General features: G+C 41.6%; 2 protein-coding genes across 2 annotated transcripts in view; both read right to left on the reverse strand.

Moving 5' to 3' along the window:
- PPM1F (protein phosphatase, Mg2+/Mn2+ dependent 1F) overlaps nucleotides 1-12,452 on the reverse strand; it is a 20,243-nt gene extending 7,791 nt beyond the window's left edge. The window contains exons 1-3 of the mRNA XM_075275752.1: nucleotides 12,235-12,452; nucleotides 2,297-2,433; nucleotides 73-272 (exon numbers count right to left, since the gene is read on the reverse strand). Of these exons, the coding sequence (XP_075131853.1) occupies nucleotides 73-272; nucleotides 2,297-2,433; nucleotides 12,235-12,410 (513 nt within the window). The 5' untranslated portion in view covers nucleotides 12,411-12,452. The remainder of the gene's footprint in view (nucleotides 1-72; nucleotides 273-2,296; nucleotides 2,434-12,234) is intronic.
- Nucleotides 12,453-22,437: 9,985 nt separating this feature from the next.
- TOP3B (DNA topoisomerase III beta) lies at nucleotides 22,438-61,953 on the reverse strand. The gene is made up of 18 exons (XM_075275562.1): nucleotides 61,864-61,953; nucleotides 51,359-51,494; nucleotides 49,743-49,874; nucleotides 44,211-44,317; nucleotides 42,182-42,256; nucleotides 41,892-42,088; nucleotides 41,302-41,458; nucleotides 41,060-41,173; nucleotides 38,171-38,261; nucleotides 36,540-36,694; nucleotides 33,817-33,922; nucleotides 32,739-32,885; nucleotides 31,207-31,380; nucleotides 29,969-30,097; nucleotides 28,858-29,007; nucleotides 27,886-27,986; nucleotides 25,071-25,272; nucleotides 22,438-22,907 (listed from the first exon to the last, which is right to left on the reverse strand). Exons 2-18 carry the CDS (start codon nucleotides 51,426-51,428, stop codon nucleotides 22,438-22,440), a joined length of 2,577 nt encoding a protein of 858 aa, XP_075131663.1. The 5' UTR covers nucleotides 51,429-51,494; nucleotides 61,864-61,953.
- Nucleotides 61,954-144,179: the final 82,226 nt, after the last annotated feature.

Raw genomic sequence — 144,179 nt, forward strand, 5'->3', positions numbered from 1 at the left:
GGAAAAGAGGTTATAGTTTCCAGATTTTAACAAAATTCATTACTTCAATGTTGATTTTGATTTTTTTTTTACCGTTAAGCCAAAAAGTTGGTTGAACTCCAAGAGGGACACATGACGATCTTCCATTTTCCTTCGTGTGTTCCGTATTGCATGAATAGAGACCTGCAAATTGCGTTTATTGGTTGGTACTGAAGGTAACTGCATCTGCCACTGACTGCTGATATCTTGAAGACAGTTAAGGCAGCGTTTAAATAAGGCATCAAAGTGGAGAACTACAGGAGAAAAACACAAAAGTAGAATAAGTCAATACTGAGAAGACTGTTCAGGATTACAAAAACCATGGCTGCTTTCTTCTATCGAAAAATAGTGCAATGTCTGTCCAGAGGTTGTGGTGTTTCAACTCACTTAACCCCTTTTGCACATATCCACGTTAATTTAAGTCATTATCCGTGAAGGGGATGTATGGAGAGCTTGGGAGCGGAGCTCTCTCCATACCCAGCAGATCCCGGTTGTATAATACAGCCAGGACCCGCAGCTCTTAACACTTTAGATGCCGCTGTCAAACACAACCGCGGCATCTAAAGTGCGTGGCCGACACGGGCGCTGCTATCTTTGAACGATCGCAGCCCTCCACATCATCATTGGAGGACAGCGATCGGTTGCTATGACAACTGGGAGTCTATTGAAGGCCAGAGGCAGCATGTAATAGTAATAGTATTTTACCATTCACTGCAATATATTAGTATTGCAGTGAATAGTATGAATGATCAGACTCCATGGGGTTCACGGTCCCTAGGGGGTCTGAAAATAATAGTAAAAAAACAAGTTTTTAAGAGTATAAAAAACAAAATGTAAAAGTTCAAATCACCCCCTTTCCCTACATCACATATACACAAAAATTTCTGTTTGGCAAAGTTTTAATTTTTAAAAAAATAAATCAAAACATTACAAATAGTATATAAATTTGGCATCACCGTGATTATACTGACCCACAGAATACAGGAAACATGTCATTTACCACAGTGAATGCCGTAAAAATTAAACCCATAGCGCAACTGCAATTTTCCCCCCATATTCCAACTCATTCAGAATTATTGAATGGTGCCATTACAAAGTACAATTTGCCCTGAAAACAATAAGCCATCATGTGACTATACTGAAAAAGGAAAAAAAATTATGACTCTTGGAATGATGGTGGTGGTGGGGATATGAAAGGGTTAAAGGTAACTGGTGACACGAGAATGCCGTAGTAATCTACAAGCAGTATATACAGCAAGGGGGCTGAGTAGATTTGTAAATATTGCAGGAAAAGATTTATTGCAACTTATATTTTACTTACTGATATCAATGTTCATTCTGGGCTTAAGAGTTGGGAGGGGATGACCCGGGAAAGCCCGACAGTTACTTAGTAGGACAGATTACTTGTCTTCTCAGCATAGATATAAATACATTATACTGAATCTTTTCCCACATTATACATCCTGCCTCTACATATAACTATATATGGTACATACACACACACTGCCTGCAGATGGCACTACATTATTATTATTTTTTTTTACATGCATTAGGTTGCTCTGAAAAACAAAAGTAATAAGTTATATTATTTCCGTTTACCAACATGCTAAAACAAAATAAAAAATATTCATTTCTCTTGATTTTCCTCTAATCTGCATATACCTACTATATTCTCAAAACAGCTGATTTTTATATTGCCCTTTAATATTTTAATATTACTTCCTGTAAAGACAAGCTGGATGAGAAAACAATAAGGCAAATAAAAACAAAAAAAAGGGAAGTTCATTCCCAGGCTGAACACTCATCACCAAGAGGGGGAGCCAATTCACCACTCAATGTAAGATAGCAGGCTGTAATAATGGCTCCGCAGGTTGGCAGATGGAGCTTTTCCTTCTCCACGGTATATGGTTCTACACCAGTTTTATGCAAGTAACTTTGTATGTCAGCATGCTCTAACCATCTGAAATAACTCACTGACAATGAGACACAACTTGAACTATGCAAACAGACTTGTTAAAAGCATTTTACTGTGAAAAAAGAGGGACACATATACCAGAAGTCAAAATCTGCATGATTTTCTGGCTTTGATCTCTGCATATAGATTAGTGTAATCGGAGCACTCGCTGTGAATGTTTTCTTTACTGGAGTGCTTTCCGTCTGCTTTCACAGAACAATTCCATAACCTTAGATTTACATTCAATGGAATTACAATCCAGTTCATCTCTCTCTATATATTTTAAAAGATCTACACAGTTCCAGGTCTGTAAGTCACACTTACGATCTTCAGTCTGTACATCATTTTCTGCTCCTTCCACCACATCCTGTTTTCTCTCGACAAATGAGTCCAAGTCACCTTGCAGGGTCTGCTGAACGGTGGCTCTAACTAAACAGGCAGTCAGCCAAGCTGGTCCGTCCCTGAAAAAAGACACAAAAGTAGTAAGAGGGCAAACGAATAAATAAATAAATAAATAAATATATATATATATATATATATATATATATATATATGAAATGTGAAGATCAGTCCTCTTTCTCATCTTCTAATCTTAAAATACTGTTTGTATGATAATTTTATATAATGGTACTTCTGTTTTCTTACCAGTTTGTAGCTCCTGCCCTGGCTATTTCCTTTGTCACATACTTGTTTTCTCATATTTAGGACTATGTATCAAGCTATTTCACTGGGGTTCTGCTCCTTCTCATCAATATTCCCCCTAGTAGTTTCTGGTGATGTGTTGCGCATAGGTGGCCATGTCCACTGTTGTACTTCTCATGTGCTATACTTTATGCTGTTTGACTTTGAAAGTTGTAGCAATGTAATATTCACTTGTGTTGTAATTCAACAAAAATGCTGTCCTATATACCCCTTTTTAAAACAGATGGAAAAGCCAATGTCATGGAACTGGAGGCACCAAACAGACTGACAACATGAACATCCCTAAACATGTATACTTTACTGCTAGCAAAAAGATATATATTGTTAAAGGTGTCCCTACAACGAGGTGTGTTGAAGAAGAAGGAAGCCTATTATACAATAATCATAGATGGCTACATTTGTATGTGACAAGCTTAAGGTTGAGTTCAGACTTTACACAAATGTATACATTTCATTCTTCCCAAATTCCACATAGTTTTTTTTTTTTTTTTATTCCAATAGACATCATATTCTGCTTTAACAGGCTCACTGCATCTGAGCTTTAAAAAGGCAACAAAACGACCCCACAATAACATTGAAAGATGTTCCAGAGCTCTCTGGCACTCAGCAGTAGCCAACAAAAGCACAGGCCTGTTTAGAGATGCTAAAATGGTGAGCATGTAGTAGTAAACCTCTATTGTCAAATGACAAATGTTAGTTTATTTGTATGCTTTATAATGGTCATCTGTGCTGTACACCGCTGCTCTGTTCATCACTATGGGACTGCCAGACAGAAGCCAAATATAGAGCTGAGCCACCTCTGGCAGTCCCACAGAGATGAATGGACTAGCAGCAGGGAAGAACACCCGCTGACCGCACAGTACCCTGTGGATAGGGATACATTTCATTACTGGTTTAACCCGTTTTAGGCCGGGGCCCCACGGGACGTAAATGCCGCAATTTGCCCGCAACGGAGAAGCTGCGGGAAAAATCGTGGCGTTTTACAGTGCAAACAAAGGGGATGGGATTCATGCGAATCCCATCGCCACTTTGCGGAAGAAATTGCAGCGCGGACACGCTGCGTTCTGCAAAGCCGTTGCGGCTCTGCAAATCGCAGCATGTCAATTACATCTACGGAAACGCCGGTGGCTTTCCCATAGATATAATTGTAACAGAAAGTCCGCAGAGGAAAACTCCACAAACTTTCTGTTGAAGGTGCTGCAGAAAAAACTGCAGTGCGTTCACACTGCAGTCTTTTCCGCAGCGCTTTAGCGCTGCGATTACAGCCCATGGGGCCTTAGCCTTAATGAGGCTCTCAGACACTAGCCTCAGCCTGTGTTTCCAGGTTCAGGTTTTTGATGTCCGCCACTGGAGGACATGGAAACCCTTAGGAAAAGCCATCATGTATTATCGGCGCCTGCCCACTTCCTGGAATTGCACAACTCTTCTGCTATAGATAAATACATACAAATATTACTGTACCAGATACAAGGCACTAGAGCAAGGGGCTATAGTACAAACCAATGTATGTGCAGTAAATAATAATTATAAAAAGATAGTCACTATATATAGTGTGATAAAAGCTTCCTTCTTCTAGGGTTATACAAAAATAAATCACATGTAATAGATGGAATTCAAGAAGGTGAATTGGTAATCCAAGAGATAAAAATTGGGTGGATCTCACCAATTAGATGACCACTGTTTCATGCCTCATGGTGGACTCTGTTATCCACCATTCACTTTTTGGGGACTGCAGCTGTCATGGACCTCAAGATCTGACCCTTTCTTTTACATAGTCCTCAAGTCCCCAAAGAACTCCGGCCCTTACAAGAGCAGTCCCCATCTGCCATTAAAGCTTAATGTTTCTATTCCCTGCTTGCAGAACGTTTCTCTCGGCATTTTTTAAAACAGGATGAGGAAAGGAATCTCCGAGTGGAGATCAAGCGCAGGCGTGAACCTAGCCTTACCCTTCTGTCTGACTATAATGTTAGATATGGTCATGTGAACATAGAATTACATTCACTGAAAAAAATAAAATAAACGCACCCAAATAAAAATGTCAGATTGTTGCAAAACTTAACATGCAGTTAAATCTTAGGTGTGGTCCGACTAAACACCAGAACTACCCACAAGAGGGAGGAAAAATGCTTCCCCCTACTGCCCTATATACAGGCTCTCAACGGCTACTTTTGGGTAGTGTACTTCTTGGTGAGAGATCAATGGCTGCTAGATATATCTCGACAACACTTTCAAAGACACTTTGTCTAGTAGACAGACTTTGAGAGGGGACACATCACCATATTGAGAGAAGCAGGATGCTAGTTTCAATGAACTGTATCCAGATTACAGGTCGATCCAACAGGGTCCTAGAGCCTCCTTGCAAGTGTACAGTTTTCCCCGATAAACATTTTCTTTTGTTCTAATATAATAACCACTTACATGCATCATCATTACATTCACACACAACGTTTCCTTGGATTCCCACAATTCTTGATGCTGTATTTTTTTCTCATTGAGTATATATAGTTTAAAAGGATATAATTTTCTTTTTTGGCTTCTCTATTTTCAGGCAAAATATCAATGTGTGTCTAAGGCTCTTTGCACAAAAACATGGGCCAAGTTAGTGTGCTTTTCCCGAATAGCACACTGAACCATTCTTTACTGCTGGCCCATGCACATGACCGTGTATTACATGGATTAGTATACAGGCTGACAGTCCGGCCCACAAAACACAGGACAGGTCTTATTCCTGTCCAGTTTGCAGCCCCCATTAATTGAATGAATGGGGCTGCAGAAGCACAGCGATGCACGGATGACATCTGTATGTCACCTGTGCCGTTCAATCACAGTCGGCAGCCTGCAAATGGTTGTGTGCAACAGGCCTAAGGCTGAGTTTATGAGACGCCTTTTTGCTGAAGAACTGCATGTTATAAAGCCTGACATGTTATTATGCTTATTGCCTGTATGGTAAGGGCCAGTAAACTGAAAACCTCTGTTTCCTGGTTATAAGCATACAGGTGAAAAGCATAGTAACATGCACTACACATTACTGCAACTAAAAACCACATGAAAAAAGTGCCATGTACATCCAACTTCAAACCTATGGCGATGACGTTCAAGTAGCAAGAAGATCTTTAGCCATTGATGCCATAGGTCTCTGCACTTTGGGTAAGCTTTCTCTAGCAGAAATCACAACTCCTACATATATGGCCACATAAGGAAACCAATGCCTACATATTAGAAACAAATCCTAATAAACTAAAGAATGAAAGCTAATACAATATTAGAGATAACACATTTACAGTACGTATTAAAGGGATTATGGGAAAGTATGCCTTCCTAGCATTCATCCAAGCATCCTTGCTCTTTAATCACATCCCATCAGCTTGGAAGAAAACCCTAGATATCATTTGTGCCTGCCTACCAGAACATTTCCTGTAATGTTCATGAGAGGAAACGCTGCCACAAAAAGGAAGCGCGGCAGGAAATGCTGTCACAGAAGGAAGTCTGCTGAGGTAGTCACAATTGTGATACGAAGGAAGTCTGCCAATAACAACAGTGACACAGATAAGGGACATGACAATATATAGACTAAATGGCCCTTTGTAATGACACCGTGTACAGTATGGCTGAAATATTATGCACTGTATGTTAAATGCACAAATAGCTTTTCAAATAGGTTTTTTTTCTTTTCTTATTTAAGGTTTTGTCCACATTCAGCTTTTGGCAGTGGTCTACAGCTCAATGCATAAGCTTTTTAAACATACATACTTTTCCTCTGTTTCAGTAAAATGCTAGAAATTTCACTTTTATTGTTTATGCAAAAGGGCTAAAAAGGTACACCCGATTTTAATTGTTCTTGCTGCTCTTTCCTAGACAGTCCCCAATCCGCTACATCAGGCCCAGCCACCTTATAGCAAATGACCTAGGTTTTTTTTTTTTTTTTAACAGAGGAGAGGTAAATGTCCTGGCTGGGGTGGGCGTGATATAATGGATGGGAAGGTGCTGGCTAAGGAAGAGTGGTGACAGCAGTTGGGTGCACCTTACGCCTCGCCGTGCCCCTCATGCACCACTGCTGAGAGCTGCGTATGGACAAATCTGGAGGTATACCCCCTTTAACATAAGGTTCCAATAACAATACCCTTAATTGTTTTGCTGTTCACATGGCACATGAAGCTTTTTGCTATAGCTCTTGCGCTATTCAGGATAATAAAAGGGATTGAAATCTTAAAACATGTGATGGGAGGTACACACACAGATATGAACACAGCTTTACCCCCATTTGAACCACCTCCAAATAGACACGTTATACTTGAAATGATTGAAACAGATAATAACACAAGTTAAAACTGTCATACTGTGGTTGTCAGGATGTAGTTGGCAGCAGTCGCCTCTTCAGTGATCTACTTATATAATAAAGCTACCTTAAGTCATCCTTGCGGCACAGCCAGAAAAGTGTTAGAATTTGATCAGATATTACAAGCAGCTACATGACCATGCATCTATATTCCCTACTGGGAACATGATGGTTTGGGTCTAAGTGATAAACAGTAAGGCTGGGTGGGAACTGTGTGACAATACAGAAATTCTGTCCCCCATTCCACTTGAAAAATGTGGAGAGAAAAGTCCTGTAAGCAGACCCCATTATAATCCATTTGTAATTGCTTTGTAAGCAGATTGGGTTTCTGTTTTTTGGGTCCTTAAGTGCAGGTGTGGACCTAGCGTAATTCTATGTTCACGTTTGCAATGGAGTCCCCATCACTGTGTGCGACCAAAATCAGTGGGCAAAAAAGTAAGCCTGCAAGTCTGACTCTTTCGGCTGGCGGGTTCAGTTTTAAAGAACGGACATCCGACAGACCCCATTATAGTTAACGTGGTCCATTGGGCTCTGTATTCGACTGCTGTTGTAACAGTCCGCCCATTTGTTGTTATCCTCCTATGGGCCAGAACAATGAATAGACTAATGTTAGTGTGAACTTAGCATAAGCTTGTAAAGACATGGTCATGGTAATGGAGAAGTTGGCTGCCCTACATAGGACTCAATCTAAATTCACTACTGGTATATCTTTGGAGTGTGGGAGGAAACCATCGCAAACACAGGGGAAAACATACAAACTTCTTGCTGTCTTGGGTCAGACTCTAACCTAAGACTCCAGCTGCAAGGCAACACTGCTAACCACTGAATGCTGCATTATGATCTCCTCCTCTTCCTGGCGCCCTTAGTGGCTGCCTCGATACAGGGCTCCAAGCTTGGAGCAACCTTATCTTTCCTTTCTCACTCTTTTTCTCTGTATCTTCAAAAATCCTGTAACCAAGAATCTAGCACTATGAATTAGCAACTATAAATCGAATGGAAGACCCTGTGGAGTTTTTGTTCCTTTTGTATCTATTGTTAAAGCATGGACAATGACTGAAGACCTGGAGCACATGTGCCTGTTACCATCCCCCCAGGACACCATGCGGCATGGAAGAAAACCTACATGGAAGTGTGGACTTCTTCGTTCAAGGAGATGATTTTTGGCGTCTATTGCTGATGTGTGAAGATGCTACAGCTGACTGGTATTTCTTTCTATTACTGTGGACACGTGGGACTCTGTTACAGCCTTGAAACCTACCATCACCCACCTACCCCAGGAGCTATGGAAGCTTGGCAAGAGAGCAGCACCATGTATACCTGGATGACTTCAGACTTCTTTGGGGAAGTAGAACACAGTGGTAAGGAGGAGGAGGGCTTGTGATGAAGGACATTTGGGGCATTTTTTTTTGTGGTTAATGGACAATAGTGCTGATGCAAGATACCGAACTATCAGCTGTGAGCAGGAGGTCTCACTACCTACCAAAGCAACTGCCACATGTTATCGTGATAGCTGCATATGTCCCCCACCTCTGCAAAAAATGTTTTTTGCCTGTTATATCTACATGCTGTGACCCCTCTCCTCGTGTCCTCCAACCACATTCGGCTGTATTATTATTAACATCACTCCACACAGAGAAGTAAATGATCCTGCTGTGTCTGTGTTTCTTTCGTTTTAGTTGCTATGATTCCTAGGATTTCTCTATCTGCCATGAGCTTGTATGTGTTTCTCTCCTGTTATATACTACTGTACCATCCGTGAAACTGTATCACTGAAATTTCCCCATTGTGGGACTATTAAAGGAATATCTTATCTTATCTTAATATCTTATGAAGGTAGTCTTCCCTGAACTATCATAAACAAAACACAACCTTCTTGAACCCATAAAAAAATGTAAACTTGGAAACATGTCACCAATAATATTTTGTGTGGTTACGTTATTATATAATACTAGCCTTCAATTTATAATATGACTATCCAAATACATAATCAAAATATTGAATTGTATTGGCTGGTGTGGTTACAAAAGGGTTAAACGTAACTAAAGGGGAGGTAGAATTATCACTATATGGATGGTATGTCAGGTATGAGGGCTGGGCCTGCTGAGACATCTCTATACTTACTAAAAGCAGTCATAGGATATTTACCCACTGATCTGAAAAGTTTTTCAATAATTTCCCTTAGTATTTGCCAGGGGCTCCACATAAAGTCTGGCATTCATGGCACATAAAATATGATCATGGGAGGCTGCAGTGTGACATAGGGTGTGACCCGAGGGGAGGGGGAGTTTGCATAAAACTTACATTTGCCTGCTATTTCATGCTCCCATGATTTCACTGTTGGATTTTTTTTCAGGTGCACATAACAGCATGTCTATATGTGATTTCATAGGAGCTGATAGGTTACAAAGTGACATAATGTCTTAAAGGGATTCTACCACTAAAACACTTTTTTTTCTAGTTACCACGTCGGAATAGCCTTTAAAAAGGCTATTCGTCTCTTACCTGTGGAAGTGCTCTCCGCCGCGCCGTTCGTTCAAAATACCGGTTTGTACCGGTATGCTAATTAGTTCTCTCGCAGCGATGGGGGCGTCCCCATCGCAGGAGCAGCGATGGGGGCGTCCCGATTGCAGCTCGAAAACCGACCGCAGCGCCGCCTCTCTGGTCTTCGGTGTCCTCCCCTTGCCTCTTCAGCGTCTGTCGGACGCCTGCGCAGTATGCTCTCTGTTCGGCGAAGCTTGCCGAACGTACTGCGCATGCGCGAAAGTGCGGTGCCCGCACTATGGCTGGGACCGCAATTTCGCGCATGCGCAGTACATTCGGCAATCTTCGCCGAACAGAGCGTACTGCGCAGGCGTCCGACAGTACGCTGAAGAAGCAAGGGGAGGACACCGAAGACCAGAGAGGCGGCGCTGCGGTCGGTTTTCGAGCTGCAATGGGGACGCCCCCATCGCTGCTCCTGCGATGGGGACGCCCCCATCGCTGCTCCTGCGATGGGGACGCCCCCATCGCTGCAAGAGAACTAATTAGCATACCGGTACAAACCGGTATTTTGAACGAACGGCGCGGCGGAGAGCACTTCCACAGGTAAGAGACGAATAGCCTTTTTAAAGGCTATTCCGACGTGGTAACTAGAAAAAAAAGTGTTTTAGTGGTAGAATCCCTTTAAACTGCTGTGCACCCCTGGAAGCTCTTTCTTAAAAAGACACAAACTACAAGGTGCCCATAAAAATGAGGCAGATATTTCAGACTTCTGAAAATACTGTAGATACGCAGCAGCATATGAATAAGGCTTTGTTGCAGAAATGTACTGTATTTGACAAAATCAGTTCCATTCAACTTAATAGGGTTTAAAGAAATCCATGTGCGGAGCAACTAAACGACCCTAATTCAGCAGAATGGAACTGATCTTAAGCCCCCATAGTAAACCACAGCCGAAAACCACTGCAGAAAAAAAAATAAAAAAAATAAAAAAATGTTTTTTTCCCCCGTACTGTCTTTCAAAAAAAGTCCACAAAGGTTTCCTCTGCGGATTTTCTCCTATTACACCTATATATAACACACCAGCATTTCCGTAGGTATAATTGACATGCTGCCATTTTAAAAAATGAAAGCGTCTTTGAAATCGCAGCATTACTGCTGCAAATTTTTCTGCGATGTGTGGATGGGATTAGCCAGAATTCCATCCACTTTGCAGGTACTGATGTTTTCGCAATGTGAGGCCCCGACCTAACTCACATAAGTTTCTTCAACAACATATGTGATTTGTGGGGTCAGCAACTTTTGGCACTCCAGCTGCTGTGAAACTACAACTCCCAACATGTTCCATTGACGTCCATGGGAGCTCCAAGAACAGCAAAGTATGCATGCATGCTGGGAGTTGTAGTTTTACAACAGCTTAAGTGCCAAAGATTGCCTACCCTTAGTGTAGAGGGATAACAGAAGACAAACTTCTAATGAGCAGGATAGCCTTGTAGCAGATCAGCTTTAAGAAAATATATTCAAGCATACTTATTATTTATTAAAGGAGACATGTCAGGAACATTGGTTCAGACTTTTCCCATTAGAAACGAGTCTTGTCTCTCTGTCATCCCTCTATAGCATATAATAGCCAGTAATACTTATCCGCCCCCTCTTCCTCCTGCTTTTACAGTAACTGGCGAGCTGCTGTGTTTGCAGATACATCAATGACTGCTGAGTGGGGCAGGGGAGCACCAGACTAATAACTAGGAGTATGCTGTATTCTGTCTGTCTTGTATTTTTGTGCCACTTTGGATAAAAGGAAAAAGCAAGCTTGTCCTCATACACAGTAGCACAGCCTGATGTCAATTCTGCTTTAATAGACTCTCTGTTACTCTTCCTGAAAATGTATGAATAAATTAACTGGGCTTTTCGATTCCCCTTGTCATCATGGTCTGTCCCTATGCAGCCTGAAGATAAGTCCTATAAATAGGTAAACTGCAATTTCTGCTAACCAGCATCGCTTTACCATCAAAGTTTCTCCAATTTTGAAGCCAGCACCCAACTCTGGTTTGTGACTTCTGATACGTGGGGGGCTGTCGGTTCTGACCAAAGTGTGTCAGATTGGGGGAGGCTACACACCACAAACAAGAGGAGCTAGAACCACACAGTCTCGCTATAGTTATGCATGGTGGACAGGTAGGATACCAGAGAATGGCCACTGAGGAAAGATGCTCCAGAATCATTTCCTGGGGAATGTAAGGATTTGCTAAAACAGACACTTTTGCACTACTCTTACAGTCGAACTATCAGAACAGAGTTCCTACATAAATCAATAAGGATTGGGAAGCCTTGATGCTAGTGTGAACTGAGCCTACATCATGGTGCAATAATAAAGATAGCAATTCCCTAATATATTGTTAATGACTGATCACATAATGACCTGTGAGATCCAGGAGATCACTGGGGTGCAGAGGTAGTAAAGGTTTTACTATTGTGGCTGGTAAGCACCTCCTGACACTGTGCTACATGAAGAGTTATGGTCGTATGGATGTCATCCATTACTTATTGTCTCACTAGAAGAGTGTGAGCTCCCCAATGATAGGGGTCTGATCCCTGCATGGTACAATAGAGCACTAGAGGTCCTCCCATAACCAGCAAGAACACTGCCCGCAGACCCCGGCGCCTGCACAGCGGTCTGTCACACCGATCACCTACCTGACAACGCTCCCTGCTAGCCCTATACAAGAGACAGCTGCGCCCTCACCTGCCCCCCACCAGCCTCAGCACGGCTTCAGACAGCTCCCCTTCCGCCTCGTCACGGCTCACGCTCCGGTTCTGCGGCCTCGGGTGCCCCTCAGGTCCCGCAAGGTCATGCAGTAACACGGCCAGCAGGTTCCGAGCCGCCGTCACCTCCTCCTCCACTCCTGCCGCTGCCGCCATACCGCTGGGTAGCGGCTAGTTCCACTTCACTGCAAGGACCGCCGCCTGACGTCGGGACATCACGTGATCAGTCACGTGCACTGGGCAGACTCTCCCGGCTGCTGCGGAGACAGGTGCTGGAGCTGCCGAACAAATGGTCCTGTGTATTTTGGGACATTCTATTACTCCAGACAGGAGAGGAAACTAAAGGGTTAAGTGTCATTGAAAGATTCATCTTTGCATCCAAAATTTCGTAGGGGCGTGTTCACACAAAGCTTAAACTTTTTATAAATTTAGTTGCGGATTCTGAAATCTGCAAAACTGGGAGAAAAAAAACAAAAGGGAGGAAATTTCCATTCTATGTCCGTTTTCTGGCGCAAAGGGTGAGAATGTGTTGCAAGTGCCCTCTCTTGTGCCAGAGATATGACACCGTCCCTGCGCAATCACCGCATTGTACTGTGTGAACATACCCTTATTTTTCCAGTTCCATTACAATTAAAATATAAAGCAACTTTGTAAAAATTCATAACTTGTAGATCAATTTATGGTCTCCTGCCCAGTCTAAAATTAAAGGGGTTACCCTCAAGATCCGACAACTACATGTAACCGCTTTTTAAGCGGACAGGGTTTCCGTCTTTCTGGTCCCCATGTGGCTGCTGTGTTGCTTCCTCACTCCATTAAAGAAGAGCTTTCATGTCCTTGGAGATGGGCCATATTATATACTGCTAGACACTGCTTTGCGGTATGCACCTGGGTGACAGAGATATTGGTGCCGTTCATTTCGGCACCGATATCCCGCCACTGTCAGAAAGGCGGGCCTTACAGCCTATTGTCATCACTGGGCTGTGAGAAACACCCCCATCAGTACTCTTGGCTATGGAATACTTATAAGTCCAGCAACTCTGAGAGTACAGCAATGTCAGTACAGAAACTAATGGCACTGGGGCACATACCTGCAAAACTGACAGTGTGCTGAATTTTGCACACTTTGATCTTTGCAGTGGTATGTAACACGGGACATCTTAAGAGTTTATTTTATTCAGTTTATTTTTACTGTCCCTGCAATACATATCACTGTGTGCACAACTATGGGAGCAGTCTAGAGCAGTGACTCTAATGGTGCACTACATGTACCCCTAGGAGTATATCCAACTATCCCCCAGGGTACACACCGTGAGAGTCCCCCACCCCTACTGGTAGTTTGTCAGGATTTATCACTCATAAACTACAATTATAAGAATACTCGTGGGTTTCTTCAGACCCCAAAGTATAATAACCAGAGGTTCTGGGGAGGTGATGAAACATACAGTCCTATGAAAAAGTTTGGGCACCCCTATTAATCTTAATCATTTTTAGTTCTAAATATTTTGGTATTTGCAACAGCCATTTCAGTTTGATATATCTAATAACTGATGGACACAGTAATATTTCAGGATTGAAATGAGGTTTATTGTACTAACAGAAAATGTGCAATATGCATTAAACCAAAATTTGACCGGTGCAAAAGTATGGGCACCTCAACAGAAAAGTGACATTAATATTTAGTAGATCCTCCTTTTGCAAAGATAACAGCCTCTAGTCGCTTCCTGTAGCTTTTAATCAGTTCCTGGATCCTGGATAAAGGTATTTTGGACAAACAATTCAAGTTCAGTTAAGTTAGATGGTCGCCGAGCATGGACAGCCCGCTTCAAATCATCCCACAGATGTTCAATGATATTCAGGTCTGGGGACTGGGATGGCCATTCCAGAACATTGTAATTGTTCCTCTGCATGAATGCCTGAGGATTTGGAGCGGTGTTTTGGATCATTGTCTTGCTGAAATATCCATCCCCGGCGTAACTTCAACTTCGTCACTGATTCTTGAACATTATTCTCAAGAATCTTCTGATACTGAGTGGAATCCATGCGACCCTCAACTTTAACAAGATTCCCGATGCCGGCATTGGCCACACAGCCCCAAAGCATGATGGAACCTCCACCAAATTTTACAGTGGGTAGCATGTGTTTTTCTTGGAATGCTATTTCTTTTTGGACGCCATGCATAACGCCTTTTTTTTATAACCAAACAACTCAATTTTTGTTTCCAAAATGAAGCTGCCTTGTCCAAATGTGCTTTTGCATACCTCAGGCAACTCTATTTGTGGCGTACGTGCAGAAACGGCTTCTTTCTCATCACTCTCCCATACAGCTTCTATTTGTGCAAAGTGCGCTGTATAGTTGACCGATGCACAGTGACACCATCTGCAGCAAGATGATGCTGCAGCTCTTTGGAGGTGGTCTGTGGATTGTCCTTGACTGTTCTCACCATTCTTCTTCTCTGCCTTTCTGATATTTTTCTTGGCCTGCCACTTCTGGGCTTAACAAGAACTGTCCCTGTGGTCTTCCATTTCCTTACTATGTTCCTCACAGTGGAAACTGACAGGTTAAATCTCTGAGACAGCTTTTTGTATCCTTCCGCTGAACAACTATGTTGAACAATCTTTGTTTTCAGATCATTTGAGAGTTGTTTTGAGTAGCCCATGATGCCACTCTTCAGAGGAGATTCAAATAGGAGATCAACTTGCAATTGGCCACCTTAAATACCTTTTCTCATGATTGGATACACCTGGCTATGAAGTTCAAAGCTCACTGAGGTTACAAAACCAATTTTGTGCTTCAGTAAGTCAGTAAAAAGTAGTTAGGAGTATTCAAATCAATAAAATGATAAGGGTGCCCATACTTTTGCACCGGTCAAATTTTGGTTTAATGCATATTGCGCATTTTCTGTTAGTACAATAAACCTCATTTCAATCCTGAAATATTACTGTGTCCATCAGTTATTAGATAGATCAAACTGAAATGGCTGTTGCAAACACCAAAATATTTAGAACTAAAAATGATTAAGATTAATAGGGGTGCCCAAACTTTTTCATAGGACTGTAACAATGTTATTCACCAATACTGGGCTCCTCCAGCACCAGAGATGACGCCAGGGACCACTGATTAGACTAGCATCATCTCTAGAGGACAGAAGATCCCAAAACAGCTGTCTAGGTGGGGTCAATCTTCTATTTGGCAGTGTCTGCCCTTTGGATATGGATACGATACACAGTATAGTGTCATTTATTTCAATGTCACTGGCAGGGATGATCCCATCAATTTCTCTCCAGATATTATACAGTTCATCTTTATTAATTTTAAAGACTCTTGCCAAAAGTTGAGTACCTCTAATTTCACAAAAACATCATGGAATTGGTCAGTTTTATGGTAATCAAAGTACTGTCAGCAGCATTAAAATCAATGGGTCTGTACTGCCTGTCAGCAGCATTAACCCCTTAAGGACACAGCCCAAAAGTGCCTTAAGGACTAGGCCTCGTTTTTCAAAACTGAAATTTGTGTCAATTTATATGGCAATAACTTTGAGACGCTTTAACGTACACAAGTGATTTTGAGAACGTTTTCTCGTGACACACTGTACTTCGTGTTAGTGTTAAAATTGAATCAATATTTGTATATTAGAAAGAAAATAGGAAATTTGATGGAAATTTGCAAAAAATCGCGATTTTCAAAATGTGAACTGCTCTGCTTTTCAAACAGATACTTATATCACACAAATACATGACTAAATATTATCTCCCATTTCTCTGCTTTATATTGGCATCATCCTTTGATTGTCTTTTAATTTATTTTGGATGCTACAAGGCTTACAAGTATAACAGCGATTTTCCAGATTTACAAAAAAATTTCCCAAACTAATTTTTTAGGAACCACTTCAGTTCTGAAGGGGATTATAAAGGCCTATATAATAGAAACCCCCAATAAATCACCCCATTTTCAAAACCGCACCCCTCAAATAATTCAAAACAGCATTTGGGAAGTTTGTTAACCCTTTAAGTATTTCACGGAAATTAAAACAATATGGAGGCGAAATTTAGACCTTTCATTCATATAGCCCTAAAATTAACACATTCACAAAGGGTTAAAGTAAAAATTGCATCTCACATTTTGTTATGCAATTTTTCTGGAGCACAGAAAATACCCCACATGTGGGAGTAAACTGATTTTTGGGCACACGGCAGCGCATGGAAGGGAAGGAGCCACACTGGACGTTTGAAAAGCAAATTTTGTTGGAATAATTTTCAGGCACCATATCTCATTTGCAGAACCCCTTGAGTATCAATACAAAGGAAACCCCACAAAAAGGACCCCATTTTGGAAACTATACCCCTCACAGAATTCATCAAGAGGTATAGCGAGCATTTAGACCCCACAGCTTTTTCACAGATTTTATTTGATAGCTTTAAAGGGGCTCTATCAGCAAAATTATGCTGGTAGAGCCCCACATATGCGTGAATAGCCTTTAAAAAGGCCATTCAGGCATTGCTAATGTTATATTAAACTACCCCCCCCCCCCCGTTTTAAAATAATACCCTAAAAAAGAATATGATAATCATACCTTATCGTGCCCGCTGGGCGGGCATGCACGGTCTGACGTCATATTTAGCCACGCCTACATCTTTCTTCTTGCAGCGTTGTCCTCGCGCAGGTGCAGTAGCAGGGGAACAGTAGCAATATGCTCAGCTCCCCTGCTACTGCGCCAGCGTGGGATTACAAGCAATGACGCCGGAAGAAGAAGACGAGGAAGACGGGACCCGAGGTGTAGCAGGCGAACTGTACCAGGGGAACTGTACCAGGGGAACTGAGCATGCTCAGTATTCTCAGTTCCCCTGCTACTGCGCTGGATTACAAGCAATGACGCCGGAAGAAGATGACAAGGAAGACGGGACCCGAGGACATCGCTGCAAGAAGAAAGAAGATGTAGGTGTGGTAAAGATGACGTCGGACCTTGCATGCCTGCCCAGCGTGCACAATAATTTATTATTATCATATTGTTTTTAGGGTATTATTTTAAAATGGGGTGGGGGGTCGGGGTAGTTTAATATAGCAATATATTAGCAATGCCTGAATGGCCTTTTTAAAGGCTATTCACGCATACGTGGGGCTCAATCAGCATAATTTTGCTGATAGAGCCCCTTTAAATTGCTCATTTATATGTATTTTAGCTGCAAAAAAACTGTAAATATGAACAAATCTTGCAAAACTGTGCAGATTTTAGGAATAGCAAATGCTAGTGGTGTTTATAGCTGCTACATGTGCCTTTACTCAGTCTGGAGAAATGTTGATTATATATTCTTTGTGAAGAAATACTCAATTTGAATCCTTAGTGCTTCCCTCTGCTGGACATAATGGAGAATTGCATTGTGCTGATGAATCTGCTAATGAACACAGTTTAGGATTGGGCTACACAGAGACATTGCGCAACACTACCAATTAAACCTAACTATTACATGATGGCTGCAGTCCACAAGATCTCATACAGCTCACTGTATTGCTTTAGACTATAGCTGTGGCTTACCAGTAAATATCAATCAGTCTGAAGACTCATCTTGCTACAACTTATATATTTTGTCCACTTTATGTCAAATCAGAGTTGGCTTACCTTTCAGCATTAGTTTGTGCCAAAATACTGGTGCATACTAGTAATAAAACTGGCAAACTGTCTACTTGACAAAATCATGCCCCCTGTTCTAGACACTGTAGAAATGTGTCTAGCAAGCCTGATCTTTTCTATAAACCAGTAATACACTAGTTGTCCACCAAAAGGAAGGTACGCCCTATTTCAGAATTTTGGTGCACCAATTTGTTAAAGACTTAAACAGGACATTTCACCACCTCCAACAACTTCAGCCATTTACATTATTAGGACGCTACTCTGCTGAGTCTGGAACAATAGACATTTTTTTTAGCCCCCACCATTCCTGAGCAATCAACGCTGTTAGTTTTGGTGCTTGATATGCTATTTAGACTCTGTACTGTCAAAAGAGAGATGTCAGGCAGGAGCAGAGTGATATTCTAAGCTCTGACACTAGCAACCTTCGAATGGAGATGTGAATCACTCTCCCATCTGACCTGACCCCCTTCTAACATTTACAGAGCTTAGATAACACATCAGGCACCGAAACTATCTGCGCTTGTTACTCAGGAACTCAGTGGTAAAGAAAAAATTCCAATTGGGCTGGAATCAGTAGAGCAGCAACTATTACAAGATGCTTAGAACATGAGCTGGTGAAGGTAGTGAAAGGTCCTCTGTAACCCTTTCCTGACATCTGCCATAACGGTACAGTGTATGTTGGGTATTTAAAGGGATTCTACCATTAAAATCATTTTTTTTTTGTCATTCACACATAGGAATAGCGTTAAAGACGACCTTTCATGGGTTTGGGCACAGGCAGTTCTATATACTGCTGGAAAGCCGACAGTGTGCTGAATTCAGCGAACTGTCGGCTTTCCCAATCTGTACCCTGGATAAAGAGCTATCGGTGCCGGTACCGTAGCTCTTTACAGTCAGAAGGGCGTTCCTGACAGTCAGTCAGGAACATCCTTCTCCACAGCAGCGCCTATAGCACGGTACAGTGTGAGCGGGGAAGAACGCCCCCACCCCTCCTGATAGTACTCCTCTATGGACAAGCACTGTGAGCAGAGGGAGGAGGCGTTCCTCCCCGCTCACACTGTACAGCGCGATAGGCGCTGCTGTGGAGAAGGAGGTTCCTGATCGACTGTCAGGAACGCCCTTCTGACTGTAAAGAGCTACGGTACCAATAGCTCTTTACCCGGGGCACATACCTGAATTCAGCGCACTGTCGGCTTTCCAGTAGTAAATAGAACTGCCTGTGCCCCAACTCATGAAAGGTCCTCTGTAAGAAAAGCTATTCTTCTCCTACCTTTAGATGTTTTCTATTCTTCTCCTACCTTTAGATGTCTTCTCCGCGCCGCCATTCGGTAGAAATCCTGGTTTTTGTCGGTATGCAAATTAGTTCTCTCGCAACACTGGGGGTGAGCCCCAGCGCTCAAACAGTAGTGGGGTGTCTCCAATGCTGCGAGAGAAATCTCCAGTGCCGCCTCCATCTTCTTCAGGAACGGCCTCTTCATGCATCTTCTTCCAGGGCTCGGGGGTTAAACTTTTAGGCCTCGGGTAGAGCCAACTGCGCATGCTCACAAGCCACAAGAAAATGGCTGTTTACTTACTGTGTAAGCGGCCATTTTTCTACGTGTCAACGACAAAAAATTTGATTTTAATGGTAGAATCCCTTTAAATATGTATTATACAGCAGAGACAGCTAATGTCTGCGATCTGTGCATTAGCCCCCCTTGCTCCTGATTCAAAGTTGACTGAGGTGTAATTTTCCTGTCAGTGCACTGGGCTGGCGTCCCGTTACTATAACAGCCAGGACCCTTTTGAAGGCTCCCAGGCCTGTATCTCATTATCTTCTACACTGTCTACCAATAAGTATTTAGACACCCATACAAATTAAGATATCTGTGGTCGTGATGTACGTCACACCTTCCGCCGTTAAATAGGAAACAGCATTGGCATTAGTCGCATGCAAGATGCAACAAAGTGCAGAGTTGTCTGATTTTGAGAAAGGGGTAATTGTTGGGTACCACAGAAATGGTCAATCCTTATGGGACATAGAAAGTGAACTGAATTACCCAAAATTGACATTAACCTGTCATTACGAAGTGCTAATCAATAGAAGTATTGTTATTTTGCAATGCATTACAATGCATTAGCATTAAGTACAATAAAAATGTAAAAAAATTTTTTAAAAAAATTCAAATCACCCACCTCCTTTCCCTAGAACACACATAAAAGTATTTTAATACTGTGAAACACATACACATTAGGTATCCCTGTGTCTGAAAATGCCCGGTCTGCAGATCTATAAAATTATTTTTCCCATACGATGAACACCATAGCGGGGGAAAAAAAAAAAAAAAATCAAAAGTGCAGAACTGCTGTTTATTCGCCATTTCGCCTCTGATAAAAATTTGAAAAAAAGTGATCAAAGCAATAGACATTCTCCAAAACAGTATAACTAAAAATTACACCTGGCCCCGCAAGAAAAAATGCCCGATGCATCTCCATACACAGAAATATAAAAAAAGATATGGATGTCAGAATATGGCGACTTTTAGAATTTTTTATTTTTGCAGCGTTTTAGATTTTTGTTAAAAGATTAAAATGTAAATAAAACAATATAAATTTAGTATCCCTAGAATCATACTGAAACATAGTATGCATGTGATATGTCATTTTGGCTGCAGAGTGAACACCGTAAAAACGAAGCCCGCAAGAAAGTTGCACAAATGTACTTTTTCTCCAATTCCCCCCTCCTCATTCAGAATTTTTTTCCCGCTTCCCATTACATTACACAGAGTAATAAATAGTACCATTATGAAGAACATTTTCTCCCACAAACATTAAGCCTTCATATGACTCTGCAGACATAAAAATAAAAAAAAAAAGTTATGGAATTTGGGAGGCGAGGAATCAAAAACGAAAATGGAAAAATATCACCGGCAGTAAGGAGTTAAAAAAAAACAACCTTGTTTTTCTCTGCACGAATTGTCATTGTAGTGGTGAGCTATGTATGTAAGGATGCTGAATATCGCTGGATGGGCCTGTCATTAGTAAATACATGCATTCTCTAGGAAGTAACAACATTGGAGCAATGCACTTTCCCTGTCATTTCTCCTGAATATTTATGAATAAATTGACAACTAGGCGTTACCATTCCTCTTGTCACAGGGATGTGTCCCTACAAAGTTTCATACTGTGTGTTATGATTGGATAGTAATAAATTATGAAGAGAACATGCCCCCAAATGCTAATACCCAGCTGTGTATTTATTCATAAACTTGTAGTACAAACGACCACAAAACACAAAATTATAAAAAAAAAACATGTTACTTCATGGGGAATACAAGTATTTACTAAAATCCATAAGTCAGGAGAGTTGACAGGTCCTTATGCACTACTTCCATTTTCTTACATAGAATTCAAAGATAAGAATGACTTCAGCAGGCAAACTGATGTATTCAAGGGCTAGCAATAGCACTATAGTAATTGGTGGAGCATCTAAGTGTAAGTTCACAAAGAGGGATTTGCAGCGGCTTCTGAGTGTCCTTTCGGATCTTGGCACCGATTCTGTGGCTAATTCTGCCAGAGAACCCATGGCACAAGACACTGCTGATTTGCCCCAGTCATCTGAGGCTAATGTATCTGATGTATCTAAGAAAAATGGACAAACTAATAAGGAGGGCCAGGTCTGTGACTGGGTCCAATTTGGATTGCTGGTATTAAAATGGAAGACATAGGTAACCCATAGCATCCTCTCCACTGCTCAGTGATCTCTCAACAGTAACTTCAGCGAAGGGTTCATCCTACTACGTTTCCTCAGTGAAGTGCTGCCTTAAAGAGGACCTTTCATGGTTTGGGCACAGGCAGTTTTATATACTGCTGGAGAGCTGACAGTGCGTTGAATTCAGCGCACCAGCGGCTTTCCCGATCTGTGCCCCGTGTAAAGCGCTATCTATACCGGTACTGTAGCTCTTTACAGTCAGAAGGGTGTTCCTGACAGTCTGTCAGGAACATCCTTCTGCACCGTAGCACCTATCGCGCTGTACAGTGTGAGCGGGGAGGAGCGTTCTAGCGGTATATAATACTGCCTGTGCCCAAACCCATGAAAGGTCCTCTTTAACTTGTTTCAATGGAACTGTGAATAATAAGGCTGGATCTAGTGAGGTAATCTAGGACTGAATCCCTACTGACCCATTCATTGTGAACAGTATATGTATGTTTATCCTGTGTCTTGTAATGTAATGTCTGGTTGAGCTGTTGGACAATAAATTTCCTGTGTGGATCAATAAAGTATTGTATTGTATTGTATTGTATTCTGAAAGTAAAAGCCGTGGAGGAAAGCAGAAGGGCCAGAAAGTGGAGAGGAATTTGAAGTGGAAGTCTGTCTGAAATTCCTCCTTTCTTTCTGCTGTGTGAACAGCCACTTATTGTATACAGGAAATTGAGAAGCTACGCATTTTACATATCATACATACATATGATATACACCAATGACAGAACTTAGTACCTGACCTTGTAAGGAGCTCTTTTACACATAAGAAAAGTTTTCCAGAACAAGGTTTTATTGAACATGCCAAAAAAAACTTGTTAAACAAAGTATGCTGCCAAGGCAGCCATTTTGTCCTTTGGTTTTTTGGGATTACCTCTTCGACCTCTGCCTCTTCCCCGTCCTTGTTTTCTTCCTTGTCCACCTCTGTGCATTGGATGTCTCATAGTGGCATGTTTCAGCTCCACCAGATCTTGGAAGACACTGTCACAAAACACACAGCCTGTATGCTGAGTCTGGTCTCCAGGAAGGGGACTCTTTGCCTTATTAAAGTCAACAAGCACAAGGGCAGCATCGCACACTTCACAGTTCTCTACAGAGACTCGCACTCTGTGAGCGTTTTCAAAGAAGTGCACAATAACGTTACACTTATTACAGGACATCTTCCATTTAGGACCAGAGGTGGAGTCCAGGACCATCACTCCATTCTCACATTCCACACACTGGGCAATTCCAAGCATGCTCAGTGAATGCTGGCAAGTTGGGTGAGTGCACTCATTGCACCCCATCCCTGTAGAAAGATGGCAAATGAAGATCATTATTAACAGGTACTGTCAGAAACATAACAACAAGGACATATGTAGGCTATATTTATATGACTGTGGATAAAAACTGTTCCTTATTCATAGCTGTTTTACATCTTCGGGGCAGCTGTTTGCATGGATCCATCATAAACTTCTATTCAGGGATCCGTGACAACAGACAAAAATAGCTCATGTCCTATTTTTTGATGTGCGATCAGCCCAATTTAAATGAATTTATTTAGGCTGGTATTTTATACGTCGGTTTTAATTTAATGCTTGTTAGGCTGAAGTTGCACCTGATTTATGGAAAGGCTCTGGATGCCAGAATGGAAATCTACGCCAATCAGGAACTGGCATATTCCTGTATAACGTTGCTAGAAAACTGGTGTGAGTTATAATATGTCAGGCTGAGGTGTCCCCCGGCCCCCCCACATTCACTAATCTGATGTTGAAGTCCTACCCTAAGGAAATAATAGGGCAAGCACTGTGTCACTGTGTCATTCACAGTGTGACATAAAATCCTGTCGGCTTTAACTCCTTTCCGACATCTGCCGTAATACTACGGCGGACACTGGGTGTTTAACTATGGCAGCTGCCATAGCTGCCGGGTGTCTACTGTTTTACACAGTAGACACCCAGCGCTAATGCCTCCGGTCGGTGCCCGGACCAATCGGAGGCATTAACCCCTCCGGCGCCTCAGTCAAAGCTGACCGAGGCGCCATTTTCCCGGCGGTGCATGGGCGCCACCATTTTACCGGTGATCGCCGACACCTGGATCATGCTCTACGGCCAACGTCACATTGCCATGACAGCCGGGAGCCTTGTTCAGCTCCCCGGCCTGTCTTCAGTGATATTCTTTTGCAGGCTGCTCTATGCAGCCTGCAAAAGAAATGACGATTTTTTGCAATGTAAAAATGCATGTATTGCAATGCATTTGCAGACCAGACCCCCTGAGGTTCAAGACCCCTAGGGGGTCTAATAAATGCTAAAAAAATTAAAAAAAAAAAAGGAAAAAAAAAAATATAAAAAAAAATTAAAAAGTATTAAAAATTCAAATCACCTCCCTTTACCTAGAACACATATAAATGTAGTTAAATACTATGAAACACATACATGTTAGGTATCCCCATGTCCAAAAACGCCCGCTCTACAAATCTATAAAAATATTTTTCCTGTACGGTAAACGCTGTAGCAGGAAAAAGAGTCAAAAGTGCCAAACTGCCATTTTTTCACTGTTATGATTCTGATAAAAATTTTAATAAAAAGTGATCAAAGCAATAGCATTTTCCCCAAAATGGAAGAACTGAAAAGTACACCCGAACCCCGCAAAAAAAGACGCCCTATACATCCCCGTACACGGATGTATAAAAAAAGTTATGGGTGTCGGAATATGGTGACTTTAAGAACAAAAAAATTTTAACACAGTTTTGGATTTTTTTTAAGGGGTTAAAATGTAAATAAAACCATATAAATTTGGTATCCCTGGAATCGTACCGAAACATAGAATACAGATGATTGTCATTTTGGCTGCACAGTGAACACCGTAAAACCGAAGCCCGTAAGAAAGTCACGGAAATGCATTTTTTTTTCAAATCAACCCCATTCTAAAAATTTTTCCAGCTTCCCAGTACAATTTGTGCCGCAAAGATTAAGACCTCATATGGCTCTGGGAACGGAGAAATAAAAAAGTTATGGGGTTTAGAAGGAGGAGAGTCAAAAACGAAAATCGAAGTATGCCGTCGGCGGGAAGGGGTTAAATAGCGATACATGGCTAAAAATCATGACAAAATGCAAGTAAGTCCAGCTCAACTCTTTAGGCCGGGTTCATACGGAGTATTCTGGCTCGTCATTTGGTACGTAGATGCCGCGGGAGGATTTGCGGGCCGTATACGCTCCCATTGTTTTCAATGGGAGCCGGTACCGTATACGCGGCGCTATTTTGCAGCCGTGATTTTGCGGCGGCCGCAAAATAGCGCCGCGAGTACGGTCTACGTACCAAATGACAAGCCAGAATACTCCGTGTGAACCCGGCCTTAGACCAAAAAGTTGGATCATAATTTATCAAATTCGGATTTGCAAAAGCCAAACATAGGCTCAGCCTATGCTACATAACAATGAAACAAACGTGATATCCTGATCTTTAAACAAACCTTTTTTCATGTCCCTGAAAGGAGCATGGTTGTAACAATATGGGCACAATGGATAGCTTTTCCCCCTTGACCCTGATGACCACAGCACAAGCTCAAAGTCATCCAGTGGACAGCGCAACTCCTTGTACAACTTGATGGTTCCATTTTGTGGTAAGCTATAGGTCTCATCACAGTGGGAACAATGGAGGCGACTAGGCTTAGCCTGGAACAAACAGATTTGTAAAATGGATAAAAGTAAAATGCTGTAATATCACACTTTATTCAAAATGGTTGCTCTTGTGTTGTATTATGAACTAGTATGCTTCATATAAGCTCATTCACACGGCGCCTCCTGCTCTATAACATGCTGCAGATGCAGATTAGACTGCCATTAATAGGCAGTTCAAGGCAAGTGACATACATTAAAGAGGACCTTTTACCACCTCTACCAACTCCATTTCTTTGCATTCTTCAATAGATGCTACTCCACTGATTCTGGAGCAGTTGGGATTTTTATTCTTCAGCACACGCCATTCTGGAGCAATTGGTGCTGTTAGTATTAGCATAATTATGCTCTCTGCTATCAGGTGGGAGGTGCCAGATTGTAATAAAAAGACAGGAACAGCCAACCTAACTGTAGAGAGCATAATTCTGTTAACAGTAACAGAAACAATTGCTCAGGAATGGTGGTGGCAAGACAAAAAAAATGGATTTTTGTATTCACTATAAAATCCTTTTCTCGTTGCATTCACTGGGCCATGGGTATAGACCTGGCCACTAGGAATAAGAAAAGATATCGGTTCCGTGTCTGGACTCTATCCTCTCCACAGTCACTAGGTTAGCCAGTTTCTAACGCAGCAGTAGAAGAGACACAAATAAACAAGAAAAAAAAAGAGCAAAGAACATGGAACCAACAGCCACCAACATGTCCTGAAGCAGAAGCCCGGGGCAGGAACAACAAGAAAAAAAAGGTGAGATCTGTGTCCCCCAATGAATACACAACAAGAACAGGATTTTCAGAGAGTACAAAAAGCCATTTTTCTTGATTATATCATTGGGGAACACAACACCATGGGATGTCCTAAAGCAGTTCCAGAAGGTGGAAATTACACAGTTATGCGAACAACCTAGCACACAGCTGCTTGCAGAACCTTATGACCCAAGCTGGCATCAACAGAGGTCACAGAATGTATCTGGTAGAATTTGCTAAAGTCACGGACAGAGTACGAGGTGGCAGCTTTGAAGCCTGATGCTGAACAGCTCTCATGGAATGAGCTGCCACAAGGATTCTGTAGGCCTCCCTGATAGCAGACCGAATTCACCTGGAGAAGAAAGCCTTGGAAGCCACCAGGCCCTTACGAGAGCCCTCAAGGAGAACAAACAAGGTGTCAGAACAATGGAAAGGGTCCGTAAGAGCCAAAATAGACCTGGATTGCCCTGCCCACATTCAGGCGGACCAGGCAGAAAAATGGTAAGATGATGTCCTTACTGATGTGGAAAGAACAAAGCAGGAAAGACGGTGGTGAACGAAGGACAACCTTGTCCTTGTGGAGAACAAGAAAAGGATGCTTCCAGGAAAGGAGAGTCAGTTTGGAGACCCTGCAGATGGAAGTAAAGGCCACTAGGAAGGCAACCTTAAAGGACAGAAGGTGAAGAGAGATCTTGTGTAAAGGCTTGAAGGAGGAGCCTGAAGTGCTTCAAGGACTAGATTGATGGTAGGGAAGAACATAGTGTGACACTCCCTGCAGTCAAAGTCTACACATGAGGCCAGAAGGCCAGGGTCTTCTGAAAAAGAATGGAAAGGACAGACACCTTTCCTTTAAGAAAAGAAAGATCAAGTCCCTGATTCAGATTGGATTGGATAACTCCAGGATCCTGGGAAGAAAACAGTAGAGAAGATGGAAGTCATTATTTCTGCACCACCGCACGTAGGCCTTCCACATGCGATGATAGATCTTAGCAGACTGGAGATTTTGGGCCTTGAACATGGTCTGGATAACAGGCTCTGAAAGCCCACGGCGCCTCAGGACCTCGGATTCAACAGCCATGCTGTTAAATGCAGCTGCGGTATGGTGGAGTGGAACAGAAAACCATGGGCCAGGAGGTTGACATACAGAGAAAGAGGCTCAGGGTAGTGATTGGGGTCTGGAGGACATATATTTACCCGATCCGCTGTCTTTGGACTCCTCAGGGTCACTCCTTCAGTGACCTCGCACATGGTAGTATGGTCACCGGCATTCTGGCCATAGATGCAGTGGTGGGGACTGCGTGACCAGTGAAGCTTTCGACATATCGCTGCACCCACATGGGGGTGGGACTATTGTGGCATACATGCTAAAGCCCCTCAAAAGAAAAGAGAAACGATATAAGGCAGAGACCTGCTTGAGGTCATGTTTGTCTTCTATGGACACTATGCTAAAATTGGCTAGCCAAGTGACTGTGTAGAAGGTATAGCCCAGAGGCATATCTGCCATCTTTTGTTATTCCTAGTGTCAGCTAGTGGACAGGACTCTATATCCGTGGTGCTGTGTTCCCCAAAGGTATTGAGCAGCAGCACCTATTAATGGATACAAAAAATTGGAGTTAATATAAGTGGGAAAGGTCCCCTTTAACAAATGGATAGAACAATTCTAAACAAATTCTAAATGTGACACATATACAAAAGTATTACTACTATTAAAATTAGTACTAACCCCCCCACAACTGTACTATTTTTGTCAAGAGTATGATCATGATTTAAACCTTAACTGGCTGTAGTAGACATTTTGTGACAGCCTTGTTGCACATATATGGTGCCATAATTGTAAGCAGTGCTAGTATATAATGACATACATACCTGAATGTACTTCATAAAGCGGTGACATTTCCCACAGCGAGATAGTGGTTTGCCAGTGGCAGCCAGCGGCGAGAAGGACACCTCCATTAACTCATCCATACCTAATAGAAATTCAAGGTTTTCATTACAACAAATACCGATTTAAAAATGCATTCTGACCAAATTGTAATATCATACCATAAATGTCTGGTCACCATCTCTGGGAACCCAATTCTTTAAAACCTAAAATTGCTATTGGTAAATCCATGTTCTCCAAAGAGGTGGAGGTTAAAATGGTGGCACCCTGATGTAAAGGCATTGATATCATATTCCATTTCCAACGCTTTTGGTCAGAATTTTCAATCAAAGTATAAAAAAGGCTTTTACCAAAGTATGGGAATTGTAAATGCTTTACTATCAAATTTTTACAGATGATTTTCAAAAACAAGAAAGGGCCATATTATCTGTTAGGACCATATTTTAAGCATACATTCCAACATATGAAAGGATACAAAGCAGGAAAAATCTGGTGACACACCAAGACATTTTACATTGGAGAAGTTACACTCTGGGCATGATGAGATCATTGTAATGTGTTTGCCTGCACCAAACCGTAGAAAGGCAAGTAGTGGAGCAGGGAGAACAGAGAGTTGAAATCAGGCATTCTGCCAGGGACAGCAGGACAATGGCTGAAATCTAGGACATCCCCACTGAATCCGGGAAGGCTGACAGGAGGATTCCTGCTGCAGTTCACCATTTTTCATATGGTTAAAGTGGCCTGGGCTAATTATAAGAAATAGGGGTCTGATTACAGGGGGCCTCCATTCACTTCTATAGGGCTACTGAGACTGTAAAGTGAAGGGAGTGCTGATCACACAATTGTACTGGTGATTGGGCCCCCACATTCACACACATGATCTGTGGATACGGTATAAATGTCCATAAAGGGACAACCCCCTTAACTTTCACTTTTTTGACACACTGAAATCTCACCTGCAATAGAATCTACAAAATAGTGAAACTTCCTTTTGAAGATATCCAGAGTGTGCTCAAGGACCTGATGGTAGTTTACTTTCCCCTGGGCAATCAGATTAAGTTGTTTTTCCACTGCACTGCGTATTGTGGGCAAAACCAGCTCAGGATCTAGGAGTAAGAAAAAAAGCTGTGAAATTCAGAAGTCAGACTGTTGCATTCATCTTTAGACCAATTTCATTGAAGGGACCTTTTAACCTGAATACGGAGCCCATGGAGGCTCTGGAACACTCCATTATACATAGGAACATAGAAGGGTGACAGTAGTAAAAGACCACTGTCGTGTAAGAGACAAACTATTGGTTGCAAAAAATGTAGGCAATAAAACTTCAACATGTATGCGCATACATTTATCTGCTAGTTTAAGAATTGTAGTTTAAAGGCAGTATACCACCTTCCACAAGCATAATCAACTGTCACCACCATGCTAAAGAGCACATGACAATGTCTATGTAGGTTACTTTGTAGATTTTTAGAAAAACAACTTCAACTCTTATGCAAATGAGGAAGCTGTTGCACTGTGGTGGGTCTTTAACCATGGGAGCACTGTTCTTGCCACTCAGACCCCTACCATCTCCTGCCTTCACCACTCAATGTGCAATGGTAATTGATTCTCCCCATTTCCCATCTTTTTGAGCAGAAAAGGCTGAAGGAAAGGCAAACTGCCTCATTTGAAAAAGAATGTAAAGATGTTTTCTTCCAAATCTACAATAGTTACATACATAAGAAAGGTATGTTGTTTACCACTATAATGGGTTCTGTATTGCAGTGGTAGCAGTTGAATATGCTTAGATTTGAAGTGAATATGCTGAAGCGGCCAAGCATACAGAGCATGCGTGAAATTTCATTCGCGCTGATGGGAAAGGCTGCTGATGAAAGCCATGAAGAGGAAAGAGGTGTTCCAGATTTAGAAAACGTAGAGTATGCCAGATCATCTAAACGTTACATAATATTGGACTGATAATGAAGTAAGAAAGAAAGCAATTCTCTTCAGGAATAATAATCCTCCAGCAATAACCACAATGTATCAATAGCAGTATTGTGGTTGTTGCAGTAATGTTTTTGTACTTACCTATTTTGTAATAGCCATGTACTAAGACAATGCCCAAACTGGTAGGCTTCAATCTGCGGCCACTTTCTACTGTAACATAATTACGCTGACAGATATTATTGATGTGCACAGGGATACTTGCATCCGTACCTAATAAATAAAAACACATTATATGTTTACCTTTATACTTGATACATACAGATAAAGCATCACAGTTTGCTAGAATTTTTGGTTGTACTCTTGAACAGGGGTTTGCCCCGCAGACTCAGTTAACTCCTGAATCTTAGGCCTGGGTCAGATTTGCACTTGGTATTCCATTCGGGGAGTCCGCATAGGAACTCCCCGAACGGAATACTGAACGCAATGACAAGCGGTGAGCTTATGAAAGCACAGTGACCCCATAGACTGTAATGGGATCAGCGTGTTTTCCATGCTGTGTCTGCTCGAGTCATGCGGAGAGAAAAGTACTTCATAAATTACCTTTCGTTCTGCATGTTCCGTGGGGACATAACGCGGAAAACACACGGACCCCTTTACAATCTATGGGGTCCGTGTGCTTTCGTAAGCGAACTGCTTTTCAATGCGTTCAGTATTCTGTTTGGGGGGTTCCCATGCAGACTCCCCAAATGGAATACCAAACACAGATTTGAACCAGGTCTTACCATACCATCGCACGATGTCATGCCTATCTCTGTAGCTGAGAACTCACTATTCCTCCACTGAAGGCACTATAATTATATTGGGGGGGGGGGGGGGGGAGGAAGTTAACGTGTGTCCCAACATGCTTGTCTGATGCTAAGCACTGGAACAGGACCAGTAGAGAATTGGAAAGATGGTTACAAGTCGAGCCCTTTCTAAATTTTCGTATACCGTTGTCAATTGGTTTAGTAAGTTTTATTCGCTAGACTACCATACACACACATCTGTGGAATTGGAAAAAAAAAGTTACTGACTCTGACTCCGATATTAAATTAGTTAAAGTAATATTATACAATTATCAATAATGTATAATTAATTTGATGCATAGTTTGCTGCAAGTTTACTTTTATATGAGGTCAATCACTAGCCATTTATGAAGGAGTCGGAGGATTTTTGGGAAAATTGAAGAGTTGAAGCTTTGTCCGGTCAAATACACAGCCTTGTCTATATATCAATAAAAGATGAATAAAGGCAAGAATTGTGTTTTTGAGGGAAGTGCTGTGTGTCATATTTTTTGTTAATATAAGTTTGCATATATATATATATAAAGAATTACCAACCAATCCCATGCTTTTCCATCAGGGAGATGAGTTCTGCTTCGGTCAGATAATCTGGAGGGCACGTCTGTTTTTCTAGAAGCTTTATCTCATCCACATTAAACTTGTCGCCTCTCTCACATGGCTGAAAGCTTTCTTCTTTTGGGATACCCTGCCAAGGCATTACTTCCGTAAACCCTGAAATCCAATATTAAAGAAATAATCCTCTCTCTTGCAGTTAATGGGGGATGTATCACCTAAATGATTTACTAAATAAAACCAGATAGTGAAAACCTATTCTTTTTATAATCTATTTTTAATTTTTGCGTGTAAATGTTTTCCGGATTGTTTTCTTTTTTTATTGCAAACCCTTTTGCCTGGAGAGGGGTTTCTGCCGTGCAATTTGTGGGATAATCCCCAGATTTGCTGGTGCTGCTGCAATTATTTTTCTTTGAAATACAGCCGGCTCCCAGCTTCAGCACCACGATCTCGTGCAATAGCTGTGTTCTGACAGGACGTACCGGCACGTCAGAACAAGGCAACCACTCCCCGGACGTATATAGTCTATGGGCAGTCCAGAAGTGGTTAAGAAGCACATCCACTAGCTCTAACTCGTTGCATCCTTCAAAATGTCTTTCTCCAATGAATCTTGAGAAAGCAGTGCTGTTAATTTCAGCACCCAATAAACTAATTAGTCCCTCTACAGTCAGGGGGGCCATTCTTGACTGGAATCGATCAGGTGGGACCGCCCACCTGAAAGTATAGAGAATAAATAGCATATTGGGTGCTTAAATGGTGAGAACTAGCAAAAATATTCCAACTGTGCATTCAAGTTTGTGGGAAACAGGATGCAGTACTCACTATGGTCACTATTAAAAATGTACAGCAAGTGAGTACTACAGCTCACTTGCTCATGGGTGAAGCAGCTAATATGCAGGTGTCCCAAAAGTTGGACAACCCAATGATCTTATGGATAAAACATCAATTTTTAAAATGCAGGAAAACATTTAGCGCAATAATGGTTTCCAAAGAGATCTTCAAAACCATGAGGAATTCAAACAGGAAGTAGAACAGTGGCTCAGTGGTTAGCACTGCAGCCTTGCAGCGCTGGAGTCCTAGGTTCAAATCCTGCCAAGGGCAACATCTGCAAGGAGTTTGTATGTTCTCCCCGTGTTTGCGTGGGTTTCCGCCGGGTACTCCGGTTTCCTCCCACACACCAAAGACATACTGATAGGGGATGTAGATTGTGAGCCCTATATGGGACAGTGACTGATAATATCTGTAAAGTGCTGCGTAATATGATGGCGCTATATAAGTAAGCATAATAAATAATAATACATTGGGAAAATGTAAAACTTCTCATTATTCAAATGATACACCATTCATTTCCTAAAATTATAATACCCCTTTAAAGGGGTATCGCCATCTTAGAATTTGTGTATATAGCCATAGTATAAGTCATAAATACCCGATGGGTGTCCCACTAAAGGTATGCTATGGATATAACCATTAATACAGAGATGGGAATATAGAAGTTATAAAACACATTTACTCACCAGGAGATATAACTTCCTTGCAGGTAGATGTAAACCTCTCACAACCTACACTGAAAGCAATACTTGTTTGGAGATATTTGCAGTCATAACTGATGGTAGCAATAAAATGACGGGTTATATACTCATATAGTCTCCATGCATCAGTACCTTGGAGAAAAGAAAAAAAAAACAAAACAATAACATGGGAAAAAAATAAAAATATTAAGTTAAATTGAATGGAACTTGTTCCCTACAGACACACAGAAACAAGACAATGGCTCTAACGTAGTTCACTGATTGCATATAAAATACTATGTTACGCTAGGTTCACACTAGCATTCGGACACTGTCCCAGATTCTGCTTAAAACTGGTGGAGATTTCAGTATAAAATCATTGGAAACCTGGCAGATCTATTACAGTCTATGGGGTCAATGGGTTTCCACGTCTAACCACTTTTTAAGTGGATAGGGTTTCTGTCTTTCAGGTCAACTTAGGAATCTGAAAGACTGAAATCCGAACGCAAGCGTGAATATAACGTTAATAAAAGATAAGAAAACTGAATTTAAATTTAGGTAAATATCACTAATGCTTTGGTCATAGAGGACAGTCTGCAATGCTTTGACGGGAGACTTGGTTTGAGGTACTGTCCAATCTGATGGCAGACGTTTAGGTGGTTCAGTTCTTTGCGGAAGACCATTGTTTTAGCTGGGACTCCTGCACCCATTATTTGCAAAAATACTGCAAGGGCAGAGTAGAAGGATTTTCTATATATTTTCAAGTAAGGCTCATTTCATATAGCTGAAAAGATGTAAATAATTTATGGACTGGGTAGAGTGACACATCAGAACAAAGTATCCAGAAAGTCATGTGACCCTATAGTCATCCCGACTTTCATCAACATATCATTATTAGGTCCAACATTCAGCACAAACTTTCTATACAGCTGCTTGTAAGCTCCATTAATGTTATTAGCTTTGCTTATGCAGAAGTTTTTAAATTCTAAAACAGAAAAACTGACTGTGATAAAAGACATTAAACATCAAAAAAAGAAGAAGAAGAAGAGAAACAATTTTATAGATCTCACAGACAACTATTTACCAAGTTCTGCCTCTGTTGCTGAACGCATTGGTGTAATAGGAGGATGGTCTCCAGCATCTGTTCCTTTTCTGGGGCGATTAATATTTTCAGCAAGCAAAGCCTTAACCTGAAAATTCATCGTAATGAACGGTCAATGAATTTAGCTATGCATGCCTAAATAGAGTCAACCTTGAACAGACAATTTTATACTAAGGTATTGATAAAGAGCTTTTACTAATATACCATAAAGACAACATCATGCACATAATCGTGCGTGTGTCTCATACCATGAACATTAACCATCTAACAGTTTTGCCTGTCTCCTGCTCAAGCTTTGAGCCAAATAGCTAACAATTTAGCGCGCACAGGATCGGTCAGGGAATTTGCAAAGATTCAGTTACTTAAACGGCTCTAAGTTTGGAGCCACAATCTTTGTTTTATTTAGAAGCTAAGAATCATGCCTAAATCACCAGTATAACCATCAATATCACTGGTTGAAGTGGGGGCTGCACATTGCAGCTCTCATTTCAGACATTGTGAGGGGGAACACGTGCAGCCCAAAGTGTGCAGGGAGGGGAGAATGATTTCTTATTCTTCTATCCCTGTGATTTCAGATGACCCAAAGGGAAGGGTATCATGGACTTTTGTTCATGATATCATCTGCCATTATCAATCAGAGAGCATACTTGCCGTTTAAAGAGGACCCTTCATGGTTTGGGGCACAGGCAGTTCTACTGTATATACTGCTGGAAAGCCGACAGTGCACTGAACTCAGCACACTGTCAGCTTTCCTGATCTGTGCCCCGGGTAAAGAGCTTTTGGTCCCGGTACCGTAGCTTTTTACAGTCAGAAGGGCGTCCCTGACAGTCAGTCAGGTACGTCCTTCTCCACAGCAGCACCTATCACGCTGTACAGTGTGAGCGGGGAGGAACGCCCCCTCCCCTCCTGATAATACTAACTTTTAGAAACATACCTCTGATGATTATGTTGGCATCTTCGGATGTAACCGACATTAGAAACACATTTGTATGTCGTATACACGTAGTGAGCGCTCTATTGTTAATTGTGCTTTTATGGATAGAGCTATTATAGGAGGAGATCTATTGGTAGTCATGCTATGAGGATATTCAAACAGTTTATGCAGATCTGACAGTAGTAAGAAGGCTATGTGGCTTCTTTTTTTTTTTTTTAATGTAGATTGTGAGCCCCATATAGGGATCACAATGTACATTTTTTTTCCTATCAGTATGTCTTTGTAGAATGGGAGGAAATCCAAGCAAACACGGGGAGAGCATACAAACTCCTTGCAGATGTTATTCCAGCTATGTGGCTTCTTATACATAGCGCTTGTGTCTTGATTATCATAAAGGTACTATAGGAAATAGCCATTAAAAAGGAGATGTTCCAAATTTAGATACAATATTTATATGGTTGATACACCACTGGTATCATGGGAACATGGGACTTATTTCCTATAGGGGATAGAGTGACCAGTGAACAAGGCTATGGAGTATCTGTGTATATATGGTCCGCTCCCCTAGCTGTACTTTTATGTAGGTGTTCCTAGTTATTGTGCGAATAGTTTTAATCTGATTCTAAAAAAGATTATATATTTTTAATACGTCTTAGTATTAGTGAGTGACCCTCCTACGTTTTTGAATAGTTAATTACAGGCACGAAACACTTTATTTTGTTTATATTTCTTTGTGTAAATTAGTAAGTTCTTCTATTTTACATTATGAAATCAATGCACGTGATTTTTTTGGCTCCAGATAATCCCATTAAGTTGTTAGTGGTGTTCAGTTCATAATTTTTTGTAGGCCAGTTAAATTCTATAATAAAGGAAAACCTTTTTTTTTTGTAATGGACCTTGCTTTGTGGACAAGGAAACCACAGAGACAGGGACATCACAGAGGGCCTTCTACATAGGGCTATAAAAGTGGTAGGTCAAACCACTGACTCTGATCCCTCCATTATTCCAACGCCTGATTCCAACATAAACAGCTTATAGCCACTGTCAGACAGTAGCAGTAAAGATCCTTTAATTCAGTAAAAAGCTAGTGACTGAAATCCATAAAATCTATTGAATTATAGAAGAAAAATAATTGTATAATTTCAAATAACCATTTTAATTTTGAAACTGGAGTTGGTAACTTATTTTTGTCTCCAGAGTTCTACTTCTGCATAACTGTTACAGAACAGAGAGTAAGATACTGCTCTGTACCCTGACTTAGTATCCCGTTCTGCAGTGATAACAGGCAACAACCCCAAAAGAGCTGTCTGCAGATAAGACCCTCTTCCTTTTAGAGGAGTTTGCTGGCTTGACTACTATTCCCAGATAATGCCTTAGGTTTCTTTGTAAACCATGCATTAACTATATAACACCCTCCAAAAGGTAGTGCTAGAAGCAAGTTCCTCTTTTAACCAATGAGTTTTTTTTACTCATATTCATTCCTTCATACACCCCAATTATTTGGAGTGTCAATGCATTTTGCAGCATTAAGATTTTATTGAAACTGAGCGGTTCAGCCCAGACGTGTCCTTCAGGTGACATGCTATTCAGCTTATCCAGAGAACAAACAAGTGCTTTACACCACTCCAGCTGATGCCCAGCGATTGTGCATGGTAATGTCATGCTTACATGTTCTTCACTGGCCATGAAAAACTAATCTAATGCTGTAGATTGTGTGGCATAATAAATACCTAAAACATTATGAAAGCTATTACTTTTTAATTTTGCTCACCGTATCACCCCAGAAAGGATTGTTGGCCTGCTGCCTCAGGGTACCTTTTAGATCAAAGTTCTCAGGATAGTGTGTGGTCTCTGTGCGAGGATAGCTGATGTAGCCTTGAGTATATAATCGCTCTGCAATCTGCATTGTATGTTGAGGGCCCATACCTGAAATCACATGCGAGACAAAGATACATGCCATCTGAATAAGACAATTAACAAGTAAATACAATAACAATATAACATCATTATCTAGCTGAAGTAATAACTTGAGAAATATCCCAAAATCAGTCTCACGAGAAAAGAATTAGTTCAGTCTTTCAACTGCATATGTTGGAATAAGTCTCAACTGTAAGAAGCAGTAGAAGCATCTGCAGGGAATATGAAATTCATCTTGGAGCTGATGAAAAGATCTTAGGAACCATCTGAGAGTAACTACCACATGCTGGTATGTCCCACTGGTTTCCAAAATGCTTATTCCGCTAGTCAAAAGAACTCTGCCAGTGTATGGTTGCCCCATTGAAGAAGATATTAAAGATGTCCTATCTGTGCCTAGAGGTGTAGAGAAGAATAAGCCTCGTTTAGAATGTCCAATATGCCTGACGTTTCATATGCCATGCTGCCACCATGTTTAGTCTAATGTTCATCACTAACAATGTGATACTCCAGTTCCAACATGGCCACTGACAGATGAGTATGTGACCCAACACATCCAACCACTGTCCATACTAAATACCACTGAACTATATATTTTTTTTAAAACAACAATTCACTACACATGGGCTAGTTTCTCCTGCTGTGAGCAATGTGGGGCCTGTGATGGATGGGTCAGATCAGTTGCCCTTTCATCAGTGGTCTGCTGGTGGGATAGGCCAGCTGTACTGTAAGTTATGAAGGTTAAACTCTATGGCCTTTACTTCATAGTAGGTAAGTACCAAATACTTACCGTATATACTCGAGTATAAGCCAAATTTTTTAGTACAGTTTTTGTGCTGAAAAAGCCCCCCTCAGCTTATACTCGAGTCAGCAAAAAAAAAAATTTATTTTATTTCTTTTTCTTTTTTTTTTTTTTTTTTTTTTAGGGGGGGAGGTCTATGACCAGCAGCAATATCAATGTATAGAATCTCCCATAAAATAGTGGGAAAAAAAAGAAGCTTTAAAAAAAAAATAAAAAAAAATTAAAAGTTCTAAATCCCTCCTTTCCCTAGAATAGATACAAAAGTAGAAAATTACAGTGAAACACAAACACATTAGGTATCCCTGTGTCCGAAAGTGCCCAGTCTACTGAATATAGGTTATCTGCAGTGCTCCTCTTCCGTCAGGAAGGGGTTAATAGGAGCACTGCAGATACCCTATATTCAGCCAGGCTGAATTCCAAGTGCGGGAAAAAAATCCCAGTCCTCAAGCTCAGGGAAGGGGCAGACAGACAACCAAAACACACCCTCCCCTTTCCCATCACCCAGCATCTACTACACCCAAACACTCCAACCATTTTAATTTTTGAAATTTTCCAGTAACTGCTGCATTTCCCCCCTAGGCTTATACTCGAGTCAATAAGTTTTCCCAGTTTTTTGTGGTAAAATTAGGGGCCTCGGCTTATATTCGGGTCGGCTTATACTCGAGTATATACGGTATATAACATACCCAAAGCTGAACTGGCCACTCTCAACATTTCCACTGTGTTTAATGCCTGAGGTCTCTGCTTGGCCTTCTCCTTTTTGCTGACAGTTTCTACCTGCAGAAAATAAAAAAATGTCTGATTAAGCTAAACAAAGCACGACATAGATTAGCATTACACTTTGTGGTAAACTGTGGTTTAGTTAATGCATTAAACACAAATAAAATACATTCACTATACATATTATAAAAAGGCTACTCTCCATAAGTAAGAGGATTCCCATGTATAGAAGTGCAGATGACATAGAATTAGCCCTCACTTACTTGCACCAGAAACCAGCATATCAATATACAGTATATAAATATATGTTTTCCCCTTGTGATCGGTGCCCTGTTACCAAGACATCACTGTTTTTGTCAATAAGCAAATGAGCATTTTGGAACAATGAGGACATTGCTGTTGTTGTAAAGAGGTAACTGGCAACCCCCTTATTGCTTCAAAGAACTTATTTGTATATTGAAAAAAAAATGCAATATCTCAGCAGTGGAGGCCATTCACAAGCGCAAAACTCCATTTTATATGCTGGGTGGTGACAGGTTTATCTCAAGTAATATGGTAAGGACTAAAAAATAACTTTTATTAAATATTCATTAAAAATATTTCTGACGCATAAAAACTAAGTGATTGTGTGTGAACAGGCACGTTCAAATCATGAACAGACCTACCTCCTCTATTCCACTATTTTAGCTAGTGGTATCCCGACCTACTGAGAACTACCACAATTGTGTGAGGGGTTGCTTTCTGATAGTGCCTATGGCTGTCCACCTACTACACACATCCACAATTGCCACAAGATAAATCCTGTGCCAAATTAAAGACTCATTCACATGCAGCTTACATGCAGTGTAATGGGTGTTGTTTCTGAGGGTCACTAGCAGGCGGCTTAAGCAGTAACCTTTGCCTCTATATATATATATATATATATATATATATATATATATATATATATATATATATATATATTTACACTTCTAAAGGTGAATGCAGAAATGCAGCAATCACTATCCCATTTTCTGATGCACTGCACAACCTGTTTGCTCACAATATGGGATTCAATAGTATAAGGCTACATACGTCAGATAGATGTCTACACGATCCAGCGTAGTGTGCCCACTAAAAATCTGCACTTAACCATCAGCATACAGCGTAATCAACTCCTCTGTGTGTGCACTACATGGGGAGTTACCACTATGCTATAATCAACTGTTAATTGTGAAGAGTCACCAAGAGCCCTGACAACTGCATTTACACTTCCCTTTGCTTAGCATATTATGCCCATGAGCTAACACCCTGTTCACACATGCTGCATGGTATAGCCTATCCCTATGCGTTTCGACCAATAGGTCTCATCAGGGGATGTTCTGAAGGCTAAATTTAAATATTTGGGGAGTCCAGGTTGCTACTGTCTAGCAGCTAAGCACTGGCATCTCCACCTCGGCACTGTGAGCCATAGACACGATCAGAAAGCAACCCCTCGCACAATTGTGGTAGTTCTCAGTAGGTGGGGATACCACTAGCTAAAATAGTGGAATAGAGGAAGTAGGTCTGTTCATGATTGAACGTACCTGTTCACACACAATCACTTAGTTTTTATGCGTCAGAAATATTTTTAATGAATATTTAATAAAAGTAATTTTTTAGTCCTTACCATATTACTTGAGATATATTTATATGTAGGAGGGACAAACCAGATACACCTTTTGTAGTTTGGTCCGTGGTGATAGGTTTCCTTTAATATACATGCTCATGTAAATTTACTTCTCCTCTATCCCCAGAACCAGCATGATTGCAGCAGATTACATGCTTGAAGTGTTAAGTCTTCTGATTTTTGTGGGGCAGCTATTAAAAGGATATTGTGGGTTCAGCAAATAAGGCTATATGCACACAACTGTACAACTGTATACATTTGATACGGTTGATTTCCATGAACCGCCCTTGCCTCCATGGGCCCATTCACTTTATTCAGAGAGTCCAAGCCACAAAATGGACATTCATAGGACCTGTCCTGAGTTTTGCCCCAGGCTCACAGCCCCATACAAGGGCCTCTGATAATACACAGGGCCAATAGCTGTCCTAGCTGTTGAAAAACACAGCTAAGACACTGGCAATGCTCGCATTGTGTGCATGGAATATAAGTTTAAACAGTTTGTTCAGCAATAACAACTGATCACCTTTCCACAGTATAGGTAACAAGTGTCTCATTGCTTGGAGTCCAAGCCATCAAAGTGCCCTGGTGTTTCCCACTTTGAGTAGACTGATGGTGGTTCTTGTATGCTACTGCTGCTGCTTCATTCACTCTCCAAGGAACTGATAGAGACAGATAAGTAAAGGACCTGTGTACCCTCATCAGTACCACTGACACTGAATAGAACAGCAGCATCATGCTTTCACAACCTTGTTACTTTTAGACAGGGACATTGATCCCTGTTCTTGGTGAAGGACTCTTAGCAATCAAACACTTATTGCCTATCTTGTGAATAGGTGATAAGTTTTTATTGTGGGAAAAACTATTCAAAGGGACAATTTTTGCCCCCCAATTAAACCCAGATCTCTTTTTACATTGAAATTGCAATGGAAAGTAGAGTTAAATTTGAATTCACAAATTTATTTAAAGAACAAAAAAACAAACACATAAAAGTGTAAGCTTGTGGTGTTACCACAAAGGAGAATGGGCCCTACCAAGCTCTAGAACAAGAGGTCCTGAGGTCCTTATCACATGACTGCAGTGAGGAGGCTTTTGAATAGAGCGGTGGATGAGCACACGTGCTCCTGCTCCGACATTCAAAGTCTATCGGAATGACCAAGCCAGCCATGTAACAGGTGTTTGTATACCCACAGAAGAGACATGTTGTTACCTTTGCCTCCCTGCTTGATTTTGTAAGGTTTAAGAACATCTGAGCAATCTCTCTGTCGAACACTCGAACACGATCCCAGTCTAGAGTAAGTGTATGTTCTTGGCCACGGCTCACCTAAATTAAAAGGTAAAAGACTGTAGTAAGTTGATGCTTTAACACTTTGGCCATTGGGCTCCAAACAATATGTCAGCAGCACTAATACGCCATTGGACGTTACAAGTATAATTCAATGTATGGCTCACCTTGACCTGAAGGACCCAGTAAGTTTCAGGCTTAAAAGACTGGATCTTATCATGTCTCTCCACACAGAATCCTAATGTGGGAGTCTGGCAGGGACCAAAAGATATTAGCGAACTATCCAGGTTGCCATATTTGCCTTGAAAATACTTTGTTTGAAACCTGTGTGATAACAAAATGAATTAATAAGGACAAGAATATAAGGCTAATATCATATAATATGGAATGCATTACACTTCTATAAAACTTGCTTTTGATATCGCTCCAGGTCCACATTGTAGTATATCTGTGCCATATCAAAACAATATGACAAAAGGTAAAGTAATATAGCAACAATGGGCATGTAATGGTCCTAAGATAAAAACCTTTATCGCTTGCCTAAAGTGCCTAAAGCCATGGAACATGCTGACCCTCTTATGAACAAGCTTTACTCCATATTCTGCTGTGTGGATTAGGTGCAAAGTTAAAACACAGCGTATACAAATACAACCTGCATTAATATGTGATAGAGCCTTCATTTTCTTAAATATGGAAAGATAAAAGATATTATACAACAATCATGCAATTCTTTACAGAAGAAAAACCATGAAAGAACCTTGTGAAGGCACAGCCAATCCTGAGGTCCAGTTCCTGCCTAGCATCGACAGAAAGCGCTTCATTCTTGTTGGGTTCCCCAAGTCTGTTCATAGCATTCATGATATCTGTATCTGTGATGGAGCTGAATTTAGCACGGTACACTGTACGCTCCCCTGTGTGTGCCCTGTTCATCACCGGTTGGACTGCATCCAAGACCTAAAGCATAGCAAAAGCCACAATAAAATCTGATAAATTTAACAAAATCAAAAAAAACCAAAGAGATGACATGAAGACATGTCATGAAGTTACCTCAAAGCAGATATTTTCTCCCTCCTTGTCACAATCAAGCCACAAGACTACGTAGTCACATCCACGTCCTTCCACCTAAGTGAAAAGGGGAAGGATATATAATATACCAACAATTAATAAACATAAATGATCTGCTTATGTTATGTTTAAATATACAGTCCTCACTAGTGTAAAACACACTTTATAAAAAGGTGCTATGTACTGATGTTTAAAAAAAAAAAAAATTTCTTACTGTTTAAAATAATTTAGCCACTTGGTGGCGCTGAGTCTAAAAGAACCAATAGCAAAAAAATATCCAATAAGGCCATTATTGTCTAAGCATAGACTTCTTGGCGATAAAACTTTATTATTTGTGTTAAATCTTACATCAATGCAGATGTCAAATATGCATATTTTTATTTTAACAAAACACTATATATATATATATATATATATATATATATATATATATATATATGTGTATATATATTATAATATAATAAAAATATAATATATATATCATAGTTTCGAACAAATTGTTCATTGATTTTTTTTTTTTCTTTTTACTATTTTATCTTTTTTTTTTTTTTTTTCACAGAACCATTCTCTGTTCAGCTAAATCTCTTGGCAAGCGGCCTTGGAAACGTTAGTATTTAATTATACGTACTCTGATGCCCGGACCTTAGAACATGTTACTTCTATTGAGTCTCAGCATGTATTTATATATAGAGCAACTATTCTAAGACACTGGGATTTGATGTAAGAGTGTCTACTAGGTTATGCTCACACAGAGTAAAAACTTATTCACATTACAAATTCATTCCAAAAACTTTCACTGAAAACAGCCTGAGTTACATGAGGATTTTAGTACAATGATAGAACCTCGTTTCACTCCATTGCACTGCAGTGAACAGAATCTGAAGTGAAAATGTGTGGACTTTCTACAACAGATAGGACAAATTATGGATTTTCAATAATTTTCTGCAGTTTTTTTTGCACTGTAAGTTAATGGGTTTGGTTAAAAACCTAATTATTAACAATGTACATAAATTTGTTACAGAATTTGTGAGCAGGCTGCATAAGAAAAGTATCACAACAAAATTGCAGTGTGTGAACTCATCCATAGGTGGCCAAAGAAGTTAAAGCAACAGATGCCACAGATTAGAAGAAAGTCTTTGACCCTTCAGAGCTGTGTCCCTACTATAATCACTCATTATGGGCATCTCATATATCTATCCATTTTGTGTCAATAGTACATTCAAGACTATGAAATAAATGTTTGCAGAATTGGCTGATAGGGCATAACTTGCAGAATGGTGGAGAGCTTATACCTCTCCAATCAGGACTCATTCTGAATGGAGTGGTGGTCTGGCAGCATGTACACTGCTCCAACCATTTCAATGGAGAGATAGCCAAAATGCAGCACTCATCTATCTCTGGCACTCTCACCGAAATGAACAAATTATGGAGATAACGTCCATCCTTAGGGAGAGACCACCTTTTCAGGTGTGTGGAGACTTATACAGCCATAGTTGCTCCACTGCAAGGGAACATGGGAAGAATATGCAAATCTGTCTCCCAAGATGTAAACAGGGAGACAGTGCCTCTGTTATGCTTATTCTCTCTAGGCTGCGCTGATGATGTCCAACCAGACAGACACGGTACCGTCCGTAGCTGAGAAATTGATTTGGTTATAACCCCGCATTATGCAGTAAAGACTTCTGGGAAAGTCGGGCATGATGTTCAGGGTGCTTCCCATAGAGGACAGCATAACAGAGGCACTGTCTCCCTGTTTACATCTTGGGAGACAGATTTGCATATTCTTCCCTTGAAATGAACAAAGCAGTGTGAGCTATGTCTGACCACAGGACGCCCACCGCTTCATTCAAAACAAGGAACAAAAATTCCCCGCTCTCTTGAATGGTAGGGGGTCTGAGTGGACAAATCCCCACCGATCTGCAATTTACCTCATTTACATAACCTGTCCATACACTGCTCCCAGTTATCAGCCTCTACAATAACTGATCAAAGAGAGACAGCATTTACCAACCTGTAAGAACTTCACCATGCTGAGCTTGGGATTGGCTTCCTTTTTCTCCGTAGGTGCTTTGCTGAACAACTCTGCTGGGTCCACTTTATCCCAGTTGTTATATTTCCCTGAAATAGACATTTCATAGATGTACAGTGCTGAATCAATAAGATACATGACTACTGCCATGTCTGTTTTAGTAAATACCCATGTATAAACCATGAAATAATTCTGGATCATCTATTTCTCCTAGAAATTTATGAATACATTGGCAAGTGGGTGTGTCGCTTCATAGTCTGACATGACCAGCACTGACTGTATAAAGTCTCTCTGTGTAAGAGTCAATCACCAGAACCCAACCCCACAGATAGATAAGTAAGGGGTAGTGTGAGCCTCATGTTGTGAGTTGAGGTTCAATCAGGCATGGAATCTGTATGTAATTGAGCAGGACACTTCTTTTTCCAGCATGTTGAAAAAAAGAAGAGTCCATCACTGCTTTCCACTGAAAACAATGAGAGGCAGATTTGGTCAGAATTTGGAGAAGATTTGCTTTGCAAGTTTCTGGAAGCTGGTTTTTGCAGTGGGTCTGGGAAGCTTGGGAAGAAGGCAGCTTGCACTTAGACTTTAATTGGAATCAGGGCACTACCAGTCTCTTACAGATTTGCAGGAGGCAGGCAGGGAATCCCCCATGCTATGGCTACTCAATGAGGTCTAACTTATAGATGGCATGTTGGCTGTAGCCAGGTAAGTGCCATATTGCAGTGGAGGACTGATGATTGTCCGAGTAATATAGGGTCGCAAATAATATCAGCAAACAAAAAAGCCAGAGTAAAACTTAGCTTTTAATAAAACAATATAAAACTGCCATCAGCGCCAATAATAAAATGACCAAAAAGAGATATATACTGTAGAGAATAGACTACTAGCTATCAAAATTTGACCTCAGTCCAAAATATCATGGTAAGTATTGGAACGAGATTACCAAAACTCAGGTGCATTTACCTCCATTTAAACCTCAGTCCTGAATATTACGGTAAATAAATAATGGAATGGTCTTACCACAATTCAGGTGAAAAGAGCAAGGGGAGCTTTCACCTGTTTGGAACACGTCATGCTGGCCATCAGTATTGGGACTCATCAGGGAACATCGAAAACAAAGCTATTTACCTGCATAAACACCCTAAATATCAGTCAAATTATAAGACCAGTACAACTATCACTGAACTGTTTGCTCCTATTCTGTAACTGTTTATTGGTCTGCTCTAATACTAGCTATTTTATTACTGGCTTTTATAACCAGTTATTTTGGACCGAGGTCAAATTGTGATAGACGGTGGTCTATTCTCATTTTATTAACAGCACTGAAGGCAGTTTTATATTGTTTTATTAAAAGTTAAGTTTTACTCTTGCTTTTTTTGTTTGCTGATATTATTTGCTGACAGCCATGGTAGAGCAGTATAGGCGGCGCTTATTTTGTCTATTTAGCTTTTCTTCTGTAGTTGAGTTTTGTGTTCTAACATAGGGTCACACCAACTACGAGTAAATTTATACATATAACAGAGGAATAGCATAATGTTGAATTCTAAGGCTGGGTTCACACTAGCGTCGGTGTCCGACAGCTAGTGTCCATAGCTAATGTCCGCGCAAGATTTTAGCGTCAGACGCTAGCTGTGTCCGTTTACAATTTCCATTATTTTAAATGGGATATTATGTAGTGTCCTTTAGTGTCCATTTACAAAGATGTCTGATTTTTCAAGTGGACAGCAAAATCCTACATGTCATAAATGCCATTCATCATGCCAAGCGTAAATCCGTCCTGCTTTGCCTCCTTTCTACCGACACTGAAAAAAAGCATTCAATGGGGTAGGCTGGCCTCTTCTATTTCTAGTTTGGGTCCAGTTATGTGGTCTTGGATCTCTGCCCTCTACACTTTGCCTTCAGTTATGGTTAATGGAGTCACATTGCCCTCCTTCCTAATCAGTAAAGGGATGCATCAGAGTTGGCCGTTGTCTCCCATGATCTTTGTCCTGATGTTAGAACCCTTGGTACGGATGATAAGGGCAAACCTGGAGCTCAAGGGCCTACAGCAGGGCAACTGAAATCTCCAAGATTGCAGCTGTGCCAATGACCTCCTGTTTTTCCTCTCTGATCCCCAGGTCTCTTTCCCAGCAATTTTACGAGAGCTTGAGGCTTTCTAATTTTAAGATCGACTACCACAAGATGGAGGCTCTTAATAACTCCCTTTCCACATTGCTAGTCCATTCTCTGATGCCCTCCTTCCCGTTCTGTTGAGCGTCAGATGACATTAAATATCTGGGTGTTATTATTGCGCTGGACCAACGACAGTTCTTTGCATAAAATCACTTAGTTTTGCAATGTCAGCTTAGTGTCGGGGTTGTGTAATCGACAAGATGAACGTACTTCCCCGATTACGCTATCTCTTTCAGACACAACCCATTTATTTACACTCAGCCTTCTTTGCAGCGCTTTCCCGTAAACTAACAAGATCTGGGCTAATAAACCATCCAGATTGACTAGATAGCTATTATTTCTTCCCAAGATGCTGGAGAGACTGAGGCTCTCACATATTAGGACATACTACAATGTCATGCTCCTCCAGGGGGTGCTGGACTGGTGTCGCTATAGGTTGACCAAAGAATGGGTACATTTGGGGCAATCTGTCACTGGCTGGGCGTGCCCCTTTCATCAGCCTTGACAACACATCTGACCATTGGGCCTACCCTAGCAGCCTGCACGTCACTCTTATCAGGAAGAGACTCATTAGCCCCATCACTGATATTCCCAGTCTTAGCCAATACTGAATTTGTCCCAGGAATGGGCCTAGGCCCATTCTGTTCGTGGCATAAAGCAGGTGTATTTTGAGTGAAAGAATTCTGTACAGAGCAGACCTGGACTTCCTACTTGGAGCTGCTGAGTTCCCAAGATGTGACCCCACCAGGGCCCATGGAGGACTATACAGCTGACGCACTTCCTATCCTCTCTCGCCTCCACAGAGAGCTATGACAGAACGCTGACCCTGTTTGAAAAGGCGTGATTTTCTTAGACACACCCTGCCAGATTTCTACAGCCTCTTATTCATGCCTCCTAACAACCATAGCATCTTGGTCTATCCCTTTCTGCCTCTCCGCATAGTAGAATACTGGAATTTAATCACAAGTAACAAGCCAGTAAATATGAGGAAGCATATTGGTGTTACCACATTCTGATCAGACTACACAGGATACTGCCCGCTACCTCACCTCTCTGTTGGAGATGTGGGTCTGCAGAGGGCACTCTTCTCCACATTTTTTTGGACACGCCTGCTCATGCGGTCCTACTGGGACAGTGTACATCATGTTCTCACGAGAGTTTTTCAAGTTTCCATACGAGCTACCCCGGGTTTCTCTCTGCATCATGTCTCGGCTTCTCCCTATGAACCTATCCTAAGTCCTCACTTAACCATTTTATAAATACTGCCAGAAATTGTATACCAGCCTTCTAGAAATCTAATAGGTCCGCAGAGTGGAGGACATTCACAAAATGGAAGATCTCACTGCATGTCTCAAAAATACAAACAACTCCACAACTCCTTCATATCCGCCTGGACTCCCTGGATCATGTTTCACCTAGGACTACGAAGATCTTATGAGGCCCTGAAGAAACCTGGGGGGCTAGATTAGAGTAGCTCTGCTTTTTTTTTTTTTTTTTTTATTTCTTCGTCTCTCTTAAGTTCTTTCCCCTCCCCTCTCTTCCTTTATGTCATTTTACATTGTGACCATCTATATTGTCTTTAGGACCCCCCCCCCTTTTACTTCTGTCTTGATTTTATGTATATGTGAGATGATTTGTTACCCTGGATTATTCTTGCCTGAATTTGACACTGGCACCCCCCAGCACATTTTGTTCATTTTCTACTCTTTCACATAATGTTCTTTGTATTCCTATTGTGTATTGTAATTTCTTAATATAAAAAAAAAAAAAAAAAAACCCTATGAGGTTTTCTGCAAGCACAGCCTCCTACAAGCACATTGTCCACCAGTTTGTACATCTTAATACATATTTTAATTTTGGAAATTATTTGCTCTGTTCATTAGAGTACATGAAGAAAACACGATTGTGCCAGCAGAGGGTGCTCCCATCCATTAGATCTCCACACCTCACAGATTGTGACTTGCTGCCTCTTTCTCTCCACAGACATGCAACACGTGGCCGCGAAACCTGCCCTTCCTTTTTTATTAAGACCTCATGTAGGGCCTTGCTACATGCTGAGCTACCTCATTAAACCTCTTCCTGTGCTTCCTGCACTTAGACTACACAGAGATGCATGGGAAGCAAGGCAGTGAAGTAATTGCCCCAGAACCATGCTTACCGCTCAGCTAGAAAAATAGCTGCGGTCACACTACAATTAATGCAGGGAAAGTGCTTAGATTATACTTTTATTTTATAATGTGAGATGCACGGACGCATGCTAATGACCTTATGGTTTGTTTTGTGTAAACCATTATGTCAACTAGGATAATAGATTAGGAAACTCTGGGCCACTAGTATTGAACATTGTTAACATTTATTAAAACTGCCATGCCCAGCTGTAGGAGTTGCAGCTGTAACTGTGGACCCATACAACCATACGTGTATACCTTCACACCTTTTGCTGCAAAGCAAGTTAGTTATGCCAATTTAAGGTTGGTCATCTCCATAGGATGGGGATAAAGTTTTGGAGGTCAGAAGCTTTGGCTTTCCATGTATATAAAAAACGAAGGTCAAAGATCAAGGTCAAGGTCACAGCAGGGTACATTTTATTTATAAAGAAAAAGAACAACTAGAATGCTTGTGGGCATGGTTGAAAATGCCACACGCTGGCATTGGAAAACTTTGTTTACTTTCATTAAAGGTATCCATGCCACTGCATAAATATATGGTGGCATACATCAGCCTTCGACTCCCATTGTAGAAAAAAAATGTACAAGGAGTGCAAGGGAGCAGACAATGCAGTATATTATTATCATACATAGACTAGTACTGGGGGGGGGGGCCTTTCCTGACAACTCAGCGTCATCGTGGGCAGTATAAAGCTAAGGTCGAGTACTGTCAGGAGGGTCTTTACCAGCTAGACTGTCATAAATGCCCTTCTGTCAATGAAGACCTATCGGTAATTGCACCAATAACTCTTGCCCCGGGGCACATAATGGTAAGCCGACAGTGCGCTGAATTCAATGCATCGGCTTTCTAGTCTAGTGGTATATAAAACCGTGTGTGCCGGATGACATGAAAGGTCCTCTTTAAGCTGAGTCTAAATATGATACTGGAGATGGGATTGCCCCTTTAAATTTGTGCTAAGCAGATGTACCATGTAAGTGAATTAATTTTTACATTAATAATTGCAATGGTGAACCCAGCTTGACAGTCAATGAACACTGGTTGATGTACAGGAAGAAAGGGTATCTCAATTACAATCTCATTTCTCTGTTCACTGCAAAGAAAACATTTTTTGCTGTCATAAAACAACACTGTAAATGTGCCCATAAATGTCTCAGAACTTTTATTCTACCATACCTATAAAGTCCAAACTCATGACATGGCCACAGACAGATGTCATCTTGAATCGCACATTCTGTCCCATGAAAGATCCTGTGTACTCATGAACAGAGCATGCTCCATTCAGGCCTTTCCGAGAGGAAGCAGAACCTAGGCAGAAAGAAGACCATAATGAGAGATAGGCATTTATACCACTTGTTTGCAGATTCAAGAAACTGCCATTATTTATTGCTGTAGGGTTTATTCTTTACATCTCATGCATGAAAGAAACAAAGAGTTAATATTATAAGATATTATCTATAAGAAGCACTCCCAGTCCACGCAGATAGGGTCTTTTTCTCACAAGACAGCCAGCACCTTCATTTAAAGGGATTGTCCCATCACAAGGATCCTATCTATACTGCTACATGTCCGTTTTTGCTGTCCACTTGAAAAGTCGGACATCTTTGGGAATGGACAGTTAAAGAGGACCTTTCATCAGATTGGGCACAGGCAGTTCTATATACTGCTGGAAAGCCGACAGTGCGCTGAATTCAGCGCACCGTCAGCTTTCCCGATCTGTTTCCCCCGGGTAAAGAGCTATCGGTCTCGGTACCGTAGCGCTTTACAGTCAGAAGGGCGTTTCTCACAGTTAGCCAGGGACGCCCTTCTGCCCAGCAGCGCCTATCGCGCTGTGCTGTGTGAGCGGTTAGGAACGCCCCCTCTCTCTGCTCACAGTGCTCATCCATAGACAAGTATTAGCAGGAGAGGGAGGGGGGAGTTCCTCCCCGCTGCACAGTACAGCGCGATAGGCGCTGCTGGGCAGAAGGGCGTCCCTGGCTAAGTGTCAGAAACGCCCTTCTGACTGTAAAGCGCTACGGTATTGAGACCGATAGCGCTTTACCCGGGGGAAACAGATCAGGAAAGCCGATAGTGCGCTGAATAGTACGCCCCCTCATAAGTACAGCGCTAGAGACGCTACTGTGAGGAAGGGCATTCCTGGCTGACTGTCGGAAACTCCCTTCTGACAGTGAAGAGCTACGGTACCGGCACCGATAGCTCTTCACCAGGAGCACAGAACGTGAAAGCCGATTGCGCTGAATTCAGCGCACTGTCGGCTTTCTAGCAGTATATAAAACCGCATGTGCCCCCAGATGGTGAAAGGTCCTCTTTAGGAGTAACCTGTAAGTCCTTTTCAGCTACACGAAGAATCTGTAACCTAAATATAAGCCATTTAGGAGTTAAGGACTTGAACAACACTAACAGCAAATTACTCATATTCAACTCAATTTCAATCTAATGTTGCAGAAAAAAAATCTCTTTTTGAAATTTTAATATTAATTAACACTGTAATAGAACCTAAAATGACAATGGAGATCACTTCTGTGAACTCCACTAGAGTCATAACATCACAATCATAGCTAGAAATTCAGAATTATAATCATGTTATGTCCTAATATCCCACTGCAAATGTCCTGTATGTAGGTGAAGGCTCAGGACAATAAGCAGGCCATATTCACATATGAACCTATACATTTGTGCAACTGATACTCAAATAATTAAATTAAAAAAACAAAATCATGTAGACTTACTGTAGAAGGATGATTTCATTTTTTTTTTTTACACTGAACTATTTCAAACAATGGTGTCCTTACCTTTGGAAAGGATTTTGGCAATAGACTGAGCCAATGAAGGCTTTTCTGCTACCATAAGCACAGTCTTCATTCTCGGAGGCAAGCAGCTTCCTTTAGTTTTTATTGATTTGTTTTCTTTAATAGATATTCAAATATCCTAAGAAACAAAGCATAGTAAAATGACAAATACAGCAACTATAATGAAGCAAATGGCAGTACATTAGTATAGGTCTCACACAGTAGCTCTTTCTTTTAGTTACTTATTCATTGTAAACCAAAACTGTTTTACAAGGAGAAAACTTAATAGACAAAATATGACCAGTAAAATAAGCGCTTTTGTTTGCATTAAAAAAACACATCAGCAGGCATTTTTTCTTCATTGGTAATGATAAACATTGTCTCAAAACTTAAAAACACATGTAAAATCGCATGCATTTTACTACTAATGCTAGGTTCACACTAGCACCCGGAGTCCGTTCTCAGCTTTCCGTCTTCTGCATGCAGAAGACGGAAAGCTGTCAGACCGGGTCTGGCCGTGAGCGCCAGTGAGCGTTTTATGTTCTCTGCCGCGAAACCATTTTTTTAAACCGGACACAGAGTACTGCATGCTCGACTCTGTGTCCGATTTTTAAAAAACGGTATCGCGGCAGAGAGCATAAAACGTTCACCGGCGCTCACAGCCGGACATCTTTCAAACCCATTCAAATGAATGGGTATGAAAGAGTCCTGCAGGTTTCCGTCTCCTGCTCAGTTTTGTGCAGGAAACGGAAACCTGCATGAACGGAGACCGGGTGCAGATGTGAACGAGCCCTGACAAGGACAGATATGTGCAATAGCATCCTTAATCTGACAAACTGATCTGACAGACACCTGCCTCATCTGCCAGAAAATGATCTGTCATTTGTAAAACTTTGTCACAATAGTTGTAGAGTGTAAGGGCGGGTTCACACCTGCGCCCGATCTCCGATTTGCAGGTTTCCGCCTTCTGCCCGAGAATCTGGATAGGAGACGGAAACCCGCAGTCAGTTTTCAAACCCATTTTATTTTTTATTTTTTTAAATGGTTTGACCATGGAGAGGTAGAAGACGCTCACAGGCGGTCACTTTGCAAGCCCATTCAAGTGAATGGGTTTGAAAACTGACTGCGGGTTTCCGTCTCCTGTCCAGTTTTTCAGGCAGAAGACGGAAACCCGCAAAGCGGAGACCGACGCAGGTATGAACCCGCCCTGAAAAGTATCTGAAGATAACCTGACAGACAACTCCATCATAGTTAATGGGAAGGTTTTATTTTCGAAAGATTGTAACAGGCAAGGGATACAAGAATTGTACCTGACTCAAATTACATCATCTATAAGACTGATCTGCTTTGTCAGATATCTGTGTGTAAAAGTACTAGAGGAAGCTTGGACTAGACAGTCTAATGATACACAAGATTTATCATCTAGCATCAAACATGTCAGATTTGTAAAGGTGCATTTAATGACATTCTAGGAGATGAGCTGTTGACAATACACAAACTGTATGGAGACTAAACCATTGTATTAAAGGGAGTCTATCGGTAGAAAATGACGTTTTGAAGTAACGGCATGTTGGAATAGCCTTTAAAAAGGCTATTCTACTCCTACGTCTTATTCTCTTGTGCTCCCCCCCTTTTCTGTACAAAAGCGTTTCTCCTTATAAGAAAATTGTGCTCATTGAGTAAAGACTATTCCAATATTTCAAAACATCATTTTCTAATGATAGACTCCCTTTAACCACTGTTTGTTCCCCTGCTCAGGCCTCGTTCTCCCAACAGTTAAAAACCTGCCATATGACAACCATTTTAAAAATAGGGGGGGGGGGGGGGGGGGGAAGGTGTGTATGAGCATATTCACATATTCTTTTTTCAAAAGAATCCAATAAAAATGAAACCATTGATTTCTATCAGATTTAAAACACATGAACTTCTGAGTTAGCCTAGGTTAAAACTAGCGTTGGTCTCAATATTGTTTGAGTCTGCACGTGGACTCAAATGACAGAGACCCCAATCACTAAAAAAGTGGTTACCCCTGTAATGGACAGTCACAGCCGTTTCTCACAGATATTAAGTCAGTGAAAAACGGCGCAGTTGTGTGCATAAGGCCTAAACGTTTACAGCAGCTAGAGTATCTACACACGTATATACTGACCATACATCTTTAGTGACTGTAAGGCAGGCCACACACATTACATTTTAGATTGCTGAAGTGGCAGATTTTGAACTGTCTGCTGTTGGTTATTCATGTATAAACCTATGATACTTCATCCCATACAGCCATTAACTACAATTGGTCAAAACCAAAACCTTTTGAGTTCTGCTTTTTCTATTGTCTGACATGACCTGTTGTGTATGGGCTAGACTGACAGAGCTGTGGGTGATTTGTGCATTGTGGCCATGTGTTTGTACTACTAACACACACTTAAAAAGTGTCTGTCATTTCCTGTTGTCAGCACTTTATTAGCATTGAGTGACTTTCGCCTGTTAGGGCTAGTTCACACAGGGTAAATTGGGCCGGATTTTGATGGGGAATCCGTATCAGAATCCTGCTCAAAAAAAACGCCTCCCACCGAAATCAATGGGAGACGGTCATTTCCTTTTTCCACGAGCGATTAGTTCCCACTCGTGGAGAAAAGAAGCGACATGCTTATTCTTCAGGCGGATTCCGCAGCTGATTCAGCCACGGACGTCCACCTCATAACACCTCCCTCCCGACTTGACCCATGCATTTGGGCCTAATCCGGAGCAAAATGCCGCAACTGGATGCTGGAGCACTGCACCAGCATCCAGTCGCGGCTAGCCGTTTTTTAAACCGGAATCTGAGGCGGCCTCCACGTCAAATTCCGGTCCAAAAAACGCACGTGTGAACTAAACCTTGATTTTCCAAGTCTTTTTAGATGAGCAATGGCAGTCTAAAATCTAATGTGTAATGTGATTTCAGCCAACTGTCTAATGTACCTAGGAGCTCTCCCCCAACAGTCAATATCAAGGAAAATAAGGACCGGCCAGTTGGACTGTCTGGTGCCTGGTACTGGCTTACTCTCCTCTCTATTGAAAACACATGCTGAGCTGAGAGTATATGTGTATGAGATCAGGAGAGATATCTGTTGGTTTAACAAGTGTTTGGCTAGCTTTAGGCCACATGACTGTTCTGTTTCTCACTTGCCAAATGTCTGTGAAAAAATATATATGTTTGGCCTTATTCACATTACAGCTAAAAGTGGCCATGTGACATCTGTTTTTTTTTTTTTTTTTTTTGAAGGGTCATCACATGACTATGGACACATCACATGCATGTATTCATATGTCTGTTTTTCATCGCTGTTAATACAGACAAAGCAGAGCAAGCCATCAGTGGCGGATCCAGGGTTTGCGGGGCCCTGGGCAATTGACTTTGGCGGGGCCCTACTTACTGGGGGCCTCGCACTTCTAACCTGTACTTCCCAACTGTTGAAGAGTAGAAGGAGGGAACAAAATGTGCGGCGCGCGCCTCAGCAAATTAGGCCCCGCCCACTTTTATGTTGACTCCACCCATTCTCATTCAATTTTCATGTGATTCCACACAGTATAATCCTCCTACAGTCACCCGTAAATTAGATCTCCCCCCCCATTTTCATATACACCCTTCATCTATGCCTAGTTTCATGTCCCCCCCCTCTATCTCTGTCCCCAGTTTCATGCCATTCTCCCCCTTTATCTGCCCACAGTTTCATTTCCCCCCGTCTCTGCCCCAGTGTCATGCCATGGAGATGGAAACCTGCAGGCATTTTTCAAACCCGTTCAAATGAAGTGTGCGTCCGTGAGCGCCTGTGCGCGTTTTGTGCTCCCTGCGGCAAAACGTTTTTGTTTTTTTTTACAGGACACAGAGTCGGACATGCAAGACTTTGTGTCCGGTTTAAAACGGTTTTGCCGCAGAGAACATAAAACGCTCACTGGCGCTCACGGCCAGACTTGGTCCGACAGGTTTCCATCTTCTGCATGCAGAAGACGGAAACCTCAGAACGGAGACCAGACGCTGGTGTGAATACAGTGTTAGCTGTGTTTTGCTCAGTAGGGCCTAATCCTTGAAGGGTTTGCCCAGGAATTACAGGTTTCTACAAGGAGGCCGGTGAAGGAAAAAAAATAAAACCCACACTCACCTGTCCCTGATTCTCCTACCCCTGTCCGCTCCAGCGGTGCCCCAGAGTTTTTTCAGTCCTCGCCACACGTAACTGATGAAGTCAATCATCTGCCTCAGCAGCCTAAGGAAAGAAACCGCGATATCACTCACATATGTCACCTGTGATGTCACGTGTCCTTTCCTTAGGCCGCTGATTGGCCTCAGCAGTCACATGTGGCGATGACATCTGCCAGAACAACGCTACGGGAGCCACTGGACCAGACGGACGTGGGAGACACCGGGGACAGGCGAGTATGGGTTTTGCTTTTTTTCTTATTTGTGACCTTTCCCTTGCAGAGAATTGTAATTCCTGGATAACCCCTGTAACATCTCAATATACTGAACATCACACTATAAAATACAATGCTATGCATAATGGTAGTCATGTACAGAAGAAAACACAGAAAGACACTCATATGCTGGATATACTTAGGCCTGGTTCACATCTGCATTCGGTATTCCTTTTTGGGAAGGCCGCTTGGGGTTCCCCCAAACAGAAACCTATACGCATTAAAAAGCGGTGAGCAATGAAACCACACGGACCCCATAGACTATAATGGGGTCCATGTGTTTTCTGTGCAGTGTCCGCATGAATCGTGTGGTGAGAAAAGTGCTGCAAGTACTCCTTTTCTCTCCACGTGATTCATGTGGACACCGCACAGAAAACACAAAGACCCCATTATAGTCTATGGGGTCCGTGTGGTTTCATTGCTCACCGCTTTTTAATGCATATAGGTTTCTGTTCGGGGGAACCCCAAGTGGACTTCCCAAAAAGGAATAATGAACGCAGGTGTGAACCAGGCCTAATACATATAACATATATTTACACACATACATTCATATACAATATACATACACACACCTATCTACAAACATACAGGACTTACACAGTATATCAGACACTTTACACAAATATACACACATTAAATATACAGACATATATATACACACACACACACACACACCTATCTACAAGCATACAGGGCTCACACAGTATATCAGACACTTTACACAAATATATAAACATTAAATATACATATTTTTACCCAAAAAATGTACTTACATTTGGCCTGGTGCACTGGATATGGAGGAGGCTCCTGTGCAGCTTTGTCCTGTCTGGCCTGTGGTGAAAGGTCTGCTTCATTGCAGTAGCCGACAGACTTCCCCCTGCACTCTCCGATCTGTGTGGGGGAGGGGCAGCACACGTCCTGCTACATGCCGGCAGTGCACAGCGCAGGGAGTAGAAGCCCCGCGCCTGCTAATTCTTCACACACTCGCAGGGAATGGTATAGGGGCCCATTTTGGAATGGTCAGGAGCCCGATCGGGCCCCTGAATATCCCGATCGGGCCCCTGAAGTCCCTGAAAGTACATCCTACCACCGATGAGCTGAATACATAGGCGTTTAAAGCAGGAGCTGTCAGCTCCTGCTTTAACGCTGAGCTCAGCTGGAATCGGGACATGCCGACCGGGACCATTTTGTTAGGTCCCGGCCGCGCCGCGGGGCCCCGGGCGGTTGCCCGTCTCGCCCGGCCCTGGATCCGCCCCTGCAAGCCATGGCTGATTCCTGTTCCAATTACGACTTCATCCCAAATGGCTGATGGTGAAGCAGAAACATGTACGCTCCTCTAATTAAAAAAAAAAAATTAGTGATTGAGTTGCTAAGAAAGTAAATATGCATTTAACTAACTATGCAATATCAATAATTGCCTAATATAAACATAATTAATAATGAACTTTTTTTTAGACTCCATAGACCTACAATATAGGGTACATCCACTTAGATCTCCACTTAAACGCTGGTTGTTCAAACTGCAGCTCAGCCTGGGTCACTGAGGCTACACGTTGTGGAACAGAAGCCAGGACTGGATTTAGCAGAGGGGAGAAGTATAAGTCCTTACTTTATATTTCCCTTTCTTGTGAAGCCACTCTTGCCTTTGGCTCAAGAAAACACTGTAAAATCTGCAACTTAAATGAAACTTTTCTGGGACATCATTAAAGGGGTTATCCAGCGTCCAAAAATTATCTGCAAATACACCCACAACAGGGCTGAATACTCACTGTTGCCTTGTGCAGCCTTTTCTTGACTTTATTTTACTTGCTGCTCCTTGGTTCTCTGTTATTTACATGCAGTGAATTTGTGGACAAACTACATTTCCCATGATTTATCTGCTTACTCATATGCTGCTATAATGTTTGCGAGCTCTTTTGCAAGCTCAATCCCTCATGTGAGCAGCAAAAAAAGAGAATGAGAACAGGCAGATGAATCATGGGAAATGTAATTTGTCAACATATTCACTGAATGTAAACAATACCAGGAGCAGCAAGTAAAATAAAGCCAAGCTAAGGGTGCACAAGGAACAGCGAGTATTTAGCACTGCTGTGGATGTATTTGCAGATGATTTTTGGAAGCAGGATAATCTCTTTAAGGACAAGTAACAGCAAGGAACCAAGCTGCTGCTAGTCGAAGAGATTCTAAAAACAAGAGTTAGCTTTTTTGATTTATATTTACCCTATTTCCATAGCCACATGTTAATGGGGAGCTCATTTCAATTTTAATTTTCAGGGAAGCTACTTAAATTGGACAAAGCTGTAGTACCAAGCACAGCTTAGTGTAAAGAAACATGGCAGTGGGCAACACGGTGGCTCAGTGGTTAGCACTGCAGCTTTGCAGCACTGAAGTCCTGGGTTTGAATCCCGTCAGGAACAACATCTGCAAGGAGTTTGTATGTTCTCGCCGTGTTTGCGTGGATTTCCTTCCATTCTACAAAGACATACTGATAGGAAAAATGTACATTTTGAGCCGTATATGGGGCTCACAATTTACATTAAAAAAAACAAAAAAAAAACCATGGCACTGTGTCTGCAAGAACACAATGCCAAGAAGGGCTTGTCCCTGGACTTTAATTTTCTGTACTTCCTCTGTGCATTTGTTTAAACTGGACACAGGGTTTCCAACCCTGGGTCACATGATCGGAACCAACCCCATCTCCGGGTTGCTCTGCCTCTTCCTTGGACTGGGTGATTAAATGAGAATTTACCGAAATTGAACATCAACTAGGATAACCAACATGATTTTGTTCACATTGGTTACAATATTTGCGGTTTGGTTTGGACCGAGCACAGGCGAACTGAAACTGCTACTATTATATTGTGGGACCTCTTCAGACCCAAGAGTATAATAAAGAGAGGGCCAGTGGAAGTGAGGAAATATAAAAAAAACAGCATTACTCACCTCTCCTGCGCTGCTGCTCTCAGCTGTCTTCAGCGATTCTGGCAGATGGTGGATAAAGAACCTCGACTAACATCCAAACAAGTTCAAGCTGCCCTGCAGTCCGAGGGTACAACAGTGTCAACCCGTACTATACATCAGTGTCTGAATGAAAAGGGACTGTATGGTAGGATACCCAGGAAGACCCCACTTCTTACCCAGAGACATAAAAAAGCCAGGCTGGAGTTTGCCAAAACTTACCTGAGAAAGCCAAAAACGTTTTGGAAGAATGTTCTCTGGTCAGATGAGACAAAAGTAGAGCTTTTTGGGAAAAGGCATCAACATAGAGTTTACAGGGGAAAAAAAGAGGCCTTCAAAGAAAAGAACACGGTCCCTACAGTCAAACATGGCGGAGGTTCCCTAATGTTTTGGGGTTGCTTTGCTGCCTCTGGCACTGGACTGCTTGACCGTGTGCATGGCATTATGAAGTCTGAAGACTACCAACAAATTTTGCAGCATAATGTAGGGCCCAGTGTGAGAAAGCTGGGTCTCCCTCAGAGGTCATGGGTCTTCCAGCAGGACAATGACCCAAAACACACTTCAAAAAGCACTAGAAAATGGTTTGAGACAAAGCACTGGAGACTTCTAAAGTGGCCAGCAATGAGTCCAGACCTGAATCCCATAGAACACCTGTGGAGAGATCTCAAAATGGCAGTTTGGAGAAGGCACCCTTCACATCTCAGGGACCTGAAGCAGTTTGCCAAAGAAGAATGGTCTAAAATTCCAGCAGAGCATTGTAAGAAACTCATTGATGGTTACCGGAAGCGGTTGTTCGCAGTTATTTTGTCTAAAGGTTGTGCTACCAAGTATTAGGCTGAGGGGGCCAATACTTTTGTCCGGCCCATTTTTGGAGTTTTGTATAAAATGATCAATGATTTGACTTTTTTTTCATTCTCTTTTGTGTTTTTTCATTGCAAGCAAAATAAATGAAGATATTAATACCAAAGAGTTTGTGCTTGCAATCATTTTCTGGAAGAAAACGAGTATTATCTGACAGAATTGCAGGGGTGCCAATACTTTTGACCAACACTGTACAAGTAACACTGTTTTTTAGGTTTTGTGGCAGCGTGCAGTAAAGATAATGCAATGACAAGCCTGGGAGCCTTCAATAGGCAACCGATCACCACCCACTGGTGACGTTCAATTAGACGCCACGGTCCCCTTTGACCGCGGCGTCTAAAGGGTTAAAAGCTGCGATCAGTGCAGGCGGATACAGCCGGCATCCGCCCTGTATGGAGAGAGCTCAGGAAAATGGCCGACGGACATGCCTTTAGGACCAAAAGAGGATGAGCGCGAGAGAAGAGGCGGAGATAACAGAGGCCGTCGCTGGAGAGTTTGAGCGCTGGGGACGCCTCCAGTGCTGCAAGAAAACTGATTTGCATAAGGAAGAAGAAATTCCTCAGGAATGGCGACGCAGATCAGAATAATAAAGGTAAGAGAATAATAGCCTTTCTTGAGGCTATTCTTAAGTGTATTTATTGTAATGATAGAATCCCTTTAAAGAGGACCTTTCACCATATCCGGGCACAGGCAGTTCTATATACTGCCAGAAAGCTGACAGTGCGCTGAATTCAGCGCACTGTCAGCTTTCCCGATCTGTGCCCGGTGTGAAGAGCTTACGGCCCGGTACCGTAGCTCTTCTATGGTCAGAAGGGCGTTTCTGACCATTAGCCAGAGACGTCCTTCTGCCTCGCGGCGCCAATCGCGCTGTGCTGTGGAGCGGGGAGGAACGCCCCCTCCCTCTGCTCACACAGCTTGTCCATAGACGAGCATTATCAGGAGAGGGAGGGGGCGTTCCTCTCCGCTCCACAGCACAGCGCGATTGGCGCCGCGAGGCAGAAGGATGTCTCTGGCTAATGGTCAGAAACGCCCTTCTGACTGTAAAGCGCTACGGTACCGGGACCGATAGCGCTTTACACCGGGCACGGATCGGGAAAGCCGACAGTGCGCTGAATTCAGCGCACTGTCAGCTTTCTGGCAGTATATAGAACTGCCTGTGCCCGGATATGGTGAAAGGTCCTCTTTAAGCTGAATGGGGGACAGCGTCCCTGAACGATCAAACAACGCTAGTGTGACTGTGGCCTAAATTGTAAAGAAGAATCTTACTTCAGTTTAGTGACAAAGGTAAAATGTGCTGCAGCCATAATGTGATTATTAACAGCAGAAGATCTGATAGTAACCATGTGTGAAGGCTTAGGGGGCGTTCACACTACCGTCGGTGTCCGACATGTAGTGTCCGCTCAAAATCTGTCACGGACACTAGGAGCGGACACTAGCTGTGTCCGTGACACCTGTCATTTATTTCAATGGGCATCGGGTGCGTTCTTTTGCACTCCGTGCCCGTCCTTTCCTGTCCGCAAGTGAAGATGTCCGACTTCTCAAGCGGACGGAGGAACACTGCATGCAGGGTTTTTCCGTCCGCTTGAGAAGTCGGACATCTTCACTTGCGGACAGGAAAGGACGGGCACGGAGTGCAAAAGAACGCACCCGATGCCCATTGAAATAAATGACAGGTGTCACGGACACAGCTAGTGTCCGCTCCTAGTGTCCGTGACAGATTTTGAGCGGACACTACATGTCGGACACCGACGGTAGTGTGAACGCTACCTTACACCGCCATATTACAGACTGCCCAGCAAGAACCTGCACAACTTTAGGAAACCTCCAGTGCTCTTTCATTCCTTGTAAAGGCCTGTTATATGTGTATTCTTGCATCTTATGCTGCTTTGGATGGTCTTGTGACATCTTGCACTATCTCTGCTTTTCCCTTGTTATCCTCAGACTCAGCCAGGGCCCTCTGACTACACAATGGCACATGAGTAGCCTGGTCACCTCACATGTCCCTGGTGTGAAGCTCTCAATATTCGTGTCCTTCATCTATGGAGCCCACACTGAGGCTCTCCTGTGAGGGACATGACTAGCAGAACAGGTATGTGGTACATATATACAGTGTATGGCGGACAGGGAGACATCCCGGCACCAGCGGCTACACCAGTCCCGCCCCTCGCTCGTACACACAGCGCCCCCTTACTCCTGCGGCGACCGCTGCTCACAGGTGTTTGGCCCCCTCACACCTCACTCACTTCTCACAGCGGCGCTGATATCTCGAAGGAAAAGCCGGGAGAGTTTTCAGCTACAAGGGCGCAGCCATGTCTGGCCGACATCACTTCCTGGGCCGTAACATCCGGCCTTGCTGCTGGCTCCTCACAGCACTGTAGGAGTAGCAGAGAGGTGTCAGTGTGTGTGGGCAGCAGGTGGCACAGTAGGTAGCAGAGAGGTGTCAGTGAGTGGGCAGCAGGTGGCACAGTAGGTTGTTCCTTGCACTGTCGGGCTCTGACTGGGTGATATGAGAGATTCGTGTGTAACACAATGATATACAGTGTGAAACATAAAGAGCACAGAGCTATATATTATTCTGGTTGCCTATGGCATGTATAACGTGATAAGGCCATTTATATAAGCTACGCCCTCAGTGTATGGCCAGTCAATCTACAATAGTGCGTTTCAGTCCGCTTATCAAATATAAGGCTTCGCTCACACCTGCCAGCAGGACTTCTCTCTGACAATTTTGGGCGGAAACCCAGTGGACCCCATTATAGTCTATGAGGGTCTGTAAGTAACCCCTTTTTAGGTAACCACTTTTTAAGTAAATTGGATTTTTCTGGTCCCCAAGCGGACCAGAAGAACGGAAAAACCAATGCTAGTGTGAGCATAGCGTAACCAAAGACTCCCATAATAAATGCACACCTCAGACCGGTACCCTAAATAAGGTCTCAGGACTCGTTCACATCTGCGCCCGGTCTCTGTTCTGCAGGTTTGCGTTTCCTGCACAAAACAGAGGCAGGAGACGGAAACCTGCAGGACTCTTTCATACCCATTCATTCGTTTTATGCTCTCCGCCGCAAAACCGTTTTTTTTTTAAACCAGACACAGAGTCGGACATGCAGTACTCTGTGTCCGATTTAAAAAACGGTTTCACGGTGGCGAGCATAAAACACTCACGGCCGGACCCGATCTGACAGGTTTCCGTCTTCTGCATGCAGAAGACGGAAATCTCAGAATGGACTGCCGAACGCTAGTGAGAACCTATTGTCATGCACATGACTTTATTTTTGGACTGTATACTATGCAATGCATCTGTAATAATAGCACTTAGGCTCCTTCATTTCTATGGCCACATACAGACATCTGTATTCCTGTCTATTTTTGTGGCTTGGTCTGTCTATTCTAATGGATAGGTCATCTGTATGTGACACTCGGACCCTGCATAGATTCTGTACTAACATCCTCTGGGTGCTGGAAGCTGCCAGTGGGTGTGGGGTATAACAGAAACTTAATCCCCATAAAAAAGCAGTTACCTTAGGAAACCTGTGGACCCCATAGGCTATAATGGGGTTTGTGTGGTTTCCGCACGAAAAGTGCTGCTTGCAGCGCTTTTCTTTCTGTATTTTTCTTTTTTGTAGATTGTGAGCCCCACATAGAGCTCACAATTTACATTTTTCTCTAGCAGTATGTCTTTGGAGTATGGGATGGAAATCCAGGCAAACACGGGGAGAACATACAAACTCCTTGCAGATGTTTTTTTGCCCTTGGCGGGATTTGAACACCGGGACTCCAGCGCTGCAAGGCTGCAGTGCTAACCACTGAGCCACCGTGTGGCCCCCCTCTTTTTGTATTTTTCATGCAGAGAGGGGAACAGAATCCCCGAACGCAGTTATGAACCAAGCCTAAGCTCACAGAATCATAGTAATTTAGGATGTTGTAAGTTCCATTGTCACTGCATCTGTACTGTCCCATACTCTTGGTTCTGATGCCGGGTCATGTGATTGGAACCAGCATCTGTCTCCTCCCATTTTCACAAGTAGTACTTGCCTTTGCTATGGGGCCAGGCTTTACTAAAGCCTGTCAGCCCCCAAAGCACAGATAGTGATCTGTAAAAAAGGGACAAGAGGAAGGAGCGCGAGAGACCTGAGGGGCTGGGTACTGGTTCTAGTTACATGACTAGCTATAATGTGCTGCGGGAAAAACAGTGGCAGGAGCGCATCACGGTTCTTCCCGCAGCACTTTAAATAGAAAGTTCGCTGAGTTTTCCTCTGCGGGCTTTCTGTTTCATTTATATCTACAGTAAAGCTGCCAGCATTTCCATAGATATAATTGACATGCTGTGATTTTCAAAACTGTGCCACTTTTGAAGATCGCAGCGTGTATGTGCTGCGATTTTTACCGCAAAGTATGCATGGGATTCACAAGAATCTCATCCACTTTGCAGTTACTGTAAAACGCTGCGATTTTTCCTGTGGCGTTTCCGGCTTGTGGGGCCCTGGCTTTAACCTTCATTGCAAAAATCAGTGTAGGTAATGAGCAGTATGGCTACAAGTAATTTTATAGCCTATGTATGTAGCCTATGTAGCCTCACCATCTTTTCAAGCTGGCTTTAACATATAGTGTGATTGTCTCTCATTTTCAGTGCCTAAAGGGAACATTTTACATAGACTTATATCTGCAGGCAGCAGGTTACAGAACAGGAGGATTTCAGCAGATTGGTACAGTATATAATCTTTTGGTAAACAATTAAGCATAATTTATTTTTTCCATTTTAATTTCTGTTTATATTAGATGTAGGAGTCCAAAGAGCATCCCTACTCTATGACTGACAACTGTCACTATATGTATATACAAAGAAAGCTGTCAAGTATGCTATATGTTCTACTGAAGAGATGTCTGTGTATTATTCATAGAGATACAATTTGTACTTTATTATATTCTTCTATTTTTTGTAGAAAAATATAATAGTTTGTAGTTTTTTGTAGGATCCTATCTATACTGCTTGTTAATGTGAATGTAAGACTTTTCCTAAATACATTGCTTCAGTAAAACTGCTTTGTTTGTCCACTATCTTACTTTATTCTTTTTTTTTTTTTTTTTACACATCCCTTGACTTATCTGGTCATAAGTCAAGTGATGTATCTGCTGCTCTGAAGGGGGAGGGAGGAGGGGCTAAGTGCACAGGAGCGAGCCTGGAAGGGGGGGGGGTAGTTTACCCTTTGGGGGGAAGGGGCCGCCAATACAGACCCACTGTAATAGAGAGGCGGATGCGGGTACGGTTAGACGCCAGCACAGATGCCTGCAACATCGCTATGCTCCTGCCCTGCATGAAGCCAGCAGCGGCAGGAGTGATGCTGCTATTCCGGAGGGGGGGGGGGGGGCGGAGGAGCGGAATAACAGCATCGCTTCTGCCGCTGCTGGCTTCATGCAGGGCAGGAGCATAGCGATGTTGAAAGGCATCTGTGCCGGCGTCTACTCTCCTCAGCATCCGCCTCTCTATTACAGCGGATGCCGGGTCTATATTCACATATGCAAAGCCAAGCGGCGAGATGGCCCTGCGTGCACGCTCATAGACCAGTCTAGCCTTCACAATGCGAATACAGACCTGGCATCCGCTGTAATAGAGAGAGGCGGATGCTGGGTCTGTATTCGCATTGTGAAGGCTAGACTAGTCTATGAGCGTGCACGCAGGGCCAGCGGCATCTCGCCACTGGCTTTGCATATGTAACCCCGCCCACCAATGACGCAACAAAGCCGGAAGAAAGAAGAATTTACATCAACGAAGACTGGTGAGTATGCGACGTGGGAATACCCCTTTAAACTGGGTAAGTAGCTTCAAAGTGTTAATGTTTTTATAAAAATGATTATAATTACCTGTAATAATTCCCTGACATCACAAAGGACATGTCAGTCACACCCAGGAGGCATGGTTAGCTAGCGGACAATTTCACTAGCCCACCAGGACTACTTAGGATAATTTACATATGCCGTTTTATGCTTTCATATATTTCTAACTTCACTTTGCTACAACTAAAAGCTTACAGAGGGCACCACTGGGATGGGAATTACTTGATCCTGCACATGATGGATCAAGTTTATGGTTGAAAAACCACTTGACAGTAGCTGTTAGCCAAAGAAGCTATTCCTTCCCTCAAATACACATGCATTCTCTGCTTGGCCAAGCATGCTTGTTTCTCTGTAGGTGGATGGGATTATGCTGTTGCCAGACAAATTAGATTGTATGGACAAAAGAATCAAGCATATTGACATTCAGTATGCCCCACCCTGCTTTTTTCTGACTCCTAATGTCTGATGAGACTACGGACTACCCCATGAATTAGATAGTCAGCTGGTTCTGCTGAAAACAGCAGGATCGGCAGATGTTTGGCCATCTTAAGGAGTTATAAAGTCTCACTGGCCATGGAACCTTGTTGGCTGTACTCAAGTCTTATTCTTGGGGCAGCTAAATATATTTTATCATTTTGGGTTCTATTCTATGGAGGTAATATTAAACATGTTGTGGACTTGTACATTAGCTTTTATCATTCAGTCCTTACTCAGAATAATATTGGGGGTTTTAGTGACAATTTTTTGTAATTATATATTTTCAAAAATGATATTTCTGCTCACAGTCGGCTGTGCCACTTGGCTTTATTTCCTTTTATAAATTTCAATGAGAATGGCTTTCTTTCATTATTTCTATTGTAAGTCGCAACATTTGTCAATTTCTGTAATTCTTTCGACAACTGTTCTCCTCAGACAGCACTACACAATAGAATATGCTGTTACTAATATATAAACAAAAAGATTACAGTAATAATGAATGCTATAGCTCACAATATTGTAAGATGCTATGCAGAACAATCGAGTGAATATTTTAACATAAGACTTTAACTAGGTGAACACGGTCTGTTAAAATAAGCAGGCTTTTAATATTTTTTCTCTTTATGATTTGGGGTAGAGTGACTGACACAAGGAACATTCAGTTAAATATTTTATTGTACTTCTCAGACATGCATCAATTGCCATTTTTAGGTTCTATCTAATCACATGATTGAATTTATAATCTACCAGAAATGACACCAAATCAAAGGCCTGATACATGCAAAGTTCTAGCCCTGCTTTTGGAGTGTACACTGGTACAAGCATCCAATGGACCTCTGTGGGTGTGACAATTGAGGTAAGTAGTTTTATCTTCTAGTAGAACAAAATAATTTTGTATTAAAACATAACTGAAGTAATCATTATATTACTAAGACTCTCTTTACATTGTGTCTACATCAAACAGTACTTATATGAAAATGAGATTTTGTCTGTCTGTCTGTTTGTTCTGTATGCATGACCAAACGACTGGACTGATCTTCACCAAATTTGGCACACAGATAGATCAGGTGTCCAGAAAGGTTTAAGAACAGGCCTCAACTCTCTCAGATGTAGTGTTACTGAGATACAGTATTCCCAAAACAATGACTGGCATTAGCCAACACAAACCTGCAATCACACAGTACTACACGCCAGAATTTTAGATACGTGCCTCATCACACAGTACCACACGCCGGAGGATTAGATACGCACCTCACCACACAGTACCACACGCTGGAGGATTAGATACGCGCTTCACTACACAATACCATATGCCAGAGGATTAGATACTTGCCTCAACACACAATACCACATGCTGGAGGATTAGATACGTGCCTCAGCACACAGTACCACACATCAGAGCTTTACTCCAGGTTTCCATAGCAACCCAGCCATTTTTCTTCACTGCTGTATGTCAACTTTAAAGGGGCCGGGCACTGTGGATAACACTGTTACACAAGGTCACATTCACACAGCTTTACTATAGGTATCCATAACAACCAATTGCAGGTTTTTCACTGATATCCAAACTGACATACTCATGATCACATGACACTTATGGACACACACAAACGACATACAAAATACACCAAAAACTGGGCAATTCTTATGGGGCCACTACACAATTAAAAAGTGAAATATACCTGTGCAAAGCCGGGTCCTCCTGCTAATATATATATATATATATATATATATATATATATATATATATATATATATACAGTGCCTACAAGTAGTATTCAACCCCCTGCAGATTTAGCAGGTTTGATAAGATGCAAATAAGTTAGAGCCTTCAAACAAGAGCAGGATTTATTAACAGATGCATAAATCTTACAAACCAAAAAGTTATGTTGCTCAGTTAAATTTTAATAAATTTTAAACATAAAAGTGTGGGTCAATTATTATTCAACCCCTAGGTTTAATATTTTGTGGAATAACCCTTGTTTGCAATTACAGCTAATAATCGTCTTTTATATGACCTGATCAGGCCGGCACAGGTCTCTGGAGTTAACTTGGCCCACTCCTCCATGCAGATCTTCTCCAAGTTATTTAGGTTCTTTGGGTGTCTCATGTGGACTTTAATCTTGAGCTCCTTCCACAAGTTTTCAATTGGGTTAAGGTCAGGAGACTGACTAGGCCACTGCAACACCTTGATTTTTTTCCCTCTTGAACCAGGCCTTAGTTTTCTTGGCTGTGTGCTTTGGGTCGTTGTCTTGTTGGAAGATGAAATGACGACCCATCTTAAGATCCTTCATGGAGGAGCGGAGGTTCTTGGCCAAAATCTCCAGGTAGGCCGTGCTATCCATCTTCCCATGGATGCGGACCAGATGGCCAGGCCCCTTGGCTGAGAAGCAGCCCCACAGCATGATGCTGCCACCACCATGCTTGACTGTAGGGATGGTATTCTTGGGGTCGTATGCAGTGCCATCCAGTCTCCAAACGTCACGTGTGTGGTTGGCACCAAAGATCTCGATCTTGGTCTCATCAGACCAGAGAACCTTGATCCAGTCTGTCTCAGAGTCCTCCAAGTGATCATGAGCAAACTGTAGACGAGCCTTGACATGACGCCTTGAAAGTAAAGGTACCTTACGGGCTCGTCTGGAACGGAGACCATTGTGGTGGAGTATGTTACTTATGGTATTGACTGAAACCAATGTCCCCACTGCCATGAGATCTTCCCGGAGCTCCTTCCTTGTTGTCCTTGGGTTAGCCTTGACTCTTCGGACAAGCCTGGCCTCGGCACGGGAGGAAACTTTCAAAGTCTGTCCAGGCCGTGGAAGGCTAACAGTAGTTCCATAAGCCTTCCACTTCCGGATGATGCTCCCAACAGTGGAGACAGGTAGGCCCAACTCCTTGGAAAGGGTTTTGTACCCCTTGCCAGCCTTGTGACCCTCCACGATCTTGTCTCTGATGGCCTTGGAATGCTCCTTTGTCTTTCCCATGTTGACCATGTATGAGTGCTGTTCACAAGTTTGGGGAGGGTCTTAAATAGTCAGAAAAGGCTGGAAAAAGAGATAATTAATCCAAACATGTGAAGCTCATTGTTCTTTGTGCCTGAACTACTTCTTAATACTTTAGGGGAACCAAACAGAATTTTGGTGGTTCGAGGGGTTGAATAATAAATGACCCTCTGAATAAACTTTTCACAATTTAAAAAAAAATGAAACAAAGAAATAACATTCTTTTTTGCTGCAGTGCATTTCACACTTCCAGGCTGATCTACAGTCCAAATGTCACAATGCCAAGTTAATTCAGAATGTGTAAATCTGCAGGGGGTTGAATACTACTTGTAGGCACTGTGTGTATATATATATATATATATATATATATATATATATATATATATATATATATATATAAAAATTAGTTTCTGTCTGTTCTTTATGCACGACCGAACATTTGGACCCATCCTCACTAAATTTGGCACACAGGTACATCAGGTGTTCAGGAAGGTTAGCTCTCTAGGACGTACCATTCCTGAGATACAATATTCCCCCAAAAAATTACCTGCATTAGCCAATACAAGCTTAACTCCAGGTTTCCATAACAACCCAGCCATTTTTTTTTCACTGCTATAGTTCAGCTTTAAAGGGGCAGGACGCTGTGGATGACACGGTTACACAAGGTCACATACACACAGTTTTACTATAGGTTTCCATAATAACCCAGACATTTCATAAGGTCCCCGCTTATGAAAAGTTTGCACTGTATCCACTAATACAACTTGCTCCATATCCACAGTATATTGTATAAGTTATAGACCAATAGGGTCCAATGGAAGTTTCTTGTACAGTCTCCTGAATGGACTGATGGTTGCACAGACACACTGTCACTCAATTCATTACTATGAAACTGCTGGAGGTAGCCAAGTACGGTGTTTGTCTATCTCTGACAGTCCCAGAGAAATGAATTGCAGCAGTGTGCTTGTGTGACCATCATTCCATTCAGACAGGGGTATCATGGGAAACACTGACATAGGGTGTTCTCATAGGGCAGGCTAGATAGACCATGTGTTCTTTTTCTGCCAGCAGTCTTCCATATTTTCTAAGTTAATAGCAGATTTTAGTAGTTTGCAGTGTACACTTTTTTTTCAGCTCTAGTGCTTATGTATTGTACTTTTCCTAACTTAAGTATCAGCCTCACATTCTATAATCAGTTGCTGTTAACTGGTAGAGGGATTTTGATTTATCATGTAACTTTTTACCTCCAGCCTTAAAGATATGTGGAGAGTAAATCTGCCATTATGAATCGGGCACAAATTAGCATCCACCTAGTATAACACTGTAAGTTACTTGATGTTGTTTTATGGTTGTAAATGTCTTGTAAGCATGTTGCAGTGATGCTAAATGCTTGGCTCTAGCATATATCATGATACAAACATGATATATTAAAGTATATTACAACATTAATAGCATAATTTTTCAAAATGGAACAACAAATGTAAACAGGAAAAGCATATACAATGAAAAAGACTCAAGCATAAAAGGAGAAATCAAAGCCATTTTCAACAGGAGGACATTCACTATTATGCTTATGCAAATAAGCTTCTCTAGTTCCGGAGATATGTGGTAATGCACCCCTCCTGTGAAATCTAAGAATATTAGGAGTCTCAGTTCATGGCCTTTTATACTGAACTCTAAGGTGGTGTCTTTTAGCCTTACATTTCACAGTACGAATGCATTATTCCTCATAGTGCATTTATAGTCAGTGATTTTATGACAAATGAAACCATTTTTGGACTTTATTATACTTTGAGTGCACAATTTAAGATCAGATGTTTTATTAGTTTTAAAAAAAAAAAATTCTACTTTTCAGTGAGGATAACCAAACTTGTTTATTAAATTTGTAAACAAAATTAAAGGACAACTATACATTACGGTAATGTAAAGGAGGTAAATAAAATAAAAAAAATTGTGACAAAATAAATGAGGGTAAAGGTGAACAACACATATTCCATGCAAGGAGCTTCAGAAACAAATAAGATGGGGGGGATTACCGTATATACTCGAGTTTTTCAGCACAGTTTTTTTTACAGCAGTAATGTCGGAGCTCCCTGCAATCATGCCTGCAATCAGAGATTGCAGGCATAGGGAGCTAGGACATCTCCGCTGTAAGTGTTAGAGCGGAGATGCTCTACGATGTCCCGGTACGAGGGGTCCGGGCAGGTGCCGCCATGCTGCAGGAGGGAGCGGGTGCGACCGCTCTCTCAAGTACGATTCTTTAGATAGGAACTGCGGCCGGCAGAAGTACTTCTGCCAGGAATTCCCCTCAGCGCTCCTGCCAACGGCCGGCTGCAGTTCTCCTTCAGGTCCGGCCGGCAGTGCTTCTCTTTTGCAGGCTGCTCTATGCAGCCTGCGAAAGAAATGACAATTTTTGCAATGTATTGCAATGCATTAGTGATCAGATCCCCTGGGGTTCAAGACCTCTAGGGGGTCTAATAAATGCAAAAAAAATAAAATAAATAAAAATAAAGTATTAGTAAATAAAAAGTATTAAAAATTCAAATCCTTCCCCCTTTCCCTAGAACACATATAAAACTAATACTGTGAAACACACACATTAGTTATCCCTGTGTCCTAAAACGCCCACTCTACAAATCTATAAATATATTTTTCCTGTACGGTAAATGCCGTAGCAGGAAAAAAAAGTTGTCTAACTGCCCCTTCCCCAAGACTGAGTTTTTTCCCCCCACTTGGAATTCAGCCTGACTACATCCAGGCTAAGTATAGGGTATCTGCAATGCTCATATTCCGTCGGGAAGGGGTTAATAGGAGCACTGCAGATACGCCAGACTGAATTCCAAGTGGGGAAAAAAAAAACTGTCCTCAAGCTCAGGGAAGGGGCAGAGAGACAACCAAAACACCCCCTCCCCTTCCTTAGTGTCTACTGCACCCAAAAACTCCGGCCATTTTAATTTTTGAAATTTTCCAGTAGCTGCTGCATTTCCCCCCCCCCTAGGCTTATACTCGAGTCAATAAGTTTTCCCAGTTTTTTTGTGGTAAAATTAGGGGGGTCGACTTATACTCGGGTTGGCTTATACTCGAGTATATTCAGTATGTTTTTGAATTTTTTAAACATAAATATTGTGTAAACTGTAGTCCTATTGTGATTACTCTGCTATGTGAATAAATGACAAATCAAATATATAAACAATCCACATACAGCTTGGAAAGAATTTTTTTATACCATCTAATAGTTTTTCGTGTTTGTTAATAAAACTAGGTTTTATTGGGGACTGGACAAAAGGTATTTTTTCTCCATAGGACAACTGGGTTTATGTATAGCAAAGGTTACTATATCTGCTAAAAACAGTCTGCCATGTTCAACTAGGTTGTCTTGAAGGGATTCTATCACTTCCCCCAGCCACTTTATTCTGCCACCATAGTAATGTAGATGTGGTCACATGAATATAAATCATACCTTGTTTTATGTTTCACAGTCTCACCAATGATGGGAAAATTATGTTTTATTCAAGATGCAAATTAGATACTTGGAGCACTGACAACGTTACCTTCAATCCCCAAGTACCGCTGTATAAGATGAAAACAGACCTCTGTTGCTGTTAGTCTGGCCCTCTGGCAATGGGAGTTGATCTTCTCACTGCTCCGACATCACCAAATCAATGTGGAAATACTGTATGTTCTTGTAGTCTATGCAATATGCGCATACATGCTGAAGACTACAAGAGCAGTAATAGGTACCTGTACTATGGGGGCTCACTTTACTTTGGTAATTACCTATTTGATCGGAGAAGGAATGAGGGAAAGAGCACTGCTAATCACATGACTCGGGTTGGAACCAGGCTAGAGTTCACTGAATCAAGTAAACTAATCTTAGTTCCATGCACAGCCCCTTTAACACATTATAGAGAACTTAAGATATAAAAAAGCTGTAGTAATGAATGACCATATTATGTCGATGATAAGTTGGATATAAATTATCTACTCCTTTCTATATGTAGAAATTTATGGGTATGTTCTCACAGGATGAAACCCTGTACAGTATAATTTCAGAAGCAAAAAATCTATAGTTTTTTTATGCTGGAAATCTGCAACAGAAAAAAATGCCGCAAATGGTGCATCTTTTCCTGTTACAGATTTCACGCATTGTATTGTGAGTGGATGATTGTTCTTAAAGGGGTTTTCCTAAACTAATTTTTACATACTGATAACCCATCCACAGGATGTGATCTGTGATCAGTCTGAGTCTGACAGCTGAACAAATCAGCTGTTTGGTAACTTCCATAAGCCAGAATCTGCTGGTGGACAGGGAGCACCTGCAATACCACTCCTATTGAAGTAATAGGAGTGCCGCTGCAATTCTATGGAACCACCACTATGTGGTGCACAGGTCTGCAGTGCTATTCCTTTTACTTGTATAGCAGTATTTCTGCACGTGTATCCCTACAATAGCAGCTTCTGGCTGGTTCCTGGTGTTAGACCCCTACAGATCACATACTGATGACCTACTTCAAGGATAGGTCATCAGAGTGAAAAATCAGTGTGAGGCCAGAAAACCCATTTAATGCTAAGCTCCCACATTACAGAAACACAGATTTATTTTTTTTTGCAGATTTTGTTGAGTTTTTTGAACCGAAGCCAGGAGAGAATTGTGCAAGAGGTAGAAATATAAGAGCTTCCTATATAGTTCCCATTCCTTTTGTAGCCATTCTTGGCTTTGGAGCAAAAAACGCAACAAAATCTACAACAAAAAAGCTGCATTTCCGCAACGTGGGGCCTTATCTTTAAAATGTCATCTACTATGCTTCTACTAGAAAAATACTCTACATTATGTGAAGCAAAAATCAGTGTAGAAATTCTGCATTGTTTCAGTCCTGTGGGAACCTAGCCTAGATTTAATTTAATAAATATACAAAATCACCACATTTTTTTCATATATTATACGTAATTCTCAAAAAATTGCCTTTCCACGTCTCCTATGGATTTTAATGTAGATCACTCCCCCATGCTGCAACTTAAAGGGGCGCTATCATTGGGAAAAGTAATTTTTAACTAAGCACATACTTGCATAGCCTTTAGAAAGGCTATTCCACACCTACCTTTTGTATGTTAATTGCCTCAGTAGTTTTTGAATGAGCCTGTTTTTATTCATATGCTAATTAGCCTCCAGTGAGCACTCCTCTCTCTGCTCTCTGCTGTGTATGAGAACAGGGAGATGAGTCACCAGCAGCAGCAACCTGTGCTGTATACACAGGAGAGAGACAGTGCTCGCTGAGACTTCCAGTGCACTATGCTAATTAGCTAATTAGCATATAAATAAAAATGGGCTCATTCAAAAACTACTGAGGTGATTTATCTACAAAAGGTAGGTGTGGAATAGCCTTTCTAAAGGCTAAGCAAGTATATGTTTAGTTAAAAATGACTTTTCCCAATGATAGAATCCCTTTAACGTATCCTTCTCTCTATCCCTGCACCCTTCACCTGATTGTTTGTTACACTCCAGACTTCTTTTATGTACACTGTTCTCATATCCCTGCAGTCTAGTTTTTCCTCACCTCCTCATTAGACTCCATCTTGGCTTTCATATTTCTCTTTGCTCTTCTATAAATCCCATGATGCTGCAGCAAAGCATCATACTGACAGCACAATTATCAGCCTCACTTTACTCCTCTATCTAATCTAAAAGACTATGGGCACATTTATCAATCCAAGTCTGACACTTTTCTGTCTACATTAGCGCCAAAAATTCATGATACACAGCATTTACAACATATTTATGAACAGTGTGTGCCAGAAAGAAAATAAAAATACGTCAGGCTCGACACTTTGTGCATCAGAATGGGCGTTGTTTAGAAGTGTCTCACTTTACGACACAAATATGAAACCGCAAAGAATGAATATGGTGCAGATTTCCTGAGCAAAGTAGACCAAGTTTAAAATGGTGTAAAGAATTTATGACAATATACTTTTTGTGCCAAAAATTCCTGTTGTGCGCCACATATTGTATTGTCTCAATAAGAGAGATGATTTATGTTATGCCAAGAATTGTAGGGTCTTTGATGCGTGCGCCAAATATTTGTTCCTTTCATTCTGCAGGTTAAGGTTTTAGGTCTACAGATTTTGTCTACGTGTTTTGCGCCAAATATTTGTCTCCTTTTTTGTGTCCAATATTTGTTTCATGGTGAGTCAGAATATTGGAGCTTCTTGTAGCACGCCATATTTATGAAGGGCTGTATGACAGATTCATAATATGTCTAAAACTATGAACAGGATTCATCGTTTAAGATCGTGCAAAGATAAGGTAATTCTATAATAGTCCCACCATGGGGAAATTCAGTAGAGATAGACAGTATTGATAAATTTACCCCTATGAGTGTATAGTTAGTGAGGCTGAGCTGTGATCTCCTACATTATGGTCGTGTGACAGGAACTGTCTATTACTCAGTAGTTAATGACACAAGTTTTGGTCTCCCCATGTGGAGAGCCTGTGTGGAACAGTCCATCATACAGGAAGTCCTGGATTTTTCCATGTACATTTTATCTGGTCAGAGGATCACTTGATACAGCAGAAGAAAATGATTCAGATAGAAAACAATAACTAAACAAATTAACACAATTATATGAATTATATATGTTAGGAGAATAGGAACGTAAGTAATGAATAATGTTTTATTTGAGTGCTTTTTGAATGTAGTATGACTTTTTAAAAATTACCCAATTCACCTATAGAGGTTAATGTGTTTGTAAAAAAAAAACAAAAAACATCACACAGGCATCCATGAAACACATGGCTGAGGATCGGTCTTGCGTCTATAGCATTTGTGTTTTCACTTCTCACCGTTTTCACAATACCTGCTTCCTGTCATTAAAGCAAAAAGTTTTGCTTATAATCATATGCTAGAAATCTGCCACAGCTTACTACTATGTATCAGTGTATGTAAGACTCTGTTCACATCACATTTTATATTCCATTTAAATTATTGTTAAAATATTTCCATATTCCCTATGGACTTTAATGTAGAGCAGTCCTGCATGCTGCAACTTAACCTATCCTTTCAAAAGCCAAATATGGATGTAAATTAAAGACGTATTACAGCAAAAACACTTTTTTTCTTATCTAAATGGATGTTTACGCATTTTAGTCTAATGGCTCCAAATGGCCATTTAATTACATTTACATACTGTGGTCATTGGGAGGTTTTCACACTTATGAGCACTCGTACAACCGTTTGTTCTGCACAGTTTCTATTATTGTCGGAAGAACAAGGCAGAAATGTATTATTTATTTGGTTACAGAGCATTTGACTTGTATCAGATTCCATATATTTTTAGACACAACTGTTTCGTTATTTTCATTAAATATAAAACTTGCTGTGTCCAGTCCTAGTGGATCGCCAACTCTGATAGGCTTTGAGTAGGACCACATTACCGTAGGTTTCCAGCCTTTTTAATGTTTCTATTCACTGACGGCAAGCAGAGATCTTGAAAATGCAAAACTAATTAACAAACCTTCTTAATATAAAATGCAAGTAGTGTCGACTGCAATTTTTTCTAAAGTAGGTTTTAAAGTGACATAGGCAGGTTTTTATGCATGAGATCAAAGATTTGTCAGCAATAGGGAATAACTTAATAACTCATTGTTGTGTTCTTACAATCCATTGATGGTTGAAGCAGTTTATGAGAGTAAATAACTATATTAATATAGATAAATGTTTGCCATTCTGATTCACAACTTTTTTTTCCTTTTATTAGTCTTCCCAGACGTTATGAGTGCTTCTAATACAATTATTATCAGATTGTGATTTTTCAGTGATCCTTGTAGAATACACTTACTAGTTTGGTGTCAGATATACCGAACAGCTGTTGAACAACAAATACAAATGAATTTACCAAGTTCTTAAAGTGCATTGTTTATCCAGATCCTAAAGTGGCATAATAAAAGCTCATGCGACCAGCTCTGAGGTAGATTCCTGGCAGCACATTTCTGGCATTCTGTGAGGCAGTCTCCAGGGGACTAAGCTCCCCTGCATGCCGCCCTCATGGTATTCCCTGTAACAGATTGCAGTGTGTGGTTTGACATCTGATCCCAGCTTTGTGAATAAAAAAGGATGACTATCCTGCAGGCTTCCTGCTCCCATCCTTTACAGCTTTCTCTGAGACTAGCTCAATAAAATCTACACCAACGCTTCCTCTTCCTCAACTGCCTGGAAATAAGATCTGGCTTCTTGTGTACAAGATGCTAATTGGTTTGTGTTCAACCAACAGTGCTGAGAGCAGGAGCGTGTCTTCTTAGCAAATATTTTATGTGACCCTGGTTACACAAGCAACATTTAAACCATAGAATTGACAGCAAATGGAAACCTGGCAGTCTGGTTTCCCCCAATTTAAGGATCCTATTTGATCTGTGCTGTTTACGTCTTCTGCTCTTCATGTCTCATAACATTCACCTTTCCCAAATTGTACAAATCGCTCAGCGTCTTTGTAACAATGTTTGTTTTGGTGGGGTTTTTTTTGTTTTTTTTATTGTTATTCAACAGTTGTCTTAGAAGATGCTGTAGAAAGATAATATATAAATAACTTAATTTAAGTCGCATTATAACAAATAAAATGTAAATGCATTAAAATCCAAACTAAAAAGAAAACCAAAAAATAGGTAAGGAAAATATATATATATTTTTTTAAAAAGTTATTCATTAGCTGGCATCCTGTCATATTCATGAATCTAATATGTCATATTTATTATGTGATATCTAATATGTGATATGAATCTAATGCGTGCGTTTTACATTTACATTTGAAGTACTTCTATGTACTTGACATTGTGAGATTAAGCTCATGGCATCCTGTCTGTGTTGTTCCAATAAATCATGCCATGAGTTTAAACTTTTTTTTTCCTATTACTCTTGTAAATATGCAGCCTCGTCCATACATAGCAGAGATGAAGGTCACCCAGGGCACACACGGAAATGGGATGTGTGGTTATTTCCTGGACAAAATGTTTAAAATAAATACAATTTAAGTAGCCCTTCACCTCTAAGAGATATTTTCCTGCCCCAGGCTAGGAGCCCTGAAATAGGTGGGTCAGATCTATAGGATCGTGTCCCTCCTTGCCTTTCAATGGGGTCATGGGTCATGCTGGCCAGAAGGCCCCCTTCCATTACCATGGTAACTGGGAGTTAATCAAACAAGCCAGAGATTGCAAGTTTGTGGGAACGTAATTAATCCATCAGGGAGCTGATATCCCTGGGTATCCCTCCAGATCTATCGCTCCAGCCTTAAACACACACCCAGAAACAAAGGCCTCTTTCACTCTGCAGATATCTTACTGCATATTCCTCGTGGGCCTCAAATTCTCTTACATCTTTCTTCTCCATGAGCTAAAGGAACAACTATAACAAACAGAGTACTTAACTTAAACTGCACCACAAGATGTCACCCATTTCGCAACTTGACCCTGCTTTGCTTCTTACATAACACTGTTATGTATCTTAAGCATATCATGCAAAGGGGAGTGGTCAGTATATTGTAAATTGATATAACATATAACTGCTCACAGTGCGAGAAATTCAGAACTACATGCTTTGGAAAATACAAAGCACATCCTACATCAATGTCTTATTGTATGAAAAAAAATTCTAAATGTTCTATGAGAAAAAAAACCCAGTCAGGAATATAGAATATAGCACCTTCCAAAGTTGATATGCTTATGTTATGTTAGAAATTGGGTTGTCCTTCAATAGGTTACAGTATTACATGGTATGTGTATATTAATAGGAGACACAGAGCAATGAAAATCTACATTATGTCATGTTTTCAGACCAAGAACTTTTATCCACTGGATTTAAGTGTGGAAGGATGGCTTACACTATTTATATGTTCTTTAAAGGAAAGAGGGGAGCTTCACCATTACATCAGACTCTCAAGGTTAATAGCATGCACTAGCTCTGCACTCCTCTTTAAAATGCCCAAAGATTGGAAACAGAATTTTAAGGAATGTTTCTCCCGCTCCAAACCAGGCTGACAATTATAGTGATTGAAAGCCAAACTAATTTGGGGATCCTTTGATCAGACAGGGCTCAGTTTGAAAGGAGTATGCAACTCCAACATTCTGTTTAACCTCTGACCTCAGCTGACCAGCAGTGGCTGCAAGACTTGACAGCACATTCCTGTGCGATACATGACCTGAAGTATGAAGGGTTTAAGGGTGCTATGCCACTCAACTACTGGGAAAGGAGAACAGTGATATGCTATCTCAGCTAATCACTCAATGGCTTAACACTTTAGCCATTTTTTAAGGCTTGCAAATGTACCATTCTGAATATTCTGCTGTATTTTATGTATTTCTTTCTTTTATATTACCAACAAAACTTACCTTAGAGACTAAGTTTAATCCTAGGCTTTTTTCCTTGCTATCACAAGCTGTGCTGTGCATTAAATTAATACTATGCTATATTTGTTATTGAAATTAGGTCCAATAGGTTTTTAAGTTGTTTACTAGTAAAACGTAATATATAGAGTGCTGTGCAAAGGTTTTAGGCATGTGTGAAAAAAATTACTGCATAGGAATAGCGCTTTCAAAAATAGAAGTGTCAGTATTTTATTTTTGTCACTTCACAAAAGAGAAATCTAAATCAAACCAGTTTTTTATTTCACCATCCTTAGGGGAGGAGACCTGGAATTGACAATATGGTCCACACACAACCGTGACCTCAGTATCATCCAGTCTGTCTGAAATTCTATGAAGAAAAAGAATGATTTCAGCAAGTCTACATCCACAAAAGATCTGTGAGATATTACTCCAAAATGTTTGGAACATCTTCCTTGCCAAGTTCCTTCAGAAACTGTGGGCAAGTGTACTTACAAGAATTGATTCTGTTTTGATGGCAAAGGGCAGTCACATTAAGTATTGTTCTGATTTAGATTTCTTTTTTTGTCCATTCACTTCATTTTGTTAATTGACAAAAATAACTATTACCACTTCTGTTGTTTGTAATCTTACTTTGCAGCATTTTTCCCATCACTGTATATGCAGTTAGTTTCCTTCTATACCTTTGGGCTAATATAGTGACATTTTGTTCCCAGTCACATGACCCTGCCATCCTCTTGGCCTCTGCAGGATGTTATGTCAGTATGAATGAAATGATACCAGATGGAAAGATTCCGGCGGCAGGTGGCAGCAGAATAATTTTAATAGTGAGTATATTATTTTCTACAAGTTCAGAAAGTTTTTTTTAAAAAAACTAAAACTATATTGTGTATAGTATAATATCTATGTGTACATTATAGATTAATGTGTAATTATCATGAACTCATCCCAACTCAGCACTGACAACTTACAACTCCTATGTTGTTTGGTTGTGGGGCCTTTGGACCAGTTCATGCACCAGAGTCCAGTTACAATTGCAGCCTCTTCACCCCTTATAACTACAACATTAAGTCTTATTAGGACTGCAGCTAACATGATGCAAATGAATAAAGTGATCATACTTCAGAGCTAAGCACATGGGTGGGTGTAGGTGACATCTTAGAAATGATTAGTGCATTGTTGTGCTGTGAATCCTGACTGTGAAACCCCCTCTCCCTCCACCAAGCCCGTCCCTCCACCTCGTACAGTGTGCTCTGTTCTCTGCATGTTTGTCTCGTCAGAGAAATCTTGGTTCTGTAACAGTTGATTGCGTAGTCAGATCAATAGAGGAGCTGCTACTTCATGTATTTTATGTACTGTAGTACTTTATTTTGCGGGATTCACTTTGGGATTAGTTAAATGTTTACATCACCAGTAATAAAAGCAAATTTATTATGCCAGAAAAATAATCAGTTTCTAAATAAGCGGGAAAATGTGTCCATTTGCTCAGAATACCTATAGAAGTTATTTATGCAAACATAGACCGTTTTAATGTTGTATATATGCAGATATATATTAGTCAATATATATCTGTGTGTGTGTGTATATATATATATATATATATATATATATATATATATATATATATATATATAAAATAAAATTATTGTTATTGTTTCATTCAAACATCACTCTTATTAAATCCAGGCTATACATTGGTAAGTTTATTAGCAAAGCCTAATTTTTTTTTTTTTTTGAGGCTGGTAATTGCAACATGTGAAAAATTGATGTAAAGTGCGAAATATTGTGTTCGGAGTAAAAACATGTTTGTGGTTGAATATAATAGCTATACTTTTTATTGCTATGCAGTGCATCGCATTCATTTCCAGGAAACCAGAGGTAAGTCTATGCAGTGGGTCCTGCAGTGGAGTCTGGGATGGGCACATACATGTTAGACAGGAATGTAGAACATGTGTGGGGAACAGAACATCCGAGTGTGGGGGGTGGAGAAGGTGTACATGTTAGATCCATCCACACACTGGCGCCTCTCTGCCTGGGAATTCGGAGCTTTTCAGTCCTTACTTATGAACCATGACATCTGTGCATTCCATAGGCTCTGACCCTAAGGATCAGAGGTCGCACAGAGGTCAAGCAGTTTCCTCTTTCAGCACCAATAGAGACCTTGACTAGAGGTAAATTATGCCATAGTTTAAGGAAATAATTTGAAACACTCTTGTAATTATAATAGATTTTGGTGTTTACATTTTAATCTTCAAACCTTTGGCCCTGTTCTTCCCCAGACTAGAACTAAACAGGAGAAACCAGGTAGATGGGAATTCTTACCATATAGGTCATGCTGCCCTTCGCCCTTCAAATGTCCGTGTGTTTGCCCAGGAAAATAGGAAGCAGAGGAAGCCTTTTACCCTTGAGACATAGCATCAGTTTCCCTCAAGAAAGCACAACTATCACTTCTCTGGGGCGTGCAACTATTAAATGAGAACTGTTGAGGACACTAAATTTAAATTGTATTGAAGTAGATTCACCATTGTACAGTATGAGAAGTGGTAACATTAGTTGCATGAATTTATTTATGGGAACCCCCAGTCTGCACCCATATACATTCATTGCTGCATGTTAAATGCAACAGTTCATTTTTACAACCATTTATTTTAAAGCAGTAAACCTGTTGTCAAAAATTACAGTTATGTTATATATTTCAAACTGCTTGTGACATTATTTGTAACGTTTTTAATTTTCAGGTAACAAAGGCTTATCTATAGATTCAAAGCCTTAACCAGGCCATACATGGAACAATTTTGTTATATTAGATGAAGATTTGGTACAATAGATTGCGCTGATGATTCAAACTATATATATTCACTTTGCATTTTAGCATTTTTATATTGAAGTCAATTAAAGTCATACATCCAATAAAATAATTTGCCAATATTTTTGTTAATATGCTAGACAGTAAAGTATATACATGTCTGGAGTATAGTTACAGAGTCTTTGGAGGCTCTGGCACCCCCGTTACACTTGTCTCATTTGCATATTTATAAAAACAGCTTTTTCAGAAATAATGATAAAAATAGTTAATGGTTCATTTGTTGGTCTAAAGGTAAGATGGTGCTCAGCATAACTGTCATACAATGTACTGTGACTGGTTTGATATTGCTGGTAACAAATCTTGCTACTGTATTTGTAGCATACAATATTTTGCACATTTATATAAAGTTTATTATCATGAAGTATTTTAGTGTGTCTGTCTTGGAGATATCAGACTGAATTTTGAGCTTACAGGTATGCAGTTGCTGGAAGCTCAAGGGGACGTTGAAAGGTTCTAAATCCAGGATGTACAGTTTCCAAAAGTAAGTCGCTAGACAAGACTGTTAATACATGAGTTTGAGTTATTGAAATTAGCAATAACGAAGAAGCTAATTGTTAGCCATCTTAAAAAAAAACAAAAAAAAAAAACACTTAATAAGTATTCCTAGTGGAATTATTAAAGCATACCTCTAGTGATCATCCACTTGAAGAATGATGGGATCAGGTCTCCTTGGCTTAATCCCTGCATAGCATGGTTGTTGTTAATGTGTGGTCAGCCTTGTTTATTAGCTTCATCTTCTGTACTTGAAAGCTGCAAAGTCCATTCTTGTTAATATGAGCCAGCGTTGTCAGAGACTTGCATTACTGCAGCCCTTTATTTCTTCCCTGTTTCTTTTTTTTATGTAGATTGGGAGCCCCACATAGAGCTCACAATGTACATTTTTCCCTATCAGTATGTCTTTGGAATATGGGAGGAAATCCACGCAAACACAGGTAAAACATACAAACTCATTGCAGATGTTTTGCCCTTGGCAGGATTTGAACCCAGGACTCCAGCACTGCAAGGGTTCAGTGCTAACCACTGAGCCACCATGTTGCCCCTTTCTTCCCTGTTGTTGTCAGCTACAGAAGAAGATAAAATAATACAACTACAGCTAAGTAAACTTGAATATCTTGCCCAAACAAAATTTAATGCTAGAATTTACTAGATAGTAAGGTCTGATGATGGTAGCAATGTTAGCACTGATTCAGAATGGATTTTAAGGTGGGCTAGGCAACACGGTGGCTCAATGGTTAGCACTGCAGCCTTGCAGTGCTGGGGGTCCTGGGTTCGAATCCCACCAGGAACAACATCTGCAAGGAGTCTGTATGTTCTCCCAGTGTTTTCGTGGATTTCCTCCCATTCTACAAAGACATACTGATGGGAGAAAAAAAATGTACATTGTGGTCCCTGTATGGGGCTCACAATCTACAAAAAATATTTTTAAGTGGGCTAGTAGCCTGTAGCTCCAGTGTAACTGTAACATGACAAACAATGATAATGTTCTGTTAGTGAATTGGGAAAAAGAATAGGTCTTGAGGATAAATAACTGTGCCTCCAGTGCACTGCAGTACTTTACAATGTGCTGGGACGTTTTTATTTCTCATTGAAGGTACACATTGTGGATGTCTGCATTGATATTGTCCTTCAAGACTTCACTTTTTTGATAAACTTTCTCAAATGCAAGAGTTTGATCCATGAACCCCATACACAAGTGTTGTGACTGTTTAATGTAGATATCAGTTTAGGTACACAGTTGAGTGCGTACCTTGAACTTGTTTTGCTCTTTATCTTTCCTACAATGAACCTTCACTTCAGCCTTTTAATTTTAGAGAGACAGGATACACACAAACTGTAATTAACATTGTGCCCATTTAAAACAAATTTTCTCTGAATTTTGTTTGCACCTTTTAACCCCCTCCCATGGCGTACTATTACGCTGTAATCGGCACTGTAATAGTACAATACACTTCTGTAGCATGCACATGGCTTCTGAAACTTATCTATCACAGTCAGAAAATGCTCCGTCTCTGGTAACTTAACCTCTCTGATGCTTTGATCAATTGTGATTAAGACGTCTGGGTGGTTAGGGGTTTAGAGTGCTCCCCTTTTCAACCCCTCAGGTCTCCCACAGTGAGATTGTGGTGTCTGAGGGGTTGCATGTCATGGAGAAGGCCAATCATCAGCCTTCTGGCTACCTTTAACTATTAGACATGGATAGGCTACTGTATGTACCATGTACTGCAATACAGAAGCATTGGAGTATATGGTACAGAGGATCAAACGATCCCAAGTTTGTATCTCTTAGTGAATATTGCTAGTCTGCCTTTTCCAACAATACTGTAAAAAAAAAAAAATTATCAAAATGCTGTATATACTAGGAAAGGATACCAATAAAAACTAGAACTTTCTATAACATAGCTGCATCAACGTCAAAATCATTTATTTTTGCAAAATGCTGTTTTATTCAATAGCAGTAGTAAAACCTAATAAAACTGATATCAATATGATATCACCGTAATTGTAAATACCTTTCTGACGAAGTTGCCATGTCATTCTTTTTTTTATTTTTTATTGCAGAGTGAAGCTTAAAAACAAGATACAAAAAATAGCGACAGAACTGTACATTTTTTCACACATTTCCTCCAAAAACGTTGATAAAAGCTAATCAAAACATATGCACCCCAAAATAGTGGCAACTAACAGTACAAATCGTTGCTCAAAGAATATGGCTATGTCAAAAGAAAAATGAAGACGTTATGAATTTTGGAAGGCAGAGATGGAAAAATTACTGTGCATTAACTCCCAAACTACCCTGCATCCTTAAAGGGTTAAAGGTGTTTTCCGGGACAAAGAAAATGTGACTATAAGCAGGAAATGCTTGTCATATGAATGAATAAGCATAACTGTATACCTTTATGTGTGTGTGGACCATTTCTACCAATCCTCATATTTTCATGGTCATGTAATATTCCCTGGTTTTGGGAGTATTAGAGCTTTTCCAGGCAGTCCCTCCCAGTGTCCACCCCCTGCACCTTCTAGCAGTTTTTCATTTATGCCCCGTAAACATCTATACATTACTTATATATTCAACATCTATATATAGTGTGTGTATATTACTGTATATAGATGTATACAATCTGATCCCATGATACAACACTTCCCAGTAAGGCTGTGGTTACATGGCGAAGTTATGTTAAAAAAAATGCATTTCATATCAAAACTGAATGTTTTTTTGTTTTTGTTTTTTTTAATGCATGTGGTTTTAGAAACCCACACATGCTTTTTAAACACTAATGATAACGCATTCTCATCTTTTGCACATGTTGCTCATCTCCTTTAATCTTATTCATCTCCCATGCTGCCAGCCCATAGAATCCCCTGACCACCCATAGCAGAATGCTTATCTAAGGGTGCATTCACACTGAGTAAACGCTAGCTTATTCTGAACGTAAAACACGTTCAGAATAAGCGGCGTCTAAAGCAGCTCCATTCATTTCTATGGGAGCGGGGATACGAGCGCTCCCCATAGAAATGAATGGGCTGCTTCTTTCACTCCGTGCAGTCCCATTGAAGTGAATGGGGAGTGCCGGCGTATACGGCAAGCTCTGCTCATGCCGGAGCGTACACGCCGGCACTCCCCATTCACTTCAATGGGACTGCACGGAGTGAAAGAAGCAGCCCATTCATTTCTATGGGGAGCGCTCGTATCCCCGCTCCCATAGAAATGAATGGAGCTGCTTTAGACGCCGCTTATTCTGAACGTGTTTTACGTTCAGAATAAGCTAGCGTTTACTCAGTGTGAATTCACCCTAAGTGAGACAGGGGAGAGGCTAGAATTAAATATGTGCTTGTCTACCTTGCTGTCTCTAATCACTGCTGTGAACCAGGTGCTGGCTTTTCTGGTGATCAGGACAAGCCCTCACTTTCTTCCTGGCTGCTCTGGCAGTCAATAAAGTATAGACAAATCATCAGTGCTTTCAAATGCTTTCATCAGTGATGACATCACACCCATGGTGGGTGTGGCTAACACCTGAAGTCATGAGCACAATGAACAGCTCATGATCATGACAAGTATGGAAGTGATTGCAATTGAGATTGTGTGGTCACACATTTCTGCAAAAGGGTAGGACATTTTTATTTGGTCTTAGACAAATTTATTTCACAACGTAATTTTTTTTTCTAATTGTGAAAACAAAAATATCTCAGAAAACCCCTTTAAGCCCCAATATACTGTACACAAATGTTCACTTGCATATATAACAGCTGAGTCGCTGCCGGAACATCCCCAAAGTGTGGTACTGGAGGGGGGTGGAGTGACAGGTCCCACTACCAACCTACCTGCCATTCCTAAAAATCCATCCCAGTTACCAGAACTCTGATTTAACCTTCAGCAGACAATAGTTATCTGCTGAGAAACATTCTTTCTGGAATTTTCTCATCTCACCCACCTTAGTAGTCTGGGTGAGATGTACACCCCCTCCATTACCTGACCAGCCATTGACTTACATATCCCCCCCCCTCTTCTCCAGACCGGAGGGCTGGGCATTTGTGGCTATCATACAATGGATCCGTGACAGGGCATCAGCATTTCCTAATAATTTCCCAGGTCTATGCTCCCCACTGAAAAAAAAATTTTGCAGAGACAGGAACTATCAGGTGACCCTAGCATTTCTGTCCATATTAATCTTCATCAATATAAGAGGAGCATGGTCAGTTATTAACTTAAATTTTCTGCCCAGGAGGTAATACCTCAGGGCATCCAGTGCACACTTAATGGCCAAGCATTCCCTTTCCACAATGGCGTAATTTTTCTCTGCAGAGGACAGCTTCCTGCTCAGGTACATTACTGGATGTTCCTCACCATTTACCACCTGGGACAGCACCGCTCCTAGACCTGCATTTGAGGTATTTGTCTGCAGCAGGAACTCCTTCCTAAATCAGGGGCTATAAGCACTGGCTGCTGGCATAGAGCTTTCTTTAAACTCTGGAAAGCCTCTTCTGCCTCTGGTGTCCAGTGGATCATCACTGACTTCCCACCTTTCGTCAAGTCAGTGAGAGGAGCTGCAATAGAGGCAAAGTTTGGTACAAACCTCCAATAGTAGCCAGCAATGCCAAGAAATGCCCTGACTTGCTTCTTGGTCAGTGGTCTTGGCCAGTTTTATATTGCCTCCACCTTATTGATTTGGGGCTTTATTACCCTTTTGCCAATGACATAGCCCAGGTACTTGGCTTCCTCCAACCCTAAAGCACATTTCTCAGGGTTGATAGTAAGGCCTGCCTCACTTATGGAGTCTAGTACTGCCTGCACCTTACAGAGGTGACTTCCCCAGTCTGGGCTATGAATGACCACATCGTCCAGGTAAGCCGCTGCGTAGTCACGATGTGGCCGCAAGATCTGGTCCATCAACCTCTAAAAGGTAGCATGAGCTCCATGTAAAACAAATGGCATAACCCTGTACTGGAACAGACCTTCTGGAACAACAAATGCAGTTTTCTCCTTTGCTTCCTTAGACAAAGGTATTTGCCAGTAACCTTTTGTAAGGTCCAGTGTGGTTATGTACCTGGCATTACCAAACTTCTCAATCAGCTCATCAACCATGGGCATGGGATAAGCGTCAAACTTGGAAATCTCATTAAATTTTCTAAAATCATTGCAGAACCGCCAAGTACCATTGGGCTTTGGTATCAATACAATTGTGTTACACCACTCACTTTTGGACTCCTCAATCACTCCCAACTCAAGCATGTTTAACCTCAGCTGACACCACCTCCCTACGTGCCTCTGGTATTCTGTAGGGTTTGAGGTTTACATGGTGCTCTATTAGGTGAGTATGCCCTGGTAGATCAGAGAACTTGCGTCTATTCTTCTGCAGGAACTCTCTTGCCTCCTGTTGCTGGGGCATTGAGAGGGTCTCATTCACATGGACTGGAGGGATTGGTGGTAACGAGTCACCCACCTCTGTATTTGAGGCCACCAAGGATTCCCTCTGGTTCTAGGGCTTAATCAAGTTCACATGGTAGATTTGAAAAGGCTTCCTTTTCCCTGGTTGGTGAACCTTATAGTTGACTAGCTACTTTCTCCACAATTTCATATGGGCCTTGCCATTTCGCTAAGAACTTGCTCTCCACAGTAGGCACCAAAATAAGGACTCTGTCCCCTGGGTTAAACTCTCGGACTTTGGCAGAACGATTGTAAATTCTGCTTTGGGCCTCTTGTGCTCTTTGCAGATGTTCTTTTACAATTGGCATGACTGTTGAAATGTGGTCCTGCATTTGAGCTACATGCTCTATGACACTGCAGTATGGGAAAGCCTCCGTTTCCCAGGTTTCTTTGGTTATATCAAGTAAACCCCTGGGGTGTCTACCATAGACTAATTCAAAAGGGGAAAACCCTGTAGACGCTTGTGGAACTTCTCTAATAAAGAACATCAGATATGGCAACAGGCAATCCCAGTCATGACCATCTTTTTCTACCACCTTTTTAAGCATATGCTTGAGAGTCTTATTAATGCGCTCCACTAACCCATCTGTCTGGGGGTGATACACAGAGGTCTGTATGTGGGTAATATTAAAAAGCTTGCATAGCTCTTTCATAACCTTTGACATGAACTGTGTGCCTTGGTCGGTCAGTATCTCTAGGTATGCGGGTTCTTGAGAACATGTAGAACAACTCACGGGCAATACTTTTTGATGTCGTATTACGCAATGGAACCACCTCAGGATAGCGAGTAGCGTAATCTAAGACAACCAGAATATATTGGTGACCTCTAGCTAACTTGACTATTGGACCGACCAAGTCCATACCAATCCTTTCAAAAGGCACTTCAATGATGGGCTGGGAAACCAAGGAACTATGGATATGTTGGGCTGGGGCATGTACCTGACAAGTAGGACAGGACTCTGGCCAATAAAATCTTTGGAGAATCCTCTCCTGTGTTTTCTCTGAACCTAGGTGTCCCCCAAGCACATGATTATGGGCCATATCAAGTACCACACGGCGGTATGTCTTTGGTACAAGAAGCTGCTCCACAATTTCCCCATTACTTTTTGCAACCCGATACAAGAGTTCATTATTCATAGCAAAATGTGGGAATTGGTGGTCAGCATCAGGTTCCTGAGGCACATTGTTAACAACTGTCACATTATCACGAGCATTAGCAAGAGTGGGATCTCTCAACTGTGCAGTACCGAAATTATTCCGTGAGACTTCTAATTCAGGTATGTTAGGCTTAGGAGCTGGGGAAGAGGCATCATCTTCCTCTCCAGCTAGGACCTGTAACGGAAAGGTGTCGCCCTCCTCATGCACTTTGGGCGTAGGTGGGTTTTCCACATTTGTCTGTGTGGTTGTACCTTTTCCCCACAAATCCCAGAACAAAGGGAAATCACGTCCCAAAATCACATTATGCATAAGGTTTTTTACAACACCCACTTCATAATAAACAGATCCTAATATAGTCTCTATTGTGACCTCAGACATAGGGTAGTCCTTGACATCCCCATGGATACAACAAACACTCATACGTTTGTCCGGGATAAAGTCCCCAGCTATCAAGCTGGCATGCACTAGAGTGACCAGGCTACCAGAGTCCAACAACGCCTGGAAAGAATGGCCATTCACCACAACTTGGCAGACCTGAGGCCCAGTCTATAGTCCCGGTGCCGCAGCACAGACAGGTCTGGCAAATAATGATTGATGCCTACCAGCGTCACAGTCCATTGGCTCAGAGGTAAATGGGCACTGGGCAGCAATATGTCCCCGCTCATGGTATCTCCAACACTATATCAGCCCTGGTTTCTCCAGCAGAGAGCCCTTTCTTGGGCTGGTGGACTGCCTGGAAAACCCATCACGAGCTCTTTTCCCTCCGCTCTCAAATATCAGAACAGTCTTACCGGAAGGTGCTCTCCGCCGGGTATTCCTGGGGGATGGTCGCGCTGTAGAGTCATCACGGAGTTCTGCCTCAGTCGCCAGGTATCTCTCCAGAAGGCTGACGAGCTGGTTGGCATCTTTGGGGTCTCCATGTCCAACCCAGCACTGCAACGCTGGAGGAAGAGCTCTTGTGAACCGGTCTAGGACCACCTTCTCCACCATCTTTGCAGGGGTACAGGTGTCTGGTTCCAGCCACTTTTTCACCAGGTGAATCAGGTCGTACATCTGGGATCTGGCAGGCTTGTCCATTTGGTAGCTCCAGGTATGCACACGCTGGGCACGGACAGCAGTGGTTACCCCCAGCCGAGCAAGAATTTCCGCCTTTAGTTTATCATAGTCCTGGACATCTTGCTGGCAGAGGTCATAATAGGCCTTCTGAGGTTCGCCAGTCAAATAGGGTGCAATGACGTCTGCCCAGTCAGCAGCTGGCAGTTTCTCCTGTTCGGCCTCTCTCTCAAACATAGTCAGGAAGGCCTCCACGTCATCATCTGGGGTCATCTTCTGCAAAGCTCTTTACACAGCCGCTTCTCATCTCTGTGCTCCAGAGGTCTTTGCAGGCTAGTGACAACAGTCTCTTTGAGGATCGCAATTTGCTCCATCAGCAAATGATTTGTTTCTTGTTGCTGCACTTTGGACTGTATAAGATGCTTCAGTATCTCCTCCATAGTCTGGGTCTGTATAGCGGTAGCAGCCTTCACCCAGGACATTAAAAAAAAAAATTTCTCCAGCAAGGAGTGGACGTGTCATTGCCCCTAGCAACTGCTGCATGCCCGCATCCTCCACCAATTGTCATGTTCTGGTGTTGCTAGGTGGGGTGGCATAGACACAAAAGTCCAGTTTCTTTAGTCCAAAACAAAGGTAGAGTTTTATTTTCACTCAAAAAGGTGAACAATACAAAAATAAATACGTGCCCTGCTAGGGTCTAACTAAACATAGAATAGATTACCTCACCTAGAATAACAGAAATCCAAAAGCCAGTAGAATTAATCAGGACACAGCTCCAAAAATATGACCTCTCTCTTTGCTCTCCAGCCAAGCTCTGCCCCAGTCTGCTGCTGGAGCTGACTTCTTAAGCTCCCTTGATGAGCAGACTCTCTGCAGCTGAGTCATTACCAGAACATCCCCAAAGTGTGGACTGGATGGGGGTGGAATGACAGGTCCCACTACCAACCTAACTGCCATTTCTAAAAATCCAGCCCAGTAACCAGAACTCTGAAATAACCCTCAGCAGACTAAAGTATCTGCTGCGAAACGTTCTTTCTGGAGTTTTCTCATCTCACCCACCTTAGTAGTCTGGGTGAGATGTACACCCCCTGCATTACCTGACCAGCCATCGGCTTACACATTGTTTTATTGTATTCTGACAGACTGCATAATGGTCCTATCAAGATTCTAGGGTTCTAGTGTTTTTGATGGCAGAAATGGTACTGCAGCCTGTGTTGTTCTTTTAAAGGAGTTTTTTCGGCAAAATATATATATATATAAAAAAAAAAATCTGTTAGTACTATTATTGGGTTAATAAGTGCATCCACATATCTTAAAGAGGACCTTTCACCTCTTGGGGCACATGCGGTTTTATATACTGCCAGAATGCTGACAGTGCGCTGAATTTGACTTTCATGTTCTGTGCCCCAGGTGAAGAGCTATCGGTGCCGGTAACGTAGCTCTTTACCGTCAGAAGGGCATTTCTGACAGTCAGTCAGGAACGCCCTTCCTCACAGTAGCACCTATAGCGCTGTACTGTCAGAGCTATAGACGAGCACTATCAGGAGAGGAGGCGTTCCTCCCCGCTCTCAGCGCACTGTCGGCTTTCTAGCAGTATATAAAACCACATGTGCCCCAAGTAGTGAAAGGTCCTCTTTAAGCAGTGTTTTGAATGATTTCTGCGTTTCGCTGGGAACACCTGGCATCTTTTGCATTTGTTTGCATGGTGTAGCTTCCTACTTCCTTAGCTGATGCAATGCATTCTTGTAGTTGTAGGCTCTCACACTATCTCCCTCCTCTCCTCTCCCTCTCTAACACCCCATCCCTGTCTACCTAGCTATCCTGTCCATTATTATCCTTTGCCAACTAACTCAGCCCGCCCCTGTACCCCATTATACTTACCTTTCTTCTTCCTGTCTAGACATCCTTCTGCGTGGAATGGCTCCTCCTCATTTGTGACTCTGCCAGTTACTGCACAGGAATTCCGGCACTGTGCTGTAGCCTTTACTCCTCTCTACTACGCAGGCATGGGTGGCTACTTCGGGCTCCCACACTTACGCAATAGGGATGGAGTGTCGTCTTCAGCACAAAGCTGGGACTCTGGCTTTTCTGTGTACGCAAACATGGGGAGAACATACAAACTCCTAGCAGATGTTGTCCTTGGTTGGATTTGAACCTAGGACTCCAGCAACCACTGAGCCACCGTGCTGCCCAACCAATAGAAATATGTTTTATATTAACCTTACTACAATGCTAGCAAACAAGTTGATGCTGTTTTGAAGCCCTGACTGATATGCATTCAGTTGCTTAGGAGTACAAAGAAACTCGCAAAAAAGTATCCCAACACTTCATACACTCTTATTATGTCTTCCGTAAAATTTTAGAAATTTCTAAATAAATATTTTCAGTGTGACTATTTCCCCTCTCCTTCTCACTGTCCATTAACTGTAAGACCACTGGCCACTGGCTAGAAAAGGAGTCTCCCTGATATGACCTATCTGTAGTAGGACAAAAATCGTGCCGTCAGCCAAAGATGGCGTAAATCACAAAGTTAACTCCATTCTCACAGGATTTCTTTAAGACTGTGTCAGGGTCATGCAGAAAATACTTTCACATAGCCAATAGGGCAACTTAATTTCATGATTATATTAATCTTTACTTTCTCGGTTTATCTCTTCTTTAACTGTAACCATGACAGGGAGCAACTTCTGTCGTGAAGGAAGTATGGAATTCCAATTTTAGCTATTTTATAAAGATATGTTCATGTAGACATAAGAGTACGTGATATGTATGAAGTCTCCCGATGTGTACTTTCTGAAAAATATGTCGGTATGGTTCAATAATATGATTTATTTACGCTGTAACACTAGGTTCACACTAGCGTTTGGGTCTCCGTTCTGTGGTTTCCGTCTTCTGCATGCAGGAGACGGAAACCTGTCAAGTCAGTCCGGCTGTGAGCGGTGGTGAGCGTTTTATGCTCTCCGCCGCGAAACCGTTTTTTTTTTTTAAATCGGACACAGAGTACTGCATGTCCGACTCTGTGTCCGGTTTTAAAAAAACGGTTTCGCGGCAGAGAGCATAAAACGCTCACTGGCGCTCACGGCCGGACATCTTTCAAACCCATTCAAATGAATGGGTATGAAAGAGTCCTGCAGGATTCCATCTCCTGCCTCTGTTTTGTGCGGGAAACGGAAACCTGCAGAACGGAGACCCGGCGCAGATGTGAACGAGCCCTAATTTAGATTTTATATGTACATGTAAAAATTGTCCATAGTACCAGAGTGTTTAATACCCCATCAGGCAAGTTGTTCCTCCAGCGCTGGATGTGCAGCAGTGAATGAGCCCATCAGGCAAGTGTTTAATAGTCCTAATTCATCTGTAATGAAAAATTTTCAATTTACAATTTTCCAAATAATCTTGATTAAATAATTCTCAGTTTTTTCTACAGTCCTTGTGCAGACCTGTAGTCAGACCTGTAGTCATGTTTTTCATTTACCGTCTACCTCTTGATAAACTATCAGGTGTATATCAGGAAGTAGTAGGAGTCAGATGGAAAACTCTTAGAATCATAAAAATTGTAATTGTCAGATTATTGATAGCAGTGCATGTCTACTGCTTCAGTTTTTCTAATGGCAATTTGCATATACTCCAGAATGTTATAAAGAGTGATCAGATTAACAGCAATTACTTGCAAAGTCAATATTTGCCTAGAAAATGAACTTTATCCCCCAAAACACATTTCAACATCATTGCAGCCCTGCCTTAAAAGGACCAGCTAACATCGTTTCAGTGATTGCTCCATTAACAAAGTTGTGGGTGTTGATGAGGACAGGGCTGGAGATCAATCTGTCATGATTAAGTAAGAATGACACCACTGGACACTTTAAAAGGAGGCTGGTGCTTGGTATCATTGTTTCTCTTTTGTTAACCATGGTTATCTCTAAAGAAACACGTGCAGTCATCATTGCACTGCACAAAAATGGCCTAACAGGGAAGAGTATCGCAGCTAGAAAGATTGCACCTCAGTCAACAATCTATCGCATCATCAAGAACTTCAAGGAGAGAGGTTCCATTGTTGGCAAAAAGGCTCCAGGGCGCTAAAGAAAGACCAGCAAGCGCCAGGACCGTCTCTTAAGTGTTTCAGCTGCGGGATCGGGCTACCAGCAGTGCAGAGCTTGCTGAGGAATGGCAGCAGGCAGGTGTGAGTGCATCTGCACGCACTGTGAGGTGGAGACTCTTGGAGCAAGGCCTGGTCTCAAGGAGGGCAGCAAAGAAGCCACTTCTCTCCAGAATAAACATCAAGGACAGACTGATATTCTGCAAAAGGTACAGGGAGTGGACTGCTGAGGACTGGGGTAAAGTAATTTTCTCTGATGAATCCCCTTTTCGATTGTTTGGGACATCTGGAAAACAGTTTATTCGGAGAAGACGAGGTGAGCGCTACCAACAGTCTTGTCTCATGCCAACTGTAAAGCATCCTGAAACCATTCATGTGTGGGGTTGCTTCTCAGCCAAGGGAATCAGCACTCTCACAGTCTTGCCTAAAAACACAGCCATGAATAAAGAATGGTACCAGAATGTCCTCCAAGATCAACTTCTCCCAACCGTCCAAGAGCAGTTTGGCGATCAACAATGCCTTTTCCAGCATGATGGAGCACCTTGCCATAAAGCAAAGGTGATAACTAAATGGCTCAGGGAACAAAACATAGAGATTTTGGGTAAATGGCCTGGAAACTCCCCAGATCTTAATCCCATTGAGAACTTGTGGTCAATCATCAAGAGACGGACAAACAAAAACCTACAAATTCTGACAAAATGCAAGCATTGATTGTGCAAGAATGGACTGCTATCAGTCAGAATTTGGTCCAGAAGTTGATTGAGAGCATGTCAGGGAGAATTGCAGAGGTCCTGAAGAAGAAGGGTCAACACTGCAAATATTGACTTGCTGCATTAACTCATTCTAACTGTTAATATAAGCTTTTATTACTCATAATATGATTGCAATTATATTTCTGTATGTGATAAAAACATCTGACAAACACACATAAAAACCAGAGGGCAGCAGATTGTGTGAAAATAGAAGATTTGTGTCATTCTCAAAGCTTTTGGCCATGACTGTAGTGTGGCTAATTCTAGGTTCTACTGTTGGAGGTTCAGTATGAGACTCCATTCCCCATTCCACTTAAAATCAGTGGAGAGAAAAGTCCTGCTATGGGTTATCTGCATGTAGCTGCTTTTTAAGCGGATATGTTTTACGTTTTTCGGGTTCTCAAGTGGACCCCAAGGATGGAAACCCAAACGCTAGTGTGAACCTAGCATAATATAAGTCATTGCAAAGAAAGAGCAAAGCTTTGTTTTCTGATATAAGCAATTATCTGTTCACAATAGACACACCGTTCTGAGCTCCACAAATTAGAGGAATAAATAAAGATGCACACTGTTTCTTAAACATATGTCACTTCACACACAATTAGCTGAGCAATCGGCAGTGCTGAAGAATACAATTCTAATGTAAGAAAAAAATGTTAACCGTGTAAGATCACGATTAAATACTGAGCACATTTGCATGTATCATGCACTGCCGAGTTAGGGCGTGTTTACACGTTCAGGTTCTTGCATGCAGCATTTGTAGGCAAAAGCAATTGAGAAAGGTAAAAAAAAAAAAATTAAAGAGCAGATACTACTTCTCTGTTTATTTCAGTCCACTCCTAGTTTGGGCTTTCAAGAGCTGCATGTAGAAAGGAGAACATATAAGCACGCCCTTGAATCGTTTGTTAATGGATTTTAAACCATTGATCATTTTGCTGTGTTTCTGTGTAAAAATTGCAATGGTCTGCCCCTGTGGACTGCACTGAGCGCTTTCCTCTGTAGTGCAATAAAGCAGGCATTGGATAATGCAGGTTCCTCACACAGTTGCATGCTCTGCTTGTGTAACAGGCCAATTTCTCTTTATCTTACGTGGAGTTCTACAAGTGATGTGTAGCACTGGACTCTATTCTCTTTAACATCTCCAGGACAAAATCCCATTTTTCAAAACTGACAAATGTCACTTTTTATGTCAATACCTTTGTAATGCTTTAACTTACCCCAGTGATTGTGAGATTATTTTATTGTGACACATTGTACTTCACGTTAATGATAAACATTAATCAATATTTTTTTGCAATTATTTATTTTATTTTTTAAATGCAAATTTTCAAGGTGTGAAATGCTCTGTTTTTCAAGCAGATAGTCATACTACCCAAATTTGTTAATAAATATTATCTACTATATCTTTGCTTTATATCAGCATCATCTTAAAGGGGCTCTATCTTTGGGAAAAGTCCTTTTTAGCTAAGCACATACTTGCATAGCCTTTAGAAACGCTATTCCACATGTATCTTTTGTATGTAAATCACCTCAGTTTTTGAATAAGTCTGTGTTTATTCATATGCTAATTAGCTTCTCTGTGCACCCAGAAGGGTCTGTGTGCATTGTCTGCTCTATGTGCTCAATATTGTCCGTGGTGAGCTCCATGCTGGAGAACAACTCCCATCCCATATATGAGACTGATAGTACTGGGCAGTATCACATTGAAAGCAATAGGTAAAAAAGCCTCCCATTGAGTTCAATGGGTAGCGCGCGTAAGACTGAACCCATTGAAGTTAATGGGATTCTGTTTTACTGCGCTCACTCTGACACGTGTTTACGTGTCAGAATGAGCGGCGCGTTACTCCATGTGAACGCAACCTAACTGTGAGAAGGAGCGCTATCAGAGGTCCTTCCTCCCAACCGCGGTTAGACACCGGACTAAGCGTATTCTGAGCTTTGTTTGTGTTTTTTCTTGTACTATTACTGTATTATCTATGACGCTGTAACACACTGGGAACATTAAAGGATTATCTTATCTTAGGCCCGGTTCACATCTGCGTTCAGCAAATCCGTTGGAAATCAGTATTTGACATTTTCAAAACTGATTTCGGCCTATCCGGATTAAAACCCTCTGATTTCAATGGATTTTAAAAGTAATCCATATATATCAGTTTGTGCCATTTCGGTCTGGTTTAAAAAAAAAAAATTTTTTGCAGAGAGAAATGTAGAAATTGCAGGACTTTGTCTCCGTACTAAAAAATAAGGATTCTAGACAGACAGCAACTAATCCATTTTGTTTTAACATTGAGGTCTAAGGAAAATTGAATACATACTGATTGCTAAGGGCTCGTTCACATCAGCGTTGTGAACTCCGTTATGCAGGTTTCCGTTTCCTGCCTAAAACAGAGGCAGGAGACGGAAACCTGCAGGAGTCTCTCTCACCTATTTAATTGAATGGGTGAGAGAGATGTCCGGCCGTGAGCGGCGGTGAGCGTTTTATGCTCTCCGCCGCGAAACCGGGTTTTATAATCCGGACACAGAGTCGGACATGCAGTACTCTGTGTCCGGATAAAAAAATCCGGTTTCGCGGCGGAGAGCATAAAACGCTCACCGCCGCTCACGGCCGGACCCGGTCTGAGCTTTCCGACTTCTGGCATGCAGAAGACGGAAAGCTCAGAACGGACAGATGAACGCAGGTGTGAACCTAGCGTAATCAGTTTGTTTCCGTTTTGCAATCCGTTTTTCCCTCTGTGCATGCTCAGAATGAAGAAGGGTGGGAGAAAAAAAATAAACTGATTGATCAAAAATGGACACAAACTGATTACAAACTGACACTAGGTTCACACCTGCGTTCTGGTCTCCGTTCTGTGCTTTCCATCTTCTGCATGCCAGAAGACGGAAAGCACAGACCGGGTCCGGCCGTTTTATGCTCTCCGCCGCGAAACCGGATTTTTTAATCCGGACATAAAGTACTGCATGTCCGACTCTGTGTCCGGATTAAAAAAACCCGGTTTCGCGGTGGAGAGCATAAAACACTCACCGCCGCTCACGGCCGGACAGCTTTCTCACCCATTCAAATGAATGGGTGAGAGAGTCCTGCAGGTTTCCATCTCCTGTTCTGTTTTATGCAGGAAACGAAAACCTGCAAAACGGACACCTGGGCGCAGATGTGAACGAGCCCTAGGGGGGCGTTCTTACTTGCGCCTCTGTCCACCCACAGAGTCTCCATCCTATTCCACTGGAAAACTGCATAGGGGACTGCTTCCCAGCGGTCAGCTTTAAAACCCATTCAAATGAATGGGTTTTTAAAACAAAGTGCCGGTGTCCGTATGCAGCCTATCCACGGGGAAACCTTTTTTTTTTTTTTTTTGTACGGACACAAAGTTGGACATGGAGGACTTTGTGTCCATTCAAAAAAAAACAAAAAACGGTTACCCCGCAGAGAGGCTGCATACGGACATCGGCAGATGGCAAGTGTGAACGCCCCCTGACACAGTTTTAATCTAGACCATTTGAAATCAGTTTTTGAAGATTTCAAATACTGATTTCAAATGGATTTGTCAAATGCAGATGTGAACCGGGCCTTAGTTGTGGACAGCAATGGTCTATGTTTAATCTCACTGCATGTTTTGCCAAATTTTGTCAACACAGGTTCCAGATACGCTTTAAAGAAGGCCATTCAATTAAGATATAACACAATTTTATTTAAAACCGAATAACAACAAATCAGTTATGGTAAAATTATATAAGTCATATAATAAATTGATTACAAGAAATAGTGTGATAATGTGTACACTTTTTGCAAAATGCTAGATACAAAGACTAAAATACAAACATAAGGATAAAAAGATTGATATGGAGATTACTTCAAAATCATCACCAAATATTTACATCATTATCTGCCCGAAAAAGAAAATCATCAACCATGGAGGCGACCAGTGAAGGCAGAGAACCCTTGGAAAACAACATGAAGAGCATCCTCTACACATGGGTATAGAGCTTCTGACTTCATCAGCCCCCCTCAACTTCTTATGCCCAAGAAACAAAATGGCTGATACAACCGACTGATGCATAAGCCTGGACTGCACAGGTGCTGTTTGTCTACCTCATCCTGTACCATGGAGTGGGCAGTTCCAAAGCCTCAGATAAGGTAGCCAAAACAGCCTTCAGAAAATGAAGATCGGCTCCTGGAGGAGAAAAAGCTCATCTATTTGTTCACACAGATTTGTGCAATAAAGAAAATAACTAAGTTATTAGTTTTTCTAGCACTACATTACATCATACAGAGCACATTTCTGAAAAGCAATAGAAATTCAAGCAATTACAGAGGTAGATTAGTGATAGAAATCAATATGAGGCAATAAATCAATTAACTAGTCACAGCAGCCTTCTGTTCCACCTCTCCTTTTTTCATAGGATTTTGTGTGTGAAGCTGGGGAGATGGAATCATATGTAGACAACAGTTGGATCCCAGGTGAGGAGAAAGAAAGCGGCTCAATTCTTCCTCTTATTCTTTAATTAATTTCTAATCTATCTATCTATCTATCTATATATATATATATATATAAACCATCCACACGTTCAACACATACATATGTCCTCCATGTGTTCCTTTAATTATTCTTCCATCCACCCATCCATCTATTCATCCATTTATCCACTTATTCATTTCATCTATCCATCAGTCAATTCATCCAATCACGTATCTAGCCATATATGTGACAGGAACCTGATGCAACAAATAACTCTGTAAGTCCCGGGCAACCAGGATCCCCAAGTGCTGAAGCAAAAAGTGTGCTACGCTCTCCCAACCGGAGTGGAACCAGGCCCCGGAGTTCTTCATCAGAGCTCCTGATGGTGGAGTTGGATTTGGCAAATGTCCGAGGCCCAGATCCGCAACTGCCTAGAGATCGACGCACACCCAGCGAACCCCAAGTAAGAGGACCAGAGGAACCCAGACACTAACCTGAGACTCAAGTCCAAGGGAGCAGGATGGACTGGAGTGCAGATGAGCAGGAGGGTAATCCAGGGGAGTCACGCAGATACCCAAGAAGCAGATACGTGGCCATACAAGCCGAGTCGATAACTGAAGGTCAAATGGTAGCAGAAGGCAGAGGCAGAAGCGTAGTCAGGGAAGCCAGGTCATACACTGCAGGTAAACGGAGTAGCCAAAACAGGATCCAAAAGTGAGGTCAGGTGGAAGCCAAAGGTTATGCACAAGAGGTCAGGAAGGTGCCAAATCAGGATCACGGAGGAGAGGTCTGAAAAGCAAGCCAGGACAACACATCAAGGGAATCCAAGTTTCAGGGACAGGAGACAGGTGACAGGGAGCAAGGAAGGAGGAAGCTGACGCTGTCGGTAAACAAATAACCAGAATGAGGCCTTAATAGCCTCAGGCCTACCGGTGACCCTCCTGATCCTGGAAGTAATGGTCCCAGTGCTAGGAGAAACCGGAACCTCTGCACAATCAAGTGGAGGCTTCCGGCCTACCTCAGCGCTGGAACCAGCAGTGACTCTGGCGCTGGACACGGATCAGGTCGGGCGCCTCCATGCATATTCATTTTTGTATATTTTTCTGAGAAGCATAGATCAGTGTAGATGTGCATTCCAGTTCATTTTTCTAAAATGTGGGTCTAATATCTGTTATGACCCGGTCTTCGCTGTCTAGGCCTGTTGGGTTTGGGCGTAGAGTGTCGGAGCGGCATTCGGCGCGTGAATCGTCTGATGCGCTGCAGGGGAGTGTTCACAATAGGCATGCTGTTTCTGCGGTGGCACTCAAGCATGGTTCATGTGAAGAGTTGCCTCGTGGATCAGTGCCTGGTGTGTCTTGGCCTCTGAAGGGGCTAAGTTCCCTGCAGTGCTGAGGGTTCAGGCGGTTGGCGGTTCTAAATCCTAAATCCTGCTCCTGCTTTTTGCTATTTATTCTCCGCCTTGCACCTAGTCAAGTTGCCGGTCTTAAATCTTCAGTGCCTGGTCCCAGACATGGTCTGTCTGCCTGAAGCCTGCAATATCATCTGCATCTGAGCCCTGGCCCATTCAGTCCTTGCTGCCTGTTCACACTATCCAGATTTGGCTGAGTATTGAGCTCCTTCTCCAAACATAGTGTTCGGGGTGCAGTGAACCCTAGGTTATTTTTGCAGTTTGGAGGTTTGGATTTTTTGTTATGTTTTTGTGTGATACTAAGTTTTGTTTATCCCTTTGCTTAAGTTCAGTTTTCCTGTGTTTCACATTTATTTGCTACACTATACATTGTGTTCCCTCATATTCGCCGTGTCCAGTCAGACCTCTGTGGGGGGCTTTTTCTGTATCTGCTTCTCCTTCATAAATGTGAAACTAGTCAGGGGTTTCTGTTTCACTATTATGTTAGTAATTCCTCCGGCTGTGTCCGCGCCCACTCAGGCTGGTTACTCGGGCCCACGGCTACTTCTAGTTGTGCAAGGCAGGGTATAGGAGTATCCACACTAGTGTTCCAAACTGCTCCTACTTTTGCTTTTTGTATGTTTTTTTTTGTTAACCTGACTGAGAAGCCATCAGTCAGGGGCCAGTCTATGGTCAGAGATCCCCAGACCATAACAATATCTATATATCCATCTACCCATCCATCCAAGTATCTGAAGATTCATCCATCCATCTATCTAAAATCTTTGCCAGCAACAAACTGGTATATGTTAGAAGCGCAGAGCCAGAAGGATGCACCTTATTAATGACGATATGGTACCTCTTCCTAAATTACCGTATTTTTGGACTATAACAGGGGACATGTCATTTTGTCTGCACGATGAACACAGTAAAAACAAATCCCACAAGAAATTTTCGCAATAGCAGCTTTTCTCAAATTCCATCCCAGTCTGTTTTTTTTTTTTCCAGCTCCCTGGTACATTACATGGACTATTAAATTGTACCACTACAAAGTCCAATTTGTCACTTAAAATTTAAGACCTCATTTGCCTCAGAACAATCAAAAAGTTCTGGTTTTTAGCAGGTTGGGAGTGGAAAATTGAAAAATGCCTGCAGTGGGAAGGTGTTAAATGTCGGACTTGATAAATCAGCCCTTCAGATATCAGAGATATCTGATCTATAAGACAAAATAACAAACAGATTGCATCAGAATCTTCCGAATGATCACAACAGGAACACGAAAGAGTCTACGAACTCAGAGGTGGAAACCAGGGTAAAAAAAAACGTAAGAGGGAGGCCAGACTAGAAGAGAAAGAGGGGTGAAGCAAGGGGAGGGAGAGATAGAAAGAAAAAAATAAATAGGGATGAAGGGGCCTGTTAACAAAACACCCAATGTCCCTCAAGGTCTCATGAGGTTCCAGTATACCTGCTTCCCCTGGTCAAGGCAGACATATAGGAGTTATGTGTGTTCTTGAGAGAGGCCGTGATGTTCTCCATCCTCTGAATGTCTTCCACTTTACATACCCAGTGCATGAGTGTAGGTGGGGAGTAGAACATCCAAAGGGCCAGGATACAGATTCTCACAGCATCTACAAAATACTTCAGAGAAGACTTATGGTAGGTTCTGCAAGAAGTCAGAAACATAAAAAAAAACCAGGAGAGTCTGATATGGAGACTTGAAGACTTGAAAGACTCATGTGAATATACAGTGTATATCCTCCCAGTAGGTGCATGATCAGAAGATGTGAAAGAGGGTATCCTCTTTAGACCCACATCTCCAGTAGAGAGAGGTGGTGTTTGGAAACATTTTGCACAAATTTGAGGGTCATGATATCAACGTGTTAAGAATTTATTTTATTTTTTTAAATCGGTGCAAGTGCAGGGAATGGTGCTGCAGTGCTCCATGCGCTCACATCATTCCTTGCACTTGTCCCACTTTTTTTTTTCCTTAAATGTAGATTGTGAGCCCCATATAGGGATCACAATGTAAATTTTTCCCTATCAGTATGTCTTTGTAGATTGGGAGGAAATCCATGCAAACACGGGGGGAACATACAAACTCCTTGCAGATGTTGCTCCTGGCGGGATTCAAACCCAGGACTCCACCACTGCAAGCCTGCAGTGCTAAACATTGATCCACCATGTTGTCCCCAACGTGTTAAGAATTTCTAAGCTGCTTTTTGATACTACTGGCAGTAGAAGATTTATGCATAAATTTCAGGATTCAAGTGCATTGGGAGGCCGAGAAGGATATTCCCAGATTTTCCTCCCATTTATGTATAAAAGGTGGCATGTAATCATGGGTTGGAGATAATAGGAGGACATAAAATTCCGAAAGGGCATACCAGAACAAATCTGCTCCAGTACACACAATGTGCCCATTGAACACCAAGAGTGAAAGGAGCAAGAGTCCATCCCGGAGGCAAAGTCAGGGTTATCCAAGATCAGGAATATGGGTGATGGGGTAGGAGAGAGGGAGACCGTCTGGAAGAGTGAGACACAAGTGAATAGCATAGATCCAACTTTTGGATGTCTCCTCAGGTTGGTTGGAAGGAGTTAACTAAGCCTGGGGAGGTAAGAAAGAAGGTTCTCTGTTGCAGTTTCCACCAGGGAGACCCATTGTTTGATCTACCCATGGCAATACCAGTCAACACCTTCTGGAGGAGGGCAGCCTCGTAATATCTTCTAATATGGGGAAGCCCAAGTCCTCCAGTTGATTTGGCAAGGAAAAGTATGGTTATGAACAGATCTAGTTTGTTAGCCCATATGAATCTGGTGAAATCATAGGAAAGTGCCATAAAGAAACTTGAAGGAATACGTATAGATAAAATTTGGAATAAGTATAGCAGGCATGCTAGTATATCCATTTTATAAATGGCGCAACAGCCAAACCAAGTAGGGAGACTTTTTGATCTGTTGTTGCAACACCAAGTAGTTCTGCAGGAACAGCTGACAGATCTGGAGCTATTCTGAGTCCAAGATACTTAATATCTTCCAACGCCCAGCGGAATGGGAAGCAGAACAAATGAGTCTCCTTAATCATAGTGATTAAGGAGATTCATTTGTTCTCCAAAACGCATCAGCCTTTCTTGGCATCATATGGAGGTTTTTAGGACCTTGTGCATTTTTAAAAATTTATGTAAATGCTGACTTGACATTTAAAAAGTTACGTATTAATGGAGTAATCAGATGCTGGATTTCCTTTTGCTGTCTTTGTTCTACCTCCAAGCCGAGGAGGGAACATTACCCATACAATGGTTATACTCTACAAGGATGGTGAGGTTTATTACATTCTGAAGGATACCGTGAGTGGGCTGTGTTTCCCCCATTTTTCCTTTTTTCCCATTGACTGTTTAATCATCCTGCAATGCCCTCAACTAGCTCTGAAAGTGGGAAAAATAATAAAGGCAGACCTGGCATATGATTATTATTATTATAATTTTTTTAAAACTAAAAAATATTTATCCCACACGTTGAATGACAAACTAAAAAAAAAACAGCTAAGTTATGATTTTTAGCAACTGTTGATTCAAAGGCAAATCATTTTTATTGTATAATAAAAGGAGAACATTAATATATACATACATATATATAAATTGGTTATTGCCTTTACTAAGCTGACCTGCAGATGTAAAAGTGGTAAAGATTACTGTTATGACCCGGTCTCAGCAGTCTCGGCCTGTTAGGTTCAGGCGCAGAGTGTCCGAACGGCATTCAGCGCGTGAATCACCTGATGCACGGCAGGGGAATGTTCACACCAGACATGCTGTTTCTGCTCTGGCACTCGGGCGTGGATCACGTGGTGAGTGGCATGGTGGATCAGTGCCTGGTGTGTCTTGGCCTCTGAAGGGGTTAAGTTCTCTGCAGTGCTGAATACTTGACAGGCCATGGGCGAGGCCTTCTCTTACTATATAAGGCTGTTGTACATGCTATCTGATGCCGGTCTTAAACGTCTGTTCCTGTTCTCCAGTAATGGTCTGTTGTCTGAAGCTGCTACCATCTGCATCCTGGCCCATCCGGTTTCTTGCTCCTGTTCACTCAGGACTGGTGCGTTAAGTATTGAGCTTGTATCCAGACATAGTGTTCCGGGCGCAGCGAGCCCTAGGTATTTTTCTGTTTGGAAGTTTGGAATTTTGGTAGGGGTTTTTTGTGTGTGATCCTAAGTTCTGTTTTTTTCCTATCCCTTGCTTAAGTTCAGTTATTCTGTGTTTCACGTTTATTTTCTCCCTATGCTTTGCGTTACTCATGTTCACCGTTAGTCTGCGTCTGGACATCCGTGGGGGGCTTGTTCTGTATCTGCCTCTCCTTCGTAAACGTGAAGCTAGACAGGGGCTCTATTTCCCTTGGTAGGTTAGCTACTTCTCCCGCTGTGCTCATGCCCATTCAGGCAAGTTAGTCGGGCCCACGGCTACTTCTAGTTGTGCAAGGCAGGGTGTAGGAGGATCCACACTAGAAGTCCAAACTGCTCATACTTCCGATTTTTGTTTTCTTTTGGTGTGTTTTTCCTGTACTGTACTGAGAAGTTATCAGTCAGGGGCTAGTCCGTGGTCAAGGATCCCCAGACCATAACAATTACAGACATATGCACTAGTGTAATGCTCCTGCAATCTCCTAGCATGGCTAAAGCGCGCATCAGTTCAAACTACTGGATTTTGCCTTCTGTGAATGAAGGACCCTTTTGGCAGTTCATGTAAATAACTGGCAGCCACTACCCCCAGATACAGCAGACAAGCAGCTTTAGCTGGTTTAGCCTACTGTATTTGATTAGGGGCTATTAGTAATCAATGTTTTAGGAGTTCTTGCATTTTCTTAATGTTCTGGCACATGGGACATCCCAGATGCATGATAATTATGAATATAACATCTTAACAGTTCTTGTGCATCTATGAATATTATTTCTTAATAGTTGTTGCACATCTTGGGAGCAAGAAGACAGATTTAGAGTAATATAATTTTTTAAGCTACTAACCTTTTTCTTTTACAGTTTTGTTTTTTGTTTTACAGAATCCCAAGATTGATTGGACTCCACCAGTTTCTTTGGATTGCTTTGATGATAATCTTTTCAGCTTTAAATAAAATGGCCAAAGAGGAATTTGTTTTATTATTACCTGGGTCTCCATGTTTTATCTTTATACCTTATTAGTGACTTAATGATGGACATAGTAATGATAACTGTCTGTAACTAAAATTCATTCTGTAAAACACTCACCTCCACTATTACCCTGGCATCTACTGCCACCAGGGTTACCAGGAAAAGCTAGGTTCCAGCCAGTTACCAATCATTTATAGCAAGGAGTACATTGGGAATTTCTGAGACCCATACAAACAAATTGTCTGAGACGCTGCTTATAATTTTTCTTAGAGAAACCTAAGCAGGACATCCACTGAGTTGACATTTCTTTGGATTGTAGATGTTCTCTTTCCTCGTCTTCTCAATTTAGCACAGACCACCAAATTCTTAGCAAATAGTGTACCTCATAATAATAATACTTTCCAAGTGTGGTTAGGGTTATACTTTTCACCAAAAAATTTCAGCCTGTCTATAAGAAAAATGGGGATGAAGTGTTATGGGAATGTGGTTTAACACAAGGCGGCTACTAAATTATTTGGCCACAGACTGCAATTAGGCTAGGAGGGGAAAACCTAATAACAGTAGCCTGTGGCTGCTGGTGGTGTTTAGTTGCTTATGAAAAGGAGGGCCACACATAGCATATGTTTTGCATAACAGATATGACCAGTAGCCACAGGCTAATATTATCAAGGTGGGAAGGTCCATGACTTTTGTCCCTTTGTAGTCATTTTTGGATGCCCCAATACCTGATCATCACTTCTGATGGTTGGGTGCTGGCCAAAACCTGGCTCTTTCAACACAACTGGTGGAAGAGGTACCAGATTAATAATGAGGGGTTAGTGTTAGCCTTTTTACATGCTAACATTAAATACAATAGGCAGCATGATAAATATGAGAATTTGTTACAAACTATAAATTAAAATATAAGTTTTAACACTATGTATTAAAAATATTCATGGCCACTACAAAATCTCTAAAAAATAGAACTGGAACCATCTTGCCAGTTTTTAGTACATACACACAGGAATGGAGTATTACCAATGAATCCCAGGCTAGATCACTTGAGTTAAAATGTTGTCCCTATGACTGATTACTAATCCCCAGAATTCAAAGGACAGTACCAAACTGTAATTTACCTTGCATAATACAAGTCTTCAAGGAGCTACATTGACAAGCAAAAGGGTAACGATGTTTTGAACTTTTGACCCTCAGGCTCCATACCTCATCTTTCATTACAGCTTTGAAAGTGAAACTACTATCATATTATAGACAATCATCTCAGCTATCTCATACATAAATTTCACTTGCAACTATTTAGCATATGATTAGTTATGCAGATTCTTGTCATATACGGTAACTGCATTGTTAAGGGGCATTCACACTACTGCTGCTGCCCGCCCAGGGGTTTCCATTCTAAGCCATTGAATGTTTTTTTTTTTTAAAGGTAACTGTTGATGGGCTTTAAAGTTGACCACCGGCAAGCCGTCGACTGTCCAATTTCCCTGGGGTTTAGGACCGGAACCCCAAGGGTGGACAGCAGTGGTAGTGTGATCGTCCCTTTACTATATTGCTCTAGGTGGTGGAAAAAATCCTCTTCTTGTATAATACAAATTACAATCTGTTCTCACATTCCCTAATAGCTCAGTGTGTTAATAGGTTGATTTCCAAGTGAAAGATCACTGGTTCAAATTGAGGATCAGTCATAAAGAAGATTTCCCAAGAAAAGAGAAACAGTATCGTCCAGCTCATCAATAGCAGTGTCTTGGCCAAGAAAATTGCAAAACTGCATCATGTCAGTGCCATGACAGTTGAAAGAATACAAAATTAAGGCCATCTAGACATTCAAAGGCAAAATACCGGAGTCAACAAATAGGCTCATCACAAGGTTTATCAGTTCTGGCATGATAAACAAAGAAGTGGAGGTGGCTTGTATGCTTTGTAATAGTGAGATCCTGACATCCACGTAAGCACCATGTGACACCTGTTACACAAGTCTGGAATGGTGGCCTGAAGAAATCTGTATTTCAGTATCTTCATAAAAAGCAGTGGCTCATGTTTGCAAAAAAGTACTAAAAGTGGAACGGAGAAAATTGGAAAAAGGTGATTTGGAGCGATGAGATAAAAGACAATAGACTGGGTTCTATTGGGTGCAAATGGGTCTGAAAAAAACAAATAAAACGGAGGCTTACAGATTGAGAAATTGAAGGAGCTGCCAAATTTGGAGGTGGAAGAATGATGATATGGGGTTAATTCACAGCCAACGTTGAATAATTGACCAGGATCAATGGTGGTCTCAATGCTGAGCTATACATTTTTCTGCTGCTGAAGAAGGTGAGGCTTACAGTATTTATTGTTCATTTCTAGAGATGAGCGAACACTAAAATGTTCGAGGTTCGAAATTCGATTCGAACAGCCGCTCAATGTTCGTGTGTTCGAATGGGTTTCGAACCCCATTATAGTCTATGGGGAACAGATACTCGTTAAGGGGGAAACCCAAATCCGTGTCTGGAGGGTCACCAAGTCCACTATGACACCCCAGGAAATGATGCCAACACCTCTGGAATGACACTGGGACAGCAGGGGAAGCATGTCTGGGGGCATCTAACACACCAAAGACCCTCTATTACCCCAACATCACAGCCTAACAACTACACACTTTACACACTCAATACCACCTCTCTGACAGTAGGAAAACACCTTGAAACATGTGTATTTGGCACTTGCAGTGAGGAGAGCTTGTCACCAGCAGTGAATTTGGCCCTTGTAGTAAGTTGAGGTTGGCACCAACATTTGTTTTGAAAATCAGGGTGGATTGAGCCTCTAACCAGCAGAGTTTGGGCAAATTCATGGTGGAGGGAGCCTCTAAACACCCCAGTTTGGGCAAATTCATGGTGGAGGGAGCCTCTAAAAACCCCAGTTTGGACCAATTCATGGTGGAGGGAGCCTCTAACCAGCCCAGTTTGGGCAAATTCATGGTGGAGGGAGCCTCTAAAAAACCCAGTTTGGACCAATTCATGGTGGAGGGAGCCTCTAACCAGCCCAGTTTGGGCAAATTCATGGTGGAGGGAGCCTCTAAACAGCCCAGTTTGGGCAAATTCATGGTGGAGGGAGCCTCTAAACAGCCCAGTTTGGACCAATTCATGGTGGAGGGAGCCGCTAAACAGCCCAGTTTGGACCAATTCATGGTGGAGGGAGCCTCTAACCAGCCCAGTTTGGACCAATTAATGGTGGAGGGAGCCTCTAAACAGCCAAGTTTTGGGAAATTCATGGTGGAGGGAGCCTCTAACCAGCCCAGTTTGGACCAATTCATGGTGGAGGGAGCCTCTAACCAGCCCAGTTTGGGCAAATTCATGGTGGAGGGAGCCTCTAAACAGCCCAGTTTGGACCAATTAATGGTGGAGGGAGCCTCTAACCAGCCCAGTTTGGACCAATTCATGGTGGAGGGAGCCTCTAACCAGCCCAGTTTGGGCAAATTCATGGTGGAGGGAGCCTCTAAAAAACCCAGCTTGGACCAATTCATGGTGGAGGGAGCCTCTAACCAGCCCAGTTTGGGCAAATTCATGGTGGAGGGAGCCTCTAAACAGCCCAGTTTGGGCAAATTCATGGTGGAGGGAGCCTCTAAACAGCCCAGTTTGGACCAATTCATGGTGGAGGGAGCCTCTAAAAAACCCAGTTTGGACCAATTCATGGTGGAGGGAGCCTCTAAACAGCCCAGTTTGGGCAAATTCATGGTGGAGGGAGCCTCTAACCAGCCCAGTTTGGACCAATTAATGGTGGAGGGAGCCTCTAAACAGCCAAGTTTTGGGAAATTCATGGTGGAGGGAGCCCCTAAAAACCCCAGTTTGGACCAATTCATGGTGGAGGGAGCCTCTAAACAGCCCAGTTTGGGCAAATTCATGGTGGAGGGAGCCTCTAAAAAACCCAGTTTGGACCAATTCATGGTGGAGGGAGCCTCTAACCAGCCCAGTTTGGACCAATTAATGGTGGAGGGAGCCTCTAAACAGCCAAGTTTGGACCAATTCATGGTGGAGGGAGCCTCTAAAAAACCCAGTTTGGACCAATTCATGGTGGAGGGAGCCTCTAACCAGCCCAGTTTGGGCAAATTCATGGTGGAGGGAGCCTCTAAAAACCCCAGTTTGGACCAATTCATGGTGGAGGGAGCCTCTAACCAGCCCAGTTTGGGCAAATTCATGGTGGAGGGAGCCTCTAAAAAACCCAGTTTGGACCAATTCATGGTGGAGGGAGCCTCTAACCAGCCCAGTTTGGGCAAATTCATGGTGGAGGGAGCCTCTAAACAGCCCAGTTTGGGCAAATTCATGGTGGAGGGAGCCTCTAAACAGCCCAGTTTGGACCAATTCATGGTGGAGGGAGCCTCTAAAAAACCCAGTTTGGACCAATTCATGGTGGAGGGAGCCTCTAAACAGCCCAGTTTGGGCAAATGCATGGTGGAGGGAGCCTCTAACCAGCCCAGTTTGGACCAATTAATGGTGGAGGGAGCCTCTAAACAGCCAAGTTTTGGGAAATTCATGGTGGAGGGAGCCTCTAACCAGCCCAGTTTGGACCAATTCATGGTGGAGGGAGCCTCTAACCAGCCCAGTTTGGGCAAATTCATGGTGGAGGGAGCCTCTAAACAGCCCAGTTTGGACCAATTAATGGTGGAGGGAGCCTCTAACCAGCCCAGTTTGGACCAATTCATGGTGGAGGGAGCCTCTAACCAGCCCAGTTTGGGCAAATTCATGGTGGAGGGAGCCTCTAAAAAACCCAGCTTGGACCAATTCATGGTGGAGGGAGCCTCTAACCAGCCCAGTTTGGGCAAATTCATGGTGGAGGGAGCCTCTAAACAGCCCAGTTTGGGCAAATTCATGGTGGAGGGAGCCTCTAAACAGCCCAGTTTGGACCAATTCATGGTGGAGGGAGCCTCTAAAAAACCCAGTTTGGACCAATTCATGGTGGAGGGAGCCTCTAAACAGCCCAGTTTGGGCAAATTCATGGTGGAGGGAGCCTCTAACCAGCCCAGTTTGGACCAATTAATGGTGGAGGGAGCCTCTAAACAGCCAAGTTTTGGGAAATTCATGGTGGAGGGAGCCCCTAAAAACCCCAGTTTGGACCAATTCATGGTGGAGGGAGCCTCTAAACAGCCCAGTTTGGGCAAATTCATGGTGGAGGGAGCCTCTAAAAAACCCAGTTTGGACCAATTCATGGTGGAGGGAGCCTCTAACCAGCCCAGTTTGGACCAATTAATGGTGGAGGGAGCCTCTAAACAGCCAAGTTTGGACCAATTCATGGTGGAGGGAGCCTCTAAAAAACCCAGTTTGGACCAATTCATGGTGGAGGGAGCCTCTAACCAGCCCAGTTTGGGCAAATTCATGGTGGAGGGAGCCTCTAAAAACCCCAGTTTGGACCAATTCATGGTGGAGGGAGCCTCTAACCAGCCCAGTTTGGGCAAATTCATGGTGGAGGGAGCCTCTAAAAAGCCCAGTTTGGACCAATTCATGGTGGAGGGAGCCTCTAACCAGCCCAGTTTGGGCAAATTCATGGTGGAGGGAGCCTCTAAACAGCCCAGTTTGGGCAAATTCATGGTGGAGGGAGCCTCTAAACAGCCCAGTTTGGACCAATTCATGGTGGAGGGAGCCTCTAAAAAACCCAGTTTGGACCAATTCATGGTGGAGGGAGCCTCTAAACAGCCCAGTTTGGGCAAATTCATGGTGGAGGGAGCCTCTAAACAGCCCAGTTTGGACCAATTAATGGTGGAGGGAGCCTCTAAACAGCCAAGTTTTGAGAAATTCATGGTGGAGGGAGCCTCTAACCAGCCCAGTTTGGACCAATTCATGGTGGAGGGAGCCTCTAACCAGCCCAGTTTGGGCAAATTCATGGTGGAGGGAGCCTCTAAACAGCCCAGTTTGGACCAATTAATGGTGGAGGGAGCCTCTAACCAGCCCAGTTTGGACCAATTCATGGTGGAGGGAGCCTCTAACCAGCCCAGTTTGGGCAAATTCATGGTGGAGGGAGCCTCTAAAAAACCCAGCTTGGACCAATTCATGGTGGAGGGAGCCTCTAACCAGCCCAGTTTGGGCAAATTCATGGTGGAGGGAGCCTCTAAACAGCCCAGTTTGGGCAAATTCATGGTGGAGGGAGCCTCTAAACAGCCCAGTTTGGACCAATTCATGGTGGAGGGAGCCTCTAAAAAACCCAGTTTGAACCAATTCATGGTGGAGGGAGCCTCTAACCAGCCCAGTTTGGGCAAATTCATGGTGGAGGGAGCCTCTAACCAGCCCAGTTTGGACCAATTAATGGTGGAGGGAGCCTCTAAACAGCCAAGTTTTGGGAAATTCATGGTGGAGGGAGCCCCTAAAAACCCCAGTTTGGACCAATTCATGGTGGAGGGAGCCTCTAAACAGCCCAGTTTGGGCAAATTCATGGTGGAGGGAGCCTCTAAAAAACCCAGTTTGGACCAATTCATGGTGGAGGGAGCCTCTAACCAGCCCAGTTTGGACCAATTAATGGTGGAGGGAGCCTTTAAACAGCCAAGTTTGGACCAATTCATGGTGGAGGGAGCCTCTAAAAAACCCAGTTTGGACCAATTCATGGTGGAGGGAGCCTCTAACCAGCCCAGTTTGGGCAAATTCATGGTGGAGGGAGCCTCTAAAAACCCCAGTTTGGACCAATTCATGGTGGAGGGAGCCTCTAACCAGCCCAGTTTGGGCAAATTCATGGTGGAGGAAGCCTCTAAAAACCCCAGCTTGGACCAATTCATGGTGGAGGGAGCCTCTAACCAGCCCAGTTTGGGCAAATTCATGGTGGAGGGAGCCTCTAAACAGCCCAGTTTGGGCAAATTCATGGTGGAGGGAGCCTCTAAACAGCCCAGTTTGGACCAATTCATGGTGGAGGGAGCCTCTAAAAAACCCAGTTTGGACCAATTCATGGTGGAGGGAGCCTCTAAACAGCCCAGTTTGGGCAAATTCATGGTGGAGGGAGCCTCTAACCAGCCCAGTTTGGACCAATTAATGGTGGAGGGAGCCTCTAAACAGCCAAGTTTTGGGAAATTCATGGTGGAGGGAGCCCCTAAAAACCCCAGTTTGGGCAAATTCATGGTGGAGGGAGCCTCTAACCAGCCCAGTTTGGGCAAATTCATGGTGGAGGGAGCCTCTAAACAGCCCAGTTTGGACCAATTAATGGTGGAGGGAGCCTCTAACCAGCCCAGTTTGGACCAATTCATGGTGGAGGGAGCCTCTAACCAGCCCAGTTTGGGCAAATTTATGGTGGAGGGAGCCTCTAAAAAACCCAGTTTGGACCAATTCATGGTGGAGGGAGCCTCTAACCAGCCCAGTTTGGGCAAATTCATGGTGGAGGGAGCCTCTAAAAAACCCAGTTTGGACCAATTCATGGTGGAGGGAGCCTCTAACCAGCCCAGTTTGGACCAATTCATGGTGGAGGGAGCCGCTAAACAGCCCAGTTTGGACCAATTCATGGTGGAGGGAGCCTCTAACCAGCAGAGTTGGTGGAAATCAGGGTGGAGGGAGCCTCTAACCAGCAGAGTTGGGGGAAATCAGGGTGGAGGGAGCCTAGTATTAGCAGAATTGTGCAACGCTTATGGTGGATGAGTATGAGGATGCGGAGGAATTGGAGAGGTTGAGTACAGACATGGAGTTTCATGTTGGGGTGCTTTACACAGGTGGGCACAAAAATGACGGCTCTACCCAGTGGTGGTTCATTTTTATCAAAGTGAGCCGGTCGGCACTCTCAGCTGACAGACGGGTGCGCTTGTCAGTGATGATGCCACCGGCTGCACTGAACACCCTCTCAGATAGGACGCTGGCGGCAGGACAGGACAGCACCTCCAAGGCATATAGGGCAAGTTCAAGCCACAGGTCCAACTTCGACACCCAATACGTGTAGGGCGCAGAGGGGTCGGAGAGGACAGGGCTGTGGTCGGAAAGGTATTCCCGCAACATGCGCCTATACTTCTCACGCCTGGTGACACTAGGACCCTCCATGGCGGCACTTTGGCGAGGGGGTGCCATCAAGGTGTCCCAGACCTTAGACAGTGTGCCCCTCGTTTGTGTGGACCGGTGAGAACTTGGTTGCCTACTGGAGGAACTGCCCTCCCTGCCGCCAACGTCACATGCTGGAAACATCTCCATCATATTCTGCACCAATTGCCTGTGGCAAGCATTGATGCGATTGGCCCTCCCCTCTACCGGAATAAAAGACGAGATGTTGTTTTTATACCGGGGGTCAAGGATAGCAAAGATCCAGTACTGGTTGTCCTCCATGATTTTGACAATACGCTTGTCGGTTGTAAAGCACCCCAACATGAACTCAGCCATGTCTGCCACAGTGTTAGTTGGCATGACTCCTCTGGCCCCACCGGAAAGTTCAATCTCCATTTCCTCCTCATCCTCCATGTCTACCCATCCGCGCTGCAACAATGGGACGATTTGAAGTTGCCCGGAAGCCTCCTGTATCACCATCACATCATCGGACAACTCTTCTTCCTCCTCCTCCTCCTCCTCCTCCTCCATTAAACGCAGTGAAGCGGACAGATGTGTGGACCTACTCTCCAGCTGTGACGGATCGGATGCTATCCCTAACTCCTCTGTGTGATCTGAGTTATCCCTGATGTCAATCAGGGATTCTCTCAGAACACACAAGAGCGGGATTGTAAGGCTCACCATCGCATCCTCAGAGCTCACCCTCCTTGTGGACTCCTCAAAGACCCGTAGGATGTCACAAAGGTCTCTCATCCATGGCCACTCATGGATGTGAAACTGAGGCAGCTGACTTTGTGGCACCCTAGGGTTTTGTAGCTGGTATTCCATCAAAGGTCTCTGCTGCTCAACCACTCTATTCAACATCTGAAACGTTGAGTTCCAGCGTGTGGGGACGTCGCACAAAAGCCGGTGTTGTGGCACATGCAGGCATTGCTGGAGAGATTTTAAGCTAGCAGCGGCTACTGTCGACTTGCGAAAGTGGGCGCACATGCGCCGCACTTTCACCAGTAGCTCTGGAACATTGGGGTAGCTCTTTAGGAAACGTTGCACCACTAGGTTGAAGACGTGAGCCAGGCATGGAACATGTTGGAGTCCGGCAAGCTCCAGAGCTGCTACCAGGTTCCGGCCGTTATCACAAACGACCATGCCTGGGCCCAGGTGCAGCGGCTCAAACCATATTGCCGTTTCATCGAGGAGGGCATCCCTCACCTCGGAGGCAGTGTGCTGTCTGTCCCCCAAGCTGATCAGCTTCAGCACAGCCTGCTGACGTCTACCAACGCCAGTGCTGCAACGTTTCCAACTCGTAGCTGGGGTCAATCTAACAGCGGAGGAGGAGGCGGTGGCGGAGGAGGAGGCGGTGGCGGAGGAGGAGGCGGTAGAGGAGGAGGAGGAGGGGGGTGTTCTTCTCGTGTCCCTGCCAGGAATGTTAGGCGGGGAGACGAGGTACACCGGGCCAGTTTGGGAAGCAGTCCCAGCCTCAACTACATTCACCCAGTGTGCCGTCAGTGAAATGTAGCGTCCCTGTCCGCATGCACTTGTCCACGCGTCGGTGGTCAAGTGGACCTTTGTGCAAAGCGCGGAACTAAGGGCCCGCCTGATGTTGAGTGACACGTGCTGGTGCAAGGCGGGGACGGCACACCGGGAGAAGTAGTGACGGCTAGGGACGGCATAGCGAGGTGCCGCAGTTGCCATCAGGTCCAGGAAGGCGGGAGTTTCAACAAGCCGGAACGCCAACATCTCCTGGGCCAGCAGTTTAGCGATGTTGGCGTTCAAGGCTTGCGCGTGTGGGTGGTTAGCAGTGTATTTCTGCCGCCGCTCCAATGTCTGAGAGATGGTGGGTTGTTGTAAAGAAGCGCCTGATGGTGCCTTTGATGGTGCAGGAGAAGGAGATAAGACAGGAACAGGGGAGGATGAGGGAGAAGTCAACAAAGTGGCGGAGGCAGATGAAGTGGTGTCCTGGCTCGTCCTCTGGAGTGCATCGCCAGCACAGTCAGCAGTGGCAGAGGCAGAGGCAGTGGCAGAGGCAGTGGCAGTGGCATGAACGGCAGGCGGCCTTTGTCCTGCCGTTGCTGCCTGCCACTGATTCCAGTGCTTGGATTCCAAATGACGGCGCATTGAAGTGGTGGACAGGTTGCTCTTCTCAGAGCCCCTAATCAATTTCGAGAGGCAAATTGTGCAGACAACACTATATCTGTCCTCGGCGCATTCCTTGAAAAAACTCCACACCTTCGAGAAACGTGCCCTCGAGGTGGGAGTTTTTCGGGGCTGGGTACGAACTGGAACATCTTGGGAGATTCCGGGTGTGGCCTGGCTTCGCCTAAGCTGCTGACCTCTGCCTCTGCCTCTAGCTACCCTTTTTGGTGCTGCACCTGCCTCAACATCCACACTACTTTCCCCGCTTGACATCCCCCCTGTCCAGGTCGGGTCAGTGTCCTCATCATCCACCACTTCCTCTTCCAACTCCTGTCTCATCTCCTCCTCCCGCACAATGCGCCGGTCAACTGGATGCCCTGACGGCAACTGCGTCACATCATCGTCGATGAGGGTGGGTTGCTGGTCATCCACCACCAAATCGAACGGAGATGGAGGAGACTCTAGTGTTTGAGCATCTGGACACAGATGCTCCTCTGTTAGGTTCGTGGAATCGTGACGTGGAGAGGCAGGTTGAGGGACAATGAAAGGAGCGGAGAACAGCTCTGGGGAGCAGGGACAGTTTGGGTTATTGTTCTGTAAAGCTTCGGAATTTTGGGAGGAAGGAAGACAAGACTGTTGGGTAATAGGAGGAGAGGAGGCAGAGTCTGACTGGCTGCTGGACAATGTGCTGTAAGCGTTCTCTGACAGCCATTGCAAGACCTGTTCCTGGTTCTCGGGCCTACTAAGGTTTGTACCCTGCAGTTTAGTTAATGTGGCAAGCAACCCTGGCACTGTGGAGTGGCGCAATGCTTGCTGCCCCACAGGAGTAGGCACGGGACGCCCTGTGGCTTCACTGCTACCTTGCTCCCTAGAACCATTCCCCCGACCTCGCCCACGGCCTCGTCCACGTCCCTTTCCGGGAGCCTTGCGCATTTTGAATTCCTAGTTAGAAATTGGCACTGTATACCAGTAGTAAAAATTGTGGGTGCACGTAACCCCAATATATTCTTTGAATTACCAGTCAGAAACTGGCACTATATGGCAGTAGCAAGAAATGAGGGTATTTATAACCCCAATATATTCTTTGAATTCCCAGTCAGACAATGGCACTGTATACCAGTAGTAAAAATTGTGGGTGCACGTAACCCCAATATATTCTTTGAATTACCAGTCAGAAACTGGCACTATATGGCAGTAGCAAGAAATGAGGGTATTTGTATTCCCAATATATTCTTTGAATTCCCAGTCAGACAATGGCACTGTATACCAGTAGTAAAAATTGTGGGTGCACGTAACCCCAATATATTCTTTGAATTACCAGTCAGAAACTGGCACTATATGGCAGTAGCAAGAAATGAGGGTATTTATAACCCCAATATATTCTTTGAATTCCCAGTCAGACAATGGCACTGTATACCAGTAGTAAAAATTGTGGGTGCACGTAACCCCAATATATTCTTTGAATTACCAGTCAGAAACTGGCACTATATGGCAGTAGCAAGAAATGAGGGTATTTGTATTCCCAATATATTCTTTGAATTCCCAGTCAGACAATGGCACTGTATACCAGTAGTAAAAATTGTGGGTGCACGTAACCCCAATATATTCTTTGAATTACCAGTCAGAAACTGGCACTATATGGCAGTAGCAAGAAATGAGGGTATTTATAACCCCAATATATTCTTTGAATTCCCAGTCAGACAATGGCACTGTATACCAGTAGTAAAAATTGTGGGTGCACGTAACCCCAATATATTCTTTGAATTCCCAGTCAGAAACTGGCACTATATGGCAGTAGCAAGAAATGAGGGTATTTGTATTCCCAATATATTCTTTGAATTCCCAGTCAGACAATGGCACTGTATACCAGTAGTAAAAATTGTGGGTGCACGTAACCCCAATATATTCTTTGAATTACCAGTCAGAAACTGGCACTATATGGCAGTAGCAAGAAATGAGGGTATTTGTATTCCCAATATATTCTTTGAATTCCCAGTCAGACAATGGCACTGTATACCAGTAGTAAAAATTATGGGTGCACGTAACCCCAATATATTCTTTGAATTACCAGTCAGAAACTGGCACTATATAGCAGTAGCAAGAAATGAGGGTATTTATAACCCCAATATATTCTTTGAATTCCCAGTCAGACAATGGCACTGTATACCAGTAGTAAAAATTGTGGGTGCACGTAACCCCAATATATTCTTTGAATTCCCAGTCAGAAACTGGCACTATATGGCAGTAGCAAGAAATGAGGGTATTTATAACCCCAATATATTCTTTGAATTCCCAGTCAGACAATGGCACTGTATACCAGTAGTAAAAATTGTGGGTGCACGTAACCCCAATATATTCTTTGAATTCCCAGTCAGAAACTGGCACTATATGGCAGTAGCAAGAAATGAGGGTATTTGTATTCCCAATATATTCTTTGAATTCCCAGTCAGACAATGGCACTGTATACCAGTAGTAAAAATTGTGGGTGCACGTAACCCCAATATATTCTTTGAATTACCAGTCAGAAACTGGCACTATATGGCAGTAGCAAGAAATGAGGGTATTTGTATTCCCAATATATTCTTTGAATTCCCAGTCAGACAATGGCACTGTATACCAGTAGTAAAAATTGTGGGTGCACGTAACCCCAATATATTCTTTGAATTACCAGTCAGAAACTGGCACTATATGGCAGTAGCAAGAAATGAGGGTATTTATAACCCCAATATATTCTTTGAATTCCCAGTCAGACAATGGCACTGTATACCAGTAGTAAAAATTGTGGGTGTATATAGCCCCAATTCTATTGCTAGGGGACTTGCAGGGTATTTCTGGGGTGAAGGTGGGGGGGCACACCGTTGGAACGGGTATCGGGGGTATATATCGGGTATACGGGAATACACTGACAGTGTATTCCATTCAGGATCCTGGGAAAGCTGGGTTGCGGCGATTGAGCCCGTCAGTGCCACGTTACACTGACAAGCTTCTCCCTGGAATTGAAGTTATATGTAAGCCCAATATATTCTTTGAATTCCCAGTGAGACAATGGCACTATATGGCAGTAGCAAAAATAGTGGGTGTATATAGCCCCAATTCTATTGCTAGGGGACTTGCAGGGTATTTCTGGGGTGAAGGTGGGGGGGCACACCGTTGGAACGGGTATCGGGGGTATATATCGGGTATACGGGAATACACTGACAGTGTATTCCATTCAGGATCCTGGGAAAGCTGGGTTGCGGCGATTGAGCCCGTCAGTGCCACGTTACACTGACAAGCTTCTCCCTGGAATTTAGCTCTTATAAGAGCTGTTGGTTGTCTTCTCCTTCCTATCCTAGCCTGTCCCTGCCTACCCAGAATCTAAGCCCTAGCTATCTGGACGGAAACCTCCGTCCTCGGTGAATTGCAAGCTCAGAATGACGCGAACCTGGGCGGCGCTGTTCTTTTAAATTAGAGGTCACATGTTTTCGGCAGCCAATGGGTTTTGCCTACTTTTCTCAACGTCACCGGTGTCGTAGTTCCTGTCCCACCTATCCTGCGCTGTTATTGGAGCAAAAAAGGCGCCAGGGAAGGTGGGAGGGGAATCGAGTAATGGCGCACTTTACCACGCGGTGTTCGATTCGATTCGAACATGCCGAACAGCCTAATATCCGATCGAACATGAGTTCGATAGAACACTGTTCGCTCATCTCTATTCATTTCCATTCTGGCTGTGTAGAAACCTGCCAGGATTTCTGAATTACTGACCCTGGTTGAAGTATCAGTAGATGATGTGTAGCCGCACACATCGCTCTTCTCAGCTACTCCACAATAATCTACTGATACTACAAACAGTCAGTGATTCAGAAACCCTGTCTGGCTACTACAGTCTGAACAGAAATGAAGGATATTAAATCACATATGACCCTGCCCCCCAACTCCACCCCCTCCAGCGGCAGGGAACCTGTTCTAGTTACATTCATAACCCTGTAGGCAAATGAGCTCCTGCATCTTTCTAGGGTTATGCAGGCATCTATCAGGGCAAGTACCTTGACATGTTTTTTTTTTTTATTATTAAAATTCCAATTCCCAGAGAATGCCTTTAAATGGAGCATGTCAAACTGTTTGGGACTAGAGATGAGCGAACACTAAAATGTTCGAGGTTCGAAATTCGATTCGAACAGCCGCTCACTGTTCGAGTGTTCGAATGGGTTTCGAACCCCATTATAGTCTATGGGGAACATAAACTCGTTAAGGGGGAAACCCAAATTCGTGTCTGGAGGGTCACCAAGTCCACTATGACACCCCAGGAAATGATACCAACACCCTGGAATGACACTGGGACAGCAGGGGAAGCATGTCTGGGGGCATAAAAGTCACTTTATTTCATGGAAATCCCTGTCAGTTTGCGATTTTCGCAAGCTAACTTTTCTCCATAGAAATGCATTGGCCAGTGCTGATTGGCCAGAGTACGGAACTCGACCAATCAGCGCTGGCTCTGCTGGAGGAGGCGGAGTCTAAGATCGCTCCACACCAGTCTCCATTCAGGTCCGACCTTAGACTCCGCCTCCTCCGGCAGAGCCAGTGCTGATTGGCCGAAGGCTGGCCAATGCATTCCTATGCGAATGCAGAGACTTAGCAGTGCTGAGTCAGTTTTGCTCAACTACACATCTGATGCACACTCGGCACTGCTACATCAGATGTAGCAATCTGATGTAGCAGAGCCGAGGGTGCACTAGAACCCCTGTGCAAACTCAGTTCACGCTAATAGAATGCATTGGCCAGCGCTGATTGGCCAATGCATTCTATTAGCCCGATGAAGTAGAGCTGAATGTGTGTGCTAAGCACACTCATTCAGCACTGCTTCATCACGCCAATACAATGCATTAGCCAGTGCTGATTGGCCAGAGTACGGAATTCGGCCAATCAGCGCTGGCCAATGCATTCTATTAGCCCGATGAAGTAGAGCTGAATGTGTGTGCTAAGCACACACATTCAGCACTGCTTCATCACGCCAATACAATGCATTAGCCAGTGCTGATTGGCCAGAGTACGGAATTCGGCCAATCAGCGCTGGCTCTGCTGGAGGAGGCGGAGTCTAAGGTCGGACCTGAATGGAGACTGGTGTGGAGCGATCTTAGACTCCGCCTCCTCCAGCAGAGCCAGCGCTGATTGGCCGAATTCCGTACTCTGGCCAATCAGCGCTGGCCAATGCATTCTATTAGCCCGATGAAGTAGAGCTGAATGTGTGTGCTAAGCACACACATTCAGCACTGCTTCATCACGCCAATACAATGCATTAGCCAGTGCTGATTGGCCAGAGTACGGAATTCGGCCAATCAGCGCTGGCCAATGCATTCTATTAGCCCGATGAAGTAGAGCTGAATGTGTGTGCTAAGCACACACATTCAGCTCTACTTCATCGGGCTAATAGAATGCATTGGCCAATCAGCGCTGGCCAATGCATTCTATTAGCGTGAACTGAGTTTGCACAGGGGTTCTAGTGCACCCTCGGCTCTGCTACATCAGATTGCTACATCTGATGTAGCAGTGCCGAGTGTGCATCAGATGTGTAGTTGAGCAAAACTGACTCAGCACTGCTAAGTCTCTGCATTCGCATAGGAATGCATTGGCCAGCCTTCGGCCAATCAGCGCTGGCTCTGCCGGAGGAGGCGGAGTCTAAGGTCGGACCTGAATGGAGACTGGTGTGGAGCGATCTTAGACTCCGCCTCCTCCAGCAGAGCCAGCGCTGATTGGTCGAGTTCCGTACTCTGGCCAATCAGCGCTGGCCAATGCATTCTATTAGCCCGATGAAGTAGAGCTGAATGTGTGTGCTTAGCACACACATTCAGCTCTACTTCATCAGGCTAATAGAATACATTGGCCAATCAGCGCTGGCCAATGCATTCTATTAGCTTGATGAAGCAGAGTGTGCACAAGGGTTCAAGTGCACCCTCGGCTCTGATGTAGCAGAGCTGAGGGTGCACAAGGGTTCAAGTGCACCCTCGGCTCTCCTACATCAGAGCCGAGGGTGCGCTTGAACCCTTGTGCACCCTCAGCTCTGCTACATCAGAGCCGAGGGTGCGCTTGAACCCTTGTGCACACTCTGCTTCATCAAGCTAATAGAATGCATTGGCCAGCACTGATTGGCCAGAGTACGGAATTCGGCCAATCAGCGCTGGCCAATGCATCCCTATGGGAAAAAGTTTATCTCACAAAAATCACAATTACACACCCGATAGAGCCCCAAAAAGTTATTTTTAATAACATTCCCCCCTAAATAAAGGTTATCCCTAGCTATCCCTGCCTGTACAGCTATCCCTGTCTCATAGTCACAAAGTTCACATTCTCATATGACCCGGATTTGAAATCCACTATTCGTCTAAAATGGAGGTCACCTGATTTCGGCAGCCAATGACTTTTTCCAATTTTTTTCAATGCCCCCGGTGTCGTAGTTCCTGTCCCACCTCCCCTGCGCTGTTATTGGTGCAAAAAAGGCGCCAGGGAAGGTGGGAGGGGAATCGAATTTTGGCGCACTTTACCACGCGGTGTTCGATTCGATTCGAACATGGCGAACACCCTGATATCCGATCGAACATGTGTTCGATAGAACACTGTTCGCTCATCTCTATTTGGGACCACTGAACCACCAGCATGCCATTAAAAAATCTGGGGTTTAGGGTACCATCAATCTGTATTATACCACTGCTCGCCTCTGTATACTTAGGAAGCTATCAAAGCTTGAAGATGCCCAGTGCCTACTGAGAAGAGTTTACTGGTGGACATGTCTTACATCACCAAGGGTCAGATGGAGTGGTGTAAAGCACATTGGAAAGGGACCCACAGAGCAGCAAAACTTGGAAACACTTGGTGGTACAACCTCCTTACTCCTTTCTATGGCAGACATGTATAGTGGTATCCAGTGGCAGGAAAATGGCCCTTTATAAGAAGATCTCTGCAGTGGTCAAGCAGCTTGTGCAGAAGATTGAAGCCCTATATCACTACCTCCCACCTGTCGAGATGTTATGTTAGAGGAGCTGTGTTACCCAGCTAATGCTGGGTAGATTGGGTCTAACTGATTAGTTCATACTGGGTTAATTTGATTATCCAATTTCATTGATGGTTAATTTATCAATCATTTGCTTATGATTCAATAATTATTAATTTACGGTATATATGTTATCCTGAATAAAGCATTGTGGCCTTATTTATCTAAAAAGAGAATTTGGTCTGTGTATTTTCAGTATATATTGAGTCGGTGGGGTTTGTACTACCATGACATTGGCCGCTGGAGCAGTGCAAATATGTTCTTTGGAATGAAAAATCACACCTCTCTATCTAACAGTCCGATGGACAAGTATGGGTTTGGCGCATGAGAGAAGAATATTATTGTATTATTGTTATTATTATTATTATTATTATTATTAATAATAATAATAATAATATTATTATTATTTTTCATTGATTCCATGTTTTGGAACAAGTACAATAACAACATAGTGACCAACTTAGGGCTTATAGTTAGAGATGAGCGAGTAGTGAAATATTCGAGATTCGATATTCATTTCAAGTAGAGTCTCAATATTCGACTAACCTAAGGACACGGGATGTTATAGGTAGCCCGCCTAACCTACTTCAAAGTTTATCCTGCACAACGCCTATAATGTGGTTCTTAGTATACACATACACAGTGCTACAATAAGTGAACCGCATGATAATGTCGCTATGGATCGGAATTCATTTTTTCTGAAATGATTATTTTCTATTCCTACTATATAGATATATACTGTATATATATATTCAGGACTTATCATTGTGATTTCGTGAATTTGGCCAGGTTGTAATTTATGTGAATGTGTGATTTTTTAAGTGCAAGATCATATTTTTTAAATCTGTATTTAATAGAATAACAATATTAATTTGTATTATTAGATAAAATGCGGCAAGTTGTAGCAAAAGTTTACTGTTAAAGATTTACTTTCCATTTTGCTTAATTTTATGTTCTGCAAACTTCTAATGTAGCGTACTATGTGTCACTATTTTCCCTACAGTATCTCTGTGGCTCCTCTTGTTCATGCTGTTGTCCCACATCCTGCCTTTTTCTCTCTGTAGCAGCTGTGGTGGAGGCAGGAGCTGTACACACTGAACACAAGAATGAGTCCATTGTCGGACTCCTGCATTAAACGTCAGCCAGCTATACAGCCAGTTAGCTACTGACTTCTATTGTATTAGCCTTTCCTCTGTTTGATCATAGATGATGTGCCTGCCCTCTCCTGTCTCCATCATCACAACAGTTCCTTAGGGGCTGAAACTCCCACTTGCTACAGTACACCCTACATAAAAGATAAGAGATTAGTTTGTATATACTTGCTATATATGTGTGTAGAGTATATATCATATATATGGGTATATGTATAAATTGTGTGTGTGAGTAGTATATACCGAATGTGTAAAAGTTTTAGGCAGGTGTGGGGAAAAACCCGCTACAAAGTAGGAATGGTTTTAAAAATAGAAGTGTTATAAGTTTTTCTGTCTGTTACAAAAGAAGTGAATGAACAAAAGAGGATTCTAATTCACATCAATATTTGGTGTGACCACCCAGTTTTGAAGGAACTCAGCAGGGAGGTTGTTACAGACATCTTGGAGAACTAACCATCAATTGTCTGTGGAGGTAGGCTTGCTCAAATCTTTCTGTCTCTTCATGTGATCCCAGAAAGACTTAGTAAAAGCTCCATGGTATGGGCCTTACAGTGACAGTAGGTACAGATAAAAAGGGATCGGTAAAAAATAGTAGGAGAGATATCACAACTTAAAGATCTTTCAGTTCTCTGTATGGAGTGATCTACACTTATCCCAGTGTTGTAGATCACTCCATGATGATGATGCTGAGATAAGTACTCTGTGGGGACCATAGCATAAATTACAGGACTCCTCCTCCAAAGGGTGGTCACACCAAATTTCGATTTGATTTATCTCTTGTTTATTCACTTAATGTTGTTAATTGACTAATTAAACTATTAATACTAATTTAATGCTTTTGGGAGCATTTTTACTTTACAGAATTTTTTTTTCTGCACATGCTTAAAACAGCACTGCACGTGGTGTATCTGTATATGTGAGAGGAGCATATATGGTATATTATTATAATCTTTTTACGTACCATTGATTCCAGTACTGGATGTATATTTATGTGTGATGTCTTTACATGCGTCATTATGTGTAATGTCTCCCTTTCACTACTAAGTAAGGAAACGTTTCAGATTTGAATCCCACCCCTGCTTATCTCTAGTGGGGGACAGCAGTATGCGAAGAATGGAAGGAGGAAAGTCACTCATCATATTATTCCCAGTTCCATCATGTTCCCAATTGTATTTGTACTCTAAGGTCTTTGCATCTGTATATAACTACTTTAAACTGACTGGACAGCCTGCACATAAAAGTATATCAGTTTGCATTTGCATCAGTTTTTCAGATCTAGTTCTATCCTTGGGACCAAAATGACATAGCCGCCCAACATTTGGAAACAAAAAAAATCTACTCATAAAGGATCCCTCTATTCATAGTTATTTAACAAAATCAAATATATAGAAAGAAATATTTGTGAATTTGTCCTAACCTAGTCTCTAAAATAATTCATTTTTTGGTTTAAAATAAATTTGAGTATTGCATTAAAATCAAATAAAATTCATATATATAGATTAGAATTTACAACTATTTAAAAGAGACTTTTACAAAGATTCCTATGCTATCTTTTTTTAATTAAAACTATAAAACACAATAACACATTTAATACCACCAGTTTTCAACAAAATGTTAAGATATATTAATTGTATTTTTTTTTATATATATATTTTTTTATTTACATGTGACAGGGGAACATATCATATTTTAGGGCATCTCCAGGCTACCAGCTCTCATTGAAACTCACAATTACAATAACAATCCATATATTTTATAAAATTCCCATTTTTTAAACCAATTGAAAAAAAATAAAAAACTTAAAAGTCAAAAATTAAATATTAATTGTAGTTATTAAACAGTATTAAAGATAATATGTTTACAAATAATTTTTTAACTTCATTTGAATACTTGCATGTTAAAAAAATATTGTTGTAACATTGTTGTAGACTTTTTGAAGTCACATTGTTGAAAAGTATTGTTTAAGACCATGAAACATCCAAAAACATTAAGTTTCCTGTCTTCAGTAATTATATTAATCACGATAGGTCGAGGTCAAATTTTAGCAGCAAAAACTATGCAAAATAACCATTGTTTTTTTTAACAAATAACATGGGGGTCCAAAATAATAAATCAGTTAATGTTTATATAATCGTGGTAACTATTGATACCATTTGTCTTATTAATTTTTATGTAATAATATTTTGTAATAATATTAGAGACATGTTTTCCAATCACAGTGGCATACTGTATGATTATACAATGAAACTGAATTTATGTGGAAAAACACATAAATGAATGACAGTGTTCATTTCCATTTTGTATAATTTTGTTTCTATCTATCGTCTTATTGGAATTCATGCAACTGTTAATACATATTGGTTTTGAATGACTATTACAAAGTCATTGTGGATTGTCCCATATACAAAAAAATATATTTTAACTCTCCATTATTATCTACTATTATTTGACAGCAATATTGAGCACAAAATTACAATACAGGAGAAAGTAGCCTTTTATTTAATGTGTATGATGCCTATTTTAGTTATTCTTCTAAATTACTTTTAATAAGTATTGTGAAAATGTAATCCATAAATGTCATAGCTCCCATAATCCATGTAACCTACTTTTTGTTGCTGCTATCTACATGGTTCTTCATAATAAAAACTTAGATAGGTTGTGTTTGTGCTAAAATACATGTACAGTAAATTAGTATAATGTCTTATTTTACATCTTTTAATTTTAGTCTTCATTCTAACTAACTCGCAGTTAGAAATAATGGAGGAGTTAACCTTCTGTTGATGGCAATTGTGTAACTACTTATATTATGGGTACCCCTGTAATGTAGCTGATGAGTGGGGTATGAGTCCTGAGGTTTCCATTGATTGTTGAAACAAAGAAGATGTGCACAGTTGTGCATTTTTCCCTTTCTGCTGTGGTTGGCTTTACTTGGCTCTTCTTTAATAAATAAGTAGGGAGATGTACAGACTCATATCCTTTATATGGCTACTAGGGTTGAGCGAAAAGATCGGAAAAGATCGGATTCTGATCCTGATCTTATCCCACGGGATCAAGGTCGGAGGTTATTTCCCACAATGCTTGGCTACTGGCCAAACATTGTGGGAAAAGCTGACAATAATTGGCCAGTTGCCAAACATTGTGGGATATAACCTCCGACCTTGATCCCGTGGGATAAGATCAGGATCAGAATCCGATCTTTTCGGATCTTTTTGCTCAACCCTAAAGGCTACATAAACCAAGCACTAAGGAAAGCCAATAGTAAGGAAAGGGGTACAGCGTTCAGATAAGACTTTCTGCCTACTCATTTCAGAAATTTTTGGGTTTAAAGGATCTCCATCAACTACTTACGTTTTAAAGCTGTGGCATTTGTTAGATGATCTCCTACTTTTTTTTACACAATATAATTAACCAAGAGGAAAAAGCAGATAAACAAGAAACTAAGAATTAGTATATAATATAATTTCAAAAAAACATACTAAGGCCAGAAATGCCACGGGAAAAATCATAGTGTTTTACAGTACTTGCAAAGTGGATGCGATTCATGCAAATCCCATGCCCACTTTACGGTTAAAACCACAGCGTGGACACACTGCGATTTCCAAAACCAGCGTGGTTTTGGAAATCGCAGCATATCAATTATATCTACGGAAACGCCTGCAGCTTTCCCGTAGATATAATGGAAACAGAAAGTCCGCGGAGGAAAACTCAGTGAACTTTCTGTTCAAAGCGCTGCGGGAAGAACCGCAATGCGTTCTAGCCGCAGTTGTTCCTGCAGCGCTTTAGCACGGCGTTTCTGGCCCGTGGGCCTTAGCCTTAAAGTTCATCCCATCAGCCGCCACCCAAAAAGGAAGTTAAAGATAAAATATATTCTTATTGCGTTTTCTACCGTTGGCTCATCCCACCAAATATGATGTTTAAAATAACAACCAATTACCAAATTTTATATTATTGAAATCTATAAACCAAGGTTCCTACAATTATGTCTCTTGTTTGTTTATCGTTAATTGATTAATTCTGAAAACTCTTCCCCACTATATTTTATGCAAATTTCTATAATGTAGTGTTCGTTATTTATTTTCTCTCCATTGACAAGATCTCTACTTGCTGTCAGTGACTAAATATTCTTGCCCACATGTAGGAGCTGAAAATCTATAAGGATCTAATACTTGGGGCTTCTAGAAACCACAAGAGTTAAAAAAAAAACCTGATGAATTCTGATTATGTTCAATGTGCAGCAAGGAAATCTCGGCCTTCACATTGACATATGTGAATATGTTCCGATCTGGGGAAATGGATCAGAATTGTATTTTGTCCAAAGGTCTATGTGAAAAAAAGTATGACCCCTTTTACTTCAGTGGGTCTAAATCTAGTCTGTAAGACAAAGACCGGACCGTAGACTTTAAATTTGTTCAACTGACCAAGTTTTTCTACTATAATACACTTCTGACTATAAGATGCAGGTTTAGGCAACATAAAAATATAAAAAATTATTTCAAACTATTTAAAGGGAATCTATCAGCGGAAAATGGGCGTCAAAGTAATAGCAGTACGGCGGCTTCTACACTTTTCAAAAATGCCTTTCTTATTCTGCATTGAAGCTCTAATTTCCTGAAAATCTGTGTCTTATTCTTAGTCAAATTAGCAGAAAATTGCTTTAGGAACGTTTCTTCTGCTTCTAGGACTTTGCTCTCCACTCTGGATAACCAGCTCTGCCCTCCATTTATGTGTGAAATCTTTCCTCCCCATGCTGGTCTGGATTGGCAGTGGCTAGCACCGTATTGACTACACTGCATATGCCTGATGATGGCAGCCTGTACCCGGTAGAGCAGGAGACTGGCTTCAAGCAGAGATAGCTGCAGACAAACTGTAAAAAGGCATGAGAGCAATGGGGTAGGAGCTGGGCAGTAGTTAGGGATGACCATCTACCACATGAGTGGAGCGAAGCCCTGACAGGAGAAGAAACACCCCAAATCACTTTTCAGTCAATTTGCATAAGAATAAAATGCAGATTTTCATTAAAATGGAGCTGCAATGCAAAATAAGAAAGGTATCTTTGATATTCTATAGAAGCAGTTCTACAATGTACTATTATTAATTTAATACTGATTATCATGTTGACAGACTCTCATTAAACCGTCTTTGGTGGTCAAAGAAAGTAGAGGGGTCAGTGTCACTTATTTGGAACTTTATTCTAAGTATTGCAGCACTTGTTATTGCACTCTAAGTTAAAGGGAGTTATAAGCTAACAGTCTGTTCCTGATGCACATACACAAAAGCTCTGATGCACACACTACACTGCTACACACATACACAAACAGCTCTGCTGCACACACTACACTGCTACACACATACACAAACAGCATTGCTGCACACACTACACTGCTACACACATACACAAACAGCTCTGCTGCACACACTACACTGCTACACACGCACACAAACAGCATTGCTGCACACACTACACTGCTACACACATACACAAACAGCTCTGCTGCACACACTACACTGCTACACACATACACAAACAGCTCTGCTGCACACACTACACTGCTACACACATACACAAACAGCATTGCTGCACACACTACACTGCTACACACATACACAAACAGCTCTGCTGCACACACTACACTGCTACACATGTACACAAACAGCTCTGCTGCACACACTACACTGCTACACACATACACAAACAGCTCTGCTGCACACACTACACTGCTACACACATACACAAACAGCATTGCTGCACACACTACACTGCTACACACATACACAAACAGCTCTGCTGCACACACTACACTTCTACACACATACACAAACAGCTCTGCTGCACACACTACACTGCTACACACATACACAAACAGCTCTGCTGCACACACTACACTGCTACACACATATACAAACAGCTCTGCTGCACACACTACACTGCTACACACATACACAAACAGCTCTGCTGCACACACTACACTGCTACACACATACACAAACAGCATTACTGCACACACTACACTGCTACACACATACACAAACAGCTCTGCTGCACACACTACACTTCTACACACATACACAAACAGCTCTGCTGCACACACTACACTGCTACACACATACACAAACAGCTCTGCTGCACACACTACACTGCTACACACATACACAAACAGCATTGCTGAACACACTACACTGCTACACACATACACAAACAGCTCTGCTGCACACACTACACTGCTACACACGTACACAAACAGCTCTGCTGCACATACTACACTGCTACACACGTACACAAACAGCTCTGCTGCACACACTACACTGCTACACACGTACACAAACAGCTCTGCTGCACACACTACACTGCTACACACATACACAAACAGCTCTGCTGCACACACTACACTGCTACACACATACACAAACAGCTCTGCTGCACACACTACACTGCTACACACATACACAAACAGCATTGCTGCACACACTACACTGCTACACACATACACAAACAGCTCTGCTGCACACACTACACTGCTACACATGTACACAAACAGCTCTGCTGCACACACTACACTGCTACACACATACACAAACAGCTCTGCTGCACACACTACACTGCTACACACATACACAAACAGCATTGCTGCACACACTACACTGCTACACACATACACAAACAGCTCTGCTGCACACACTACACTGCTACACACATACACAAACAGCTCTGCTGCACACACTACACTGCTACACACATACACAAACAGCATTGCTGCACACACTACACTGCTACACACATACACAAACAGCTCTGCTGCACACACTACACTGCTACACATGTACACAAACAGCTCTGCTGCACACACTACACTGCTACACACATACACAAACAGCTCTGCTGCACACACTACACTGCTACACACATACACAAACAGCATTGCTGCACACACTACACTGCTACACACATACACAAACAGCTCTGCTGCACACACTACACTTCTACACACATACACAAACAGCTCTGCTGCACACACTACACTGCTACACACATACACAAACAGCTCTGCTTCACACACTACACTGCTACACACATATACAAACAGCTCTGCTGCACACACTACACTGCTACACACATACACAAACAGCTCTGCTGCACACACTACACTGCTACACACATACACAAACAGCATTACTGCACACACTACACTGCTACACACATACACAAACAGCTCTGCTGCACACACTACACTTCTACACACATACACAAACAGCTCTGCTGCACACACTACACTGCTACACAAATACACAAACAGCTCTGCTGCACACACTACACTGCTACACACATACACAAACAGCATTGCTGAACACACTACACTGCTACACACATACACAAACAGCTCTGCTGCACACACTACACTGCTACACACGTACACAAACAGCTCTGCTGCACATACTACACTGCTACACACGTACACAAACAGCTCTGCTGCACACACTACACTGCTACACACATACACAAACAGCTCTGCTGCACACACTACACTGCTACACACATACACAAACAGCTCTGCTGTACACACTACACTGCTACACACATATACAAACAGCTCTGCTGCACACACTACACTGCTACACACATACACAAACAGCTCTTCTGCACACACTACACTGCTACACACATACACAAACAGCTCTGCTGCATACATTTTTTTTAAAATTTAACATGTTCTTTTTATTAAAGGTTTTAACAATAATACAAGGAATGGAGAGTATGACCCAGCCATTCACACATATACAAGAAATGTCCACTGAAAGTCATACTTAATGTTTTCTATGAAACCATACAATGATAATGTAGAATTAAAGGGGTTGTCCAGGAACTCAGTAGGCTGGGGACAGTGCCTGCTACTTTTGTGTGGTCCAATGTGCGCTGGGGCTTGTGCCGGCAGAAGTCCTCACCACTTGTAGCTGCTGAGGGCAATCATTGGCCTCAGGGGTCATAGGAAAGGAACCAGTGACGTCAGCCACATACATCACTGGTTCCTTTCCTTAGGCCTCTGATTGGCATCAGCGGTCACATGCGGCAAGGTCTTCTACTGACACAATCCCTGATGTACATACAAGTGAATATGATTTATGTTATATTTTTGGTTATGTTTCTCATTCCCCGGCATTCTGCCAAGTACTGAGATTTATGGACATCCCCTTTAGTTACAACTGATAAAGTGATTGATAGAGCTATTGAAAAGAGAATTGATAAGTTGCTAAAGGTATTACTAGCAATATCAATTTTTGTATCCATCAACAAAACAAGTTTCAAGTAGATACAACAGTGAAAATGAAATTGGTGTGTGGTATAAAGGAGTGGGTGGTAGGTAAGGGGGGGACAGTGTCATCATTCACTTTTTTGTTATTTGATCACAGGTGTTTGATTTGGGATTGTAAAATAAGGTTTCTGAGTGAGCTTAAGGAGAGGGTAGTCTAGTTATAAGTGATATATAGTTCTCAGATGTGCTGAATATTTGAAATGTGTGGGGTGTGCGGGTGGCCACAGCTGCTGTTTCTTCTATCAGGTACAGAAGATCTACTTTGCTTAAAGGGATATTCACATGAACATAATCATATCTATTTTTCTAAATAATTAAATTAAACATTTTTGCAAATATAAGTTGTTAAAATTTCTACAGAGTTTGAAAGATTTTCTCTAACCATCTTAGGGGGCGTTCACACTACCTTCGGTGTCCGACAGCTAGTGTCCGCTGCTAATGTCCATGCAAAATCTTGTACGGACATTAGCAGCGGACACTAGATGTGTCCATGATATTTTGCATTGATTTAAATGGACATCGGGTGCGTTCTTTTACTGTCCGTGGGTGTCCTTAACTGTCCATTCTCAAAGATGTCCGACTTTTCAAGCGGATAGCAAAAACATGTCCATTTAAATGAATGCAAAATGTCACGGACACAGATAGTGTCCGATGCTAATGTCCGCACACGATTTTGCACGGACATTAGCAGCGGACACTAGCTGTCGGACACCGACGGTAGTGTGAACGCTCCCTTGGTGGTGATAGTCTCTTGTCCTGATCGGTTTCCAATGGTTATGTCCACAAATGCAGAAACTTTCTATGGTCTGGGACTTGTCAGGAACCCAGCTATGATGTTCTTATTGTAGCTGGGTTATCAGGCAGAGACACTACATGTATCAGAAGATATCCCGGCCACAATAATGAAATCATGGCTAGTTTTTGGACCTTAGGAAGGTGTTGTGATGATCGTATCCACTGGACAAGACAACAACTTGTGGCCACAAGATATTTAGATAAAAATGTTAAAACTCTGTAAATGTTTAATTACTTATATTTACAGAAATGTTTAACATTAAATTATTAACAAATTTAAAAATTGTTATGATCGTGGGAATACTCCTTCAAGTTTTTTTCCAATTGCGGGTGTGTGGGACTACTCGTGGGGAAGGACAAAGAGTTTTGCCATGGTCCAAAAGAAATATAGCAGCTTGCTTGTCCTTTACTAGGAGATTGAGAAAAATATATTGGAGAAGAATTAGTGCAGAGATGTGGAAAATTGACAATTTCCAAAAGGTTTTGAGGGCTGTACAAGTCCATGTATGTATGTTGACTTGTCCATGTATGTATGTTGACTTGTCTATACTACATCTCCATTGTTCTCTAGTGGTTGATTAGGACACGCACATATCTGTTGGAGAGATGATTTTTAATGAGTTGTCCTATGGTAACACACTTCAATAAACCATGTGAGGAGCGGTATATTATTTCTATTTGAGCAGGCATTAGTGCAATGCTAAAGTCTTTTTCTCATAATGGAATATATGATCTCTTTAGAGAAGTCTCTATGGTCAAAAGTAGATTATTTATAGTCAAAAGAATCTCTTTCGGATAGTTTTGTAGAAATAGTAGCTACTAAATTGGTGTAAGAGCTCTGTCAATGGGATTTGATATCAATAATGTCCATAGCCCTTCAAGGGAATGTTGTAAAAAGTGTATTTGGGATAAAGAAGTGAACTCATTCCAAGTAGCAAGTGGAATCAGGGCTCCATCTTGTAAAATGTCATCAAGCACAATATTCAAACCAGGGAATGTTTTTTTTAAAATCCAGGGGCTACTGAGAGTGGGAATATGTATGTGCATACGCAGTTCAATCATATACAGCACATGTTCTAATGTAGTTCATGATAATAAATCCCTACACAAAGTATAGACTTTGAATCAGTGGAAATACTTTTTATCCCTACTGTACTTCTAGCAGTAAGACCTGACTCCTAACATGCATGTGACTGGTCATTTGCTTATGATATAAAAAGGGGCCATAGACTAAGACCTTTCATTTATTTTTGGCACTGAGAAGCTGGAGGATTTTATGGACCTGCAGGTTAGAGAAGGCCATGTTTCTTTTACAGTCCTCCCCATGCTGAAAACAATGTTTCAGCCTCTTCTCCTCTCCTCTCCTGCATTGATCTGACAGGTCAGAGCTGGCAGGGAGAAAGAGAGGGGCGCAGGCTATCTCAGTTATAGGGCAAATTGCTTTGTCAGAGTTTTTCCAAACATTATAAAAGCAGTCAAGGGGGTCTGGCACTGCCCGATCTCCTGACTTTAGACTATATGAAACAGGCACTTTTTAGCAAGATTTTTTGGAGCTGACAAGTAAATCTCATAGTTATAACAATACAGTATGTTCAGCCATCCAGATGAGGATTTGTTACATTGGAACCTAGTCTACACAATTATCTAATAGGAAAAAACACTAGGGAAAAAATACCTCATGTCTTGTTTGCTATGGAGTTTCCTCACAAATGAATGACTAAGTTTGCAACTGTTGCGAACTCTCTGTTGTGAGATACAATAGGTTTGTGTTTTTAGACTTATTTAAGAAAGTAATATAAAATCAGCTTTTTTTTAAGATAATTATTATATCGCTAATAGTAGTCACAGGGAGGGGCCTGATCCAGCTAGTCACGGGGTCAGAGCGGTAAGTCTTATCCTGTGTGATATGATTGACAAGGTACTCACATCTGAACTGCTTGTGCACATGTGTCCACCTCCTGGAACTGGCTACAGTTCAAGTAGAAACTAGTTGGATCTGGCCTCATGGAGTTGACAATGGTTTGGGGAAATTGTAATTGAATCGAGTCCCTGGCCATCATGACTACTTAACCATTTTTTTAACTAATTTTTTTTTTCTTAATATTTTTTTTAACACATTGTTCTTCCCATGAGATCAATAGACCTGGGGTTGGGGAAGTAGCAAGACATTACATTTTTTCTTCAGGGTTTTCACTTCAAAACTGGATCAGAAAATCTGAACATCTATCTTTAATTTCACAAGGTAATCCAGTTTTTACCTTCATACATTTATGGATAGGTTAAAGTAGGCATATATTAGTAAACACTAAGTTAGGCTGTGGCCCCACATGGCATAAACTCTAGCGAATCCCATCCATACTTTGCAATAAAAAAAGCGCTGCAGACATGTTGCGATTTCCAAAACCGTTGCAGTTTTGGAAATCTCAGCATATCAATTATACCTTATATTGAAATGCTAGAGGTTTCCCTATAGGTATAATAGACGCAAAAAGTTCATAAAGGAAACCTCTGAAAATTTTTTGTCCAAAGCGCTGCTAGAAGAATTGCTATGTGTTGCTGCCACGGCTTTTCTTGCACAGCTTTTTTACTGCAGGACACCACATGGAGCCTTAGCCTTAAGGAGAATCTGTTATGTTCATTCTTTTTACGTTTTAGTCAGCCATCTAATATCAATACTAGTCTCATGAAGACAACTCCTATTTTAATTGAAATAGACACAGTCATAAATTGAGAACTGCAGGTCCAACATAAAACCCCCAATGATCACTGTGATAACCAGGTCAAACTGTAGCATTGCGCTTGGCTTAAGAAGTATAAGTGACACAAAATGTGTAGGTTATTGGTGAAATTACCTAAAGATCAAAGGGCACAACACACTATAGGGAGGGTAACTAAAGTAAGTCTAAAGAAAAGTGTTCCTTTTACAATTTCTTTACATTTTTCACTAAATATCCCTTGAAGATGTCTCCCTTCCAATGGAATAATACTTCTGTTCATAGTCAGGATGGACGGTTATACTCTTTGTGTGAAAGTGTCTCATAAACAGAAGGGTTTATACATGGATTTAATACAACAGGTCTGATGACAGACAAACATCACCTAATGAAAAATGTATATGAATGCATTTGTTTTACACAGATCTGTCCATGATGGTAGTCTGTCATGTATTTTACGAGTATTTTTACAAGTCTTTCAGGAGTTGCTGAAGAAGCATCTTCATATCATAATTCTGGAGCCACCATATACACCTTATGGTTTAATAGCAAAGTCTATTGATGTTCACTTCAACATTTAAGAAAAACTTTTTCCTCTTGAATTTAGTCAGCCTTATGATTTTTTCATAAGGAAAAATATATCTTTGTATCATATTAGCCATTGGATATGAAATATGAATATTGAGAGTCTTCAGTAGTTGATACCTTATATGAAATTTGTGTGTATACTGCTTTCCTGTGCCTCTTTTAGTGTATAACTATGCATGCCTTCAGAAATTGTGTCATACCATGCCTGATGAAGAGAACTAGTAGTCTCAAAAGCTTGCAATCTGTCATCATTTTTGTTAGTCATTAAAAAGGTATCAACTACTGAAGACTCTCAATCTTTATATTTGATGATTTTGCCTATCTGTAACCTAGTTGTCATACATGTTTTGTCAACAGGGGCTCTCTTTTTTCCGCTTTCGCATACAACACCCACACACTGGTGAATTATAAAATGACCTTTTGAGACAACTTCTCTAAATCTCTCACCAACTTTAACAAATGTATACCACTTAAACTGGCCTCTGGTGACATTTTTACCAGAAGGTGTGCATGGGATTTGCTTTGCTGTGATTGTAAAATGCTGCATTTTTACGGCATATGGGGCACCGGAGTACCAGTGTTTCTTTTAACCTGTCGATTTTCAGGAATAGTGGAAGCCCATCCATACATTGAAAAATCCACCTGCACTGTGGAGTGTCAATTATACCTACAGAAACGCCGTCAGATTCCCTATAGGTATAATGGAGGCAAAAAGTCCGCAGAGGAAACCTCTTTGCTACAGCCCACTATGTGGACCTTTCGCCGGAATTAGGAAGATGGTCCATGGGTTTAGAACATTGTTACACCTTAAACCTGAGCATTCATATGGTGATGAGTAAGTTTTAAAAGCTCTGTATCTACAAACTATAACAAGTGATGCATGAAGTACAATAAATACAGAAAGACCAGCATATATGAATATATTTATCTCCATACTCTAAGATATAGATTTCAACTCCCGTTTATAATACCTTGAGAACATAGTTTCACTGACTTATTCCTGTGAAAGGAAGATATATATCTTATTTGTTACTTACTATTTTGTGTCAAGTTCCATTCATGAAGATGGAGCCGATCTGTATGGATATTTTACAGATAAAACACCTGTATACTGAATTGTAGCTACTGATTTTCTCTCTATACTGAGCTGCTTCTCTTGATACTGGGCAGGACAGCTCCATTTTTTTCTTCTGGTGCAGTGTATACAATACACAATCCTGAAGAAGTGCCTACCCAGGTATTATTATTATTAATTTATATAACACCATTAATTCCATGGTGCTTTACATTTGGGGGTTACATACAATACACAGAATATACAGGTAAATATAATACTAACAATGACCAACTGGCACAGTGGGGTAGAGGGCCCTGCCTGCGAGGGCTTACAATCTATGAGGAAAGGGGGTAATATTGTAATATGGTAATATTGTAATGTTCACCTTCACTTTAGGGACACTGTACCATTTCTTTTTCATCATCATTTTAATATGTTACCCGCCTTTCCTTACAATAGATCTATACTGAGTTTAAAGGGGTTAACCAGAATTAAAGAGCATGGCTTCCTTTCAGAATGAGCTCCACTTCCTCTTCTTAGGAAGGATCATGATGTCCATTGGTCACATGGCCATGCTGCAGCTCAGTCCCATTCATTTGAATGGGACAGACAAGCAAATGGAGCTCTTCCTGAGAGAAAGCAGCCTTGTTTTCTACGTCAACTATTCACCAGGAGGCGATGTATGGCCTATAGGAAATATGTCAGTCTCTCTTGATTCTAAAAACTCTCAAAAGTTTATAGACTATATGTCAACTCATTATCAGGACACTTATAACCACTTGTATACAGATTTTATTTTCAAATAATTGTAGATTAAAAGGTTATTCTTAGGAACAACATTATAGGATAAAACCTTTCCTGAAATACATTTACAAATGAAAATAAGGTAAAGATTTATTACAACATAGTTGGAAGTGAGTTAATAGTTTCATAGGTTTCCTATCATAACACTTGCTAGAAGAAAGTTATAAATACAGAATTTAGGAGCAATGTCCAAGTAACTGATCTGCAGTGTAGAGCTCCGATAATCAAAGTGTGAACGACAATTACCTGTCCTAACCCTATAACTTTGTGATAATCTGCTTCCCCTAACATATATGAAAAATGTATTATGTTCTGCAAGTAAAGGGTGTAGAAAAACCGTATTCTCTACAGGTGCTCAGCCACTACAGTTTACAAGTTGGACAGGTACATGAGGGTGGGTCTGCATCTTTCATAGCCTGCAGTCTTACAGTTCTGTGATGGTAGGACATTACACAGTTATCATTATCATCACTTTGTAGACATATATATTATATACAATCTAAATACAGAGACAGATAGATAGATAGATAGATAGATAGATAGATAGATAGGAGATAGATAGATAGATAGATAGATAGATAGATAGATAGATAGATAATGATGGCAGTTTAATAGGTTATCTATGCAGTGGGTGCACATGCAAAGTAAATACATATCTACAGTACATGTTATTCTATATAGTGCTGATATACAGATATAGAAGAGTTAACCCATACTTCTGCAATTGGTTAAACTGCTGCAGCATGATATCTTTTCGCAGAAGGCAACTTAAGACAATAAAAAATCATTGTAAAAACATTTTAATGACTTTTCATTGTTTTCATGCTGCAGTAGTTTGGGTTAAGGATGCTACATCTGTATATCTGTATCTGTAAAGTTGATGATAGTAGTGCTGCTGGTTGTATATAGTGATTTCCAGACACAGCTGGAGAAGTCAAGGGACCAAAGAGATAAGGTAATGCACTGCCTGCACTGTCCATGGAAATGCATGGATGTCTCCATCAGAGCAGAACCAAGAAAAACATTGAGGCAGAGCAAAATGTACAATTAGTAAGAGTTGTTACCTTTATCTTTGCTCCCTATGAAATGCCATATACTAGAAACCACACTCATGTATTTTTCTTTCATGTATTTTGATGTACTGTATAAACTAATTTCACAAATGTTGGCTTATTGACTGTAGAAAAAAAACAAAAAACATCCCAGTGTAAAAATGGTATGTCTAATTTTTTTGGTCTGACTATCCCAACCAACTATAAACCTAGGGATACTTTGTTACATTTAAGGAAATGTGATGGGTCAGAAGAGCAACAGGGTTGGGTGACTACAAAACAGGCAATATTTCCTCTTTATGGACTGGACTTGTGGATCAATGACAAAATTGTCTAATAATATATATATATATATTATTAAGAAAAAGGCAGGACTCCCAAATAAGTTCCAATACAGCAGTGGTGTGGTTTATTCCATATTGCAACATTTCCTCTCAAATTAGCCTTTGTCAAGATATATAGATAGATGATAGATAGATAGATAGATAGATAGATAGATAGATAGATAGATGGATGGATGGATGGATGGATGGATGGATGGATGGATGGATGGATGGATAGATAGATAGATAGATAGATAGATAGATAGATAGATAGATAGATAGATGATAGATAGATAGATAGATAGATAGATAGATATCTGTATTACATATTGTGATTTGGCTTTTTAGTAGCTTGTAGACCATACAGGGCACTTGTTGAATATGTACAGCCACTTTGGCATTCATAGGAATTCAGGTAAGTTTATGACAGGGTTTAACTACAAAAACCACAATATTAAACACAAAATTTCTATAAATCTTACTGGTAATATACTACACTAGATATACTACTCAAATACATACTAAATTAGATTAAATATGATGACATCCATATCAACACTTAGATTTCTCTTTGTAGAAATAGAGCATGTTCATATGTTCATAGAATTGCTTTATCAATATTTCTAAGACCAAAGTTAGTTGATAAAAGTTGATGATGATGTTGATGGACATTATCACATGTTCCTGATATAATAATCTTCCTCTGGGAATATTCTTTAGCCAGTGTGGTCTTGCATAAAACAATAACTGAAGTATTCAGACATGTGACAAGTGGAGCACTGTCAGCCACCTCAGATGACATGATATGGGATGGTTTTACATATATACTTGTAGCAGAGCTATTTTGACCTTAAAAAGCAACTCTTAATAAACATCTACAGTGTAAATAAATCATTTTCTCTTTCTTCTGGATCTGTTAACTTTACAATACAGGGATTATATGTGGTCATGTTACATGCATCATATACATCTGCGACACATTATAAATATCTTTTAGTATTTCACCTCCACAAGGCACTGTCATTCCAATTACAGTACAGTACATCCTAAGATCTACTGTACACACCTGATAAAATATTTAATAATTTTTACATATATACAGTGTATTGGTGTTTTATATGCGGTCCTGTATATAGTTGGTGTTTGCTTGATAGGCCCGCTGTGGTGTTGAGGAAACTTTTCTATGTGATGTACTGTACACACCTTACCTGGATTTATGTGCACAGGTTTTGACTAATCTGAGTAGATGTCTAGTCTGTGTTGGACAATTACACACAGATTTTGTGATAGGATTGTACATTTTCTCAATAGATTCATACCTTTACTCATTTTAGAAACACAAACTTTCTCTTTTAAGAAAATAAGATACCTTTTCTGATGTCAATCACATCCACTTGACCATTTCACATACTATGATTAAAATTGGTCTGACTAAAATAGCTGCCAGAATCTGAATGTGTAGTTCCAGGGTCATGATAAAAATAGTATTTTCACTTATATGCAGAAAGTTAATGATATTATTCATCTGTAATGTAATGAAATTAAATTAGGACTGTGCCTTAAATGTTGCAGAGTAACAGAGTTTAAGATATTTTGGGTAATATTCTCTTCTTTAAAGCTAGTGCTAAGATAAATCCAGTCTATATCATGTCTGGGATGTTTAGGACATTTTGAAGTATCTCATTTTATATTCAATGATTTATCTTTTGAGACATTGGTATTGTTTTTCTCTATTTCTATCTATGTAATAGTTTCAAATATACATGTATAAAGAGAGAAGCAATGACTGATTGTCAATGTGTGATAGTAACTGCTACCCCCTGCATGTGGACATTGTATTGGTTTCAGGGATGAGTAATGTCACTCTCTTTAATCAATGAGATGTGTGTTGACTATTTGAACGGTGTCTCTGAACTCATTGAAAGTATACAGGAGTAGAAGCAGGGCACATTGTGTGAATTGGATATTTCTATTTAATATGTTATTGCTGCAAAGAAACAATATCTATGTATTGATACATTACATTTACAATATAATGTTACAACATTAAATCAAATCAGGAAAGAAATGTGGTAGAGATAGATAGATAGATAGATAGATAGATAGATAGATAGATAGATAGATAGACATGAGATGGACTGATAGATAGATAGATAGATAGATAGATAGATAGACATGAGATGGATGGATGGATAGATAGGAGATAGATAGATAGATAGATAGATAGATAGGAGATAGATATTTAGATTTAGACTGATGGACAGAGAAATTTAGATAGATAAAGATCTGGATTTGGATAATAGAAGATACAGACATTGTTAGGTTTATAGGATTTATAAATTCTGGATTCATACTGGAACTGACATTAAATCTATAACATGACTTATAGTGTCAGTGTTATGTATAATGTTGTTATAAACTTGTATATTATTTACCTTGCAATCAAAGTACTAGAAAAATTCTGTGTGTCTTCTTTTACAGCACAGATATATATATATATATATATATATATATATATATATATATATATATATATATATGTAATCTCTGAGTATTACTTTGTAACAACACACATTTTATGAACAATACATAAGCTGAAACCTTAGGCATCTGCTAAATATTTACTAAAGTAAACAACACACAACCTCCAGAGTTTCCTTGTGCTTTTTTCTCTGAGACCAGCTACAGTATTATGTAAATTATCTCATTTACAAACCAAAGCTCCAAACTTTAACACCTCTTGAATTTGGTTGATTTACAAATAAAACTTTGTAAAAGATTTATCATAACAATGTTGCCATTAATACATTCTGATTTCTAGGCAATGGATTTTCATTTACAAAAAAAACTTGCACTACCCAGTTCTCTCCTCCAGCTATACACCAGGACAATCTCTTCATACAGATTTAACATATCAATTAAGCTAATTGTAATCAATTTCCTAAAGATTAAATAAACAATTATTTGTCTTACCTTTTGCCCAAATTACTAATATTGAAGTTATTTTTCTACATATATCTGACTAAATTCGTTTGTAAAAGATATGAAAATATATGGAAGTAATAAAATTCCACTGCATATGACCTCTCCAAGCCTGGTATGTAGACATGTTTGTATAGACATTATGCCTGTTAAGTCATTTGCTCATTAAAGTGTTCATCCTCTGGTACTTTTTGTTCACTCTTGTGAGATCTTTTTTATGTATTTATTTTAAATAAACTATTGTCTGTACTATATGAGTTATGAAACACACCAAGTAGATCTTTCCTATACCATGTATATATTACAATAAAACCATAATAGTTAGCTGTTTTTGTAATATAGCAATATTTTTTCTTCTATAATCATAAAGTGGAATTCATTTGTAAACACAGAAAAAATGATTTTCACAGATAACTAATGCTATTAATGAGTAAATAGGATACTGGAGCTAAAGGATGCAATTAAAATACATTCTTATTTTCTGTACCAATTCAGAATTTGTTTAATTCTTATATGTACATATCCATTTCTATAATTTATTAATGAAAGCACATTTTTCATTACTAATCACTTCTTTGTAATTGATCTGAACAGTCATAATAAGGTGTATTAAAATGTGTTTATGTAAAATACACATATTCATCAAGGTCACAATTAATATGTTTATTATTTCATTTTCATTATTCCATTTGTCTCTTACTTTATGAACATTGTAACAAGTTTCCAGTCCCTTAAGAGAATTTATCCTAATTAAAATTCCTTAGAAAATTGCACCTAATACCAAATTATAGAAAAAAACATGATTAGTTGCCCATTAACTACATAAATGTAACTGTTTTACATGTTAAGTAATGCATACATTATAAAAATTTCTATTTATTTTACATGTTCTTTATCTATGCAAAAGCATGTGTAAACTATTAGAATATGTAATTTTCCAAATTAAAACCCAGCCATATCCACTTTTATAACATATAAAATATATAAAATAGTGGTAGAATATCTATAAATAATAATTAAAAGATAAATACAAATAAAATGCACTTAAGCTAAATATGCAAGAATTGAGTCTAATTAGCATACTAAATCAAATACAGCATCTATAGAATTCACATACCTGGATTGCAATGTAAGTAAAGTGTAAATATATCAACATATGTAAATAA

The sequence above is a fragment of the Leptodactylus fuscus genome, chromosome 1 (genome assembly GCF_031893055.1).
Source record: "Leptodactylus fuscus isolate aLepFus1 chromosome 1, aLepFus1.hap2, whole genome shotgun sequence".
In the NCBI taxonomy this organism is placed as follows: Eukaryota; Metazoa; Chordata; class Amphibia; order Anura; family Leptodactylidae; genus Leptodactylus; species Leptodactylus fuscus.

What these genes read in the sequence shown, in the direction of transcription:
- TOP3B (XM_075275562.1), bottom strand. Translation starts at nt 51,428, where the DNA reads ATGAAGACTGTGCTTATGGTAGCAGAAAAGCCTTCATTGGCTCAGTCT. An exon ending in GCATGGTGAAGTTCTTACAG is followed by an intron (nt 42,257 to 44,210) that starts GTTGGTAAATGC and finishes CTTTTCACTTAG; the next exon opens with GTGGAAGGACGTGGATGTGA. An exon ending in GAGAAAATATCTGCTTTGAG is followed by an intron (nt 42,089 to 42,181) that starts GTAACTTCATGA and finishes GCTATGCTTTAG; the next exon opens with GTCTTGGATGCAGTCCAACC.